This window comes from Haemaphysalis longicornis, unplaced genomic scaffold (genome assembly GCF_048455015.1).
Source record: "Haemaphysalis longicornis isolate Haplotype H1 unplaced genomic scaffold, Haemaphysalis longicornis Haplotype H1 scaffold_1, whole genome shotgun sequence".
Taxonomy (NCBI): domain Eukaryota; kingdom Metazoa; phylum Arthropoda; class Arachnida; order Ixodida; family Ixodidae; genus Haemaphysalis; species Haemaphysalis longicornis.
The window spans coordinates 285,457,963-285,602,141 of NW_027526203.1; the positions used below are offsets into that span (position 1 = coordinate 285,457,963).

General features: G+C 46.5%; 5 protein-coding genes across 8 annotated transcripts in view; 1 reads left to right on the plus strand and 4 right to left on the minus strand.

Moving 5' to 3' along the window:
• LOC144147098 (putative aminopeptidase W07G4.4) overlaps positions 1-14,567 on the minus strand; it is a 74,182-nt gene extending 59,615 nt beyond the window's left edge. Inside the window, exons 1-2 of one of the 3 annotated variants that reach the window (XM_077679168.1) lie at positions 14,421-14,567; positions 10,031-10,096 (exon numbers count right to left, since the gene is read on the minus strand). The gene's annotated coding sequence lies outside the window, so the exon portion shown is untranslated. Of the gene's footprint in view, positions 1-806; positions 994-10,030; positions 10,100-14,420 lie in introns of those variants that run through there. The other 2 variants (XM_077679176.1, XM_077679160.1) reach the window with 2 other exon arrangements.
• Positions 14,568-20,486: 5,919 nt separating this feature from the next.
• Rpl13 (ribosomal protein L13) lies at positions 20,487-26,033 on the minus strand. Of its 2 annotated transcripts, none has more exons than XM_077679196.1 (4): positions 25,899-26,033; positions 25,439-25,695; positions 20,838-21,011; positions 20,487-20,743 (listed from the first exon to the last, which is right to left on the minus strand). In XM_077679196.1, the coding sequence occupies exons 2-4, from the start codon at positions 25,682-25,684 to the stop codon at positions 20,519-20,521; spliced, it is 645 nt and encodes a 214-aa protein (XP_077535322.1). In that variant the 5' UTR covers positions 25,685-25,695; positions 25,899-26,033; the 3' UTR covers positions 20,487-20,518. The 2 variants fall into 2 exon arrangements, with proteins under 2 accessions (XP_077535322.1, XP_077535326.1); XM_077679200.1 differs by lacking the exon at positions 25,899-26,033 and adding an exon at positions 25,815-25,896.
• Positions 26,034-26,233: 200 nt separating this feature from the next.
• Positions 26,234-69,521, plus strand: Leurs-m (Leucyl-tRNA synthetase, mitochondrial). Its single transcript, XM_077679210.1, has 20 exons — positions 26,234-26,395; positions 30,356-30,439; positions 31,099-31,227; positions 32,908-32,999; positions 33,292-33,352; positions 33,456-33,545; positions 36,030-36,173; positions 40,488-40,836; positions 41,228-41,337; positions 43,195-43,359; positions 43,433-43,551; positions 49,684-49,850; positions 57,048-57,218; positions 57,356-57,450; positions 60,647-60,737; positions 64,119-64,276; positions 64,606-64,683; positions 67,776-67,931; positions 68,479-68,547; positions 68,710-69,521. Exons 1-20 carry the CDS (start codon positions 26,315-26,317, stop codon positions 68,947-68,949), a joined length of 2,649 nt encoding a protein of 882 aa, XP_077535336.1. The 5' UTR covers positions 26,234-26,314; the 3' UTR covers positions 68,950-69,521.
• Positions 69,522-73,414: 3,893 nt separating this feature from the next.
• On the minus strand, positions 73,415-91,556 carry LOC144147145 (uncharacterized). The gene is made up of 5 exons (XM_077679218.1): positions 91,124-91,556; positions 85,996-86,157; positions 85,602-85,709; positions 79,143-79,265; positions 73,415-76,484 (listed from the first exon to the last, which is right to left on the minus strand). Exons 1-4 carry the CDS (start codon positions 91,250-91,252, stop codon positions 79,197-79,199), a joined length of 468 nt encoding a protein of 155 aa, XP_077535344.1. The 5' UTR covers positions 91,253-91,556; the 3' UTR covers positions 73,415-76,484; positions 79,143-79,196.
• Positions 91,557-113,514: 21,958 nt separating this feature from the next.
• On the minus strand, positions 113,515-114,619 carry LOC144169843 (uncharacterized). The gene is made up of 2 exons (XM_077699227.1): positions 114,317-114,619; positions 113,515-113,621 (listed from the first exon to the last, which is right to left on the minus strand). Coding segments are annotated over exons 1-2 (303 nt in total). The 5' UTR covers position 114,619; the 3' UTR covers positions 113,515-113,620.
• Positions 114,620-144,179: the final 29,560 nt, after the last annotated feature.

Below are 144,179 nucleotides of genomic sequence, written 5' to 3' on the forward strand. Positions count from 1 at the left end.
TCAGCGAGTATTGCGTGAAGAGACCAGCTCGATATGCAATTCGAACTTGATGCAGCCTATAGTGCAGGTTTGCGGATTAACTTAAACCACCCATGACCGTTCAACTTGCGCTCAATTTCGTACACAATTAAGGGTATACAATGACACCACCATGCATGCAGTGCCACTTTCCAAAGCGACTGTACAAGTTATATGCGTTATGTTGCGTGTCAATTTACACCAGTGCTTCACTAATGGTGGTCCACGGACCCCAATGGATGCGTGAGGACACTTCAGCGGGTTCGCAAGTGCATCATCAGCGCTCGCCCTTCCTCCTTTACGCGAAACCTTGCTGTCAACAGAAGAAAAGTGTCTTCTGACGCGAACGCTACACTTCACCGCGTACCAAGGTGTTTTGAAGTCTAGTTTTCTGCGCAACACCTCAATTGCGTGCGAAAGCCAGACGTATAATGGACAGATATCAGCGTACTTCACCGTTGGCTCCCCCTTCACTTTTTCAAGACATTAGAGGTCCCCAGCACGTTCATGGCTGAGAACCAACACCAACCGGACTTCGCTGCACCAGCATACGACGCCGTTTCGCAATCGCGCGACCGCTGCGGCCGAACACGCCCCCTCGAGCGCTATATACGCCCACCGCGCTGCAGCAGACGGCGGAGGTTCACGCTGAGAGCATAGGCGTGGTGCTCAGCCCGGCCTGTCCACCGTGCGTGAACACCGAACATTGGCGGCGGCGAGAATTAGAGAACGCTGTAAAGAAGGGTGCCGGGGCACGACAGTAGCCGCGCTGATTGCGCTTCACTCACCGCGAGACGAGGAAGTCCAGTGGCGGTGCTTGTGCGCTACTGTGCTCTCTGGGGCAGCCTTTTATGAGGCCCTCTCTTCCAACGGCCAGATAGCGGGGACAAAGGGCAGCAACGAGTATACGCCGGCGAGATACCGGCACTTCACGACCGAGACCACGTGCGGCCCGACGCGATGGTTTACGGCGCTTTCCTTTACTCTGGCTGCTGGTGGACAAGAGCTATATGGGGCGGCTCCTTCCATGTGACACAACGCGGCCCCAGCCGCTGACTGCTGCGCGCTTCCGTCAAGTGCCCGCGAACACTGGCCTTTATCGAAGGGACGCGCGCCGGACAAACAATTCATCTAAGCGCGGCTCAACACGGGGAAAGCGTCGACTTCCCCTGCCTTTTTAACAGGGAAGCTGTTTAGCAAATCGTAATTTTTCGTATCCCCGGTTAAAAATACCAAGAAAATGCCCAGCGCTCGTGTCTGCGTGCCTCGCGTCGACCGCCCAGCGTCCCCGGCGCACGTTTCTAAAGCCAAGCATACCCACTTAAGGAGAGTGGCCAAGATTGGCAAAAAAAAAAAAAAATATCCAGCGTTCGCCGTAATTGTGGCAACGCTTGCTCGGAACAAGAAACACATGTCATAGCTTACGCCCCTCTAAGGTGATGTCCAGTGATTATCACTTCCAAAAAAACGAAAGGAGCTCACACTTATAGCAACAATGATGGAGTAAAGGTCGTTGTGGCAGCAAAGAAGAAGCAAATTGGCTGCAATCCTGGACTTAAACCTCCGTGATGGTCGTGAAGGTTGCTTACAGCTTCGCTACCTTCAAGTCTTACGCGTTAATGTGAGCTTCCTTCATTTTTTTTTTTATCATAAAAGGCCCACAATATCTAAACTCACGGAGCCTTCGCGTCGTTCCATTAATCGGTCGGTCGTATGTCTCGAACGCACAAAAGATGTTCTGAGCGCACTTGCTCTGAACATGTAGATAGCCCACGTACAAAAATGAGGTTTAACTGAAAAACTCAAATGTCTTAGAGTCACTAGCTAAAACCAGCAAATTGTCACATAATAAATAGTTACGGCTAACCGCAGTGCGATGTCGTAAATCCGAGTGGGGTTATCAAACGAAAGTAATGAAAATGCATAACGCTGATTGGCGCAGCTAATAGCAGTTAGGCGTATAAAAGGTCTGAGTATAAAATGTAAGTATGGATTAAAGATCTGAGGTACGGGATGATGACCCAGCTAATGACGAGGTTACATTGTCGTTGTGATAAGTTGTGGTGCTTGTTAAAATTCAAAGTGATGCGTTACATGCGCTTATGTAGTATCAAATTGTAGAAGCCCTACCTAATTTGTGTTTGCTTTTTGCCGGCCTCGGCCAATCGCACAGCTGGGCATATGACATGATAGCTGCTGTTGCGGGGAATGAGCTAGTGGGTCGCATAGCCATTCGCCTTTTTCCTAGTTATATAGCTTACTTGAGCGAAGTGTGCATTAAAAGTGGTGTCAGTATGATTCTAACGAAGCAATATATCGAATGAACCAAACTTGTGTTTTGTCTGCATGGCCCCTTTAAAGGAACACTGAAGTGAATTTGAGAAACTTCTGTTTGTGTTCGCATAGCATAGACGGGCTCAAAGCAACATGGTTTTCATTATTTATCCGATTTATAAAGCAGTATTTGATTCATAAGCCTGAAAGAAGAAATAATACCATGCGAAATTTGCCGCGGCCGCAACAACTACAGCTGTGATTTGAAATGACGCGTCACTTGCGATGTTATTGGGCTATGTCCAAGATATTTAGTCATGCATGCACACTTTCGTGCTCGTAAATGTTATTTTTTTTCTTTAGGAAAAATTCTAGTACTATTGGCAACAAGCATGTGTGTCGGAATGTAGTTGTGGTTTACTTTTGGACAGTTGTTCAAACCAGTGTCGGTTTCGGTTCCGTGCAACGAGTGCATAGCTTCCCAAGTTATCTGTGATCTTGCATTAGTGATACTTCAGGAATCTTCATTCCCCGCTATTCCCATGTTGTGCTTCAGAAATTGGCAGGATAAACCTGCTACCACCGATTCTAGCGAGCAACGATGAGCCGAGGCGTATACGCAGTGCTGAACGCCCTCCGCGCCACCAGAGATGCTCAACTGGGTGGCGTTTGTGTCGCACCTTCGGAGCTCGCCTGCCTCCTCTCTGTAGTATACCCACCGGGGCATAAAAAGCGCGTGGGCACAAGGCTGACAGTTGAACTGCCGCACTGCGGTTTGGAGCTCTACGCGCGTGTTGTTAATTCGCACTGTGCCTTGTGTCCACACGCATTCTTCTATAACGCTTGTGGAGTAAGCTTCCCCTAGCCCCCACCCCCCTAATTCCCCTAGACCCCCCCGCCTTCCCCTAAATATTTAATCACCAGCAAATGAGTTCCTTAAGGCAGCAAAAAGCGATGGCAAATGTGTGGTGTGCTAGTTCTGCTAGTTAACTCTTCAAAAAAATTATTCTTGTACCTTGGTTTTACACTTGACAATAAAAGTCCCTATTGATTTTAATTCCTTATTTCCTATATGAACTTCGCTCACTCTTTCCCCTTCTTTAATTTGCCTTACTAGCGTACCAGTCACACAGGCTTACCGTTCCTATAGCTTGCAGCTCCATGTGAAGCGAAATCAGATGTGCGCTATTGTGTAGCTACTTTGACATCTTCGACTTTACTAAGCTTGATACAGCCTACAAGCTAACAAACTCAAGCCACATTCTTCCGGGCACAAACCTTGTCGTGGCTTAGTTTTAACTGAGCGAACGAATTGCGACGACCCGCCGGTGGCCGGCCGACTGACTCTGTCGGAAGGTCGACGAGCCGCGCAGTAGGCGCAGTGAAGCCAAGCCATCTCGATTGAGCGCCATACGAAACGTCATAGGAAATCGGCAAGGAGGGAGCAGAGAGGGGGACAGAACTTTCGAATTGATTTTCCTACTTGAAAAATTCGCGTAAATGCGCCCAGAATGGTTGCAACATGGCCTAGAGATTCCAGACTTCAATTCGCTCAAGTAGTCTCACAATATTTACGAATACTGCCCTGTCCCTTTAACATCTTTCAGGTCCAAGGAATAAGCGCTAAAAGTGATTTTTGTGCCTAAATATTACTAATACAATTGCCTAAACTCAATTCAGAATTCTTAAAAATAAATCTTGAAGGAGCAAGAACATACCTGTCAGAGGATCTCTCTTTCTATGGTCAGTTTTACGTAGATTGCTCATCAGAGAGCATACTGATTGATCAGTGATTATGGGGTTTAACGCGCCGACGCTACGCGGGTGATGAGGAGCACCGTAATGGAGGGCTCCGGATTAATTTTGACCACCCGGGGGTCTTTAACGTGCGCCGAAATCTCGAACACATGGGCGTTTTCGCTTTTCGCCTCCATCAGAAAAGCGGCCACCACGGCCGGGAATCGAACCAGCGTCCTCGTGCTCAGCAGCACAACGCCTTAGCCACTGAGCCACCGCAGCGTGTGAGAGAGCATACTCAGTGGCGTGGTGATCGTAAGCACCGTAGGGGAGAACCACAAAAATCGTGTGCAAAGAAGTCTTGATCTCACTACGGCGTCAAGCACCCTGCAGAAACTTCCTATATGCATGTTTGTCGTTATTCTGTATTCCTTAATATTTTTCTTACATGGGGTCGATGCTTCTAATGTGTTTTTATTTTTAATGTGTACGGGCAAATCCGACTAAAATTGGTTGACAAAATCGGTATAGATTACTGAATTTGTACTTGGTTTCTGGCGTATTAACCTTCGCATCCCAAATATGTATGTTGAAACTGATACGCCTTATCTAGCTATGTCAGCCCAGAAGTCGACACTTTCGAGCTATTGTATTCTCATATGAACCTAAAAGCAAGTAGCTGCTGCCTGTCCTATCCCTGTTTGATAACAAACTTTAGTGTTCACTATTTGCTTGCAGCCTTTGCGTTATTTGTAAGTGACGTGATCTGTTATGTTCTACCCAGGCATTCTGACAGCGTGCTGTAACTTTACTCGAAGCAAGGAACTGGGATCCATGGGAGCAAGTCATGCCTGCGATGCCTGCCACGTGAAGCTACTGTGCATCACTACGCAGGCACAAGTTTCTCGCTAAAAGCTACACTTCTCTGTAAGAGCTTCTTGTGGAATAAATGACGAATAAATAGCGCAACCAGAGACGAATGGCAAGAATGACACTCTTTGTCAGACAATATTCCTTCTGTAATTCTAGCTGTTTCAGCATTTAGTAGGTAGTTTTGTTTTAAAAAATAAGGCTCGGTGGTTTTCGAAAATCCCATATTCGGTATGCTTATCATTAAAGTAAAGCTAAATTAAAGCTGCCACTTAACGACTGTTAATTCTTTACAAATGTGTATACGAACACTTCTTATCTGTCACTTCTGGCTACTTCATCTTCCGCGGTGCTTTAATGTTTCAGTGTTCACATAGGCTAGCAGCCTTATACGCCTCCCACACGGCAAACCTAATGACATTTAAAGCGAATGACATAACCTTCTAATGTCATTAGTTGGGCGCTACACGAGGATACCGGATGAAATTCGTCGCGAACAGCACTCGGTGATCGAATGAGTTCAGGGAACACATTCGATTTTGAATTGAAAGAGTAGCCTCGAGAGCACCGAATGAGCAGGTTCGAAAATATTGAAGTATAGTCCTATCCCGTAACAGTATAGTTTACAGAAACAAGCATCTTTTTTTGTAGTTCTTGAAGGTAGGATTGGTTCAGCTGCACGCATGATAATAGAGATGTTAGTGGGCAGTTTTCAGGCGCTATTTAATCCAAGGAACCTCGACTCTCTAGGAAACCAGTGGTGTTCCTTTCCCCTTTCCCTCTAACCCCCAGAGCGCACCCACAAATCCACCCCTGAATGGGGCCAAGTTTTCGTTCAGTCGCTGTAAGTGCCCGCGGCTGTCATGTTGTTTATGGTGACATCGCGGCACTTGGCATGTTGGCAGCTTTAGAGGCCCTCCCAATCTCCCTATGAGAACAGAAGATGCGGTTGACTTAATAGCGATATTTGAAGTGGCGTTGGCAGATGGCGGCTCAAGATTCCAACATTCTGATTCTACGTCGTTCCCCCAACCTTTTCTCGGCACTGCGCGAGGAAGAATGTACGCATCAGCGAACATCTTAGGGTGCTGGGGATTGGATTCTTTTCGACGTAACCTCACCTCGCACCACTGCAGGGGAGCGTAAATGCAAGTCCACCCATACACGACCGCGAGGGAGTAGAAACATGCTACACTCACGTTACTAGATTGAGCGGCTGAAGTTTTCAATAAAAACTTCAAAAAAGACAACCGCGCTTCGTGCCAGCAAGTTTAACTCACGGCTTCTTGCGAGCAGGCGGACAGAAACATGGGCAAGCGGGTAGCTATATGACGACGTAGTAATGGTTCCCCGGGATAATCTGCTTTCACCTGCCACAGCCCTGAACACGTATAGACAGTCGGCTCTCGGGAATCCACCAGAGCGACCTGTTGCAATTCCGAGACAAAGAAGAGAATTGCAGAAACTCGAAAGTGGGAATCGTCGAATGCTGTACACCGAGCGCCCCTAAATTTGGCTGCACTGCTACACACATACATTGCTAGGAAGACATTTTGTAGCGTGAGCTGCACTGGCCGAGGTTGAGCAGTTCGCGTGGCTCCTGGAGAGCCGTGCTGAGCATGCGCGAGGAGCAGTGATGTCACACGGCGCACAGAACGTTGCTTGCTGCCCGGCGTCTCTCACACACCCCACGCGCCCAGCGCTTTCGCCGACCTCCGTTCCGCACGTGGCGGCCCGGTCCACTTGATGATCATGGGAGCGGTGGGCGGGTGTGGAACCGATGGCTCGTCCGTCGCAGCAACACCGGCGTGCGCCTGTGGAACCAGCTGAGCTCTGGGGCGATTGGTGACGCTGCGGCGGGCCGCTTGATAAATATACATGTCACATAACGCGCATACCGTGTGTGTGTCATTGAAGCAGCAGTAAGCATGATAATCAAGCTAATCCTAGACAACCAGGAAAGCTAAGAATAACCAGCTGAACCTTAGCTCGCGCTACGTATATCCTGGCAGAGTCGAGCTAAGCCACTGCTAATTTTTTTTCATGCGCAATATACGCAGACTGAAACCAAGCTATAAACACTTTACTGCCTTTTACCTCCACAAGACCCCACAACCCCATGTATCCATCCATGCCGAGACCATTTGAGTCGGCTTCACTAGTATACACAAGTGTGCTGCTAGGAAGACATCTTTAGAGGCAACGCAAAATGTATTGGTATATGGAGATATGAAAGTCCCAGGGCCTAAAAATAGATAAAGAAAATTTGGCAGATAAGAAGGCCAGGTACGGTTTGACCAAAATATTTGTTCGGCGCTCGGTGACGTCACGCAATGCAAGACGCCGTGCCTACATTCCATGATGTCGAAGCTAGCGCAGACATTTTTTTTGTGTCGTCGAATTCGAGGGACATTGGAGGGACACTGGACACTGGACATTCGAGGGACACTGGACATTAGAGGGCATTGCGGGGAAGCGTGTTTTGGGGAAGGCAGGTGCTTTTGCGAGTATACCAGAACACACACGCGCACACAAAATTGCAGAAACTCCCAACTGGGAGTCGTATCTGCTAGACTCCGGGCTCCTTTAAAGTCGGCTTCACCAGAACTATGCTTGCATAGTTCAGAAGAATTTTTTTTTGCGCCGCATAAGCCGTGTGATTCCAAGGTACGAAGTCCCTAGGGCCTTTTACTAACTACCTGCATAAGACTGCGTCCCTATAGAGAGTTATACACCACACCTATCCTCTTTAGATCCTGCTTCACTGCAGTACACAAATGCATTGCTGGGGAGACACTTTTTAAGAGGCAGCATAAGGAGTTTGATATCAGAGCATAAAGGCCTAGGGCCTTATCTCAAATACTTCCGTAAAAACCCCTGTATTTCCATAGAGCGCTTTACGACCAGCCCCCTTACAGTCGGCTTCGGTACTACACATAAGTGTATTGTGCGAAGACTTCTTTCGAAGCATGATGACCAAAGGCCATGCGTGGTCATGCATTCCTACGGGGCGCTATACAATGAGCCCCTTTAGAGTCTGCTTCACTAGTATGCACAAATGCACTGCTGGGAAGGAATTTTTAGGGAGCAATATATAGCGGAACCCCGTTCATACGTTTTTCACCGGACCGGGAAAACAAAACGTAACAACCAGGAAAACGCGGCAGTGAGGATACCTTGGAAAATGAACGAAAACAATGTAGCTTTGACTTGCAACCATGTATTTCTGTAACTTTGGCTTTCGAACCTTAAAACACTCGAGAATGTAGGATTGCCGCTTTTTGCGATCGCTCGAAAACACCACGCGCGGCAATGCAAGGTTCCTAGCGATGTCGACTCTCTTCCACACTGGCTGCTTGTCCACTGCGTTCAGTATGTCAAGCTTTTCCTGAAGGGAGAGCGCCTCCCGTTTTTGCGACACCATCAAGGCACGACAAAGTTCGCGGTGGCAAGTTCAACGGTGTTCTCAAAGCTTGAAGCGCACGAAGACGACGAGAGTGCGTGCTATTCTTGCGGTGGTGCTTTACGGAAATGTATGTATGTATGTATTTATTGCGCAAAAGAAAGAAAGGAAGGTCCACCAACAGGCGTAAATTGTCTCGCCTAGGGGCGGACACCGGAACACCTGCTGGTGTAGGGGAGGTGGGATAGGGAGGAAAGAGTTCATAGGAATAGGGGGATAGACCACTTCCGGCATTCCGAAGTGAGACTTCCGTTGTAAGCGCGGTGATGGTGGTGATAGCATAGAGTAAAATAGGGCCGGTGACGAATCGCACCCGCGTGCGGCTTCATGCAGTCAGTTCCGTAGTCAAGCCTGGCCAAGGCTCGTCAAACGTAGCAATGGCGGTCCGCGCATGTTGCCCAGAGGGCTTCGGTGAGTCAGATTGCGACGACCGATCCGGGAACGTACTCTGAGCCACGACGTAACAGTGAGGATTTTAATACATGGGACTCTATGCGAGCTGCTCCGGGACTAGACAAAAGCAACGTTGGAGCCGGGAAAACGTATACCACTAAGGAACGTAAGAGCGGGGTTCTACTGTAGAAAGTCTGATATCCAAAGTGTGAAGGCCCTAGAGCCTTCGAGCAGCACTTAGGTGACAGGCGTGGTATGGCCCATTCAGCCATCTTACAGGTAGGTTTAGAGCGTTCGGACGAGAGCCAGTTAGCTGAACCAAAAAAAAAAAAAAAAAAATGGCCGCGTCTCTGCTCACTTCGCTGCAAATGTTGTCGAAAGACGATAGTCATCTGACGCCCCTGCAGTCTCACCCGCCCACCTCTCGCGCTCTTCCCCTCCCGACTCGCTCCGCCCACGACAAACACGGTGGAGGTTTGCTCAAGCCAATTCAATTTTCCTAGGTTCCCCTGCTCGCGGGCCACTTATTGGAACCTTTCGTTACTGTTGTATTTGGAACGCACCACGAGCTCCGGGCTCCAACGCTAGCCATTTTTTTGTATATTTTGGTTAAAATATTATTCTCAGCGCGTCTTTTTTTTATCTTTTATTGCAAAAATCATACAGCCATGTGTTTTTGATTAAAAGAACACTGCGAATACCATTTATGTATTGATGTTTTGCCTCAAATATGCCTAACGCTTTCTTTTTGCTGAAAAATGTCGACGAGTATGAAGTGTGTGTCCAGACTTAGTGGTTTGGAAACGTTTTGCCTGTATCAACCTCTTGTTAATGTATTCACTTCACTTTTGGCCGGAAGGTTGAATCGACGGACAGACAGACAGACAGACAGACAGACAGACAGATCAAACGTTTCGGGTTTAAGTAGCCCAAGAAAGACTATCGTCTTTAAAAAAAGGTACCAGGGAAAGAATGCGCTATGAATTATCCGCGTTTTACGCATATCGCTTGTGTTCTATCGGGTGTGTTCTATTGAACCACGCATATCTGGTACCTGACGGTGACTCTAAGTGGCCAGAAGCGGAGCAGTGGATAAGCTCTTTCGGCACAACGGGTGGAAATGTGGCTCGATTATATTGCGCCAGGTATATCAAAGAAGCCGCGGGAATGGTAGCTGTATGAGTATCGGCCACGGATTACAAAACCAGAGATCAATGCTGGAATGCCACGCCCTATGCGCTGCGAAGTGGACGTCCACAAGAAACCAGCACTCACCTCGGTCCTTCCGTCCAGAATGGTAGCGGGGGCCGGCGCAGGCACGTCGATGCGAAGATCCCGTTTCTGCTGTGACGTCACAAGCGCATGCACAGGTAACGAGCGGGATCAGTTTCCCATTGTCTCCCACGCACGCTCGTCTTTCGGATGCTGCGCGTAATTGTATAATGTACGGCTATTTCCACAGACCAACGCATGGGAAAATCTCACGCTGCTGCAGCGATGCTCCGAAAGCCCTCAGAACGCGGCCGAACCAAACAGGCCCTAAGCGCGTTTTCCGTCACCTGTTAGCGTCGCGCGATTGCGACCGCGCACTGTCTTATGGCTCCTGTAAAGATGTCCCTGCGTGCATGAAGGGCGAATCTCAGAACTCGCCTTGCTGACCCACGTTGCAGAATTTAAAAGCTGTATGTTATGCAACGCTCAAAATAGTAAACCCGGTGTTGCTGTTTTTTTTTTTTTTTTTCGTGTTTATTCCTTGTTCACTAAACGACTCGATAAGCGTCGTTGCTTTCTTTTTATTATCCGCATTTTCTTCGACATCGTTTCTCCGCGTGAAAACGTCCGGCAAATAAGAAACATCAAGGAAAAACCTGCTGTTTTGAACAACTTTTATAAGCTTTGCAAAGCTCTCAGTCGGGTCTTATCGCACGGCACAGTAACGGGTACCAAATCATAACAACAACCACCACAACTATTTATTAGAGTTTTAGCAGTCCGTCTGTCCCGTCGTTTACGTAGTTACCGTGTTTACTGGGACCCGACTGCGCCTGCGAAAGCAGGGCTACAGTGAACTAGAAAGTATTCTAGTTCACTGTAGCAGGGCGCACCCCACCGTGACGAATGCACGGGCATGGCGAGGGCTGGCCCGCAACTAATCCACCCCACAGCGACGAATGCGCACGTGCCCAGACGGGTCCCGGTCAACACGGTAACCAGGTGCAACACGGAGCATACGGAGTGCTAAAACTCTGTTGTTGTTATTATTATTATTATTATTATTATTATTATTATTATTATTATTATTATTATTATTATTATTATTATTATTATTATTATTATTACAAACTCCCACCCAGTGGACGATTACAGGTTATGAGAAAAATGCGTGAAGGATGGAGCCACTCAAAGTTCGACCAATGTTGCCAAGCGAACGGTCACCGAAGAAATAGGCTTTAAAAACGTTTTCGTGCAATATGTTCTGCCACGTGTTGTTATGAGCCTTCGAGGACGGGGAATTGAGGACGGGGGGGGGGGGGGAGCCTTCGCTTAAGGACAGCCGTGAATTATTACGGCCGATGGGTAAACATTTTAGCGGCACCTTTGAGATCGACCAGCAGACTGCTCGAGTGCCCGCTTTGTCTGAGAAAACCCCGGAAGCATTTCCTTCCATTCCTGTATCACGAACTGTCACCCCACCCTGAAATAGAGCACTGCACGGGCCTGATTTTAAGGCCCGAGCCCGGCCCAAGCCCGCTTTGTGAAGCCCGAGCCCGACCCGGGCCCGTAACACCGAGCCCGGGCCCGGCCCGGGCCCGGGAATTCATAAGTGAGCCTAGCCCGGGCCCGGCCCGGGCCCGTCATCTCCAGCCCAGGCCCGGTCCGGGCCCGTCGTCTCAATCCCAAGCCCGGCCCGGGCCCGTCATCTCAAGCCCACGCCCAGCCCGGGCACGGTCTTTTTTTTCTGAGCCTAGGGAGGGCCCGCATGTGTGTGGCCAGGCCTGGTCTTAGACGTTGAAGAAAATTTGTTTATTATATTTGGTCGAGTGTCTTCGTAGTGGGAAATCAGACGGAGCATCTAATCCGTACAAGCAAGCCCTGAATTGTAACGCAAAAAATAAGGGTTTAAAAGTACACGTAGTTTAGCTCACCCCATCTGCAGTTCACGCCACATGGGCGTAATAATAGCTCGTATTCTTACACGAGAGACACCATAACCTTTGATGACCAGACTCTTGGCAACTTCATGTGGTTTTTTCGGTCACAAGTTGGTGTTAATGAAATTTTTTGCTCTCCATTTGAATCCACGAATATGTGCGTGCATTGAAATATTTTCCCTGGAGTGGTTGTTAAGCGGTGGCGCTTCTCTAGCACGCGAGTTTGATTTCCAGCCACGCCAGCCGCATTTAGATTGGTTCTACATTTAAAATACACGTACGTAGACATAGGTGCACAGCTCCGAAGTGGCTTAATTAATTCCTTCCCCGCTAGGGCATTCCTTGTAACCGTATCTTTGATATGTTATACACCAAAATATAAAATCTTGATGCAGTACATGAAATGTCATTAAAGTTACAGTATACTGACTATCAGCCCTAGCAAAACACGTTTTTAAAACAATGTGTACAACTAACACCAAGAAGCGCTTAAAAGTATACTCAGAATATTCAATTTTATGCTATTTTCTACACTTCACGTCGGAACTATTAACGGCCGGGCCTAAGAATTCAAGCCCGAGCCCGGCCCGGGCCCGTGGCGTCGAGCCCGAGCCCGGCCCGGGCCCGCGGCACTGAGCCCGAGCCCACCCCGGGCCCGCGGCACTGAGCCCGGGCCCGGCCCGGGCCCGCCGATAATCGACTTCGGGCGGCCCGGCCCGGCCCGCGGGCCGGGTCGGGCCCGGGCTTTCGGGCCGGCCCGGGCCCGTGCAGTGCTCTACCCTGAAATCCACTTGCCCCATCACTAGGAATTGCACAATCATGAATAAATGTATTATTCGGTAAATCAATAGCACTTGGCTAAACACTCAAAGTCATTCTCGCGCCCGGACGGTTGCCCGTATGTGAATTTTATGATTAAATACCGAGTGAATGAGGGTGGCCAGAAATGCCTATCTGACGGGACACGTCCTAATTGTCTGGTGTTCGTTCCGGCGCCCCACGCATTTGCTTGTGGGGGGTATCTATCAATGTGATTAGTGCCCGTGAATGTTTTCCCTAACGAGCCAAAATTAAAGTGGGTTTTCGGGGAGGGGTGGGGCAACCGTGTTTTCGGGAATAATGGTGCTTCTCGGACTATACCCAAACACACAAACAAAGACTTCCAGAAACTCCGAAGTGGGAATTGTCTGTGCTAGACATCGGTCGCCTGAAGAGTGGGCTTCACTAACATCACGCATGCATTGCTGAGAAAACATTGTTCTTGTCGCTATAAACCAGTCTGATGCCAAAATGGGAAGTCACGAAGGGCTCCCCACAAGCCCCGGAAAAAAAAAAAAAAAAAGTTAAAGCGGAAGAAGTTTTCGCTTGGATCCAGAGGCTGGCATACATCATGCTCTGTGACGAAGGATGAGTTGGAGCTAGTACTCCACTTTTTACGAAATTTATATTTCCAATATCGCGCGCGGTTGCAGAGAGTGAAAGTACAGCAGGGAGCTGCGAAGGCAAGCAGGCGGGAAGCGATACCCGGCCCCTCAAAAAACCCCACGATCGCGGCCGCCGCGCCCCGATGCTTTAAAAAGCGCGCGCAAGCAGTTTTTTCCATCCCAAAATTAGGCTTCCGGTGAAAATGCCCCTCTCTGAAGCAACACGAAGGGATCCAAGGTATTTTCAATTTGATATATTACAGGTATTGAGAAGTCGATAATGTAAATTATTGACATATTCTAGCTCTCTTTTTTTTATGAGATTCGAACGCGCCGATGCCTGCAGGCTTCAATTAAGGCACGCCGAAATCTCGTACACACGGGTGTTCTTGTTTCTTGCTTGAGCAAAAAAAATAAATAAAAACGCCGTTGCGGCCGGGAATGCAACCCAGGATGTCGTGATCAGTAGCGGAACGCCATTGTAGAGGATAGCTCACTTTAAATTAAAAATATAAAGCCCCTTTTTATTTAAAAAAATGCGCCGCATATTTCTCGACGCTACACTACACACGCAGCTTAGCGACCGTTTCTGCGTCCATACATTGAATACCATTTTCGGCTATTGTCTTATCGCATTTTCGCGACGCTTTCCTTCATGAACGAAGCTCGCCACAGGCACCGAAAATATCCTCCCCCGACTGTTGCTTCACTGCATTACGCACTTGCACTGCGGTGAAACAGCGTTGTCGTGCTGCCCAGCATTGATAAATGCGAGCGAGGTGAGTGCTTACCACTGCTTAGCGAATCGTCCTACGGAAACATATTGTTATCACGATTAGATTTAACACTAGCCAGTTAGTCTGTTTATCCGCGTACAATACGTCGCGACGTCGCTGCAAGAAAACGCTTTTGAGATCGTGAATGCCGCGCCACCGACAGGGCTGACATTTCATCCCCCCTCCCCTCCCGGTTTACAGTTCTGCATTCATGCTCTTTTACGTTGAACCCACTGAGCGCGACCTTACAATAATTTGCAATGCTTTGCGCATGAGACAGCATAACAAGTCGCAGAGAGGTTAGAGCACGCACCTGAGGAATACGTCCTTTTCTACAGCCAAAGCAAGCGCGCTCACACGTACGCGTGTGCGCTACGTGTGCCACGTTTCCGTATCGTTAGCGCTCACTACGCACAGCGTGCATTCTGCCTGCGTTTGCACGAATTATCAGGCGCGGTTTCAGCGACCTCGCAGGTTTCTTTTTCGCACCTCCCGACTGCGAGAGTGATGCGGCTGCAGGATGAAAGGGATCGTTTATGGAACCCGATTGCATCCGATTTTCCCGTGACGTGGCCGGCACAGGACTCGTCAAAAAGCGGAAAAGGAAAAGGAAGAAAGAAAAAGAACAGTGCTCCCGCAAAGTGGCTATGGCAGCGTCTCTTCATTTTGCAAGAATGCAAAATGTTACCTCGAAATATTTCACAGCGGGTACCTGGCTGCCGGCGCATGTTTACGTCTGCGGCAGAATGGCGGTTAATTCAAATTTTAAGGTCATGCACGCAACCAAAAGTAGAACAACGCTATTTTAGGCAAGCCTTCAGTAGTAACAACCCATTTTGAAATTTTTGTATGCGCACGTGCACTTTAGTGCAGCTTTGTAAGAAGTTTACCTTTGTACGTTTTTCTCTGGGTACACATCACGTGTGTTTAAACATCGCAGTTGCTAGTCACGCTTCCGCGATCGTTTCTTTGCTTTGTTGAGTTCTAAAGCGGCTTACCTTGTTTGACGGAAAACAGGCGAAGTAAACTTTTTAGCACTGGGATCGAGCCCCGTGGGTTCCAAAGGACGATTCCTAACCACTAGGCCAACGGGTCAAGTAAACAAAATCGCCTGAGTTTTACTACAAGTTTTATTAGCTCTTACGAAGCACAGGAGGCGGAATAATAATAATGGTTAATAGAATTTGCCCCAGCAGACATAACAACTACACAGACCAGTTACCGATAAAACTGCAGCATCACCTGGTGTCAAAAAAAAAAAAAAACTTATTTCTTACCGACCGCACTACCAACCTTAGTATCGGACCACTGCTACGACACGTTTAACACATTTTCCAAAGGAACACCAAAATTGTCAGTTATCTCACCCCTTTTCTTTAATATCGCTCTCCTCAAGCTCCCACCTCTCCTTCAAATCATTCCTGGCCTCAACCATGCCCTATATGCGGATGATCTAAACATTCGGGCCACTGCTGGCTCTTCTGGCAGGCACACAACAAGATACACTCCAACAAGCCGTCAGCACCATCTTTGCTTCGAGGCCTCAGGTGTGGCCCTAGCAAGTCAGCACTCCTCATTGTACCCGTGGGTGACCTCCGGTTTTTATACCCAACCCTAGGTACACCAACAATCGACTCTACATCGATTCCTGAAGTGATCACTCTTTGTATACTTGGAGTGCAATTCCATCAAGACGGCTCTGGCGCCGCAGTCCTTCCCAAGCTACAAGCCACTGCCGCCCAATCCACCCATCCCATCCGCTGCATCACTAACCAACGCCGAGGCCTCAAAAACGACACAATCCAACTAATTTAAGCACTTTCAATTAGCCACGTCACATATTCCACCCCACACATAGCCCTGAAAACCAAAGAACAAGAGCAACTCGATGTACTCAGTCAAAAAGCTTAAGAAACTGCATTTGCCTTCCCCATTCAAACCTATACTTCTCAGTTTCTTCAGCTCGGAATTCAGGACACCCTCGACGAACTCATGGAAGCTCAACACAACAGCCAACTTCCTCCTTACCACCACCGGCTGTCACGACCTCCAGACCCTCGGTTAGCCGACCCCACCTGCTTCACAAGCCCCTCAATGCATTCCGTCATCAATGCAGTCTCACATTGTGCATCCAAAATTCCCAATAATATGCACCCAGAATATAACAAAGGCAGAAGACTCTCCGGGGTTAAACATCTTGAATCCAAATTCTACTTTCACTCAGGTACTCGCTATACGGACGCAGCCCCCTACCCCTCAAGCCACACTCAATATGCTCTAACGGTTGTCAAGTCGAAGGCACACTCCTCACCTCCCCCACCACTGCCAAAGAAACGGCCATAGCCCTCACCGCTACCACTGGTTCCGAATACATTACAAGTGTCACAGATTCCCATCAAGCCTGTCACAGTATTCAACATGGACACATCTCACTTCCTGCCTTACGGTACATCAATCAACCCCCTACTCGACCTCTACATCATCTGGACCTCTGGCCACTCGTTCCTCCAGAGAAATGAGGCGGCTCATGTCACTGTCCGCGTCCTTCAGGGTTGGGACCCATGGCCCAGTCTCCCCAACCTCCCATTGTTCCATCAAGCTACCACGACATCCTTTACCATTATCGCGGTCTCTGCCTTACCTTGCCTCCGCCCCACCCTCGACGAACCAACAAGGAAGCGTTCACCTGGCGTTGACTAGAAGCACCTATTACAACACACCCATCCTACACCTTATCTCCTCTACCCCAATACCCCCTCAACTGTCACTTCTGCCCCTCTACTAATACTACCTAGCACATGGTGTGGGCTTGCCAGCATCCCATCTCTCAACCCCGATCCGAACCCTTCCCCTAGGCCTAGCATCAAATAAATTGACTGGTGTATGCAGTTTTGCTTTCTTAGTTTTCTACTTACAGACCTGGGAACCTAGCAATATAAAAATTCGGGAGACCGCAACCGCAGCGGGAGGTAGGGAGTGGGAGTGGGGTCATGTTGTTTTTACTTTAGCGTTGCAGAAATTGCTGAAACTGGAGACTCACACGTGAAAGGGGTAAGGGTGTTTATTTGGAGCTGCTTTGTTTTTCCGTAATGAGAAACTCCACTTCTGGTTCGTGTAGTGGAGAGCGCCAAACTTCTTTAGTTGTGAAGTGACCTTTTTCCGTGTCTTCCTTTGCACCAGCGGCGAGCGCATATCACAGCCGGCTTTTGCAAGCAATAAATATTCCTGCAGCGCCCAGACGTACGGTGCGCGGAGTATACCGCACGCACTGCAGTATACTTTGCGTGCTGTGGTGCGGTGCGCACGGTATAGTGCCTTGAATATACTTAGCAGCACTCTATGGTATCATTACAAGGAACTAGAAGTGCGGTGGCGAGTGGTCTTCTAAAGCAATGCAACTGTTGCAGCAGGAAAAACTAATGTACGCACGTAATTAGAAAAAAAAAAAAAACCTCTGCTGTGGAGGCCACTTTTCAGGAGTATCGAGATAAAATTCATACAAATGGGAGACTTTGCCAAAATTCGGGAGTCTCCCGGACAATTCGGGAGAGTTGGCAGGTATGTATTTACCGTTTTCACCAAGTGCATCAGTAAGGATGAAACATATTATTGGCTTCACAATACACGTCAATTACCTTGTTGTGCATGAGTTTACATGATCCAAATAACGTTTGAAATGAAAAACCTGGCTATCCAGACATCTAAACACACATGCATAAAGTGAAGTTTTCGAGCCCGCAAAGAATTTAAATTTTGTTGAAATACCCAGTGTACCTTGATTTGACACCTAAAAAGCTGGTATGACACATCTCAATAATTCCAGAGTGAAGCCCCGAGAATTTTTTAAGAGAACAAAATATTAGAGAGTACATGGCGAGACAATGAAGCTGCTTACTCTACAGTTCGTTCCTTCATTACGTGAATATTAGACGCAAAATTTTTGGCCCGTTTTTAATTGCTTGTGATGCAGAACATCTCATGCATATATGCTTGGAACGTACATTACACTATAAAGCATGCTTTAACACCAGCTCACTGGAGACATGACCAAACGACGTGCCCAGATAATGTCCATAAAAATAAAGTTGATGTCCAGCAAAGCTGTTGCAAAACCACCCCACCTGATGACGGGGATGTGCAATGATCTATTACTTTCGAGTAGTGGTAGTGGCAAACTTTATTGCCAAGGCCAAAGCCAAACACAATTTGCACTGCGTGGTTGGTTGACTGGGGTCGTTGTAGTAGCATGCAAGTCCCAAATTGTCCAAGACAAAGGCCAGGAGCCACTCCTTGTTGTGGTGTTTTACAATGTCAACAATAGTTACCTACGATTGCCACGGGCGTCTCATTCTTCTCTCAGCCATACAGTGATTTTTTTTCGATTTTGCAGGGGTAATGTAAACTGTGAAGATTAGCATTCCGTCACTGGTGTTGCGCCAGAGAGTAGGTGGCATTTATCTTTGGCTCGGGCATCATCAAGTGTAAGCGCTATGTTGGTAACCTGATTTTTCACCTAGATAGAACAGAAAATTCGGGGGGAAAGTATTGACCAATAAACCTCTGCAGGTATGTGTTTCTCTACGAGATGCAAGACTCGCAAAATAAAATACCCGGTGGCAAGCATTGGGCAATACACCTCTGCAGGCATGCAACACTGAGCATGGGGCTCTCACGAGATGCGAAATCCTGGCGATATGTTTGCCAGTATACCTCCAAGGGTGTTTACTGTGGTCCTTGCCAGGCTCAATATTAGGGCTACATAATGTTAAGCCTTACTACACACTTACAAATATTTAGTACATCAACCTGAAAATCAGTCCTCAAAGTACCAACAATGCAACACTGTCCAACAGTTTTTACCTGCACACTGAAACAAGTTATGGGGGCACCTCTGGGATGTCAGATGCACAAGCACCCTTCCGAAAGCATACACCTGGGGCGGTATTCTCGTAACTGTCTCTTTTGCACCCCTTCCTCGTGACGTACTTCCGGTTACGTAGCGAGCGTTGACAGTAGGTTTGCCGCGCTTGCGTTACGTCACTTCCGGTTGTTTGCTTTTAGCCAATCAGGGCTTGCCAAAAGGGACACTTTTGAAAGGGACAAGACTCGAGAATACCGCCCCTGGGCAGACATGGCAACATCACTGCCAATAGGAACTGGCAAGTTGGCCATGGGCCCAATGGTGGTCATCACCGGCCAATCCGAGCAAGAGGTCATCTACAGAGATCAAAACTGTTAACAATGCATGAACGCATGGTCTTCGATACATCCAGCACAGCCTGGTGATAGCCACCGGAGTGACCAGCGAGATTAGGCGATGGCGCTGCGGCACCTAGGCATGCGAAAGCTATTGGCGATGCTTCTTTGTTTTGGGGGGAGAAAAGGGGGAAACACGGAAGCATCGGCACACGCCTCCACATGCCAAGCCGCCGCAGTGCTGTCACTTAATCATGCTGGTGGCTATCAGCACACTGCGCTGCACGTATTGAAGGCCATGCTTTTGCATGTCAAGTTTTGACCTCTGTATATGCAGCCAATGGTAACTTCGCTAACATGTCTGGGATCGTGGTACAGAGCTGCTTTGCCAATGAGTCAGTACAGCGAGTGGTGCTCATGCGTCAGACACCATCACCACGCTAACAGCTTTGCTGTAAATTGGGGCCCAAACGTAATGTTGCCCCTGCCAAACCATATCTCCTCCACTCCTTTCTGAGGTAAGCAAAAGTTTCTGAAATTGAGTTTTTGTTGATGCTGCCCAGTTCTATACCACCCTAAGCCGGTGTTAAATTAGGAGCTTCAGACAAAACTTTAATGCCATGGGTTTCAAGCTCTGCAAGTTGTTGGCTATCCTCAAATTTCATGGCTAGTGTGAAGCACAGCTTTCGAGTGCTTGCCTCATGCCCACCAGAGCTATTAGTTCATTGCAAGATTGGTCCCAGGCAATAAAATTGTCCCAGCAATTGCAGCCATATTTTAAATGCAAGTACCGCAAGCTGAACGTTTAGTTTATGGTCTCACTAGGCTACAAATTCCCAATAACGCAGTTTGCATTAAGGCAAGTGATTGCTTTCAACAAGTCCTCTTGTAGTACCACAGCAAGGAAGAGAAGAGACCAATCCTTGTAACTTGTGAAACAAAATACACATGAAAATGAAGTTCTTTGAAAATAAGTTGGGTTGGTTCCACCTCAAGGGTAGGTTATTTTACATTACTTTTGTGGCAAAACCAAAAGGGTTTAATCATTATCAGTCAGAACCACTTTGCTAAGGTAATGCAATTCAACACAGCAGCGTCAGCTGCAGTTTTACACCTGCAGCAGATTAAATTTGCCTGATGCTAGCAAGAAGCCTTGCAGTAGCCTACTCACAAAAGAGACACGTGAGGGAGAATAGTTTATTGTGAGGAGCCCCTTCAGGCCTTCTTGGGAGCCTGGGCCTCCATGCTCTCGGCTGCTTCGCGTGCCTTCTTTGCCCGCTTGCCCCAGAGACGTGCCTTGGCCTTGGCCTGCCGCAGGTGCACATAGGCGCAGTACTTCTTCTCCTCCTCCGTGGGCACCCGGGGCTTCTCCCAGTGGGTGGACTTCTTCAGCGGCATCACCACACCCTTCAGCTGGGTGGCCAGCTTCTGCTCCTCCGCCTGCACAGCCGCCGACCGTCAGTGCACCAGCCCAGTCGGGCACCACCGCACGCATGCACACTACAGCACCAAGCAAGAAGGGGGCACGACGTACCGAGGCGTCTCCCTTGGCAGGCTTGGAGGCCTTGCGTGGGAAGAGGATCAGCTTGGAGCGGTACTCCTTCAGCCGCTGCACGTTCTGCTGCAGGCTCTCAACGCTCTTGTTGAGGCGCCTGTAGTCCACAGCAATGCCAATGGTCCTCGCTTGCCTCTTGGGAATGCCTGCAGCCTGCACCAATAACGTGGACAACAATGTTATATGAAAGCACTCCTGCTCAAGGCCAACTGCGGGCAAAAGCAGTTAGCAGAAATACCTGCCGTAGTCAACATGAGAGCTTATCTGCTCCCTGGGAACAATGGTGGAAACTCGGATAGCACAACTAGAAACCACGCCGAATTCGCTGAACTTGCAAACTTTCATGACAGCAGCTACACTGTTATGGTACTATGTCAATCCAAGGACGTGAATTTCACTCAGCAACGCCTTCCATTGGCTGATCATGGGTGCTGCTCTATTGATTAGGTAACATACCTCTTTCATGTTTGTCTAGAGAACACAAAATGATGTGCTCTCTGCTGTTCAACTTGCTTGCTCAGCCCTTTTGGCCCTGGTGTCCTTTCTCGAGGACATTACCCATAATTCCCCTCGCACATCAAGAACAAAACGAGAACAGCTAGTTTTCTGGGGAATAGTTCAAGGATGCATCTTGCAATACATAACTTTTTTTTTCTAGAGCTTAGGGCAAGAAAGAGGAAGGCATTGCAGTGAAGACCAGACTGACGTCGGGGCTACCCAAAGTCCTAGTTAGATGAAATGGCTGTAAATCTAAAAATACTTGCACTACCAGCTCTATTTTTTGTATGCGGGCTCAGTGCTTTTCACAATTTACGAAACAAGCAAATAACTTTCTGCAAAAAATTAACTAATTACCCGATAATCAAAATAAATATGATGCCTGTAAATGGCTAATTACTTGCAGCAAAAGTTCAATTTTTTGTTTGTACGCCCATAGCACCCAAAAATTTGGGAGAACACAAAATTTTTGTAAAAAAAAAAAAAAAAAAAAAGCTAGGTTTTGTTGTCTGCCTCCCACCCGGGGGTGTGCCGGGCATGGATAACACCATGGATGTGAATAGAGCGCCAACAGGCGGGGACCAGTAATGAGGTGCTGAATCCAGTGGGCACTACAAAGCGCCAACTGGAGGAATGGCGAAGACTTGCTCCTCAGAGTAAGGAAAGGTGACAAACTATTGAGGCTAGGACGCCAGAGCCATTATATGCCCTCAGGAGTGTCTCCCCCCCCCCCCCCCCCAAACAAAGCGGCAGCCACCAAGCCATCACCATGTTGCACAAACCAAGATAGGTGGCGATAATACATTGATCTTTTAGTAGTGACGCACCCCATCCTGCATTGCCATCCACAAGAAAGCCCAGCGCTGCTGAAACTTCCATAAAATGCCCCTAAACACAGTCAAAGTGTTTTCCCAAACAGCGGCTCTGGCCTCAACTGGGTAGGCAGGGCAATTTGCCTAGCAGTCCCAACAGTCGTCCAACGCATGTCACCACAGCACATCTATAGTTCATCTCACAAGCTAGCTGCAGCACTGTGGAGGCTACATTGTTATCAATAGTGCACCCGCTGAGGGCGCCTAATCCGCTGTGAAGGGGGTCCTGAAAGGACACTCCCTTCTCCCCTCTCGGCAAGTGGCACCGCACAGCCCCGGCGCCTTTTGTCGCTTCCTTCGCGGTGAGTTAGGCGCCCTGAGGGGGACAACAATGTCGCCTCCACAGTGCTGCAGCTAGCTTGTGAGATGAACTATAGTGGCTACACCAAACTGGCAGAGAATACAATGTTTCCAAAAAAGTGCAAAAGCCTGATCAGTTCACTGCACCTAAACTTAGCACCCAGCCCTTTGCCACAGACGATGCAAGCTGCTTATGCAGTGCACTTGACTATAGGGTTTAACGTGCAGAGGCTACACCTGGGCTATGAAGGGCTCCATAGGATTGATTTTGACCACCCGGAGACCTTTAACGTGCGCCGAAATCTCAACACAAGTTTTCAACCGTCGCCTTACTCTGAGAAGCAGCCACCATGGCTGGGATTGAGTCCGTATCCTTGGGCTCAGCAGCACAACGCCACAGCCACTGCGACGGGTTATGCAGCACTCTTAGACATTCGGAACTACTGCTATAACTCCAGACATCCTACAGAGTTCCTGCGTGACATGCTTTGCCAAGCCCTACATATGCCACCTCTCCCACCGCGGCTTCTGAAAGCCTTTAGGAAGCTGAATACAGTGCGCTAGCGTGTAGAAAACTTGAGCAATTCATTCATGTAAATGCTCAAAGCACAGTGGAATAATCAAAAGACTAAATAGAGGCACATCATTATACATACCCACTACTTCACTAGCCTCATTAAGGACTTGAAGTTAAACTACCAAGTTACTACCAAAGGGAGATGCATTTTAGGGGTCTAAGATGCTTGCAGAAATAATGCGTGATGTGCTAGAATCGCAACTGGCAAGCTTTCCCCAGGAGCTGGCATGCAACAAAAAGGGTCCAGTACCAGAGGCCCCCGACAGCGCTGCAACCCCTAAAATTTTTGCCAACAATACCGAACTTGTTGCAGACTTTGTCAGAATAGAGAATTTTACTTAGAAGATGTGGGCCTTTCAAATACCCATGCACAAAAACGAAACTGGCCGGCAAATAGCTGACAATGTACAAGGCCCATGTGAAGCACTGTCAGTGTCTGAAATGATACTCGAAGGCTGGGTGCAATCTTTAGAATTGCAGCCGGGGCTGTAATTGCATATGGATGTGGAAAAATCACAAGCGGTGTGCTGCCAGGCCACAAAAGACACCATGACAAATGTGAATTCTGCAATGTGGGAACGAAACTGCAACTGTTTGTGAAAAGTCCTGTGGTATTTAGGACTACGATAGGACCTTCAGCAACATGTGCAATTGCAATAAAAACTGCCTGGAATCACAAACACTACAAACAGACAAAATCTTTCCAGCCAATTCCATTGATTACAACTATCACAGTACAAATCTGACAATTGAAAATAGTCTTACAATGCACCATTGGTACCAATTAAACATTGCAATTACAAGCGGTACACCTTTTTTGGAATTAGCAGTGCACAACCACCTCACCAAATTTCTGCACTCAGGTGATGCAAATTTGCAAGCAAGAATCCAGTTTTGTGGCATAAAGGAAAACAAACATTATGAAGGGGGCATTTTCTCAGCTCAAATGCTATGATGAGAAATAGTAATGAAATTGTCATTCAATACACCGCTTTCAAGTGACGTCACCAGCTTTTTCTGGTGCACTGCTCTCAGCTTTATCAGAGCTGCTTGAGGTAGGAGCAGAAAATGATTTCCAAGCCTTTTACTGTGCACGCAGTGCACTAACAATGGCAGCTACAGTGACGTCAGTGCAAGTTATCATCATGAAGGATTTTGAATAGGCATGGTAACGATGTCCAGACGCTATAGCTGAAGTTATGCCAAGACACCCAGCATGGTCGATAAGCCAGAGCCTACTTCACAACTCCCGGAGAGAGCAGTCGATTTTTACCAATTGGCGAAACAGCTAACGACCACCGACTAGCTAGAGCTAAAAACTGCCTAGCGATGGCTACACCTGGACAAAATACTAGACAACTAAGGCCAGTGTTACGTCCATACCTCACGCATGCTTCACAAATCGCAATGGGCAGTCTGCCTTTTTACCCAACCAGCCAAACCACTCACTGACCAACTAGTAATTAGTACGAATAACTGCAAATGGTTGACCGTAACTTTAGAGATGAATGCAATTACGTCTGGACATAAATATACACTCATTTTTAATTTCGATTGCGGAAACATGCCAGGCACATCACATAATACAAGATACCAACTCACGCTGTATAATGTGCTACTTAAGCTGCCATAGGGACCAGCTGTAGCCGTAGTTAGATGACAGATGAAATGTTAGGGACAAAAAGCATTTCTGCAACATCTTAAGAAATGCCAACCTGGCTGGCAGCATGCCTTCGATGCAGCAAAAGTGCTTTTCTTTACGGGGCCTCAAATACTTGACACACTACAAAAGAACACGATCCAAACTCCGCTCTAATTACAGCCAAGAGCTCTAATTAGTCAAGGAGCAAGGTAAATGAATACTTTATGCATACAAATCGACATGAACACAAGCAGGCACATCACGATGCCTCAAACTACGCACATGCTACCGACTACCAATGCTTGGCCGATGCAGCGCCAGCGTGACCTTGATCCCTGGAGGTTACAAGGTTCAAGCTCAAGCACAACGAATGCAGACGAACCAAGCAATCATACAAGGCCCCCCACAATTTTCTGCAAGGTACACAAGAAACATGGCGTGCGTCCTACCGAGTTGCGATTGTAACCGAAGTTGCACAGCTGCCTTTATTTTTGTGTCGTAACAGATAACGAGACTCATAGTGTCAGCCGAAATTTCAAATTGAGAACCATACTGATACTAGATGTCATGCACACGTTTACAGCACTTGCCAAGAGGGCGACAAGTCGCGGCCGGCACGGCACACCGAGACCTGCACGCTGAGCCGCTGTGAACCCGACAAATCAACTTTGATTCCAATGAAGTCAATTACCTTGAGCTCCTCAAGCGTGAATCCTTTGCCCAGGCGCTGTTTTGTGTTGTATTTGAAGCCCGGACACCTAACAACAGGTCGGAGGGCTCCCTTGACGGGCCTGGGTGCGATGGCTCGAGCGCGCTTCACGCGGTTTGCGTGACGGCGCTTCTTCCGCATTGGTTGATTAAACCACGTCTTGACGTACCGCTGCCAGTCTTTATGAAAGTGGCCATTAGGCACCATGTTGTTCCTTTTTGGAGCCATCTCGAATGAACCTGCGCACGATCAAGAAGACACAGCTTACACCTAGCCTCAACAGTACGCTCAAATTCTTGTTTTTTCCCCAAAGTACTCTTAAAAATGTTGTAAACAACGCTACATTAGAGATACATACACTCTCTAGATACAACGACGACAAGAAATATAAATAATACTCCGCGATTAAGTACGATTCCCTAAATTCAACAGAAAGTCTTACCGTGTTATGGCGACCACGATCCAGAAAAGGAAGGACGAACGAATTGCATTCTGGGACTGCGAGCTAGTTGTATGCGGAAAGATAACAATACTAATGTTCTCGAAGCAAGGTGTATAGCAGCGCTAAAATATTAAAAGTTGAACGTTGACAAAAAAGCAACAATAATACTAAAAAGCCGTTTAAACTAAAAATAATGCAAAATAGTGCAAAAATTTTGGAAATAAATTTTTATATAAATGTTATACTAATACCTACAGGCTGCAGTCAAGGGTACTTTAACCTGCCAAATGCTGCCAAGCCAAACCGAGACAAATCCTCCCTGTTCTGTGGTGGAGCGGTCGTGATTGTGGTCCGCTATCCGCGTGTTCTCGCGCGGCGTGTGTGCTTATTTTAAATGTGTTTTAATATATCAAAGTATGCATATTATAATACGAGCTGTTGTAAATAACCAGAGGAAGCCTAACATAAGAGCTATATTTAGCCTCACTTCAGTATGGGTAAGAGATCCTTGCATCCACGTACTGATTTCCATTCGTTGGTGTTGGCTAGATCAGCCGGTCTGTACGTTCTTACTATGTATGCCTTTCCACTGACCGAAGGGTGTCAGTGGCATTCAATGCTTTTATGAACTGCAATTGAGTGGAAGCTGCTGCACTGTTTTTGAACGCCTTTGTTGCGTTCGTACACACTACACTCGAACCATCTGATCGCAGCTGATTGTGTCAAGAATAAACACATTGATCGACGATTTAGCTTCGCGTAGTCATATTAGCTGTGGCCTGGAGTTAAAAGTAAGCGTTGCCGAATCTCCCTCTACCCCGGCAACCAAGTGTCACGCCCGCTACACTACTGACGGCGAGAGCGGTCGGTCTTGGTTTCTGCCCAAGCGGCAAAACCGCTACTGTTCAGTGAGTCGCCAGAGTCACTGTTATTTATCACTTACTGTTCGTTGCTTTGACTAGGGTTTTGTACTCACGTAGCCATTTACGTCCGATTATCCGTAGTTATTAATAGTTAACAGTGACTCGCTAGACAGTGAGTGGTTTAACCGGCTGGGTAAAAATCAGGCTGCTTGACACCGTGAGTTGTAAAGCGGGCGTGACATCTGCTTGCCGGGCTAGGGGCAGCGTTGGCGGTGATTTTCGAGACAAAATTGGTTCCAAAGTTCCTCGTACACAGTTATTCTGTATGGGAAGCGTCTTGACAATAGAGCAAAACCCTAATTTGTTATCCGTGCGATACCAGCAACTGAAGTGGCATTCATGTGTCAAAACGCGAGAACCACCTGTCCATTAAGTATGAGCTCAACTGTTTGAGTACACAGTGGCAGTTCCCATATCAAGGTCTCCCTTTTCTCATTGTTTTGTGAACTGTGCTGCTCACCTTGCAGTGTATTCGGCGCAGCAGAATACGCTGCAAAATGCTTTATCAAAATGCTTTGTCTAAAAAAAATTTCATTCACAAAATATTACATGAGAAATGCAGGCTCACAGCGCGAAAAATGCAGATAAAGTTAAAAAAAATTTTTTTCAATGTAAGACTGCGTTTTGAAATGAGTATTGACACCTGCCGCACAGGGGATTTGGTTTGAACATTACAGTTCTACGCATGGTTTTGCTGGCTCGATTCCAGATTTTAGTGGCCGCATTTATAGGTGGATCAGTGGAGGTGGCATAAACTGATCTATCACCCTCCCCACCACTATGGTGCGCTCCTATTTATACAAAAAAAAAAATTGGGCCCATCTCCCCGCGAAGGGGACTCGAGTAAATGCGTCGCATAGGGGGTGGGTGTATTGCGTTAACGTTTAGTGTTTGGGGAGTTGGTGGTAGTGAATGCGTTGTATCAGCAGCTTCTTGACGTAGTTTGAATGAGTCAAGGATATAAGGCGCGTTCGTAGCCTTTGATTCTGTGTCGGATTTGTGGCGCAGTGGGAAGAGCACCATGTACCTCGCGTTCCGCCCACAGGTAGTGAATGCATTGTATCAGTAGCTTCTTGACGTAGTTTGAATGAGTCAAGGATATAAGGCGCGTTCGTAGCCTTTGTTCTGGGTCGGTTTTGTGGCGCAGTGGGAAGAGCACCATGTACCTTGCATTCCGCCCGCAGGGTCGTGGGATCGAAACCAGGCGCCGATAACTATTATTTTTTTTTATAGTGTAGGGGGGAGGGGTGCGGACCTGCGCCTCGCCGGCTGGCTGCGAACAACGCCGAGGGACGACGGGTGACAGTGCGAGTTAAAGAAATGCTCTGCATTTAATTAAATGCAGCTCACTACCGGGATAGGATGGCCACCTGCTGCCCATAGATTTTTCTTCCCTACCCCTTCCCTATAGTTTCAAACGTTTTTTCTCTTGCTTCCTCTCTCACTAGTAAGCCATATTGCACTGTTGCATTAACATGGTCTACTGTTCGTATTGACTGTGGGAAAGCAGACATTATCTGTGTATGCAGTTTAGACGTGATTTTCATTATTAGTGTTTCAAGGGCATCATGGCCAAACAGTGCCAAGTCTTTTGGCAAACACTTGAGTGTGCTTGAATTTAGACTTACCAGGAGATTCTAGTTTTCACAGTTTTAAGAATGAAAACACTAAGGTACACCATCCTGTGGCTAGTTGTCACTTTGTTTTTCTACGTTAAAAAAATTCAAATGTGCGGGGTTTAACACACAGTTTAACACTTGGACTATGAGGCAGGCTGTAGTGGAGGGCTCCGGATTAATTTTTACGACCTGATAGTCTCCAACGTGCACCGTAATCTTAACACACAGGTGTTTTCGCTTTTTGCCTCCATCTAAAAATACTCTGTTTTTCCCAAAATGTTTTATATGATTTCATGTTAATATTTGTTCTGCATGCATGACTGTATACGTTTTGGTTAGAAGTAAATATATTCGCAAATGGTTGCAGACTGCAACTGTTTTTGTTGTTAAAAGTTTTAAAATGATTGCAAACGTGCGTGAGAATACCCACATTTGAATGAACGAGTTAAGGAAAAAAAATGTTCAGCTGCCTCATCATTGCACCACTTCTGGTTGCAGTGACATTTGATGAATTAATAAAAAAATGTTTTGTGATAAGCGGAAACTAGTCAACCGCTAGGGATGTCAGTAAGCAGTTCTAACATTTTGCTTTTGCAGTGTGGTCTTGCGCACAACCCCTATTCTGTCAATGTGCAAGCATTCGCCAATGTAATGGCTGCATTTTTCAAGCCTCATTATGTTATTTCTTTCACATTTACTAGTTTTGTTTGGTCATAAAGCATGACTTAATGCTTTTTTTAGTGCAAAAAAAAAGGTTTCATTCAAGGTTGAATTGAAATAAACAAAAAAATTAATTGGGATGTAGCCCCCATGGATGAAGCTTTACAACGTATGCATCTGTATATGTGTTGTTACAACTTTGACTAGCTTCGGCATTATTTATTAATGTGCACTTGGGCACTTCTAAAAGGAGCGGATGTTCTGAAATTAAGATTAGAAGAAGAGTATGTTACACTGTGGGTTTCTAGGAATCGTGGAATATTTGTCTCATTGTGGCATTCGTTTAGCCGTGTGTGTTTGTGGGTGCGATGTTTCCAGCAGGAATTGCTTTTCACCTTCCTTTGTGGCGTTCATATTTATGTGCGAGTTAAAGAAATATTTACTGCAAAATGTGCAGAGCATGCAGTGTTAAGTAGCTACCATTGCGACAGTTGCGAACATCTCTTTGTATGCACTTAACATTTTCACTATTTCTAATTGGTGTGGAAGAGAGGGAGGGGGGTGACTCTATTCGATGCCCAAGATGAGTTTTGAAAGATGGACTTCTCGAATGATCTCCCTCTCTTAGCCGAGATGTTCATGACAAAGATCATAGGTTTGCGCAAGCCTTAGTCATGTGGAGCACTGAAGCCATTCATTCACTGCACAAAGCATATGACCTATTTTTGTCACAAGGAGCTCGAGGACAGGTTTATGTGGATGAGCGTGTCTCATCAAAAATGGTTAATGGGGTTATAGCCAAAGCAGTATAATGAAGATCGTGCTAAGAAAATGAGGCCTAGTAGCATAAGGGCTCTTAAAGGAAAAAAGAAAAGTAAGAAATCAAGGCATTGGTTGCCTCAGTTACTTGCTTCTTTTTTAAATTTTTTAGCCTCGTTTTTTTTTTTTTTTTTTTTGCTAATAACGTTTGTCACGATTTTCTTTCTGCAATCACGTTTCTCAGCTAAGGATTCGCGCTGAGATGGGTAAGCTTGTTAGTGAGTTCTGGAACCTCTGATGGCCATCTTTTGATTTTGCTGCCGTGTTGAGAGCTTTGCGGAAAGAAAAAAAAGAATCAGTGGTAATACGTGATGCTCTGGCAAATTCACTTTGCAGAATAAAAATTTACTGAATGGAAATTTTAAGTCAGCCATGTTAACAGGGCTCTGCACTTTGAAAACTTTGCCAAAGCAGTTGTAATTCCTTTCTGCTTCAGGATCCCAAGATCTCAGCAGAGAAGAGGCTAAAAGTCGAGGCGTTCTGGAAGGACAAAGTTAATTTAGCCTCACATCAACATGTGGTGAGTGCACCGTGATGTTTCCTGTGGTTTTCTGTTGAGGCACCCTCTTTTTGAACCATCTCAAAAACAAAGTGGGTCATTTGCACGCTTACGAATGGGCTAGGGGGGCCACGGGCTTTTATGTTCCTTGTAGAGGGGCAGTGTGTCAGACTGTAGTATTTAGAAAGGGCTTCTGTGAGTAACATATAATGCGACAAAGCCTGTGCAATGATATAATGTGATATTCGATGTTTCACACATTTGTTTTCCACACAGCCATTTCAGTTTTTTTTTTTTTTTTGCATATGCAAATTGCAGAATGATTTCTTTTTGAAGCTCTTTCTGCTGGGAAAACATTTCATGCCTATCTCTATTAGATCACTAGCACACATTGGTGTTCAAGATCTTCAGTTGTAACCAGAAGGAAGTTCAAAACAAGGTGTATGCTTTTGTTTCTACCCATTTTCGCTGGCACCACTGGGGAAAGGGGAATCCAAGTGTAAACGTATTTTTCCGCTGCAGCTCTGCATCTGCCCCAAAACGCGAATATTGCACTGTTTCAGTGAGACATTGTTTTTCTGCGGGGGCCACTTTTTGGTCTACATTGATCTCTTTTTGTTGTTAGAGAGCTGCTTTTGCCTCGGCCGTTCACTTATTAACAACTCGTGTTCTGTGCACAGGATCCCGAGAAGAAGATGTATGTGCTGTCTATGTTTCCTTACCCATCCGGGCAACTGCACCTTGGCCACGTCCGTGTGTACACCATCAGCGATACGTATGCCCGCTATTACACCATGCACGGCAAACAGGTGGGGCTTCACACGCAGTGCACTCATCAAATAGAATGCTGGATCTCACATTACAGAGAAATGGTGTGTCTTTGATAAGATGTACTTGGGAGGATGGATTGCAAGTAGTGTGAACTACTTGCAGTTTGTTTGGAGTGCATTGAGATTTTGATGTGCTTTTGGCGTCCATCAAAGTGCTACAATCATGGCCTGTGTAAAACCGATCACCTTATCTGAAGTTGCAGAATGCCACTGCACTACAGATTGTGTTATATCCACGTCAGTAACACAGTAGCATCGAAGAAATGAGTGGAACTCGGACTAAAATGAATGCTAGCAGAGTGTTTGTGCTCTTGGGCAACGGATCCAAGTTGTGCATGCTGTGCAGTGAAATGCGAGTGCATCAGAGACTAGTTTTCCTACGTTGATGAATAAGCTGTATTGGTGTGTTGCCACATTCATCGAGTGGAAACTAGCCATAAAATCTTTCATAAGTATTGAAAATACCATGTTTGGATTTCAGCTAGACTTGGGGATTTGTGCGAAGCATCATACCAGGGTTGGGGTGTACTCTGCTCAAAAATCCAAGATATGAGGTACACAACCTCCCACCCATACTGGAACCACCACCACCTTGCGCATTGTGCTGAAAAAATTTGCGTTACCCATACCAAAGATTAGGGGCTTAGCTGTCGGCTATGCTGGAAGGAGGAGTGCATATAAAACAAATCTTTAATTGAAGGAGCTAGAATATTTTTACTCGGCCTTTAAAGTACAGCAGGTACTAGATATATGCAAGCTACAATCACGAAGGTCATGGAGGTGACAAGGACAGTGAATCAGTCTCTATTGTACAAACAACTTTCAACTGCAACAGTACTGAAAACACAAGATGTAGCTTCGGCAGTGGCTAATATTTGAGGTGAACGACATCTAAATATGCTTGATTCCTGACATTCAAGGGGCACTTTGCAACTTCTCTCTTACAAAATATTTTTCATGACCACATAAACCAATTTTCTTGTCTCAAAGCAACGTTAAAAGGAGCTCTTAGCTAAAAAAAAGACCCCTGTAGCCTTCACTTAATGTCACCACTAAGTCCTGCCAAGGTGTTCACTCAAGAAAGTACAGTAGAACCTCGTTGATACGTTAAAAAAAAAAAAAAAACGCCAGGGAGAAACGTACTATCCAGGAAAATGTATGATCCACCGCAGTAAAGAAAAAAAAAGCAAAAAGCAATTGAGAGAAAAACAAGAGCATTTAATGGCCTTCTTCACTTGTACATGTCTGCCAACGTATGCTGGCACATGCTGTGGCCCTTTGAGCTCAAGAGCTCATTTTCTAAACATCGCAAACTTTTGTCTGCACTGGGATTGTCCTTCGTGCGAAAGTAACTCCGCACCGCTTTCAAGCCGACTACGGCCTGAGCATGTGGCCACCGGAGACGCCACCTCGTCCTCCCCATCGTAGTCAACGTCGACGCCATGATTTCTTCCAAGCTTAGCATTTCGCACGTTGGGACGTCGTCATGCAGGCGACGTTGGCTAAAGGCAGCTGCGTTACCAAGTGACTCCGGCAAGCCTAGCACTGTCAGAAAGCTGCCACAGTGACCCAGGAGGGCGTGGGCTGAGGCTTGATCCACATGCACGTCAGCACGTTTTTTGTTCATTGTAAAACTCTTTTGTTTGCTTGCTGGTGCAGGTCATTCACCCTATGGGCTGGGACAGCTTTGGCTTGCCAGCTGAGAATGCTGCTGTGGAAAGGAACGAAAATCCCCGGGCATGGACAGAAAAGTGAGAGTTGCATATTAATTGTGATCTACTTGCTTGTGACATAACAGCAATGATACATCTCTTGCCATAGCCGATATGGAGTTGCTATGATCCACAAATTCCCGGTCCAGGCAGGGGCTGTTGCAAATGATGTCAATCCATGAAGCGACAAAATGACATCTTTATATTAAATTTTAACAGGATCAAGCTTGCAATTTAAGCAAAACAATATTCTTGATTCCCTCTTGTGTGAAGAGCATCAGAATTGGGAATGTGTACAAGCCCTAGGTGAAGTTTTTTCCCTTTTTTTCAGGAACATAGAGTCAATGAAAAAACAACTGAAGGACTTGAATTTCAACTTCGACTGGAGCAGGGTAAGGATGCCGCTTTACAGAAATCCTGTCTGACCTGGGCATCCACGGGTAATGAAATTGAGGTGGTGAAGTTGCCTACATCTGTGCTCTCCTTCCTTGGCAGGAGCTGTCAACTTGCGATCCGAGCTACTACAAATGGACCCAGTACCTGTTTCTCAAGCTTTATGAGAAAGGACTAGTTTACCGCAAAAATGTAAGACTTGCATTCACTTGACAAGAATTTCTTTATGGGAATCGGTGTTTTCTTTATCAATGTTTGTACTTTTTTCTTGTCTTGGAGTTTGTTTGACTCTAATAACTTAGCAAGCAGTTTAAAGTAGCCTGAGAAGTTTCTGATGCCACTGTGAAGCTGCAACCAAAAGTAGTGAATTTCACTTTTATAGCTGGTGATCTGCAACCCTTGCAAGCAAAGGACAAATGGTTTAATCCCGTGATTTGTTGTTCCCTGAATAATGACTGTTTCCCAAATTTGTCTGAGATGGTGATATCATACACATCATTTACTGGTTTCCTGCACTTTTTTATGCCGGCTTTAGGAAGTTGGCGCAGCTTGCACTAGTGGTGCAAAGCTGGAGAAACAGCAGAGCTGGTGCCCCTATCTTTTCGTTGGAGACCCAGCTGTTACACCTCACGTGGATTTCTGAACTTGCCGCTGAACGTTCTCCATGACGGGCAGGCCTGGATCATTTTGTGCGCAGACTTTCACTTCTCTCTTAAAGTGGAATGTGTTAGCACGCTCTTGAACTTGCGGCAACCGGCCTCGTGAACTCGGCGTCTGTAGCGCGAGCTGTTCTGTGCTCCCCACTTCAGGCGGGAATGCACGTCAACTGGCAAGGAGAAGAGCACGTGAGGTATCATGCCATGAACTCTAGGAACTCTAGGAAGTGTTTTCGAAAGTCGAGTTGTACGACGGGAGACGCTGCTCATAAGGTGCCTGTTCACGTGCACTTGGTATTTTTTCTTGGTATTTTTTATTTATTTATTATTTTTATTGTTATTTTTTTTTTTTTTTGCAAACGCCACCGGACCAAGCTCAAGCTTAAACAGTTCTCCTGTTAAAACGTGGCCCCTTCGTCAGGCTTCATACTCTTTCATACTCTTGATAAGGAAATTAGACCCTGGAACTGAAGAAAAAAGGTAAACTTCGTGTTTCGTTGTTGCACTAAAAAATCGCCCATAACTGAAATAAAATTAATTCCATTGCAACTTCCTTTACACAGTTTATTGATATTTCTGAAAGTTATCTTGCAAGGAAACGAAGTAGGAAAATTGCAGCCCAGGATGGCAGGTGGAAAAAAGGGTGCCAAACCAGCTGTAGCAAAGGGGCCAATACACGCGCCTTTGTGGCCAAAAATGTCTATGCCACCAGGAGCAGTTGGGAGGGGCCACCTCGGGGAAACTGGGGCGCACAAAATGAGACGTTTGCAAAGAAGTGGGATTCAAAGCGCATTCCTGATGGCAGTGTAGGTGACAAGAGGGAGAATGAGATAAAAGGTGGCATGGGGGAGAGCATAGACATGTAAGCCAACATGTGAGAACCTGGAAACACAGTACGGAAAGAATACGAAGAAGTAACAATAGATGTGGCACCCAAAAAATTTTAATACAGGTGGAAGGAGTACTTTGCAGGCCTTCTCCCTGTGAAGAACAGACGGAGGTATTCCATCAATGCACTACATAACTACGGACTTGCACGCACATTACATTGGGAGAAATTGCAGCTGCAAATTCAAGAACAAAAGCATAAGGGCCAGATAAAAGGCACGTGGAAAAGAGGGAGTTCACTAGTTCGCTCGACACAGTGGATAAACTCCACAAATGTGAGATGATACCATGTGCATGGAAGAAAAGTGTAAGCATGCTGAGATCAACATGATGTAGGGCCGCAAGAACACAAAGGAATAAACGTGATTTCTTGCTTTACGAAGTCATTTGAAACAGTCTTGCTTTAAGAGCAGAAGTAAGCCTGGGACTTCAACAGTTTGAATTTATGTCAAGGATGTCTACTACATTTGCAGTCTACAGCCTTTGATGTGCAAATTGTTGGAGAAGTTCTGAAAATGCCATGAAGTTAGTTCTCTGTTGCTCTTCATTCACTTGGAGAACGCTTATTGATTTGTGAGGTCCTTCGTGCTTACTGGCTCTCAATCCGTCCATTAGCTGATTGGAGGGGAGGAGGAGGGTGAGTCGGGAAGTGTCCCCCTTTTTCTTCTTCGACATAGCCTCCCTGACATGCATTTGCAGGCCTTCTAGCATGCCTGTCAGTGATGGAATTCCTGAAGAGAAGGGCCAGTTTTTTTTTTTTTCTAAGGATTTGCTGGCCTAGTTCTCAACATGCTTTTATGTCCTGCTCAAGCTGATGCAAGTAAATTTCCAGTGTGGGTAGGACTGCACATAAGGAGTGCCACGGTAGTCTGAGCTTAGGCATAGTACTGTACTTCCCATCAAAATAAGAAGCTTTTCACAACAAGCCAGAGAAAGGCATTGGCTATTGTGACTGCAGGGGAAGAAATTTTGGCGAAACTGAGCAACTTCAGGGAACAGCATATTTTGGGCCCTCTTTGACTTGTTCTTAAAACCTTTGAACCACCCGCAAGTTCTGCACAAGGACCCACGTGTGCCTTGCATTCTGGTGCAAGATTAGTGCAGCACATTTGGGAGTTGCACACCCATGCAGGCTGTGGTCCAGTGGGATCCCGTGGACCAGACAGTGCTGGCCGATGAACAGGTGGATGCAGAGGGTCGCTCCTGGCGCTCGGGGGCCAAGGTGGAGAAGAAAGACCTTCGGCAGTGGTTCATCCGGACCACCTATTTTTCAGAGGTACATTGGAATGCACTCGTGTAACAAGTAACGCGTGTAACTTGTGCTTTTCACTTCCTTAGGTATAGTACTAAGCTCATTTGAGTAAGGCTGGCTGTGTAAATACTGTTACTCTCTTGTAAAGAAATGGAGCATAATCCTCCAAGGTTTTTTTTTTTCAGCCAACAGGGTTGGCTTTCGTTTCTAGCTGCATTCTACAGAGCTTAATTTTGTACAAGAGTACAGGTGAACAACTGAAATTCATCATCGACAGAATGTCTGGTCCAATGTAACGTTTGCATGTCTTCTGTGTGTGAATACTTGAATACGAATCCAATAGTACCTCCACGAGTACTTTGATTATCGAATCGAATACCTACTACAATAAAACCTCGTTACAAGAGACACTCAAAAGGGCCAAAAAGCATGTCTCTTGTATGCAATGTTGCTAACATGGTGAACATAGGAAAGCCAACCAAACCGCTTTCATTCAAATGTCTCTTATAACCAAGTGTCTCGTGTAACGAGGTTTTACTGTATTTGATCTTTCGAATAGTCGCATAAATTTTCTGATGTGCCCTGCTCTGCAAAACACACTGCTTCTGCACCGTTTGCTCATATTTTGTGTACCGTACTTACCCGATTCTAACGCGCACCTTTTTTCCGCAAAAATAGGCTGAAAAATCGCATGCGCGTTAGAATCGGATACAAAACCGAAACTGCCGAAACAGCTGAAATTTCGTCCCACCCATCGCCATCTCCATCTCAAGATGGCGCCAAAGCTTTTAGCAACAATTTTTTGGATCTAGGTGCCTAGGCTTTTCTATCGGCGGTAACACAAGTCGTCAAATTATTCCACTTGCGCGCTTGATAACAGCAATGGCAGCAGCGGCAACGAAGGTGCGCCGCTTCCGCGGCTTATGAGTGGCTCCCATGCGTTCACGAGCGGTTGGCTGAAGCGTACGCCTCTGGAGAAGCTCGCGGGATGGGCGTGCGAGGCGTGGGCCACGATCCCATCGAACATGGTTGAACGTTCGTTCAGAAGTGTGGCATCGCGAACGCGCTTGACGACACCGATGACGAGATGTTCGGTCAGCGGAAGGCGACAAGGAGCTCTCGAAGAGCGACGAGGAGTGAGATGAGGGAGATTACTTCGGGAAATAAATCGCCCGTTTCTCTCGCATTCGTTTTTCTTGCTCACAAAGTTCCTTGCCTGGTTACAATCGGAGGTGCAAGTTTTTTCGGTTTTTTGCCTGGAAAATAGGGTGTGCGTTAGAATCGGGGGCGCGTTAGAATCGGGTAATTACGTACTTGGTAATTTTCATCTAAATTGCGCTTTGGACAAGTGCTCCTTGTAGAGGCCATAAATTTTGTCGTGCAGTGCAGAGTAACTTGCGATTGCATCGATGAAATCACCATTGCTCGTGCCGCCGCCCCACGCCATCAGGTATGGCTGCCATTTTGAATTCTGTGGCCGGATGTTTACTGGTCAGTTTTATTTGCCTGCTCAGAGCAGTTCTGAGCAACTCCAAGCAGCTCCGTATTTTATTTGCCCATACAATTTCTATGGTGGGAGCAGTTTTGGGCTGCCCAGGAACTGCTCAAAGCTGCTCTGGGCAGGCAAATAAGAGGCCAACATGTTAGGGTGGCTTCCGGTAAAGCAATCATACCAAGTAATTCTAGACCACAGGGGACAAAGTGGCATGTTAGTTTTATTACCTTTACTACCCGTTTGTTGAACCAAAGCCAAAGAAGATGCAGTTGTCTTCGAGGGAAAGACGTTTATTGGAGCGAACTTGTGCCCCCCTAACAATTCAAAGAATACACAGGCGGCGAAGCAGCAGTCAACAAAGTGACGTGCGCTTACGAGCATCGGCGATAGTACTACCGCGGCGTCTGCTCTGCAGGCTTTTTATCTTTCGGCGCGCGTGGTTCTCGAAGGGTCAATTCACATCCAGAACATTGTAGACCAAGGAAGATTATTCTACGCTGGTGACGTTAGGGCGAAACAGTCTCCTTATCTGAATGAGATAGCCCGTGCAGCATTAAAATAAAGAATGGAACACGCACTTCGCATGGGACACAGATAACAGAGCCGGGCGTGGCCGGGCATTAAAAACAAACCCGTACATGGTTCGCGGCAATATGCAGTCAGTGCAAGCCATCCCTCCTTTGCTTATCCTTGATGTTTGCCGTGGGCTTTCGAAGGAGTGCCTCATTGTGTTCCCTGATTGTTGTACTGTAGCAAGCTTCCCTTCAACTGCGTAGTGCTGGCTTGCCCTCGTATACAGTAGTGCAAGCTTTTCTTCCACTACACATTGTTCATGCTCTCCATGGGCTTCCGAAGAAGTGCCTCATCATGGCCCGTGATTGTGGTTCTGCCTTGCTTTCTTGCTCATAAAGTGTTCACTTTGGAGGTACGAGGCACTGTTCTGTCGTTGCCTATGATTGCAGTACAGCAACTTTAGCGCAAGTCTTCTTCTACGTGTATTGTGCTTACTCTGGATTCCTGAAGTACGGCCTCATAGTGGTTCAGTGAGTGGACTTCTCCGGATGAGAGTTGAAAAGTGGGTTCTCCGGGTCGTAAGAAAATGTCATGACTTCTGAACATGTGAAGCAGCTTCTTTTTTTTGCACAAAAACCTGCGAAAAATCGAGTGTTGCAAAACAAAAATTTGTATATTCGATATTCGATTCCATATTGGGATCTTTTATTTCTCATTCGATTTGATATTCGACTTTACAGCTATTATTGGGTATTTGCTCAAGCCCACTTTTGTTGTGGGTGTCTGCACTCACATTAAGTATATCCAGCAGCTTGCACTGCTTTCTCATGGGAACTGAGCAGTAATTACTCTTTGGCATAGATGACCAAAAATTTGCTGCCCTGTGGGCTTTGATTGTTGTGGCAGCTGTAAAGGTCGCACCAGGATCTGGCTGGGTGCGAATTTGAATGAGAAGACATTAAAGGTGTGTGGACATTCAAAACTTTGTATAACTCCTGTTTGCTTTTCAACTTAATTTGCATTCTTACTGCTTGAAGTATGCTAGTTTCTTTTTTAACACTGTTTTTCTTAATACTACGAAGAATAATTGTTGGTTTTGTTTTGAGGTGCACGCCTTGTGGTATGCCCCCCTTAAGTTGGCTTTGCAAAAAGGCTGCGTGAACAATGCCAAATGCACGTGTGGTTGAAGCAAAGGTGCTAGGGAAAACTTCAGTATCTTAAGAATTGCAAAATGATGATTTTTTTTTGCGCTGATGCAATGTGTACCTAAATTGAACTAGCAGATGTAAAAGTGAATGAAATGCTAATGGTGGGAGTAACCATATAACTCTCTTGTCACACAGTCAAAGGCACATGTGGCAAGGCCGGCCCAATGGCCGAGGGAGTAGCACACCCATGCGATCCAATATGGGAGGAGGCTGGGTTGTCAATGTGCACACGTGTAACTATGGCACACATGAGGTGCAACTCACTAGCAAACAATAATTTGCATGCACTATGAACGTCCGTGCTTGCGTTTCGCTATGAGATCCAGAGCTGGGCCAGGGGGAGTCAGGAGCCCCTGTAACTTGACACCTTGAAGTAAGTACAGTGTGTTGATCCCGTCCTGATTTGGGTGGGGGGGTTGAGGGGGGGGGGGGGGAGGAGAAGTGGCATACTCCTGTAACCCAGCTTCTAGGGGGTGAGCGGGGGCCAAGTTATGGACAGTGCTGCAATAATCTGAATCACCCAAGGCTGCGAGGCATTTTGACCAGCAGAGGTAGGACAGTAAACATGAGGAACAGAGTTCGCTTAAGGAAATTGAAAAATTTAGTGCAGTTTAACCATCCTTCTTCTGTGAAGGACTGGGGGTTTTGAGTTGGCTGTAGGATTCGACACCACCGGAGGAGATTGTTTGGTAGTTTCTTTGAGTGGGCTTGGTAGCTCTACCTCCAATGCTTGGCTGTATTAATTTTCGCCCATTTTATTGTTAATGTTAACTTTTTGTTTGTTAATGCCCAGGTTGTATGAGTTTAACATGCTAACAATCCACTAAATGTAGCCCTGTGGACTTACCAGTGTGTCATCATAGGCAACGTCAGCAAATTGGTGGCGAGGATGATGTTCGAAAAACAGCACTTTCGAGCATGTTTTTGTGGGTAAGGAAATGCACGTAGCTCGGTGAGGAAAACTTAGCAGATGGCCTATGCATTGTTGATTTCAGTGTGGTGAAGCAATTACACAATGTTTACAACTCGTTTCAGTGTCCCTTTAAAATGGGCACATAAGCTGTTGCTTTGCGTGTGCATTGTGGCTATGGCTACAACTGTGTGGCTCCCCTCGATTGGCAGGACCTTTTCTTGGGTCTTCGGGACTCCGAACGGCGGGACTGGGACGACGTGGGTCCCCTCCAACGTGGCTGGATTGGGGAATGCACGGGATTCTCCTTCGAGTGGAGCGTGGTTGATCACATGGGGGCCCCACATCCTGACCTTTTGCGTGTGTGGACTGAGCAGCCGGAATTCTTGGGAGCTGTGACGTTTGTGGCCCTCTCTCCGGACCACAGCTTGGCATTGTCTGCTGGAGATGGTGCAGCAAGGAAAAGCAAATATTACGCACTGAACCCCATCTCCGGAAAGAAGATCCCACTGTTAGTCTCCAGCAAGTTTGAATTTCCTCGGGCAACAGATTGTCATTTGGGTAAGTCTGGTAAAACCTCACAAGTATAAACACAGGTGTGCCGCTTAGCTGGTATACGTGCAGCCTATGCCACTCACTATGCCAATAGTGAATTTTCTTATTTTTTTCTAGATCATTCTCGTCTGAAAGACCTGTTAAGAAATTTTGGTTCATAGATATTAGTGGCAGTGAAATTAAATGCCCGTTTAAGTGTACAATGTGACAGAGGAAGCATTTGAAGGGGTGTATAACGTTCTTCTTTTGGTTAAAGTATTTGATATGTTTGATGGCACCTTGTCTGAAGAAGTTCTTGTCTGCAACTTCATCTCAGTAATGCGTTATTATTGTCATCAGCTGAGAGAATTAGCCACCTGTGACATTTTTCTGTACTTAAAAAGTGAAATGATTTCAGGAACTCCCAGCCTGAGCAAAGAAGACCTTGAGTTTGCCCTTGAACATGGTCTTGAAGTGATTAAAGTCGTTGATGACCATGACCCATCACATCTCATCAACTCAGGCACGGTATGTATTGTGGAATTATTTTCTCCTCGTTGACATTCTAAATACAAAGCCTTTTGCACGCATGTTAAACCCATTAGAGCGAGTTATGAATATTCCACAGCTAAAACTGGTCCCGAGTGGGTGTACAAGGACAGCCTTTGTGACATGCATTTCGCGGGCATTTTGCATCGTTTCAGTTTATATGTTGATGTAAGATTGAAGAGCTGAACTGAACTTGCTTATACTAAATTCTCACATAACCTAAACAAAACTAGGAACGCATTTTTGTCAGTTTGCCATTGGTATGCAGTGCAAAGAAATGTCACCTAAAACAAACAATAAATGAGAACAGACCTTTTTGTTTTGTGTTGGTCTGTATAAAACCATACCCAAATTGGGAAAGTAGTTTGCAATGTTAGATGTATTAAAAAGCATGCTCATAACAAGAGCTCCCAAGCTAAGGTTAGGAAGCGTCGCATAACTGTCCTGTGAAACTGTGTACTGGCTTTTAACGGGATAGTGAAGGCATACATTATTGGTTTATTTGAAGGAACTAGCCTTTCATAACTCACTCAACCCCATTCCTGGCAAGAAGGACATTTTTTTGGCCAAAAAAAAAATTCACTATAGTTTGTATTGTTGACTTCCGCATTTCCGACTACGTACATGTCAACAGTGATGTCATCAGGGGAAAGCCAAAAACAACATAATTGGTATGGTAGCATTTGATTGGTGCAATAAAATGGGGAACAAGAGGCACCACCACTATAGAACACGCATGTTCTGTTGTGGCTGCCAGTTGCACTAACTCACCCTTGTGATGTCATAGTGGGAAAGTGAAAAAGTTGCTGGTGAGTCACCACGCATTCATGTGTATTCCTTATTATCGAGCTGAATTGTTAGAGACTTGTGTTAAATTTGGTGGGATCATTATCCTGATGGGGCACTTTTTTGATTAAGAACTGGTTAGGCTTGTTGGTAATACATGATAAATGTGGACAGTGCAAAACGACAAGAACGAAAAGGCAGAATGAAACAACCCAAGCACTGACTATTGAGCTTATTAGGTGTCACGAGTGGTAAGAAAAAACAAACCAACAAAAGAAAAGCACATAGAAAACCAAGACGCAGCACTCCTTAAATTGGCAAAATATTGCTTAGATAGCGATTTAGAACAACAGAAAAAATTGTGCGAAAATTACAGTTCTTTATTCTGAATGGCCCAAGAGAGGTGCTCTGATGCACTGTTCTCGCAGACTGGCTATTTCTGCAGCTTTTATAATCTCCTGTACCTTCTTCTGGTGTTCTTATTGTAGCAGTTGTGCTCGCATAGCCTATCATTTGAGAATCTGCCTGTCTGGCCTACGTACCGTTTATTGCAGGTCAGGGGGTATTGAGTACGCTGCACCCTCATTGCATTCAACGGTTTTGATGATTTTCCAGGCTAGAGGGAAGTTTCCTTGTACCTTCATTGACGCGTTTGTGCAGTGCCTGTAGTTTATTGGGCGCAGAAAACACCCTGTTTACATTTACAAAGTCGGCACCCGTATTGTTCCAGTCGACCTTTTGTTCTGCACTGTAAACATTTGCTATTTCTTTGACTGAACCGAACTTGTATGTATTTTGCTTCCATGGTTCCTTCAAGTTATTTGTTTTTGTTCATGTGCACATTGGCGACTACGATGTTGGGAGCAACTGAGAGGTTAACTAATGTATCACAAGAGCGTGAAACTGATCAATGACGGTCTTTACAGTTGTTAGGTCAGGCCGCGCCTTTTAGACAGTGAGCTGGGCACCAGCAGGTGGTGCAAATCGATCGTAAGAGAGGGAGCAGTGTGGGACCGCTGCCTAATGTGAACTGCTCTGTTGCCTCCCCAGCTGACGGGCCTGTCTGCCGAGGCGGCTCGGCTGCAGGTGTGCCAGCAGGCGCGGCTGCAGGGCCGGGGCGGCTACCCGTGCAGCAGCCACCTCCGGGACTGGCTCATCTCGAGGCAGCGCTACTGGGGCACGCCCATCCCCATGGTGCACTGCCCCTCCTGCGGGGTGAGCCCTGGCTGACCACACCAGTGCTGCCCGGCTGCTTCCCAGAGCTTAGACGACCACCCTGCCAACGCAGGTGGTGCCCGTGCCGTACGAGGACCTCCCTGTCGAGCTGCCCACCTTGGACAAGATTGCCAAGGAAGGCGTCTCACCACTGTGCTCTGCCCACAGCTGGCTGAACACCACCTGCCCCAGGTAGCGCCTGCATTTCTGAGGAACTGGACAAAGTCCATCCTAAGGGTTCACCCTAGTGTCTTCGAGCCCATGCAGTGGTAGCACTGGAACGTGGTCTGTGAACATCAGAGAAGCCTTAAGAGGGACTCACCTGAACACATTCCTATGGGACTTACCAATTCATGACCCACGGGCTTGAAAAGCATCGTGTACCGATACGAAAGATTTTACGAATTCATAGAAATGCTTCTAACGGCCTAGTTTGCTTCTTTTAGAAATACAGTGTAGACCATTTATAACGTAACCGCTTATAGTGCGGGACCGGATATAATGCAGGTTTTTGTGACCACAGGTTTGCCTCCCCTAGAACTCAGTGCATAAGCATATGGCTTAGAAAGTGGTTGCCTGAAGCCCGATACCATTTATAGTGCGATCTTTTGGCAAGTCCTCTGATCGACCGGTGATCGACCGGTGCAGCTGGGGCATCGCTTTATGGTCACAAAAATAAAAAAAAAACGATAGAATCAGCCATCCCATGCAGCGGCGCGCTCCCTGCTGACGTCACCTTTTAGTTCGTGCGTTCCCTTTGCACTCACATGATGACCACAACTTCCCTTGCTTTTGGCAGACCTCTGAAGATAGCGAGCCCCCGCACACGCCGTAAGTTGTTTCTATTAGAATGTTGGCAGATTAGCAACCCCCCTTTTCTATCCCAGCATCTAAATATAGCCAGCTGGGCCGCGAGCGACGCCGGAGGTTTTCGTACCTATACGTTGTGCTGATAGCAACTGCCGTCGGAATCGCCAATGCAAGGTGGGGTGAAAAAAAAAAAAAATCTGGCTTGTGTTTGTATCGTGCTGTCTCGCCGTCGTAACGCCCCCGCCCACCCCCTGGGTCATCCAGTCTTCTAGATGCTATGAAATGGAGACGTGCTCCCTCATGCTTGCGGTTAGTGAAAGGGTGCAGCAGCATCTGAATGGGAAAAAATGACAAAATAAAGTCTGTGCCTCTGTTTTTGTATGGCGTTCGTTTGAGCGGTGATAAACAAGGAATGACTGAAGTGTAGGTTGCGATGTAATAGACCCTTTTCAGAAAAGTTGGCAACGTAGTAAATACGCGAGCTTTCATGATGACAACACTGAGGGCATTCGCAAACGTCGGCCATGATGAAGAAAACGCAGCTCTATCATAGCGCAGCTGCGCGGCGCTCTCTTAGAGCCACTCGTAGCACGTAGTCACCTCGGCGTTCAGTCTGATCGGGTAGGTTTCTGAGTGTTTGCTTGCTGTTTTGATTTTTTCACCACATGCGGTTACGAGTTCTGCAGGGGTCATGCTGACTCACTGCTGCGTCCCACTCTGCAAACGGCACGGATGCGCTCGTCGCTCAAACGCGGTAAACGCGAGGGGGGGGGGGGGGGCGTAACATATTTGTTAGGCACATATTGCAGTGACATATGTTGAGGATTGAATGCCCTTTCCAACACCAGTTTTTTAAATGTTTGCATACATAAGGGTTGCGAAAGAAAGTGATCTAAGTCCAGATGTCAAAGAATATAAAAAAGTTGTGTATCAAAAACCGCCAATAGTAAGAAAAATTTAAAATACTATACATTGTGTAGGTAAACATTTCAAAAATGCACTCCAGAAAAAGTTGAGTTGCACAGAACAGTTCGTCAGATATGTAAAAAAAACGTTAGCACGCATGGTGCCTGTTCCATGCGGTAAAGCCCAACCTCCATTTCAAAATGCACAATTTTGGAAGTTCTTGAATAAATTTGGCAGTTTGGCATTATTAGAGGCATCAATTATCCCCACAAGATGTAAAAACACCTTGTCATTTATGGCCAGCACAAAATTTGGGACAAGCACGCAATGCAAAGAAATCGAAGAAATCCACTTGGAGTTGGAAAACGAAACTTGGTAGTGGATGCTTGGTGATGTTCGCTGTCAGTTTATCATCACTTATCTGTCAGAACTTTCACTTGCAGTTTATTGTTGTCATCTTCTGACACGCTTTTTGTAGCCTTGTTTGCAGGAATGAAGTGCAATGCACTAGAATCGTGCCTGGCAAGCTTTTGTCGAGGAGCTGCCGCGCAAAAGAGAGTTCAGGTCCAAGAGCCTCGTGCATTGCCGTGCCACCTAACATTTTTAAAAGAAACACTAGCAAACGTATTGGACGCTTTGTCAGAATAGATAGTTCTACTTGAAAGCAACACTATACCTCCAGAAATGCCCACGTACGGACACTAAACAGGCCGGCGAACAGCTGGCAGCATGCAAGGCCTATTTGAAGCACTCTTCTTGTCTGAACTGATATCTGACTACTCAGGGTTATCTTTCGATTTTCAGCTGGAGCTCTTATTGCAGAGCTAAGGCGGCGGTGAAGTGAAATCACAAGCGGCATGCTTTTTTCGAGGAATAAGAGCAGGCGATGAAGGCGCCATGGCAAATTGGCTTGAAGTTGGCTAACTGCATAGTAGCATCAAATATTGCAATAGAACATTGTGCAATAGAAAAAGAAACCGAAACTGCTGGAAACTGGCTGAAAATGCCACATCCACACGTTAGACATGTAGGGGACCTTCAGAAATAAGCTTTGGGGGAATAAAACTACTCAGACTTTGAACCCAAAGTCACTAGTGAATGTCTGGTATCATTTTGAGGTAATTGTCACCGCTTAGCACTGTCAGATCACAAAGCTGACAACATAATTTGATATTTGACTTGTTGGGAACCTTTTGAAACCATAAATATGATGTTAATGCAGCGTATAACGAGCGGCTTGTTTTTTTTTCTCAAACATGGCAACCACACCCCCTTTTGCAACAACTTACGCACTTTAGCTCACAAAAAGGTCCATCGAAAATCACAGTGTCACCAGAGCAGGGAAATTTAAACTGATTCTAAAAGTGCAGTGCTTAGACTAGCCATTGAGGGGCGCTAGGCGCACAAGGATGACTACATGTCGAAATTGGCGATTTAAACTATCGATTATTGGTGACGTTCTGAATAGGTATGGTAACGAAAGAGTTAAAGAGGCCATGAAGCAAATTTACAACCTGGTTTAATTTGGAAGAACTAGTGAGGGTGGTTGCTTGGGCAAGGACATTTCTGCGTTTTGAAAGCGCTTTGTATCACTGTCTCCTTTCTGTAATCCTCGTCGGTAATTCACACTTTCTAGATGCAAAAACGAAAGAACTAGCCCTTGCTAAACCACTCTGCTCCTTTCCAGTCGTGCAGATTTTTTTACCGAAAAAAAAATGCAAAAAATATTCAGAAATGTTTAAATTTATGACTACACATCATTGGCAATGACGCAATGGAGGGAACAGTATGCAATAGAGGGCACATTGCTAGATTAACCCCTGTATTTAAAGAAGGAAATAATGCCCTCACAACTGACTACAGCCTGATATCGCTCACACGCACATGTAGCAAACTGCTGGAATTCATCATTTCTAATTACATGATCAATTTCTTAGATGAGCACAATGTTCTATCGCCATTCCAACACGGCTTTCATAAGGGTCTTTCTGCAACTACCTAACTTATTTTTTGTGTCCATTCTTTCTTCTCTGTCCCTGATAAATCAGGCCAAACCAGTGTTGTATTTCTTGATTTTAGCAAGGCTTTTGAGACTATATCCCACTGCAAATTAATTCATTAACTTAGCCTGATTTGTTTCCCCTCTTCATTGGGTTGCATCGTACCTAAGTGCACACACACAGTTTGTCGACATAAATGGTGTTCGCTTCAATCCTCTCCCAGTTAACTCCAGCATTCCCCAGGGAAACATCCTTGGACCCTTACTTTTCAAAATTTATATTAGTGACATTACAACCTGTGCTAAACAAGGCATTGAAATGCGTTTATTTGCTGCTGATTGTCTCTTATTCCATTCAATTACTCCATAAATGACCACATAATATTGGATCAATCTATCGATGCCATCACTACGTGGTGTGATTGCTGGGCATGATTGTAAACCCTGATAAAACTGTGTCTTTATCACCGTGTCTTTATCACCAACAAGAAACAACCACTCATTTACCTGTACAGTATCAAAGGGACTCCAATCTTAATGACAGCTATAAATATCTCGGCATAACAATCACGAGCAACCTAACGTGGTCTTCCCATATTGAAAAAATTTGTTCATCCATACGAAGGAAATTAGGCTTGCTTAGGCATAAACAAATTTTCTCCCCCTAGCACAAAACTCCTTGCCTATAATACAATAATCTAGGCATTGGAATATGCATCTGGGGTTTGGGATCCACATACTAAGAGCGATATTAATAATCTGAAGAAAATTCAAAGATTAGCTGTTCGTTTTATTTTCAGCTGCTTTTGCCAGTCTGTCTTCCCAACTGAACTGATGAGAAATAACAAAATTCAAATGTTAGAATGTCGAAGAAAAATAGCAGGACTACAATTTATTTTCTACCTGTCTAGCAACTAGGCCTATCGAACGTCCTTGTTTCCCTATCTTCGCATCCGACAAAGCGATATCATTCACCAGCTTCACACCTATATCTGCCCATACTAACAATTTTAAATACTCTTTTCTGCCTCGCACAATAACAAATTGGAACGAACTGCCACACCAAATCTTTGAGTTTGGTAACTGTCTAAAATGTACTGAAAATTATTATGAAGTGTGATTTTGATCTTGTGTCTCACTGTATTGCATATTTGTTTGTTATTCTGCCACGCCTGTGTTGTTACTTTGTGCTGATCTTGTTTATTTGTTTTGTAACACCCCACTCCTGCTTGGGCCATTTTGTGGCCTACAGTATTTTCTAAATAAATAAATAAATAAATAATAGTTATCAGTATGTTAGTGTGATACGATCAAATGGAACTAGAAGTCCCACTACAATCGCACAATGATGTTTTTTGGCAGTGGCTTTGGTCAGCAACCACCAATCATACAAACAAGATTCCATGAGGTCATAAAAGCCCAGCGAGGAAGTGGCTGCTAAGTATGTATGGATAGATAGATAAACCTTGAATTGGACCAGCAGCTGTGTTCAGTTGCTCAGTAACTGCTCAGGGGTGCAGTTACTGAGATACTGTTGCATATGTAATTTCGTCTGCATGACGATGTTGCTTCAAAAACGACTGATAAAAATTTTTGCACCGCATTTGTCCTTTCTTAATTAAGCAATAATTGAAACACATTTTCATTTAGGAGTTGTACCCGGCTCATAAGCAGTGTAGGCATTCTGCTGTAAAGAAACTGAAACACACACTACACAGTTCAAGACGGTAAAACAAAACAAACAAACAAAAAAAATGTTTGCCCTCTTTTCTCTCTTCCACCCAAATTCTTCATTTCATGCTGGCTGTATTCTCACTGAGTCTTCATCTATTTGCCTTGAGCAGGGAATCGTTGTAACCTGCTTTTATTTGTTGTGTACGGTCAATAATGCACATCAACTTATTGGAAGCAGTCCATAAGCACTACACTAACCTAATTGCCCCTCTCAAACATCCCTCTCATGCAAGTACTTTCTCTTCTGCAGCCTGAGGCTCACTGGAGAAGCCGTTCATCTGATCAAATTAACGTATAATAATTCCTCTGCTTCTCTTTTCTGATCCCACCAAACGATTTTAGCACTGTCTCTGGTATGTTTCTTGAAGCTACTTCAGATGATTCAGTGTTTAATCAAGGCAGGATACATTATCACTAGGAGTAAACACTACAATTAGGCACTGCAACGAAAACATGTTGATTGATTGTGGGATTTAACGCGCCGACGCAACGCAGGCGATGAGGCGCGCCGTAGTGGAGGGCTCCGGATTAATTTTGGCCACCTGGGGATCTATCGTGCGCCGAAATCTCATACACACGGGCGTTTTTGCTTTTCGCCTCCATCAGAAAAGCCGCCGCCGCGGCCGGGAATCGAACCCGCGACCTCGTGCTCAGCAGCGCAACGCCTTAGCCACTGAGCCACCGCGGCGGGTATGAAAACATGTTAACCCGGTAACAAGAGAAAGTTGTGCTGTGAACCTCTATGTGTTAGCTCTTTGCCACAAACTTGGAGTTTGCAGAAAAGTAACCTGTTATTCGTTAGGCCTTATTTTTTAGGTAGTTTTTAATACTGCTGCACTCTTTGCTGCCAGTCCTGACTGCTCCTTTTTCTGCAGGTGCAGTGGGCCAGCATCGCGTGAGACGGACACGATGGACACATTTGTCGACAGCTCCTGGTACTACCTGCGCTTTCTTGACCCCCAAAATATGGACAGCATCATTGATCCAGTGTCAGCACGTGACTTGATGCCTGTTGACCTCTACATTGGCGGGCTGGAGCATGGTGAGCAGCCATCTGAATGCACTCGCAAAAAAAATAACGCGCAGCTCGTTTTAGTAGTTCAAGCACTTTATCCCGCTGATGTCGTCAGAGGATTGATTCATTGTTTTTCGAATCTGAGTTGTATTTTCCAAAGCATTTGTATAAACTTCAAAGGAGCTTCGCGGTTCAACAAAAGTGCAGGCATGCTGAAATGCATCCGTGCCACATTGGTGGTGTTCAGGCTTCAGAATCTCCCTGCCCAACCCTGCCCATTCCATGTCCAGGTTGTAATGAGATGGCACACAAACACGCCCGCGCTTTGATATCTCGGGCTACCATGTCTTTTACACTTACACACGGCATCCCCGAAATGTCCCCCTAGACCCTTCTTACATACAGGGGCATAACTCATCATTACCGCCTCTACTGGGTGAACCAACCTCCCCTGCACCCTTCACTTACTCCGCCAGCTGCTCACATGTGGCAGCTCTTACAAACCCACACTTTCCCACACCGCACTCTCCTTGTGCACACCCACCCACACCAATTCGCCTCCCCTCGCTACCCCTCGTGTGGCGTGCTAGACGCTCTTCCACTCCCTCTGTGAGTGTCCTTACGACTCCTTCCCACCTTTGCCCTCCTCCTCTCACTGGGAGCAAGCTCTGGGGAGCTGTTACCCGGCAACCTAAGAAACCGTCACGGCCCAAGCCTTGAACGTCGCGGGGGCCCCTTGGGCCTCCACCAACCCCACTACCCTGAATCCAATGTTAAATAAAGTGGCACTACTACTACTACTACACTTGGTCTCCAAACTCCCGTCTTAATATTCATATCATGTGAAAAGGTTTACTGTGGATTAGTTTATTGAAGGCGCCAGTGGCGTAGCCAGAAATAGTTTTCAGGGGGTGTTATGCACCACTGGTTAAAGAAAAAAAGAAAGAGATTCTGTGCCCTAACAAAATTTTAGTCACTTTGCGACTTTATTGTAAACCGACAGCCTTCTTATTTTTGTTTTTACGATATAGCATATCGATTCGGTGTGTAAATGGCAAAGAAAAAAGTGTGAAAGGAAGGGGGAGGGAGGGATGTGGCGCTCAGAAAATTTCGGGGGGTGCTCTGACACCGAAACACCCCCCATGGCTACACCCCTGGAAGGTGCCCACTGGTGGTGTCACTAATGGTTGAAGAGATGTTACTTTTATAAATGAAGACACCGTCATCTTCATCTTGTATTCACGCATGCGTGATATAGTCAAATTTCTATGTAATGAATTTCAATGTAATGAAACACCCGATGTAACAAACCAGGTAATTTTGTTTTATTTCATGGACAATTACGCACAAATTTTTTGTTGTCGGAGTAGATTTTGGAAGACGCCAGCGCCACAACAAGGTCTCGATAAAACGTGAACAGCGACAAGGGCGTCCAATGCCACGGATGCAGTAAGCCACATAGTCCGTGAGCGAGCTCCTTGCCTACAAACTGCATATGGTGCCACTGCCGCATGCTTCCGCTTTGTCCTTCGTCCATGTTCACTCGTGCTAGTTGGGTTCCATCGTTCTAGCAAGTGCGCGGCAAAGCATTTGTGGGACACTATGAGCCTTGCGCGCGTTTTTTGCACGCCTGCATCCGCAATTGTGCGCCGGCAGCGGCTTTTGCCTCGGCCAGAAAACGACTTGCGCCACGCGCATGGAGCAAGAATAAGATAGGAGGTGAAACGAGGCTTCCTAGCGCGGCCAGATAATGTCACAAGTGCTCGTCAGACGTTAAGCTAGCGGCATCTGCCGCTAGCAAAGAGACTGCGCGGCACTGCTATCGTCATTGCACTGCGCAGCCACGGAATGAATTGCGGCTGCTATCATTTCGTCCATCAGGTGCCACTACCCTCTCCTTTGCCGTCGCAGTTACGATGCTTGGCAGTCCACCTTGGTTTCCATTGTGACATTGTCGGGTCACTCGCCCACGCTTGCCGCAATGGGCCGTTTCGCCTCCTATATATTCTTGCTCCGTGGCCATGCGTGACAGTGGCAGGAGCCTGAGGGAGGCGTGCACCTTAGGGCAGGAGCTGTGAGGCACTCAGGGATGCCCATGGAGATGCGGGCCAGCCCCGCCAGAGATGGGCTGACCACCATGGAGGATATTTGATGGGCGCTTTCCTAAGCGGCGCGTATGACGCTTTACAGTTTTCGCCCACATTACCAGCTTTTCTCCCGCATGAACAACTTCATTTGCCCCTCTTGTCGCATTTCAGCGACAAGAGAGTTAGAAGTGGTCGCTGGAGCTACGTGCACCATGCCGGTGGTCTCCGCGGCTGCGTCAATGCGCCTGTGGCTTGTGCGGCGCATTTGTGCGTGCAGGAAATGCTCTATGTGGTTCACGCTGATGCCTACATAGACTCGATGGCGCGTTGCCTTTTTTTTTAAGGAAAGAATTCCATTTTGGCAATAATAAGTAGTTTTAGCTACCTGTTTCGCTTCACGGCTTCCGCATCGTGTGGGTGGTATCCACGGCGGCGTCAGTGCGCCAGCCGTGTATGCGCGCCACGTTTTCGCTTGCAGGAACTGCTTCACACAGTTAACATGTCATTTTTGCCACGAATTTTTATGTAGCGAAATTTCAATGTAACGAAGTAAATGACGAACTTTACCAACTTCGTTATATCGAGGTTTGACTGTATGTACACATACCATAATAAAAAAAAATTGGCGCAGCTTGCACTAGTGGTGCAAGGCTGGAGAAACAGCACGGCTGGGGGTCAACCTAGTTTCATGTGGTTTCACTAAATTTTGCTAGGCTTTGCTAAGTTTTGTTAAGTTGTGCGATGTTCTTGGTAGGCTAGGCTAAGTGTTGAGGGGTGAGGACAAGTTTAGCCGGATTTTACAAGATATTCTCGAGCAGTGACACGGCAACGTTCGCACTGTGCTTGTTCTTCCTCGGGAGCTGTATACTACTTAGGCCAGCCCATGTTTTGCAGAAGTCTAAATGATGTGCTCAGGTGCAAAGTCACGAGGCGCTGAGTGTCATCAAGTCACCAACACACCTTCTTTTGTGCCGTGCGTCCGAATCGTGTTGAGCCCGGCTGTGGGCCTAGCTCTCGGTGCTGCTGGAAGCTAGGCCCAGCTAGAGTTGAACCCTGCTCGGAGGCTAGGCCGGGCGGCTAGCACGTGCCCTTCGCTGCTACCTGACGTGCTGCTTTTGCGCTCTCCCTCCTTGCAGCAAAGGTCATGCCGGGCGGCACGTGACGGAAAAGTTTTTTTTTGCAAACGCCAACGGACCAAGCTCAAGCTTAAACAGCTGCTGTTGAAATTATGTCATTGCTTGTGAGCCTTTGGTTTTTCTTTTATTGCCTTCTGCAGGGCTAGTAGGGGGTACTTCTTCTGTTGCCATGAATGATCACCACCGAGGGCTGTTCACAGTCATCCGCAGGAAAAGCATGATGCTGTTCCAAAAATGCAATGTGGGCATTAGTATAGAACGGAGAGATATGAGGACTGTGAGAGACAAAAAACAGGCCCTTAGCATAATAGATACCAAGTGTAATAGTAAGAGCACATACAATAGAGAACATAACAGTGTAAGAGCATAATAGAGAATAAAAGCTTATATAAGTGCTAAAATTGTTGTACAAGCCGCATTGCAATTTGTGTTCTGAAAACAAGTTGGCCTGTATTGGGGATTAGGCTGTCGTAAACTCAAATACAGTATAGTCCACTTATAATAGCGAACCCAGTTTTAACGAAATCTCGGCTATAAAGAACGAATATTTGTTTCCCATTACCATTTGTACACAAATTATATGTTCAGATATAGTGAAGAATGGATATAATGAACTGATTTCTGTTTCCCGATGTGTTTTTTATAAGCGGGCTGGACTGTATACACAAACAATTCCCAAAGTGTGAAGACTGGCAGGGGCGCATCCAGGTTTTTTCCTGATGGTGGGTCAGCCTCTATCAGTGATGATGATGGTGGTGTGGAGCAGGAGGAGAATAGAAACGTTTTTTACTCACCGAAACTCACCGTTCCCGCTCACGATAAACCCGCCTATTATGGGGCTAGTGCAGCGGACATAGCAAAGCCAGTTATTGGTGTCTACGAACTTAAAGAAAAAGTATGTTGTCCAACACATCATGTGCTTTGGCAGCTGTGCTTGATAATATATCAGTATGGTGCAGGGAAGGATACGGGTGCTCTTTGTGGGGTAGGGGGGGCAGCTTGTGGGACGTCTCATACAGTCATGCCTGTAACCCTGAATCGACGCGCATACTTTCAGAGGCAAGACGCTGATCGGCGATATTTATGGGTCACTTAGAAAGATGTTTCTGAGATAGTATTTTTTTATTTGAGATAGTATTTTTGTATTTCGGTAGCTTAGCCTACGTACTCTAAGGATGCGGAGAGTACAAAAAATACGGCCATGCGCAGCCTATCTTACCATTAAAAACGTTGCCAAAAGTGCAAACACGACTATTCTTTTGAAGTGCTAAAAGAAAAAGTCTGTCGCTAACTCCAATCTCGTATTAATAACGAAATAGGCTAGGCACAGCAATATTTCTTTTTATTTTTGGAATGCTTAGGTCATGCAGATTAAATCCGTAGATAGGTGGTTTTACAAAGCTCCTCAGTGTTCCTATAGGTTGTGCTTAATCACAAGAAGCAGTAGGCAACATACACACACACACATTTATATATGCAGTAATCATTGTTAACTCGAAGTCGTAAAATCCACTGAAAATTTCGAGTTAAGCGAAATGCCGAAAATTTGTGGCCAGGTCACTGAAGTGAGAGCTAATGCTGGTAACAAAAGCTCCACTGCACAGGGGAGCTTTCGTAATAAAGGCAAAGTAATTCGTAGGAAAAACAAATTTTTGTTATTGCGGAAGAAAGAACTGCCTGATCCTCACCTGTTTCGCGTTTGCGTCTGGCCAGTCCCAGAAAAGAGTTCTCGAACTGCTCAATGCATCATTTATTGTTGATCACCACCGCTACATTCTATCCTGTCGCGAAGCACGCGCAGCATTTCTCTTGTTTCTTCCGTTGTAGGCCTTTCTCAGGGCTCCTCTTCGTCCTCAATATCAGCTGCATCATCCACAGCTCTCTCTACGATGTAGGCGTCGGGCAGCATTCCGGAAATGGGAACATCGACCTCGTACAGCGTAAATTTGCCGTTCACAACCGCGTTCGGCCCGTAGTGGGAGCTAAGCATTACAAGGCTTTGCCTTGTGTCCTCTCTGTCAACATTTCCAGGTATCTGCGGTCCTACGAAAAAACATTTCGAGATAAAGGGGGGGAAACACGTGGCGCCTATGGGAGGTACATGCACGGCGGAAAAAAGTTTCGACTTAACCAATATTTCGAGATATCCGAGTTCAAGTTAACGAGGGGTTACTGTAATAACAAAAGTTCATTGTGATTTCACTCTTGAAATGTGGCACTCACACAATGCTCAAAAGTTCACAAATCACAAACCATTACTACAATTCAATACTGGACAGTGGAGGTCCACGCAGTAACTTTATTGTTATCAAAAATCTGTACTGTACGACATTTTAACAAAACTGCCATAATGATTAAGGTGATTTATTACACACACATGAAACGTGGACACACAACTTGCAAGCAAAGGCATGCCTGGATGCATTCAATGAGAACGCAGCCAGAAGACTTTAGCAGTCCTTAAAACCTTCCCGCCGCATCGGCCGAGGAGCAAGGCACTCGCTGCACAACAAGGCACTCACGAGCACCCCTGCACCTAGGACCGTGTAGCGCCCTGCATTCGCACAAAAATTCCTAATTGGCTACAGCAATTCGTTATATTAGAGTCAATAGAAATAATTGTACAGACAAAATATTGAGAAGTGAAAAAATAAAAATAGAAAAAAATTGGAAATTTTACAAAAATGTACAGATGACATTAAAAATATGCATTTTGTACATCTCCTCCCAAAAACGAAGCCTGAATATCGATAGGAATGTCAATACGCTCAGAAAAGGACACTGCGAATACGAATAAAAAAAACACCGAAAATGAGCCAACAGTTATGCTTGCATTTCCATACAAATGCATAATGCTGGAAGCAACACATTTAATCGTTATAATGGTGTAAATAACTGTACAGACAAAATTTCATAAAACCAAAAAACAAGAAATGGAAAAAAATCAGCTAGACTTTTTCTACAACTGGAGGGGTCATCTTCTTGGGGGTATAAATTCAAAAAAATTAAGGGAAGGTCAGAACATCTGGACCCCCCCTCTGAATCTGCCAGTGAAGACTGGTATTGTCACCTTATGCATTTTCCTGCATTACAATTTGCGACATAATGAATTGTGAATTATGAAGCGCAATTGTCAGAGCTTGTATAAGTGTGTTTTGCGGGGAAAAAAAGATCAGTAAGGTACGGACATGTAAATGTATGTGAGAACTTGCACTAAGCACGTGTTGAAGAGACTCAAACTTTAGCTAGTAAAAGTCAATTTCTGCTGCAGATATTATGTGAAAGAAAGAAAGAAAGAAATAAACTGCATGATTACACACATATCTACAAAATAGTATATCTATGGCACCGCTAGTAGCTAAACAGTAAAGGTGTATGAGTATCTGAAACTTCGAATGTTGTTTTGCCCATCTTATTTTAACCTTTCATTTATAATTTTAAACCATTTTTCTCAATGAGTACTTAGTACATGAAGACACAGGTGTGTGAAGTCCTGACCAGCCAAATCAATTTCTTCCCACAGCAGTGTTTAGAAGCCCTGTACACATCAAAGCAAAGATATTTACCTAATTGGATTTGCGAAATGTTCAATTCGATTCGGTGTCAGTTTTTATCACTTGTGTTCAATTCTCAGTCATCAAATTTATTTGCACACCTCTACTAAATTTGCAAGCCGAGGCAGTGACTCAGACTCAACCCCATTCGGTAATTCTGAGAAGTTGTCTAAGCAGGAATGTGAGAGGTGGCTCGTTTGACATGATGCTTCATCACCACTCAGTGCAGTATCCAGCTGTGACTAACATTTTCTTGAATTTTGTTCTCTCATTTTTATATCGCATTTTGTGGCATTCCCTTCACTTCCAAATTTACTGTGCCAAGAGTGGCAATATCTTTTACATTTGTTCAAACGTTGTGTTATCTTGATTAGCTCCAGTGAGAATATTAGCATAATTTTTTCCTCGGAACTGTTTCTATTATTTCTTGTGGCTTTTGTTGTGCAGCGGTGATGCACCTGTATTACGCCCGTTTTGTGAACCACTTCTGCCATAGTCTGGGCCTGACTGATACCAAGGAGCCTTTTATGAGGATGCTTGTCCATGGAATGGTGGCAAATGAAACGTTCAAACTACGAAATTCTGGCCGATATCTGCCTCGTGACGCAGTCATTCAGAGTGAGTTCTCTTTTATGCTTCCTAAATTCAGCCGTCGGATTTAAAGATGCAAGGCTTTCTTTTTTGTCATGGAACATCAGTGCTTGTCTTAATCTGCGTGCACCTTGTGTTTGCATTGCATGGCGTCAACCTAAAAGAGGGGTCCAAGCTGTTCCACAAGGACACCGGTGAGCCAGTTGTTGTTGATTGGGAGAAGATGAGCAAGTCGAAGCACAATGGCATTAGGCCCGAGGTGAGACATCTAGTAATAAAATATTGAGTGCGATAACAATTCTAGTCCATTTACAAATCTCTGTTTTGCAAGTTCTTATTTTTGGTGTAAAGCAAAATGCATTCATCATACATATTTCAGTGGAAGTTCTACATTTCAGAGTGTACTTATGTTCAAAATTATGGCACCTGTAATAATGGGCTGTCACAGTGGCATGACCTTCGGGCATAAATTAACCTGTGAATTGATGAGGGAACTCATTGAAATTGGTTCATTAAATTCCACTCGATATTTTTTGGTCACAAAGTGCAGTTGTAAGCATGAAAGCCAGTGACTCGTGCGAATCAGGGCCATTTTTTATGGCAAAGCTGTTTACGTCTAGCCCCTATGTGCATCCCTTGATTTCTTTTAAAGGGGGGGTACCTGAGCTGAGTCTGTGAACAGAAATCCAGGTAGTGAGAGAGGGCGCGGCACGGCAGCAGCTGAAGCGCAAGAGGGGTGGCGGGAGTGCGGTGCCAGTGTTCAGCGCTGCATTGTAGCCGCGGAGAGGGCAAGAGGAAAAAATGCAGCGTAGGGTGAGTGAGTGTGGCATCGTAGTTGCTTCTGCCGCCAATCACGGGGCCACTACTGGCCACCATGACACAGCGTTTTCGTGCACCTCTATTGACTGCACCCCGTCAATTTTGTTTTGTTTCCAGAATGTGGGCAATGCAATGAAACTGAAACAGCTTTGCTGGGTAATACTCCACCGTATGAATGGTTCAGTCCACCAATTTATTTCTCTACCTTTCATGAACAATCTGTGAAGAGACTTCATTTGCGCGACTTTAGCTTCTGCCATCCGTAATTCGTATTCAAAACCAACAGACTACCCAGAGGCAAACTCACTTATCTGATCTGCCACATTAGTAGGCATGGGCAGAGCTTGCAAATATGAGGCGAAGCGAGCGATTGGGGTTGTATTGTGAATATTTGTGTTTTGAATTTATATTAATATATTAATAATGCCTGCGTGAATGTTTGAAACTTTCAATTTTTTTCTTTCCCATACATATGTGAGAAAGTTTGGCTTTTCTTTCCACCCTTACCGCAGACACTCAAGCCTAACATAATTGAGGGAAGGTACCCCCACTCACACTAACTGCCTTCCTGAACACTGCTGCGTCTAAGATGGTTTTTCTAGCACAGGATATGCTTTCTATCTAGCAGGGGTGGCTTCGACAATGCAATGAAAGTTAGTGTACACCGCTTATATCTTGTGTTCTGGGAGCTTCAAAAATTCTCACTACATGCACAAACCAGGGCTTTACAACCTACATTTCTAGCATTCTTGTATTTACTGTCACTGAAACGCACCTTGGTTATGTAGTACGTACATGGACTGTTTAATTCGTTTTAATTTTTTTTCACATCAGCTGCTGCTGCATGATCTTTCCAAGTCAAAAACGTGGTTGTGACTTGAGTGGTTTCTTTTTCTTTCTTTTCTGTTTTTTTTTCTTTTCCTTTCGTAGGAGAGCTTTTGCCTTTTCATGGCATGTGGTAGAACAGATTTCATAGTGGCAGAAGCCTGGCCAATACCAACAGTGCAATATGATACGTTACCTCATTCGCTTGAGATAGGAAAGGGAGCCTCTTGTTGCACAACGTTTTGGTAGGGACAACTCGCAGCACGGCGGCTCGCTGTTGCTAGAGGTTTGCCAAGGGGCAGAGCGGTTGTGGTTATCCTGTGACTTCAAACTTATGCGATAGAAAGGGTGCCCTTGTTTTATTTTTTGTTTTTGCGGCCAAGTTACTGGGAGAAAGAAACATGCACCACGTCACGTGCCAGAGTCTTTTTCTTTGTTTTTTGTTTGTTTTTGCAATCCCAATGTGTCGCATAAGCTGCTGCAGCTGTACAATGAGGCCCCCTGAGAAACTGCACTGCAACTGGCATTGTGCTTTGGGCAACCACGTTTCAGGTGGTATGCCTGTAGATTGAGGCTATGGGAAGCAAACCGGTGGCCACAAAAACCCGTATTATATTCGGGTCCACACTGCAAGTGGTTATGTTATAAATGAATGAAATAGTACTTTGATCCGTAGAGATCAGTTGATCACACTGGTGGTAAAAAGCTATATTTCGAGCATTCAGACTTTAAAGGGACAGACAACCGATTTTTGTCGAGTATATATTCTCTATCCCAAATGAAAGGGCATCACTTAAAACACCTTATTAACGAGAAGCGGTTTTGCTGATAATGCCCCAGAACTTTTTAAATCGAAATTTTTAGATCTACGAGCCGTATGTGTTCTCCCAAAAATATTGCTGGCAACCATGACATACAGTAGCGCGGCAACATACTTTTGTCTGTATGCGAAATGAAAAGCGATATTTAAAAACTTGTCCCCAGCTAAAAAAATTGTGAATCGCAGGCTTTGTTATTCCTTTATGTTTTTTAATTCACCAGTCTTTGCACCGTGGCAAGGAACCATTTTGAATGCCCATTTCAAACACCAAAGTTTAATGAGATGTAAAATTAGTTCTAAGCAGTGCATCAAAAAAAAACACTTCTCTTATTGCATTAACCAGGGTTTATAGTATCGGAAAATATAAAGTTTACAGTTTTACGACTAACACTGTTTTGTCCTCCAAAAATGACTAATTATCCATAATTAACTCGGCTACTAATAGGCTGACTCAAAAAAATAATGGCATATTTGAAATCAATGGGGAAAAAAAAACTGCAAGACTGACAAGTTTCACAGAGTTTACATAAACATTAAAAGAATTTGTTTTAAGAGCCATGCTCCCCCTTAAATGCACTTTCATCTTCTGAGTAAGAAAGTTTTTTCTGCATTAGTGCGAAAAGCTTAGTCTAAAGCAGTAATAGTTGTTGGGCTAACAAGATGATTTTTCAGGTATGCCTATATCACTGTCTTGTCCCTTATTGAAGCACACTGTGCATGTTTTTCTTACCTGCTTCATACTGGAAGACAATGTCCGGCGTGTCCAGTCACTTTATTGTCCCAGTTCTATGAGAAAAAGCTTGCCCACCCTTAGAAAGCTAGGCTTCAGCCTTCTAGAAGTGCTTACTCCTAAACATTAGGAGTAGACCTGTTAAACTTAAAAAGTGCTTCCGTTGGTCAGAGACAACAAAGCTCTGCAAAATGTGAGTCTCTCCTGATGATAATCACCCGTGTGATCTGGTTTTATTTTTTCTTTTTTTCTCCAATACAGGATGTAGTCTCCGAACATGGCATAGACACAACTCGCCTGTTCATTCTCTGTGCTTACTCTCCTACGTCACGCTACAAGTGGCCTAGTCCTGGTAAGTTTGTTCTCTGACTCCATTTTTGTGATTTCTTGTTGTGCTAATGCATTGCAGTCTCTCCTCATCTCCCTCCTCCTCCTCTCCCCTCCACCCCAATTTTTTTTTTATGTAGCCTTGCGGTGTCTGTCTTCCACTCGGTTACTAGGAGGCATTGTACAAGAAATTACATGTATTTGTTGAGGTATTATAGGCGACGAGCTTTCCTCTGGTTAGCCTGATGAGTGAAGTGCCAGCATCTGGATCCAGCGCATGCAGACACAGAGCCCCATTGCAAGACTGCCTCAAACCAAGCCCATCTCTTCGTTGCAAGTTTGCAATGCGAGATAGGCTGAAACAGGAAAGTGCAAGATGGCGAGGGTGGGTCAGGAAGAAAGCGGAGGCATTATCTTATACTTCAGCGCTCACAGACCACTTATCTGCAGGGCCCAGTAGGAGAAACAGAATACCGCAGTGGCTGCTTAATATGTAAATGCCTTTGATCAATTTCATTCCTTTCTTGCACCGTTCACAGCTTTACTGGTGTTAAAGGAATGGTGAAGAGAATTGTAAACATATTCTGCTTGCTTTGTCAGGTTTAAGTCTAGGAAGTATAGACTGTGTTCTAAAGTTTTTTCGCCCATTTTACGTGTATCTTTTGACAAAAAATTTATGTTCAAGGTTTCTGTTATCCTTGCACTATTTTATTAATAAACTTGTGAACGTCAGACCTGGCACCTCCCTTGTAAGTTGGCAGGACAGAAGCAGTTTTGATCTGTATAAGCTGTATGTGAACAAAAATGCATCGATAAAAGGCTTGAAAAGGAGAGGTTCAAGGATTTGAAGCCTGAAATAGCATCAAACCATGTTGCAGACCAGTGTTGATGTCAGTGAGTAATTTGTGAGGTGGTTGCCATTGAAGACTGGCAGTTTTTCATCTTGTACACTTAAAAAATAAACTGAGGCTCTATACTCCCAGTAAATGGCCAAATAAATGATTCCTTGAGTAGAACTACACAATACAACCACTGCTAAGCAATCAACAAATTTTGTTTGGTGTGCCTTTAAGATGTTGCCTTGTTAGCTTTGTGGGCGCTTTCGCAACGTGTTGTGCAGAAGAGCAGATGGGTGGCCAATTTTTTTTACTGTTACCCTTCAAAGGATTGTGTGAAGGAATTAATTTTGTGGCAAGCGTGTATGAAGTCTTGCAGTCTACAGAAGGGCATTTGCTCGATATGTGAAGAGTGGAGGGGCAATGCATACTAAGGACAGTCAAGGGGAGTGCTACCAAGTGCGTACTAGGCAAATATTAAATTTAAGCAGACAGTAGAGGAAATTGCACATTTTTATATTTTGGTAAGCAAAAGGAATATTAAGTTAGCTTCCTCAATCAGTTTAAAAAAAGTTGAGTCCCAAATACCACGAATCCGAGATGAAAAGGGGTGTGTGAACTACTCCCCCTCTCATTTCTCCGATGTCACTAATGGTGCAGAAGTGTTCTTTTAAATGATACTCGACGCGGTGGCTCAGTGGCTAGAGCGTTGTGCTGCTGAGCATCAGGACGCGGGTTCGATTCCAGGCCACGGTGGCTGCTTTTCTGATGAAGGCGAAAAGCAAAAACGCCCGTGTGTACGAGATTTCGGCACACGTTAAAAATCCCCAAGTGGTGAAAATTAATCCGGAGCCCTCCACTACGGCGCGCCTTACTGCCTGCGTTGCGTCAGCGCATTTCATCCTACAATCAAATCAATCATATTTTAAAGGAAGCTAGTTATGGCTCAGCAGCATGTTTTATCAATTTGTTTGCATTCAGGCAGGCATGTACACTGCACTTCACTGGATGTGCTTGATGTCACGTGGGTCTGACTGGTGGGACATGAAGCTGACTCCTTTTCTTTACAATTTCTCACTTTTTTCTTTAATTTACCTGTTGTCTGTGCATATTTTGCCATGCGTTATGTAAAGCCTTTTTAATGATGTACTCTCTGTTTCTGTCCAACTTAAAGGGGCCATGCAGACAAAATACAAGTTTGTTTTCAAAAGATTTCGTGTTTTATAGTGCCCCAGTGCTTGTCCGGCAACAAACAATGCTGTATTTACAGAGAAATTAATCAGTTTACGTTAAAAATTTTATTCTCCCACCAAATCTTGTGTTTTCGTGACATCTGCCATGATGTCATGAGGGCGGGTATTCAAACGAACTTCCAGTGCGTAATTAGGCTCTGCGGCCTTGCTTACCGTCAGTCCTCCCAGATGGTGCTACCACAGTCAGCCGCAGGCCGTTGTCCGCCATTGCTTTGTTTTTGACCGTATTTGCTCCTGGCTTGTCTTTGTTACCGTGGAAAGTAATCGTTCCGTGAAACATGGGGTATGCTCGACAAACAGGGTCATGTAAGACAACGTCGCTTACGCCAAATGGTCCAGTGTCGTGTGAGACAACTCCAAAGCGGTGGGCTGCTGTGCAGCTAAAAAAAGCATAGTGCACCCAGTACCAACAGCAGTGTGCATCGGTAATTCTATGTTTATGTGTATTTTTGTCACTATCAATGTTTAGCCCACCATTCTTACTACTGTAAGATGAATATGCATTGCATTTAAGCGAAAATAGCTCCTTCAGCAAGCTATAAGCCCTGCCTAATTTTCGTTTGCTTTTGCCGGCCTCAGTCGGCAACAGCAAACGAAAGCATGTCATATGCCCATGTCATATGCATGTCATGTCATATGCCCTTGTCATATGCCCATGTCAAAAGCATGTCATATGCCCAGCTGTGTTTTCGCACAGCTGGGCATATGACATCATAGGTTCTGTTGCGGTTAGTGAGCTGGTGGGTCACATGACCATTCCCTTTTTTCCTAACTATATAACTTATTTGAGCGAAGTGTGCATTAAAAGTGGTGTCAGTATGATTCGAATGAGGCAATCTTTCGAATAAACCAAACTTGTGTTTTGTTTGCATGGCCCCTTTAATTACAAAAACAAACTCCTACAAGCTATATTGTTTTGTAAAAATTTGTTTCTGCTTGGAAACAAAGACAAAACATATGCGCTGCAAGCTGGCCTTTTATTGAATGAAATGGTGAAATCCACAGTGAAGAGAACTGTACCTAGCACTAGGCTACTTTTGACAAATTCTGTCCGAGCTCAAGTCGTGTATTCCTGAAAGCGGTAAGTTAGTTCAAAGCATTGTATGGTTTCAAATGCGAACAGGGCATCTCTGAATAAGGAAATTTCTGTGTTTAAGCCTGCGCATTATGCAGGTGGCAGTCAGAGGAGTTTACCTCTCCACTCCAAGTTATTCAAGGCGTGTGGTTTACAGTGGTAAAGTGTACTAGTAGTATAGTTAGTTTTTAACAGCGTGAGAGCACTGCTTCCTGTTTGAGCATGACAGTACCTTACTGCAGCATTTCGTGGCATCGTCAGCTGGCAGGAGCGGCTCTGGCTGACTGTGCACGATTTCCGGAATAGTGTTGGTCGGCCCTTGGAAGCAGCGCAGTCAATGCCAGAATTCGCAGACCGGGAGGCCTACTACTACCAGGGCAGGAATGAACACGTGAAAAATGTAATCACTTCCCTTTCTCTCACTGTTTCTCTCTCTGTGCAAAAATGTTTCCATGTTTTGCACCAAATGATGAGGCACTTTAAAGCCAATGCGTGGTGCAGAATCCAGGCTCTTACGTCCGTTTAGGCTGAAGGTTGTTCACATGGGTTTACGGCAGGATGTTTTCGCTCCCTCTTCTCACCAACACTGGAAATAGCTGTAATGTGCTGAAACCATAAGCTGATGACTTTGTTATTGCTCGGCAACTCTGTGTGGAACTGTTTTAATGCGGGATGGCTATTTTTATGGTCAGAGAAGTGCTAAATGCCTTGTGCACTGTTCTTACCCAGGTGACCTTCAAATACAATGTCACACGGCAACTTAACTTAGTCATCAAAGATCTTCAGATATTTACCAAGCATTTGCGGGTAAGTGTTCCATTTTGAGCATTGCTTTAAATTTAGCGTTAATTAATAGAGGTGCAGTGTCAGTTTTTCAATATAGGTTTGTGGTTATCATTTGTTTTGGTTTGAATAAAAACTTAAAAATCCTAAGCAAATCACTTTATAGGCAAGTTGCTTTATACCTGTGCTGCACAGTCATTTCAAAACCTTCTGAAGGCCTTCAAACCAATCGTCTATCGAGTAGCGCATTGGCTATCTGTTTGGCACACTTTTAGGTAAGTGTTTAACTGCCAATTAAATGTTTAGCAGAGGCATTAGTCTTCTCATTACCATGTCTTAGCCCTTTGCATTCTGGAACTTTTACCCACTTTCTGGCCGTTTAGGTCCACAACCATTTGGCAGTTTCTGTCGCCGCAAAGAAAAACTCAAACTGTGCAAGAAAAACTCACAGGATGTTTATTTTTTCTCTTGCATTCTGCTTGCAACTCCTTTACCGATTTTTCAGCAGTGCGTGAAACCGCTCAAACCATTCTCCTGGGTACAGGTCTGGGTTGTCATTGCAGGTTTTGCTGACAATTAATTTCCCTCCTGCCTCCTTTTGTTTTTCTACCGCTACAAACAGCACAGTCCTTACTGCGTCGGCCTGGGAGCTTGTAGATAAGATGGCTCGTCCCATCTAGCCTTTCCTTGCACTCCGTACGTGCAGGCGGGCCCCGCTTTTTGGCTCGAGGCCTTAGATCACCCACCGGCTGTTGAATGAGGTTGTGGCGGTACTGCAGGTTTCGCTGCGCTTTCTCCGCATGATCTTGCTGCTGTGTGCACCTCCAAATAAAACTATTGACAATGGATACCTCTAGATCCCACGAAAAAATCTTTCGCCACATACTCATTGTCTTTCGACAAAATGCATAGCTCACAGAGTAATGATTCACCCGGTGCTGTCTCCACCGCCGTCATGGTCTTCGTCATTCACTTCTGTCAAATCACTGTCATCACTAACTGATGGAGGCACGCAATTCTCTTCCTCTCTGAAGTCATCGTCGCTTTCGCTAAGTGCACCACCGTAAAACGCACGCGATAAGAAAGCGGCCTTGCTTCTCGGCAAGCAGCGAGCACGTGAAAATGTTTTGGAATCGAGAAGGCTCGTGCTCAATATTGTGGTGCATTCTAGTGCAAAAAAAAAACTTCAACAAAGTTCACTTATCTCTCAAGAGATGGCGCATCATGTATACAAAGAATGCGGGGGCATCGCAGTGAGAAAGACAGAAAAATTTAACCTCGAACACCCGAGTCGGGCATGGCCTGACAGCGGACCGCTACGGCCGTATTGCATTATCGGGCAGGGCCCAACAACGGGCCACAAAGGGTTAACCTTTTGAGTAAGCTTTCGGAGGTTATCCAAGTTCTGGAAGAACCTTGCGGTGTTAAGTTGTTGTAGGGCCTCCTCGTTACAAATGGTTCTACTAGAACTACAGTCGAACAAGGATATATCGAACAAGGATACATCGAATTATTTATTGTCTATATCGAACAGTCTGAACATCCCCTTGAAAATCCATTGCAAATGTATAGAGCTGTTGTTCGCGTGAATCGAACTACCGATCATGGGCACATTCGATATACCGAACGATGCGCCACAAGTGCCCCTGCAAGTGCGCTTCTCCTGGCGGAGTAGATGCGATGATGATGACTTCTCATGGACGCTGCTGCACTCCGTGAGGAGGAGGTGGCGTCGCCTCGATTCAGTGGCCTTCAACACCTGCTGTTTGCACGCTAGCATGGGGGGCAGCTGCATGGCAACGAGAACGCGCGGAATGATTAGATGCGAAAGGCAATAAAGAAGGAAGGGAAACTGACCAGAAGTGCTTGGTTTCTGGCAATATTGCGTGCTTACCACTGGTGACTTGTGCAGGGGAACCAATGTGGCGTAGTGCGCTTTTGTTTTGCCCACGGCATGCGTCTCGGAGCCGTGGTCATGAAAAAAACGCAAAAATTTGGATTCAGCTACGGAAGCAGACATTATTTCACTGGTACCGGCTGGTGAAAAGATGTTGGCTGTAGAGGTACCTATTAAAAATTTCACGCAGCATTTTTGAGCGTGATACTGCACATCAAAGCTCACATTTGAGCATGTTGCGACTTTGTTGCTACATGCTCCAGACGAAAGGTGTTCAGATACCAAAGATGACGGCGCCGAGTGCCTCGAGAGGGAATTTAGAGAGCTGTCAGCATTCCTATACGCCATTCCGAATGACACGACGGCACACAAGTTCGTAAGTGCTGATGACGATGTACAGGCTGTAAGGGACATCACTGATGCCAAAGAAGCGGACGAAGATGCAAGCGAATCTCTCAAGCTTTTTTTATGTTAAATAAAGTGTGGTGGTTGTTGCGCTGTGGGTCGAATTTTTAGTGCTGTGAGGAACAAATCGGTAAGCTACCACTCGTCCCAATTTCAGAATGCTCTCAGTGATGTGCAGAGTTATCAGATAATTTTCAGACCGGCATATTTTATATTTCGAATTATTGATATATAGAACTATTTCACGATCCCTTTAGAGTTCTATATATCCGTGTTCGACTGTACACTGCCTGTTTGACAACCATGTGGGGAGACATGTCTCACCGAGAGTTCTCTGCACGAATTCTGGAAGAACTGCACAGCGCTGCTGTGTCTTTAAAACCTAGCAAAGTCACGATGACACTAAATTAATATATAAAGCTTTGATGATAGCACTATTTTCAGTTTTTACTTTTTGTATTCGTGGACCCATATTGTGTGCATACCGACTTTGTACTGCTGCTGCACCAGCGTCTGGGGATTGACCGTGTATATTCAGCCAATTAAATGCATCTTGACCTTTTTTGCATCAGTGTGAAGGTATTACCAGTACTTTCTGGCAGGGGAAGGTGAAATGTCATCTCTGGGCCGATTAACTTATTATGCCTGGAGCCCTGCAAACACTTTCCCTACACTGCTGCATTGGTTTTAAAGACCTATGGAGCATTCTAGAAGGGAATTTGTAGTGGTGCTTTGTTTTGTTGCACTGAGTCACATGACTGTCTTACAATCTGAGATCTCACCCTCCCTGTGCTGTGCTCTTCTTGTCATCCAGTACAAGAACCGTGGAGAAGTGGTGTTTGGTCGCGAGTTTGAACGTGCGCTAGCTGCGCTCCTGCTTATGCTGGCACCCCTGGCACCCCACTTTGCCTCGGAGCTGTGGGCAGGGTTCGCTGATGCTGCCCGCTTCAGAGATGTGGACTATCAGCTGGTGAGTGCCAGCAGTCATGTTGACGGAATTTTGCAGCGTCTGCCAACGGTGGAAATGGAGCACGGTCCACTGGGAGAGTTTGGCGATCTGCTGGGAGAGTTCGGCTATTTTTCAGTGCTGTGCAGGTGTAGTTGCTCGGTGGTGGTAGGGGGATTTCCCACGGCTGTAGTCTCGCAAGTTTCTCTTGGTGGCAGAAGGGAGATGAGTGGGAAGCCTTGACACGTGCTTCTGGAGGGCCAAACTCACCATTGGCGGCATCCAAGCCACTGTACGGACACAGGGTTCCGCACCACAACATTGGCCATCGAAAGAGGTAATGTGTGGCTGCGTTGAACCTATGCGGGGTGGCAAACCCAGGCAGGATGGCGAAGCTTGCTTTTTACACCTCGAAAGAGACTACAAAGGGGTTCCAAAGCTATTGCTGTATGCCTCCGGTGTGATTGTGGGAAGGCCCTTTTGAATTTTTATGTCCACCACTTGGTGTGACTCCGCTTCTCATTGCAGGCCTAATTTCTTCTTTGTCTTTTGCTTCAACTTTTTCCCCTAGGATCGTCCTCTCGTGGAGCAGTCGTGGCCACAAGTTGACCCTGACTTCAATCTAGACCTCCTCATCAAGGTATTTGGATGACAAAAGGGCTATATTAATACCCGTAATAGTTACGTCTATCTGGAAAACCACAGGTTCCTCTTTATGCAGAGTGTCCAGCGTACATGCACAAAGCTAAGAATTTCATGGATATGGGCTAACGAAATCGCCCTTTTTTTTTTACCCCTCCAGGAGGACAATGTGGACCTGATGCGGATACAGCTGCCACGTCAGGAGTTTGAGCAGCTGACAAAGGAGTCTGCGTACCAGATGGCTATTGAATCCGAAAGCCTGCGTCATCGCTTGCAGAAGGGGCCCAAGTTCCGTGTTGTGTTCGACCACTACCCGTCGTACCGAGCAGAACTGCACTTCATCTCTCACGGGAAGCAGGCCCAGGAACCCGAGAGAGTGCTTCAGAGACTTGTGGAGTGAGCCACCCCAATGTTGCGGAAAGCTGCGATTTCATCAAAATGATCACAGCCATCTAGTCGTACCTTGAGAACTGTAGGAGTTGACTGTGAACAGGGTGGATTGCTGGGCGTTCTCCCCCAAATTCTTTTCGAACCTAGCCTTAATTGGCAGACGTGTTGTGCAGGCATGTGCATACTTGTAAAGTGGGGCACTGTCACATAGAAAAAAAAGTTAGGTCACAGTGCAGTCATTACATGAAATTCCCTCCTTGGCAGCGCGGGCATTTTTATTCATGGTCACCTGCATAATGTGCTTTTTGTATGTGCCATGCATGGTGCATGCATTTCAATACATTGGCATCTCACCAGTGGTTGCTGAGGCCCTATCAGTTATATTCAGACTATAGTAACTAATGCAGCAGGCTTGTAATACATTTTTCTTGTTTTACACAGTACACAAACATGATGTACATACGCAAGGCTGGGAAAAGTTTGCATGCAGTTGTACATACTTGTGCTTGTGAAGCTGTTAGGTAAAAAAATTTAGTCGGAGAGTGTGCTTGGCTTTCGAATAAATGCATTTTTACTGCTTCACATTCTTCTGCTTGTACTGTTTGCATCATTAATGCACCACGCAAGAAGGACTTGCTTATGGACGTCACTCCTCCGGGCAAGTATAACTGGGCAGTGGCAGCGGAATGCAAAGAGGGGTGTTCTTAGCATTGGTTACACAGTGTGCAAATACAGCACATAAAGTAGTTAAACGTAATTTTTTCCATTATGAGCATTTTAATACATTACAGTTCAAGGTATAAAAACAGTGTGGCTACAAGAAATGTGCGATGATGACCACCTGAATTGGAGATGAACAGCTTTGGCTTGGGAGTGTACATGGCCCATGGGGTGTAGCTTTAGTGATAAATTACCTTGGATGCTCTGACCAAACGGAATGTTACACAAGGAGAGCAGAGCATCCAGAAACTATAGAAAAAAAAAGTGGGGCAATGTTAATAACAAGGAACTTTTTCAGTTTGTACAACTAAAGTATGTCATGCGAACTGTGCAATTGTTTTTTAAAAAGGCTAGCATCGGATGGCGTACAAAAAGGGTGAACAGCCGGAGTGGCTGAGTGGCGAAGCCATTGCGACCTACTAAGCATGAGGTCATAACTCCTGGCTGCCGTGGCCATTTTTCTAATGAAAGAGGGGAAAAAAAAATATGTTCGTACGGTTCGTACACAAGTTCAGCACGCTGAGTAGCACCAGATGGTCTAAGTAAAGCCCCTCCATACTGCTTTCACCCTGGTCACGATGAAGAGGCTTTAGGTCCAAGCACCGCAGCGCACCTTGTGGCCAAAGTGTAGTTTTGGTACATGAAATCCCAATTCGAACATAGATGGAAAGCACAAGGATCACAAAACAAGGCAAGTGATTTTTTAAGGTTTAATTCTAATTAGGCAGGAATTATGTGAGAAATCAAGTTCAGCTTTAAAGTATTCCTATTGTAAGTGTGTGATATGTAATTGCTGCGGTTACAGGTTAATGACTCTGAGACAACACTAAGAGAATCTCTTAGATCCACGAAGCTTGTGGTACTTCCCCAAATCTCGTGAAGCTCTAACCAAAACCCAGCTTCACTGACCCACAGTAAGTGCAAGTTGCAATGTACGCCACGCAATGCACCTCAGCCCCCTTTTCTGTTCTCGAGTGCTTTCGAGCCTGTGGTGCATGAATAAAGGGATGGGTGGAGGGGAGGGGGGGATAAATGCCATTATAGAAACTTGTGACAAGGACCTCAAACTAAAATGTTTTACTTCTAGGAGTTCGTTCTTCAGTCCTGGACAAGCCTACTTCCTTGGTTTGAGCAGCGTCAAGCAAAAGTCACAAAATTTTGACTTGCTGTGCGAACGAGCATGCGTCTTCTGTATGGCGTCCTCATCAGCAGTCACTGAGAGATAAACTAGAAAAAATTCAAAGGGTAGCAGTGCACTTCAGAAGAATCCGTCACAAATCTGTTAAAATCATGTACGCTAGAACCCCTGCAAGTGCGCCGCGAAAAGCAAAGGTTAAAACTCCTGTTTCAAATTATAAGAGGCGAAATGAAAATAAATAAAGACACATACATACAACCTGCACCCAAACGAGGAGCTCGGTTGAACCATAGTCGCCCATTAAGGCCTTTCTGGGCGCGTCTAGATGGCTTTAAGAATTCTTTTTTTCCTTATAGCATAGAAGTGTGGAATAGACTTCCAGAGTACGCTGTTACTAGTTCAAATGTCAAAGCGTTTGAGTGTTCGCTAGAATTGTACTACCGGCAGCACGAAACCTAATGTCTGTTTTGTCATTGTGTATTGTTTTTTTTTGTTTGTTCGTTTGTATTCCTCCCTGTAATGACCCTCAAGTGAGGGTTACAGTATCAATAAATAAATAAATAAATAAATTACCTACAAGTTTAATTGACTAGGGGATCAAGCTGGCCAGTTGAGGTACATTTTACACATTCTTTTCAGTGGGAGCGCTGCACAGACTGGCTTGGAGCTCACTCGGCACTCTTCTGGCTTGTGGAAAAAAGACGACGCACTTCGTGACATGTTCAATAGCACAAAGAAAAAATTATGGAGAAATGCGAGAGAAATGCAAGCTCCAATTGCTTATTTCTAAACAAATGCAGCACCGTTTCTACTCGAAGAAAAGTAGAAACGGCTACAAAAGGTGTGATCTTTGAGCTAAAACAAAACGATGTACCATAGCTTCCCTTAACCTTCTCAGCATCAGTAATGTACCAGTACGTTTTTTAATCTTTATCCAGCTGTGTGCCACTGAAATACATGTATGTTTCGCACAAAATGCTCGAACAAAGGGAAATATCGTACCATCCCTTCCTAAAGGAAGTTGAAAGAAGCGCGAAAGCTTCATCCAATCCAAGGAAAGTGCGTCCAATCAATCGCCGAACCTCCAAAGACCCAAATCGCAAACGAAGAACAAACCCACGCCACGATTTTTTGAGCAATAAGTAAACACATCTATGAACAATCTAATGTATACCGATATGTGGTTTCTAAGATAAAGGCTTACTATTGTACTCCTCCTTCATGATTGATGCGTGTATTGTCTTATCTAGAACCGTTCCTTTGTCACGATATTAAAGTAACCGTTTTGACGCAATGGAATCCTGGTTTCACGCACATGCCGTGTGTCCAGAGATCTTATCCCAGCCTTTCAGCCGACCAACCGGTCCGTGGGGAAATTCCCTAGTTTTCTGACAGGACGCCATCAGTCCCACTAAAAAAGCTTTCGCTTTAAAAAAACAAAAACTGGGAATGTGTCACCGCACAAAAAAAAACTGACACTGAAAGGATTAAGAGTGTTTTACACTGAACGGGAAACAGCCTTCAATAATTGGGTCAATGCACATAACAAGCGTCGTTTTTTTCCCCCATTTGCTACAAGTGGATGTTTCCATTCTAATACAGCAAAAGCTCATTAATTCGAACTTGCGGGTAATTCGAAATGACGCCGTGGTCCCGGCTCAGCCCTGTATATTTCAATGGTGGAAAACTCCCGATAATTCGAACTCAGCGGTGTCCAGAACGGTTATTTCGAACTGGGATTCCTCGATTTCCATCGCTCCTCGCAGAAGACGTCGGCCCAGAGTGGTTACAATGTGTTGCAAATTCAAAACAAACCAAATTTACTAAAGATGCAACATAACAAAACGGAAAAACAACAGAGCAGCGCTCGCTACGCTGCTGCAATAGCTTATTTCGCTGCAACGGCGTATGGTCCCCTTCGAGTTTGAATTAATGAGCTGTTACTGTATTAACTATTACAACCATTACTGTGCTGTTTAACCAAAACAATATGAATAAAAGGTAGAAAGTCGGAGCTACCTGAATACCGGGTGCATCGCAATCATAAACAATCTCAGCATTCACAAATGTTGGTGAAACTGGAAGGAACTGCTGCATGAATTGGGACCTTGCATGCGCACAGACTTCCCTTTGCTAAAAAATGCGGAAACGTGACAGCACACGAGATGCCACCGTGTATCACTCCTCCGTTCCAGACACTTGCTGGAATTCCTGGAAAAAGATTGTGTTCCACGTACTCACCATTCGAACTAAATGACATGGGGAACGTGGCTTGTGGACAGCGCTGCGAGGCAGTGAAGTTGAAGCTCCAGTGGTTTTCAAACAATTAATTTTCTTCAAGTAGATAGTGATCTGAATACATGTATCTGCTCCTCTAGCCTATCAGAACGCATGTAATCGCACGAATGTTATGAGCCGACTACCACAGGCTTATTGTTATCACCACAAACTTGTTTCAAGTAGAATCTTTCATTCGCGCTATGTCACCGTGAACCGTAACACATTAGCTCCATCTGTACATAGTTTTGCACTCCCAGTTTTCAGTCTGTTTTATGCCTTAAAAAGTATCTTGCAAGTGAACAACTATGTTGTAGTTGAAAGAACCAAAGTAGCACTCTTTTTAGCATTCAGGGGTTTATTTTACACTTCAGACACGTACAATCTTGTGTGTTTAGTCTTTGACATCACAAATGTAACAAATTGAACATGAAACAACAAGAACACAACGCCTTAGATCTTCAACAAAACAAAAGTACTGAGTTAAATTACTGTCATTAGCCTCAATAAAAAAAAAACGTGAATGCCCTGCAATCTTTTGTTAAGCCAAAAAAAAAAAGTTAGAGAAAGGTAAGGGGGGGGGGGGGGGCACAAATGGTACTTAGCTCCTAAATGTTGGACACAGCAAATTGGTAGCCGCAAGGAAGCCACTGTGAACACGGCAGTGACTGGAAGTGAATAAGGTTGCTTTGGGTATATGTGTGGGTCACAAAGCCTGGTGGTCATCAAAATATCGAGGATGTTTATTATTTTAGATACATTTAAGTACTTTACACAGCTCGAAAAATAGGTTTGCCATGCAATCCTTGCACGAACGTACGGCACATTATATTGGAGGCACACAAAAATAGAGTTCGTGCCGCACTGCTTTGGAGTCAGTCATCTCTGCAATTGTGCCATTTCAGTGAGAATCGTCTCATGGTGGTTGCTAATTGGGTAGTTGCTGTGCAAGTGCCAAGTGTAAAGACAAGCCAGTATATGAAAACATTTATCACTTGACACGAGGCATGCCTCCAAAACCGAACACTCGCATTATTAATTCATACTCCACTGAAGGTTGAATTACGGTGTGTTTTTGTAACCAAAAGTTAATAAAAGACATCCAGCATTAGGAGTAGCGCTCTGCACTAGAAATGAACAGACCCAGCTACACTGTGCAACCGCAGGCAAGTCTGCAGGCAACACCACCTTGTGCGTGAAAGTAGGACCTTGCATCCAGCTCGGCGGTAGGTTCAGACAGGACCAATAAGGCGGCCGGCCCATGGTGCAGTCTAACCTACATTATCGGCAATAATTTCTCGTACAGCCCTCTGCCGGAAATAGTCATCAATCCTGCACCATCCTTGTCCTCCACCCCATAAACAGCGTGGTTTGGCTAGACGGCCATCCATGCTCTCGTAAGCTCAATTGTGAAAATCCAAGAAACAACAGCAGTCTCCTGGGTATGCTGCTCGAAGGAATGCTCCCTCATTGTCTCTTCTTGTGGTGACCAGCATTTCTGCGGCTGATATACAAATGTGGAAAAATAGGTGCACCCTACTCCTGAACTTTCAATGGCACCATGTGCACTGTGTTTGTCTACGTGTCTGCCACTAGTTCCAGTGCCCACTGCATATGGACAAGTTTGTAATGCATAAAATCATTGAATCTGCTCCACATTCGGTTTCAGCGACTGTAGTTTTTGAGTACTTCCTATTTACGGGGGACAGTGGGATCTTTCATATTATGGTCTGTACCAGAAGTTGCAGTCATGTTTGAAATCGTAATGAAGGTGGCAACTGCCGACCTACACCACATAAATCTGCTCCAAGGAGATAACTGGACTGTCTCGTGCCAGAAAGTCAAGGTTTTCAAATAGACTGTGAGAAAAATAAACCACAAAAACACCATGCAGAAATTCCCAACAACAGGACTTTAACATGTATTGAGGTAAAAGGCACTACTTCTACGACATACAAGTAACGGCACCCACTAATCTCTACAACATTTGACACTTGTACAATTGTGCTTTTGGTCACAATGTTGCAGGCATAAATAGGCAGAGGAAATTGCTCACTCCACATAAATAACTGAAGTGAGTGATTGAGGTGCTCAAATGAGTTGGCCTGCAAGAAAGTGTGGCCAATTTAGGGCTCCAGACACTGTCCTTTCTTTAGAAGATAAGGCATGTGCCACAACTTCCCCAAAGGATATCAGTTTCGAAAAAAAAAAAGCACTTTGCATTTAGTGCCCCAAAAGAGTGAACCCAGTGCCACACAAAAATCTCCTTGTGATGAGTGTATGCACTACACGAACAAACATATGGTGCTATTGTGTGTGGTCAAGTTGAAACTTTGTCTGTGTGCATAAACACATGGCTATAACTCAGACTACACAAAAAATTCACCCACACTAGTATCTGCACAAACTTTCAAAATAATGAAAAAAGGCTAGAGCACAGTCAAAAATTGTTCGCTGCACGAAAACATTTCCACCAAATATTCAGATGCTTTGATGGCTACTCTCGAATTGAGCATAATCAGTGACTTACAGATGTGCAATGAATGGCCTCTCAGACGCCATTCTAAATGCACAGCTAACAACCTTGAATTGGGACTAATTGCTGACCGTATATTATTCAAGACAGAAAAATCATCAAATTTCACAATGCAGAAATTCCAGTCACCGTAAAAGCGCCCAGCTGCGTGTTCAAACTGGAATGCAGCTCGTAAAGGGTTGTACAAGCTTCGTTAGTAGCTTTAAAATGTTCACCACAACTCTAGGGAGCAACAGTGTACTAATTTAGTAGTTTTACACCTAGTCATTAATACGCATTCGTCACAGCAACTTAACAGGGAGAAACAGACTGTTGCGCTGAGCATCTTTGACACATACTGATACATAGTTGCTACGTTCATAAATGGCAATTTTTCAAGAAGCAGTTGGTCAAACACAATTACAAAAATAATAAATTACCTTAACAGATGTGACCCCAATTACAGCATTTTGTATCTTGACTGCTGTAATTCTGTTAAACTTTCCTTTTTTTTTTTTTTGCTGCTACTGCAGTACAACTCGAGTCGTATTTTCACCAGCTGATTGTCAGTGGCATTCACAACTTGTATCAAGCCTGCTACAACTTCATTTTTACTGTTCTGACATTGACATTCGTTACATTTTGACAGTTGCAAATTAGTACTTTACGCACTTCCTGGGGTATGCAGACATGTTGCAGGAAGAAACATTACAAGACAGTCCATGATGGTCACAAGCCTTGTTGCTAACTGACTTGTAACGCTCACTTCCAATAACTTAAACTTGCACGTGCCCTACAATATAGAAGCTTGTCAGGAAGTAAAGTGAGCTTTTGATGCATTTACGCTGGCAGCTTTGGAGACGGTGGGACGCACCCGCAAGGTTTACTGGGGGCTCTGGAAAAAAAAAAAAAGCCAGCATAAAACGGCAGGTCAGAGGAAGCAATTCCAAAAGACAGGATGGTATCGGGAGCATAGCAGTCTAGACCTAACAAAAACATTTTCTCCCTATGATATCCCCTGAGCCCACTCTAACTGGCTGCATGGAGGAAAAAAAAAAACCTTAAGACAGGCACGTAGCCGTGCTGTGCATTGCGGAAAAATGTGGCAGAAATTATGTGGTTGTCTTATGCCCACCAAGCAAAAAGTCAACAGCAACATGCTCAAGGCCCACCGGCACGGCATGGCTCAGCCGATACCCTACAAAGGATAGCAGAAGAAAGACAACTGAGACGACAATAGGAGAAATGAATAAACACGAACAACAAACAAATGAATTCAAACGATTTAGTGACTGCTGTGAGCTGAATTTCGAGCTCATGAATATTTGGAAAACCATAGTTGCAAACAATGAGGAATTACTGAATTTAACAGGCGGTATATCTCAAGCTGAGAGAGTCACTTGCAGGAGTAACAAGGAAAAATTGAAGGTTCAGGTTATCCAAAATAATTTTTTACCAATAACCTATGCAATACACAAAATGACTACTCACGTAATGTACATACATCACGTTTGATAACTTGTGTATGGTGTATGATAATACTGTATTAAAGAATTTTGTTATTTTAGTCTCTGAAAGCACTTGTAAGCAACTAATTTTTAATTTTGTCCACTAAGTGCGACAAAGTCAACTGATTGGCTTGCGCATGTAACAAATGAATTAAATACAACCAGCGATATTTTTTCGATTTTTACTTAGGCTACCAACCTTTTCTTTTAAACAAAACAAAAAATTGTGCTGGAAATAGGGGTTCACAGCGCGGGAGACAAGGACGACGAAAAACACAAGACGAGCGCTGATTCAAACGATTCAAACGATGGGTGGCTTGTTCAGCGCTCGTCTTGTGTTTTTCGTCGTCCTTGTCTCCCGCGCTGTGAACCCCTATTTCCAGTATGAATTACCAACACGCCCAAGCATCCACTCTACTGAAAAAATTGTGAATGTCAGATTTTAAAATGCCAAATTTTAACGAAATATTTGCATGGTGAAAAATCAAAGTAAAATACAGTGCACATAACCTATCAGATCCGAACCTGATGGTTTAATGGTTAACGGTTAAAGCAACATCCATTTTTTAACCCCGCTCCATCTTTTGCAGGACAGCGAAAAAAGTGCCTCAGAAGTACACCTTGATGTAGAATTCCTCGCCATCCAAACTGATGCATCAACATGTCTACAACAAGCAATGCTGCTGATTGAGTGACACCTCTCACTGGAAATGTGTACTGTAAATGCGTACAAGTCGTTCTCTCTCTCTCTCTCTTATTTGTTTATCCCAGCCACTTTCTCCCGTAATATTCCTTATTCACAGCCAAGCTGGGTTGCTCCTCCTAGAGAATCTATGGTCCGCCCTGTAGGCCGCCCACACCAAAGCTCTTTCTGCCCAAATGAGCAGAGATTGGCTTTCTTCCCAATGGCAAACACCGAATCAGGATCATGGGTCTCAGCAATTCCCACAACCTCAAGTCAAAATTATGGTTACAGCAGCTGGTATATTCAACTTATAATTGTCGCAGCTAGTTTTATATGAATGCAAAGGCAAAATCTGCCTCCTGAGATACACTTTACACTGCCAAAAGCAGCTCACAGTACCACAAAAAGCTGTCAGTTGTAACTGGCCTGGTAACACAACAAAGATATAGGTGCTTAACCTTTGCTTACTGCAATGATGGCTTTAAAAAAATGGCAGCACCGTTTAACCCCTTAAGGGCTTATGACGACACCTGAGCTCGTCATGAGCATTTGCCAGAATTTTGCTTATGATGAGCTGTGGTCGTCATGGGTCTTTTGCAATGCTATAAGCGGCTTTTGACGAGCCCAGCTCGTCAAACGATGCTTTTCTCTTTACGACATAGATGGCAGCACAGGTTCTGCAATTGGCGCATGTATTCAATGAGAGTTTTCACACTAGATGGCAGAATGGGTGGCTTGTTTTCCGCACGTATTACAAACATGGCCTTATCCGTGCGGCGTTCTGGTTTGAGAAATCTGTCTCCTTCAGATAATGAAAGCGAAAGTGACCAGGATGTCGGCGGTGTGTTTGATTCTTCAAGTAAAAAGGATAGTGATGACATTTTTATGGACAGCGACTCGGAAGGGGAAAACAGCCGCAACGATATACGATGGCCAGCTCCCCTGAATGGTACCGGATAGACCCCGAGGAGGCTGTCTGCGCAGTGCCGCGCTCTGAACGCTACCACACGAATGGTAGCCTCACCTAGCATCAGGTGAACTATTGAGGAATAGACTAGTGCATTATCTGCACGGCAATTGAAACCCAACCTTTACTTTCTAGACTTGCAGGAATTTATTTGTGAATACACCTTATATGCCCCAGGTGTAGTGTGTTATATGGAGTAAAGAATGACCAAGAAAACTTTATTATATGCCGTAAAATATTTTCGATAATATTTTTTTATGTTTCGAACACGTTACTGAAGTATATCACATCATTAAAAAAATTGGCCATTTTGGAACATAATTTTTCCGTTTAATGAGCCCTTAAAGGGTTAAGATTGGGCAACGCAATGCACGAGAGCAAAGGCTCACATACAGCAAAGCATGGCAATGGCCTTGAGACACAGCAGATCCAGCTGACATTGCAGACCTAAACACGAGCCCGGACTGTCAAGGCCACATCAACTGCGTACAGGGCGGATGCAAGCAGGCCGAGTACCTGAGACAGGGGAAATGAGGGAAAACAAAGAATAAGTGCACAGGCAGTGACTCGTTATTACACTACAAATACAAAGGCGTAGGGTGCAATGTTGTGAGGTATAGATTGACTTCACATCTGTCGGACAAACTGCTATTACATCACTACACCTCGTATTGAAAGCAGAGAAGACACAACACAGCGCACTATCATTACAAATGTCTCTTAGCGACTACCTTTTCTTTTTAACCCCTAACCCATGAACCCCGCGCTAGCAATGCACTGCCCACATCCTCTTTCTCTTTCTTTCGCTGTCCCGAATTGAATGGAAGTGCAATGCATGAACTTTCTGGGTTTTAACATCTTCCCGCGCCCGCAGTCTTCATGCCTGGCTCTAATCGGCAAGAGCTCTGCACTACGCATTGAAATTGCTGTATATTTGAGCTACTTCGTCTGGTGCAGCGTATAGATCAAGGTTGGGCATAGCAGGCTCTTGTGTCGGTCATCCAGCAAGTTCACCTGCGGACGACGCTTGTGCTGCGAGTCCCGCGGTTCCTCCAGAAGCTGCTGTTGGAGCTTTCGGGCTACTTGTAGTGTTACCCGATGATGCAGCACTACTGACACGTCTCGGATGCTTCTGCGCTGCAGCACAGCTTGAACAAACGAATCTTGTAGACGCTGTTCTGAAGCACGAAAGTTTTTGTTTCTGGGCACATCAAGACGATGCCACTTCTCCAATGAGACGCGACGCCTCTCCATCGAAAGGCTCAACTCTCCTCCTTGTTCACCACCTGAACCCTCAAGAATGCCACGATGGCCTTGACCTGCTCTTCTTGAGGCGTTGGCTCAGGGTTGTCGTTTGCAGTCTCCTTCATGCGCTGATAGTATAGAACTGCCAGGTTTTCTGGCAGTGAGCGCATGGGTACGTGATGCAGAATCACCGCGCAGTCCGAAGGAACGCCTAGGCTTTGGAGGCAGCCAGTCCTGAATTGAATCTGCTTGTACAAGTCTCAGAGGTGTGACACTTGCAATGATGATTCAATTGGAGTGATGGCAAGCAGATTGTCGATGCGGTTGTCTACGAGCAGCTCCATATGTCCAAACCGGTCAGCGAGTATCTTCATTGCCTGATGGTAACTGCTTTCGTTGAGGCGAATTCATTCAACGGCACAATTTGCATCCCCGGTCAATTAGGACCTTAAAGGAGTCACGAAAACAAAACACAAGTTTGGTTCATTCAAAGGATTTCCTCCTTATAATCATACTGACACCACTTTTAACGTAAACTTCGCTCAAATAAGCTACGTAATTAGGAAAAAAGGGAATGGCCATACGACCCACTCGCTCATTTCCCGCAACAGAACCTATGATGTCATACCAGCCTGCTCTGTAATTGGCGGAGGGTGGCAAGAGCAAACATCAATTAGGCAGAGCTTATAAGCTTGCCGAACGAGCTATTTGCACCTAAATGTAATGCATATCCATTTTACAGCAGTAAGAATGATGCGGTAAACCACAAAAGTTACGAAAATACACGTAAACATAGAAGTACCGATGCGCACTGCTGTTGGTACTGGGCGCAACTATGGTTGTTTTAGCTGCACAGCAGTCCGACGCTTTGGAGTTATCTTATAAGATGCTGGCCGATTGCCGTAAGCGACGTTGCCTTACGTGACCCTGTTTGGCAAGCATACCCCATGTTTCATGAAGCGATTACTTTCTACCGTAACAAAAACAAGCCAGGTGTAAATACGGTAAAAAACAAAGAAACGGCAGAGTGCTGAGTATGCTAGCGCCATCTGGGAGGTTTGACGGCTGGCAAGGCTGCAGAGCCGAATGGCGCAGTGGAAGTTCGTTTGTATACGCGCCGTTATGGCTTCATTGTAGACGTCACCAAAACACACGATTTGGCGGCAGAATCGAAATTGTAACCTAAATTGATTAATTTCTCAGTGAATACGGCATCATTTGCTGCCGCGCAAGCATTGGGGCCACTATAAAACACGAAATCTTTCGAATAAAACAAAGTTGTATTTTGTTTTCATGGCTCCTTTAAATACTTAAATTTCTTGATGTTGGGAAGGTCCGAGTTATTGTAAACTGTCGCCTCAAAATGTTCCAAAAATCCCTGTCATTCACGTTGCTCTCCAGAAAAAGTGTGAACCTGCAGCGTTGGCAGGACAACTCGCGATGTCAATGCATGCGAGCCGACGTGCGAGGGCTGGTTCGGAAGGGCTTCAGGGCAAACGACTTCCAGCACAGCTCTCTGTTGTTGAGCAGATACGGTACTCATTCCCCAGGAGTGCCACGGAACTCTCACACCGGGCGCCCGCAGGTCATTCAAAGCCGAGCGCAGCCAACTGAGGGCACGGCATATGCTTTCCTGGTTGGTACTCCAAGGCGCTGGTAAAATACTGCTCGAATTCGTCGCCTTCAGGTGTCCCTCTAATCTTGCCATCAAGCTCCTTAAGGGAGGCGTCCTTACTTGCGAGCTGGTCGATGGCCTCTTGCAGGTCATGTGAGGACGGTGATGTAGTTTGTTTGATATAGCTCTGTTGCTGCCTTCAGCAGCCTCGCAACGGCTCCCCGAAAAGTGCCTAGCTGACGGCAGAGCTTGTCCGTCGGTCGCACAACATGCAGGTCTTCTCCCGGGTTTTATGGCACCATAATATTGAATGCAGAGAAGACACGACACAGCGCGCTATCGTTCCAAACGCCTCGTAGTAACTACTTTTTCTTTCTCACCACTGACCCATGAACCCCTCGCTAGCAAAGCGCTACACACATTGTCTTTCGCTGCCCCAATTGACTGTAAGTGCGGTGCATGCCCTTTCCGGAATTTAACACCTTACATACAAACTTATTCCAAAAACATCATACGTGTCAGTGTGCAAGCTGCACAGACATTTCAAGAATATATTGCACTCTCTCGTAAATACAATGCACAACAGAAAGGCACTCGGACAAATGTAGAATTCAGGTCCAAGCTCCCTATGGCTGAAACAGGAGTGTAGGTAGCAAACTTAAAGCACAATTACTTTAACCTGCATTAACTAGCTGGTTCGAAACGGGCCCAGCTGTGCCTGAATGCACTAGCAGTTTTACTGCCAGGACAGCAGCTCAGCCCTCCCATGACGAGGCTGCACGGAGTGTCCAGTCAGTCAAATATACAAGGTAGGCCTCCTGGCCTCCAACATTCAGATTCTGAAAATATGTAGCACCCAGCCATATGTGGCAAAGGAGAGCTATGCAGCTTTCAAGGCAGCTGTACTGGCTTGCCGTACTAGGCTAGTACGAGCCTAGTACAGAAGAACTCCCATATCCATGCAAATTTGCATGGATATGGGGGTCTATGTTGAGCTGTAACCATAAACTTAACACTACCGAACTGGTTTTTTTGTGGTTCAAAGAACAAAACTTGAAGAAATAAAGTGAAATAGCAATATGACTGGCTTTCAATGAAGTTGCATTGATATAATGAGCAAGAAAGGCTAGGAGGTGTGTAATAAACTTAGTGACGACTGTTCTAAAAAAAAAGGAAGAGAAAGAAAAGAAAAAAGAAAGAAAGAAAAAATCACGCTGTACTTGTGATGTGTTTAATACAAGAAACTTTCCCTTTGAAGTGAACCCAGAGATGCTCTACTCGGTGCTCTACATGGTGATCACAGAGCCCAGGCACCTTTGGCACAACAATTAGATCACCATTAATCTCTTTATCCTGCACTCTACATTTTGTCAAAAAATACTGGTGATTTAAACAAAATACCAGCATGAACTAGAAATTTTAATATTTTTATGCCTTAATCATGATGCAGGTATTTAACCTGCAACATAGAACAGCCTCAGGGCTGCCCGAAAGCAGTATGCCCGGTATAACAGAACATAATAGTGACCAGAGTGTAGTATTGGGCGAGTTGGTGATTCCAATACAGCACAACAGAAACAAAGTCTTCAGCTGAGGCACACAAGACAAGCACTGACTTTTGAACTGAGCTTTTATTATACCCGGGTACTTTCAATCCGGATTGAAGCGAAGCGCGATTGACTTTTCGAGCGCACTCAACTTACCGCTGCTGCTACATGGCACGTTTCGATCCCGATCGAGAAGTTGCACCGGTTGCACTCACGTACGCCAGACGGTGCTAAAAATGCACTTCACGGCCAGCGTCTGGTAACTTTGCGTGGTTGCAGTTATACGGAACTATATAAACGTTACTGCACGCTTATTTGGGTAAAGTTATTTGATACAAATTGTGGCGTTAGTTGAAGTTGTCCTCTTCTGTGCCATTACTCAGCGGGGACGAGAGTATCACCGCTTTCGTCCGATTGCGTTTGGAACTCTCAATCGTGCTTGAAAAACCAGGATTGAGTTCGAGCGGGATCGGGCTCAATCGCAATTGAAACTGCCGTGTAGCAGCGCCCAATCCGGATTGAGCTCGATCCGAACCGACTCAATCGCGATTGAAAGTTCCCGTGTGACAGTGGTATTACAGAAACAAGCCATATTTATAAACACACATGCGCACACCTACAATAAAACATTCAACCCAATAAGTTATCTATATCAACTGTGCCGAAAACATGAGATGCAAAACGAACCCCCAAAATGATTACCACCCCCTCACACTAAGCACGTGTGTGTACATTGAGATGGCTAGCTATGTTGCTTCGTTTCGCACAAGTAGACAATCAAGTTCCTTTGTGGACAGGGACTTTGCGGACTTTGCGGACTTTTCGGAGAACCACACTTGCTGGCAGTATGAGCCATGCAGTAATAAGCCACTGCTTCCATTTTCACCTGGTCACTCAAAGCTGGTGAAAAGGGCAATTGTAAAGATGTGCCTGCTTAATGTGTCACGCACAGAACGCCCACAGAATGCATAATGCCCTAAAAAGATCATGCCCCCACAGCATGCAAGATAGCATCCAATTACAAGGAGCACACCTGCACAGCTCTGTTTATCCAGTTCACGCGATGATGTCTATGGCGGAGCAAATTTTAAGGGTGCTCAAACAAAACTGCTGCGGAGCGAGGGCGAGGCCACGGCCATTCCAGAAAAAACAATCTTGAATTCGCAGTGCAAACAAGAAACAAGGACGATAGGGAGAGCTGTGAATTCAAGATTATGGAACACCAACTCGCCCAAGCATCAACTTTAACCAGAAAAAACAAAGAGGAAGGTAGCGGTGATTCCTTACATGCATGATGTAGCCCATAGGCTAAAGAAAATAGGGAATGCCGCTTTCCATCGAGCACAAAACGAAGTTTGTCGCATGCACAACGTCGGTAGTTTATGAGATTCCGTTGTCATGCGGCAAAAATTGCGTGGGCCAGACGGGCAGGTGTCTGAACACAAGGCTCAGAGAACACAAAAACAATGTCCACAAAAGTGTGAGAGGGCACTTAGGCACACACTGCCAAGACTGCAAGGGCACCACTGGAAAATTCACTCCGAAATATGACGAATGCCAAGTCATTCAGCGTCATTGTGACCAGATGACAAGGGAAATTGTGGAGGCCGCGGAAATCGCAAGGCTAGGTGAAGATTGTGTCAGCGCTCCTTCCATAGCCTGTCCACAAAGGAACTTGATTATCTACACGTGCAAAACGAAGCAACATAGCTAGCCATCTCAATGTTCACACACGTGCTTAGTGCAAGGGGTGTGGTAATCATTTTGGGGTTAGTTTTGCATCTCATGTTTTCGGCACAGTTAATATAGATTGCTTATCGGGTCAAATGTTTAATCGTAGGTGTGTGCATGTGTGTTTATAAATATGGCTTGTTTCTGTAATAAAAGTTCAGTTGGAAGTCAGCGGTCGTCCTGTGTGCCTCAGCTTAAGTCTTTGTTTCTGTTGTGCTGTATTGTTAAGATAATAGTGAGGTTCACCGCTGGTCACCCAAGTTTCAGGACATAGGCAGTAGCCACCAACATTTATTGGTCTACTATCTGAGAGCCCAATGCTTACGTAAACATTCTTCATTCCTCAATGCACCACCTACATAACCAAAAACTACACATCGCCACTCGTCAGTGCAGTAATAAATTTTGCCAGCTACTCTGTGTCCTTGTTCACATTTGCAGCCTGCAGTACATAATTATCTCAAAGCATTACATTTCTTTCCATTCCAAAATGTTTACAACTCACATGTAAACTTACACAATTTTCGCATTCCGTGAGTCTCAAGAGGCGCATGTTTGAGTGTGTGTCAGCGTGCAGGAAGTGTCATGCTTTTTTTGCACAACTTGGGCATAGGTTCATGAGTTAACGTGCCATCGCAAAGAGTTGTAAGCACCTTAAATTCTCATACATTTTAGTTTCTAATGACGCAGTGAGAGCATGCAGGGATTACTCACCCCAGCTGCTATGACGCTGCCCAAGTTCGTGTACTGTGAGGCATTAACGACGCACGTCAAGCCACCCGAAAGGTAGAAGATGAAGCCCACGATGTGGTAGTTCAAATACTGCAAACAAGGGGCATGGACGCACCCAGTGAATGAGCAAACGACACGTCACTCTAGAAAACTGCAGAACAAAACACGCCCACATGGCACCCCTGCTTCGTAATAGTTTTTAACGATACATCAAGCCCCCTAACATACCGCTATAACGTCAACAAGACCCTGGTTTTTAGCATGAGTAATACTGAGGAAGGCTTAGGCGTACAGGGCGAAATGGGGTGAAAGCCAACATAAATTGATTTAAAACTCTGCAGCAGCTGTGGTAAGCAGCGTCTCCTCAGGTACTTACGAAGAGAGTGCCAATGAGGAGCGACCCTGAGTAAGACCCCATGGCCGAGAGGAGAATGATGAAGCTGACGACGGCAAAGGCAAATGCCGTCATCATGAGGAACACCACCCAGGACACCTGGTACGTCCTAATCAGCAGCGACATCACGATCAGGCCCACCACCTGCATAAACAAGGCCACTCAATGGGACTGCACTGCTCTTGTCACACAATCTCTGTACACATGTGAAGCTAGCCCCTGAGGCAGCTAGCTAGTAAATGTTTTTATTCTGGTCTTTGTTGCTATGGTGACCAAAACAGCATGGGCAGCACAGCAGGTTTACTGTACAGTTACTTGAATAGGGTGAAGGGTTTATGAACAGCTTGCTTCAGCTATCATGAACAAAACAAGCACCACCTGAAAAAAAGAAAAAAAAAGCTGTCGTACCATTCATAGTGCTAAGATGTGCAAGCTTAAACCTAAATAATACTAGATCTACTGTACATGCATACAGCAACCCTACTTCTGCAGTTTCAAACTACCTGAAGCTAAATGGAGCTTCATAAATCTAACACGCCTTCAATTTCAGCTTAGCTTACAAGTTAAATGCTGTAACGATGAGTCTACTGCACTCCCCGGAAAAGAAAAATGAGTGCATTTTATATGGGGTATTTTGTTGCTCGGTGTTATGATCTTATAACTATGGAACACTGACTTTTAGCGTTAATGTGCAAGATTTGTCATTTTTGGATTTATAGTTGCGTAAATTCGGCCCAAAATTTAAGTGAAAGGAGTCTCTGCTGTATCTGGCTCATGATTGGTGGCTGCACGAGTCTTATTGTTTCTTCTCTAATTCTTGCTCTTTTCTTGATTAGAAGTTGTATATTGTGGGTTATTGGTTAATGTTTTTCTCTTTTTTGGAAATTGAGAATCTGCTATTCCACTTGACTCTAGAGCCACGCCGAGCATTCTTAAGTCACTGTTCTCTGAGAGGACATCTGTACCTACTTTCAGGGTGATTAGAAACTTGGTCACTCGGTGCCATCCATCAATTGCCAGACGTACTTTGCGGCGAAGACAGAACCGCAGGAATATCGAAACATTGTTTGAAAATTCATGTAATTAGATGCTGTATGCGTAGTTTTATTTTAGTTTGTTTCTGCTCATAATAATTCCTTCCTTGATTTATGAGAGATTGGCGTAATCCTTTGTCCACTGTTTTAGTTAGGTGACCCAATGTTGATGCCCGCATCAATTCCGGTGGAAAACATGCCACGGTGGCTCAGTGAATAAGGCGTTGCTATGTTGGGCCCAAGGATGCGGGTTTGATTCCCGGCAGCGGCAACCGTTTTCCTGACGAAAAAAAAAATGCCCATGTGTCTAGATTTTGGCGCATGTTAGAAATCCCCAGGTTGGCAAAATTAATCCGGGGTTCTCCACTACGGCGCGCCTCATAGCCCAAGTGTGGCTTCGGTACGTGGATTACCGAATATTTAAATTTAGAGGTTCTTTGGTGTGATGGATGGCATCAGTTGCGGGCACGGCTGGCAGCCGTGTCTCCCGAACATGCCACCACCGACAGGGCATAAAACGAATTTCCCTGCCCCAGCGCCGCGTCTTCGGAAAATGCGTGTCCTTTCTTTCGTATCTGCCATTTCATCATTGTCCTCCTTTCCACACTTCAGTTCCTGCTACACCATATTCAAGATTCAGGCAAGCCCTCGCATTTCGCTGCCTCAGTCGTTGCTTCTGGGTGGCAACAATGACGTATTTCCGTGGACGCTCGATGACCATGGTTGATAGTGGACGGCTAGCAGCCACAGCGAAACTGAGAAATGAGCCTAATAACGCTATCGCGTTAATAAGTCACCGCAAAAATATTTGTACACAATTACTGTTTATGGAGTAGGTACGCGGAGTGGCTGCCACAGGTTTTTAGCTCGTGCACTAATGCTGTCGGGCCAATTAACTCTTTCAGGGCCATGAATTATGACAAAATGCAACTTCGATTTAAGGGGGACACGCATCTTCAAGACTGTTTTTTTTTTGTTTCTTGATAGAATTTAATGAAATTTCGCAGCATTTCTCGGCTTTCTCTACCAATTTCAAATATGATACCAATTTTGGTAGCTCAATTAGACCTCAGGGTAATAAAAGAATGTTCTTGTAATTGTCTTCCAACCATAGAAGAACAGAATGGTAATCAGAAAATTAATATTACTGTATATGTAGGCACTACAATGTATAGGAAATGCAATGTTGAGAAAAGATTTTAAATCACACCATTATTACTGACTTTACAACCAATTCAGTGTCCGTAGTGTGGTTTTGAGCAATAAAAATAAAAGAAAATAAGATTTTTTCGCTAAAACAACAAAAATATGCTCGCAGGGTTGCTTGCCTTCTACACTGAGCTTCATTCTTCAAGCAAATTGTAACTCTAGCTGTCCTTGGTTCCAAGATAATCGCACAGAAAATGTGCAAGGTGGCTGAAAATGCTGTTGTGATAAAACAAGAAAAAAAGTTTAGGAATGTCAGTAAAAATGGTAATTTAGATGACTGGTGTGTGACAGCTCAATAGATATTCCTAATGGGGCTGCAACACTTTGAAAGTCTTTTCTTTATAATCTTATTATATATATAATTATAAAAAATAGTAAATAGAATTGATTTTTTTTTTTACTCTGGTGGCCACCATCTCCCCTCTAACACCACAGATTCCATCGCAATACTTGTAACAATCTTGTGTTGACAACAGACTTTAGCATTCCTATTTATACTTGTAAAAGGACTGTTTTTTTTTTTTTGCTCCTCTTTGCAGTCTCACAGTACAGTCAAGGCCACTAATAATGAATGTGATGGATGAATATTTGTTTGGTACAGCTAAAGCTCGTAATAGCGCGACTATTCTTGCCCCGGTGGGTGTACTGGATTGGTCCCACTGCCAGCATTCACAATGGGTGGACTCGATTATAGCTTACCATGACCGACATAAGCAAATATCCATTACAAGTGGAGCCACTATGGTTGCATTGTGGCAATATGTTGGCAGATGCAGGAGTGTGGAGAGGAAGGGAAGAGGAGGGTACCAGTAGAGACTGCCCTCGCCCTACCCCACCTGAGATGTTCGGTGCAACCTATCAAGTGTACAGAAAATTGCACAGATGTAGACAAAAGCGTTCGTGGCCACCGTGTCTCTGGAATCCCCAAATTTCTTTCACTGTAAAGCCAGTCGATTATTACCAATATTTGCGGTGGTTATGCTGCACAGGTGCTCCTTAATTTTGGAGGCCACATGTTTCTAAACAATTAACACACGCAAAGCACAAGCTACACCTGCAGGAACAATACGGCAAACTGCCCCCCCAGATATTTTTGTACTGGGTTTGAGTCACCCCGTGTGGATAGATAATGAGCATGGATGCCACATCGGCCACCCTTTTGCAGCCCCCAAGGCGTGGTGAAAGTGATTACATGTGCTGCCTTATCTGATTAGCTTCCTACGACATATCCTCTGCAAAAAAAAAAAGCAGTAATGGGGACTCTGCAATGGTACGGGTGATGTCGCAAGCATACTATGCATAAAGCTCATTATTTCCAGTCTTTGTTGCCCCATAGCTTACGCAATGCAGCACTGAATGCAACACCATTACGAAAAAATTCGTGGTCGCAAAAATAAGCGTTGAAATACACCTTATGTATTTCAACACTGGCCTTCATGGGTTCCGTGTTTTTCAGCCCGGATGCCATATAATCTTCCAACTAATGGTTGATTAGGTCGTTGTCAGTTTGGGAGCAGGAATAAAGCTACTGATATGTGCATTGTGTCTAGCACCAAATACAATGGTAATATGACGTTTACTATAGAACTGAGCTGCCTATCACAACAGGCTCGGTATACAGCCCAAGGCTGGCAGTAGAATTTCTTTAAGAGTGGGTTTATGAATCGCCTGATCATGGTATTTTAGAGCACATTGTACTTTACTGTCATGTAGCATTTTGAAGTTCAGACCATCGCTAGCTCTCTCCTTTCAATTTCTTCAGCACAAGACGGGCCTATAAACGCTCAATTAACCTCTCTCTACGCGCGTGCGTGTGTGTTAAAAGTGACTGCGCGTATTTACGTTGCGCAGGCAAAGGATACGAAAGCGTCGCAAAGGCCCTGTTTACAATGCTAAATACCCAGGGAAGGAAATTAAAGGCTTCGCAAACAAACGCGCCGAGATTTTTTTTTTTGTCTCGCTGCGCCTCACACCCTACGTCCTGTGTTGCTTCAAAGCTGACGTGACCAGCTGTTTCGAGTTGCTACGAAATTTGCGCACGGAGTAGCAGACCCCGCCCACTTTTGGACGTAACGGCACGATCTCGGGAGGGGGTGGTGCAGGTATATATGAAGCCGTGTGAGAAAATTCATTTGAAGGTATAGTGCACCCCATACTTCTTCCTTTCTTCCTCGTCACACTTTCGAAACGTTCGGTATATACGATTGTGGGAATACGGAGTCTTTACACCAGTATTTCTTTCTCTATGATATGCCCCCTGGGTTTTCAACCCAAACTGCCAACAGACCCAAGCCCTCATCAGCACACGGGTACTAGATCACTTCTTTTTCATCGGCAGCACACCTGTATGTTCATCCAGAAGTCACGAATGAATTTTTTTTGAGCAGCTCCTGTACCAGTGTCGAAATCACTATCGATCAAGAGCGGTGTACCAACAGCTCATGCGAGAAAGCAGCGCTAGAAAACACGTACACAGAATGAAATCAGACCTGACAATGATTTTATTGTAGGGTTTAACGCGCCGACGCAACGCAGGCGATGAGGCGCGCCGTAGTGGAGGGATTAATTTTGACCACGGATCTTTAACGTGCGCCGAAATCTCGCACACACGGGCGTTTTTGCTTTTCGCCTCCATCAGAAAAGCGGCCGCCACGGCCGGGAATCGAACCCGCGATCTCCAGACCTGACAATGGCCACAAACGGCGTAATAATCTACAATTTAGGCAGGGATGCCTCTCAAAAGGCTCGTACACTTTACGCGTCCGTGCGTTCCGCCCGCACAGTGTTCCCGGAAGCGCGGGCTCTACACCACGAGTGAAGAAAACGTTGCACGTTGCCCTCGATCGAAGCACGATGTCTCCACTTACCACTTGCGCTATTTTGATCCAGCCATCGGGTGTTTTCAGGTAGGCAAAGTTGAAGGCGCACAACGACAACCGCTCGTTTCCCCCGGACGAAGAAACGGTAGTCGTCTGTTGTGTGACTGTTACAGGCATGGCTCCTTTTTACACGCCGGTGATTCCCAAGGTCTTCGGTGGTTTTCGCGGGTGTCACTTCGCCTCGAAATATCCCTGAGAGACAACGAAATTGTTGTCGTGGGCGTAGCTTCCACGTCAAATAACGCCAGAGACAGACAAGCGAACCAACGTCCGCGCGCAACACTCCCTAAACTCCGGCGGCAGTAGGTCATGCACTCCTAGCCCGTAGGACCGTAGGTGTGTAGTAAACCTTCGACGCGCGGCGCTGGCGGCGCTTCCCACACGGAGATAGCAGTTGGCGCGAAAACTGTACGCTTTGTGTTGCTCAATAAAGGCTGGCTCTTCCTCCTCACCCGTCAAATGCGACAAACAGTTCATAATAGAAATTATTATACACGACTTTACCAGAATTTCAAGGCGTTTCTAACCGATTTGAAAAGTAGCTCGTGGTTGCGGAATCTTTTTGGGGCATCTTTGGGAATCTTTGGAATCTTTGGGGGGTGTCGAAGTCCTTCTGGACGGGGGGTGTTGCGGGGGGTGTGTAATAAATCCTTGTGGCGGAGGGAGTGCACGGGTGGTAGAAAGACCACCTAGGTGTTGGTGGTGGCCGGGACGGACTGGTGGGAGGGGGGGGGGGGGGGGGGGGGGGGCGGGAAGGAGGGGTGTGCTGGGCGGGAGAAGTGAAGCAGCTCGTCGACGCAAATCTGTCACACTCGTCTAGATCTGTAGGACATGGGGGGAAGGAAATTCTTAATTGAAGCTGCTGCTCAACCAGGCCGACCCAGGGAATTGCAACGTATATTGGTACACTGTCACCACAGAACAGGAGGATACAACCGTTCACTATCGCGAACGGTTGTGTAATCATGAGCTCCGGCGGAGCTAGCGGCGATAGCCGTATGTCAATTCCGGCTCTAGCGGAAACGTACCATGAATGTACGCCTGTGGGACGTCCGGTTTTAACACTTCCGTATGTCTAGTCCACGGAGCAAAAATATATTCTTGCTCCGTGGTCCAGTCCGACGTCCGAAATTGGGTGTATTTTGGATGTTCAGTAAAAATTTCCAGAATCACGTAACGAGATGCTTGCGAATTCCTACAACGAAAAGGTACACCGCGCGACTACCAGGCAGGCGGCATATACAGTGTGTTGCGACGATAACTGGAACACTTTAAAAATTTTTCCTGAGCGATCCGCCGCTCTGTTCGCGCTCAAACTTCACACAAAGGTCGCATTTTGTGGTCTATTTTGTTTGACACCGGGAACAACAACGGTAGTTACCTGTTTATTCTGAAAATAAACAAAAACGATTTTCACCTATGGGAAAATGGCGGCGATTTGGACGTGCGAGCCAGAAAACCGGGTTTTCTGATCGTCTGTTAGCTCATTTCTAGGTGCATTTTCTGATCGTCTGCTGCACCATTTGGCTCCGTACGGGAATCCCAAACATTCGTTTCACTCTGCAGGTGGTTCCGTCGTTCCAACATCAACTTGCGCTGGCTCGCACGTCCAAATCAGCGGCCATTTTCCCATAGGCGAAAATCGTTTTTATTTATTTTCAGAATAAACAGGTAAGTACCGTTGTTGTTCCCGGTGTCAAACAAAATAGACCACAAAATGCGACCTTTGTGTGAAGTTTGAGCGCGAACAGAGCGGCGGATCGCTCAGGAAAAATTTTTAAAGTGTTCCAGTTATCGTCGCAACACCCTACATGATCACAGTGAACTTTTTTTTTTTGTGGAACAAAAACTTGCTTTATTTACACATAAATATACACGTTATGCCGAGTGTTACACATGGTTCAGGAGCAACTCTGACAGCGGATGTGTCCGTTACATGTTCTGAGTGGTAAGATGACAACAAACGTAAATCCAGGAGAAGAAAAAAAAAACACAAAGGTAAAGAGAAACGAAACAAAAAAAGGACAATGAGAACAGCAACACAGTCTATATAAAAACAAGGGCTGAAGGAATTGTCTATATAAAAGCAAGGGCTGAAGGAATTGTGAGCGTCCTATTAGCTGGCGCTAATCTCTCTTGTACCTCAAAGGAGGGGCTGGTCGACAAATTCGCCAGATGTCGCTACTTGGCAGAGCCGATACAAGGCGATATGGGTTGGGCTTCATTTGAGGCGAGGGAAGCGCAAAGTAAGATGCGTTTTGAGGAGCGGCTTAGACATTTAGATGAGAAGAACTGGGCAGCCAGAGTGCACAGGTACATGTACCTTAAAAGTGTGGACACCCAATGGCGGAAGAGGACGCGAAAGCTGGCGACTAAATATACCTTGACCGCGGCAAATAAACAAGGGGGGGCAGTTAAAAAGCAAGTGAAGGAAACAGAGACGCTCATGTGGAAAGAGAGGATGGAAAAGAAGGGATCGCTGGGAATCTACAAAGCAAGCAAAAAAGAGATCCGGAAAGAGAACTTTTATGACAACAATAAAGGTAGTGCGTTGCTCTTTCAGGCGCGGGCTGGCTGCTTGAGAACTCGAACCTGCATGAGCAAATATTCGTTCCAGGATGAGACATGTGTTGTATATGTGGCAGGGATAAAGAAACAATCGACCACATAGTAATAGGATGCCAAAAGATTCAGCCGGATAGAATTGAGGGGAAAGTCCTACTTCCTGAGGCACTGGGCTTTAACTGGTCAGCAGTAGGTATTACCAGAGTCCTTCAATGCTTTTGATTGAAGGACTCTGGTATTACTAAGCAGCGGCTAGAGTATTGGTGGAAAAAAAGCAGGGAAGTCGATAAAATAACATCCCAGCCAGGGGTAGCGGCAGGGCAGAATTAAAAAATCCGAGTTGAGGGACTAAATTTAAATTCAAACTACTAAGATAGGCTAGATGGCGCACGCCGTCACCCCGATTCAAAGGGGAGGCCTTTATCATCATCATCATCATCGGAATGCAGAAACCGCAGAATGCAATCCTTTCGTTTTCAGCTGCAAACCGCTACTCTTGCTTCATTTAATACGGTAAACGGTAAAGCGCGCTAAGGACACTAGGCAACAGGTTCATTCAGAAGGCTGGTGCAGCAAACCACACTTTCCTGCGATCATGACTTGATGGGAAGCAATGAAATGAAACTCTTTGGCAGGAGTTGTCGTTACGGGATTGCCATGCTCTTCCCCTTGTCGCAACCGGCGCAGAGAATCAGCTGCGACAGCGTTTGGGCTTGAACTGGTTTATTCAGCACGCGTGAGCGCACTAGAGCGTGCGCCTCGTGGTCACGAGCAGTGCCCGGCGTCATCCAAGCGCTGCGTGCGGAGCTCCGCCTTCGTTGTCGTCGCGGCGCTCCCTTGGCGCGCCGTTCGTTACCACCTCATAACTGAAGCAACGTCGAGGCTACGCTCGAAACACCGATGGTGCAAAGAATCCTTTCGGGTACAGCGTCCAAGAAAGCAAATGCAAAGAAAACTGATTCTACTGGACACATGTACGACTAGTGCACGTGATTCGCATATGCGACTGATTGTTACGATTGATCGTTAGGACCCGTTTTGGCGTCGATCGCTGGTCGGAGGAGGCTCACGACGTGCGTCTGGCAAGCCAGATGCAGTCGTGCCATCGTTGCAATCGTCGTGAGGCCACAGCCAATGAGAGCCCGCTGAGCCCCAACCACCCACAACCGGCGTGCGTTGCTCTGGTCGGCTCGGGTGTTGGGAACTTTAGGCTTAGCATCCTGGCGGATATTTGATCGCCGCTATCTGTGTAACTGCGAATGACAATCCGTAACACAACTTTTCACCACACTATCATCCCTTTTCTCGCATAAGCTACTTCTTTTTAGCGATCAGATTGATTCAGAAGAGCAGCGACAAGCGCGGTTGCTACCGTGGTCTGCGCCGGTTCGAGTCGTGTGCCGAGCTAGCAGGCGCGACCGGCGTGTGCGCGGACTGTTTCCGTAGGCCGAAAACGCTTCGCGAATGCCTGCTTTATCCATTTCTTGCGAACAAACGCGCGGAACCTACAAATCCAGCTCAGCGATCGTCGCAGTTGAACATCTGCGTAGCCTGTTTCGATGCTTCCGCGCAGGTATTGCCATCTCTCGACCGGTCGGCGCACCGCCCACCGCGCGCCGCGGCGACCGGTCAGCGTAGGCTTGCATCGCGGCAGATATCTGATCGCCGCTTTTAAAATAAGCCCTGACAACAATCCCTAGCACAATTTTTCACCACACTAACACCTACTTTCTCGCATGTGGAACTTCATTTTAACGATCAGATTGATTCAGAAGAGCAGCGACCAACGTTTTTAGATTGCAGCGACCACGGTTGCTACCGTGGTGTGCGCCGGTTCGAGGCGCTTAGTGTGCCGAGCTGGCAGGCGCGGCCGGCGTGTACGCGGACTGTTTCCGAAGGCAGAAAACGCTTCACGATTGCCTGCTTTATCCATTTCTTGTGAACAAATGCGCGGAATCTACAAATTCAGCTTAGCGATCCTCGTAGTTGACCATGGAGCTAAAACAGTGGGCGGAGCGACGCCGACGACCCATCGTATACGCGCATCGGGTCATGTGTCTCAAATTCACGCGTACGACTAGTCGTGGCGACAGTGACGCCGGAACTATATTTTCAGTGGGGGGGCTGAAGCAATTTTTTTATTTTTTTATGTACTTCGAAATTTTTACGCGATTAAAATCAGAGTTTCGCTAGAAAGAAAAAAAATCGACTTCTTTTCTATTAACCACGTGCAAAAATATTTTTTTACCCACTGGTTATTCTTAACTTTAAATTGTGCTTATTATACGTTCATTGAATAAAAAATAAACGGGATGGGGAAGGGGGAAGAAAGAGAATGTGTTGCGAGTGGCCATCTTAGTCAAGATAGGCCGCGTACTATTAAGCAGAAAATAGAGTGAATTTTCAGTGACCACATATTTATCAGCATTTGACAACAGTTTAAGTACGACAGGAACAGCCAATAATAAATGAGTAGCTTTGTATTCGTCCGCAATAGGTCACTATTTTTGTAAAGCAATCTCGTTACTCTCGACAGTTTGTTGACAACTTGGTCAACGTGCAATTCCCAAAGCATGTGTTCCCAAACTACTCCTAAGATTTTTAAAGCTGGCTACAATCTCTACAGGACACGCATTTAAATCTAAATATTGGTTTTTATTGACATATTCACCTTTTGCACCAAAAATAACTGCCTTAGATTTTTCAGTGTTATTCTTGAACCCACTGCAACAAGCCCATACGGCTAATTTTTCAACGACCTCATTACCTCGTTGGAGTAATCTCTCGCTAGCCTCTTCTGCGATAAACAAACTCGTGTCGTCGGCGTAAATTACGAACTTCACTGACGGGTCTATCTGCACAATGTCATTAATATAAATATGAAATAAGAGCAGTCCTAGAATACTGCCCTGGGGAACACCAGAACATGTTTCCTGAATATCCGACTTGCAATTGTATTATTGTCACAAACTGGGAACGATGACTAAATTATAATGTAATAAGGCTGAAAGCCATACCTCGAATAGCATAGAATTCCAGTTCATGTGCAAGAAGATTACGATCAAGATTTACGATCAAAAGGAAACAGTCTTCTTTTTCTACATCAAGCGTAAATATCAAATCGTCAAAAGAAATAAAAACAAACATCAAGTAAAATTCATGACCTAGCTAAATAACGTTCGACTTTCTTACCGGGTACCAGCAATGCTCTTTAATGAGAACTTTATATCATAACTTCTTTTCGTTCTCCGTTCACGTCCATCAAGGTATTAGCGCGGATGCATCTTGCTTCTAAAAGCCTACAGTATCTCACCGATCTTTATGTAGTAAACTCGGTCTAAAAGTACTGCCAAAGCCGTTACATGCTGATTGGAGGAAGTAGAACATAAGATCAGAACAGGCTGTCGCGTCTCAAGAATTAAGGGCAACATGTGGATAAATTCATAAGAACGTCCTTTCCAACGCCTAAATGGAAAATGACGACTATTTTGCTCACAAACTGCGCCAACGGGCCTAGTGAATTTGTAGCGTAGCGTGTATAAGTGACTGATTGTCTATGTCCAAAAAAGGAAGACTAAACAGGCCTACCGAACTGATAATAATTGTAAAGGACGGTACATACCGTAGCGAGCGCAGTCTGCCGGTCCGGTAGTAGGGCCGGTCGCCGTCGTGCCTCCTGTGCGAAGGACTAGTGCAGCTTCGCACAAGCTGAACTTGCTTATTTAAACACCTTGTGACCCGCCGCAGGGCCTTTTAATCTGCCCATCGTTTCGTGGTTTCCAACGTCAGAAAGTCTCCGCAAACAATGCTGTCCCATCGGAAAAGTGACAGGTCCCCTCTCTGCTGCACCACCCTCAAAAGAGGGACACGCCTTGGGCGCACTGCAAGACTGCATACACACAACAAACTTACGCTCAATGCCCTTGCCGGTTAGAAAAAAACGCCGGAAATAGGTGAGGAAGGGGGGGACACACTCCAGCACCTTACAGGATGTTCAACGCCGCCGCGGCATCGTTCGCGCTATTTTCGCGCTATTCTTTAAAGCTAAAGGACCTGGCCCACGTGCGAGCCCTTCCGCCGCCACAATACGCATGCCGCTGGATGCGTTGAGCTAAAGTGCCGCCATACGCGTTTTACATAGAAACACTCCGTTCCTCCCCATTTCAGAGAGCTAACACGCCGTGCACGAACGTGAGGACTGCACACCTATAATGTACACAGAACGCTCCTGCGGTTTCGACAAAGACGTGGAATAGAGGGGAGAAACGGGTGGCACAGAACAACTGTTGTTGGCGCTTCTGCACGGCGGCGCGGCATCGTTTGGCGGCTTATCTTGCCGCCAAACCACCACACATGCCGGTGGGTGCGTTAACCTAAGGTCTTCCACGTGGCTTTTACGATGACGCGCCGAATTCTCCGTACTTTCGAGAGCTATGGTCATCCATCGCAAGAATGGTCGTCTGTCTGCCGCCTCGGCTTCTGGTGCATGGTAACATTGTCCGCTCCGTCGCCCCTTCCGGTGCAACACAAATACGAAATCCTGCTCGCCGGTTTCTCTTCAGTTTCACCCATCAAAAGCTGGTGTACCTCGCTTGCCGCCGTCACTTACTGACAAGCATTACTGATAAGACAGAAAAAGCTCGGCGTCGCCTTTCAGCCTCGGTAGCACTCCTCAAGGATCAATAGCAGTCGTTTCTAGTTTGTCTCCTCCACTCACTCTCAAGCCTTGCTTCCCCCGCCACGGCGTGACGAGTCAATCCCCGTTTCCGACCAGACTGACTTGGAGCTGCGCGCCCCTCTGCCGCTTTCTCGCGCGGGGAGAATGACCCCACCAGGCAATTATCGTCTCTTTGCTGCCGCCTCCTGTGTCTGCGCTACCGTAACCTCGCCACTGGCAGTTAAAGTAAGACACCATTAGCTATTGTATTTCATGCGTTTCCCGCAACACGCCGATGGGGAACGGTGAGTGCTTCTTCGTGGAAAAATACAGAGAAAGAGCCCGGATGGATTTAAATACCCGATTAAAACAGAAAAGCCGCCAGAAGAAGGGGTCAGTTCGCGACCCAAAGGTTCAAACGGCTCGTCTCGTCTCTCTGCTGCCGCCGCCTGTGTCTGCGCTACCGCAGCCTCGCCACTGGCAGGTAAAGTAAGACACAATTAGCCATTGTACTTCATGTTTTCCCTCGACACGCCGTTGGGGAACGGGAGGGCGCTTGTTCGTGGAAAAATACGGAGAAAGAGCGTGGATGGATTTGAATACCGGATTAAAACAGAAAAGCCGCCAGAAGAAGGGGTCAGTTCGCATAGTTATAACCCGACCCGAAGGTTCAATGCACTCGTCTCTTTGCTGCCGCCGCCTCCCTACAAGCAGGTAATGTAAAGCACCATTAGCAGTGGCGCAGCGCACCTACGGGGGGGGGGGGGGGTTCTTATCCACAAGAAGGGAGATCAGCCTCCTCTCGGTGGTGTGTTGGTTGTTTACCAAGGTAATAGTTAACCGCATAAGCGACAGCCTAGATTTCCAACAACCGAGGGAACAAGCCGGCTTTAGAAAAGGACGACAGATCACATCCATGTCATCAATGAAGCAATTGAAAAATCAGCGGAGTATAATAAACCCCTTCACATGGCATTCATAGACTATGAAAAAGCGTTCGATTCGCTAGACACCGCAGCAGTGCTGGAAGCATTAAAAGACCAGGGAATCGAGGAGACTTACATAAGACTCCTAGACGACATATATAAGGGGTGTACGGGCAGGAAAATCCTCCACACGAAAAGCGAAAAGTTTACGATCAGAAAGGGAGCACCAAAATTGTTCACAGCATGTCTGGAAAATATATTTAGGAAGCTTAACTGGGAAGAGGTGGGATTACGGGCAAACGGAGAATTCTTGAGCCATTTGAGGTTTGCGGACGACATAGTCTTGTTCAGTGAGACTGCAGAACACCTGTAAAAAATGCTTCAAGACCTAGTCAGAAAGCTGGGCCATCGGATTAAAGATAAACATAAATACGTCTAAAGTATTGCTAAATAAACATGCTGGAAGCACTCTCTTCCGCCTAGGTACCGAAATACTAGAAGAAGTAGAAGATTATATCCATCTTGGACAGGTTGTCAGTGCTGACCCTAACCACGAGAAAGAAATCTGGCCCAGATAGGAATGGGACGGGGTGCATTCGGCAAGCACCCCCAAATATTCAAAATTAAGCTACCTCTATCACTAAAAAGAATAGTATACAACCAATGCGTACTACCGGTGTTGACATATGGGGCGGAAACTTGGCGCCTTACTAAACAATTGGAAAGAAAACTTAGGTCGGCTCAACGAGCCATGGAACGAATAATGATAGGAGTAACACTTAGGGACAGGAAACGAAGCCTCCTGGATCAGGGAACACGCTCGAGTAGAAGATATCATAATTCAAAATAAGAAGAAATGGACTTGGGCAGGCCATGTAATGAGACGAAATGACAACCGGTGGACCACCAGGGTAACTGAGTGGCTACCGAGAGACGGGACCAGAAGGAGGGGAAGGCCGGTAACTCGATGGAGGGACGAAATACGAAAGTTCGGAAGCAAAGAATGGACTCGAACAGCGCAGGACAGGAGCGGATGGAAGTCAATGGGAGAAGCCTTCGTCCTGCAGTGGACTTAAATAGGCCGATGATGATGATGATGATGTTGTTGGTAGTGGTGGTGGTGGCAATTATTCCACGTCGCGATGCTGAGTCAGTACAATACCTATTGTAACCCCGCACAAGAAACGTCTGAGACTGCAGGCCTAGGGAGACGAGAAAACAGCTCCCGCTTTTTTTTTACCTCAGCGCAAGTTGCAGCCACGCAGACCAGTGTCAGCGTGTCGGTTCGGTAATCCGTGGCTGCAGCTGTCACATTTTGCGAGTATTATCAACGCAAAATTGGCTACTCTCACGTCAGTGATGGAGCCAAATTTATAGAAACTTGGAGACCGTAAGTTGCGCAAAAAAATGTCAATGAGGCAGGAAGTAGGGGGGGCCGAGCCCTGACATAAAAATGCTTGGGGGGGCTCTGGCCCCCCTTGCCCCCCCCGGTTCCGGCGTCCCTGCGTGGCGACAGTCCTAACGATAAGTCGCATGCGAATCGCGTGTACCAATCGTACATGTGTCCAGCGCTTCATCACACCAGACACGGAGCGCTGAGCGATCACGCTGCAAGCGTCGTTGCTCACTGTATCCACTGTATCCTTCCGCCGAGAACGGAAGAGCGTCAAGCCCGGTTTGGCCCGGTGTGTAAGTGCTTTACACTGCGGTATAAAATAAATATGTATGACTGTGTAGACGCACACCCACACAAAAGATATTTTTTGTAGCTTTCTGATGTTTTTGCGCTCGTAAAAAATTGATTAAATCAAGAGCGCACTGTTACGTCACGATTAGTTCAAGAAATAGCCGTTGTGCTCCGATACCATCGACCCCCCAAAAACAACCATCTCAGGGGCCCTTTAAACGGTCCAATCAACTTTTTTATTTTATTAATGGCTTAGACATTTCCCTGCCTGCGCCTTTCCTCATTTGCTTTGTAGCGCTTCAGCGTATGGCTGCCTCGGGCGAGCTTCCTTCGCAGTTCCAGGTCACAGTCAGATGTGCCCAATGCGCTAACCGTCCATTGGACCTCCCGCAGAAAGTGTCGCCATGCGGGTTGTGGGTGGAGGGCGCACTCCACTGCATTTGCCCTCGCTTTCCAGAGGGAGTGAATTTCGATGGCTAGGACACAATCACGGAAAGCGGGGTGCTTTGTATTTCGTGCCAGAAATACATCGCCGTGTTGCAGTCAAGGAATGGGCGTGTTCTGCGGTTTCCGGTTTGCCACACAGGAGGCATCCGGCGCTCCAGGGAAGGAAGAAGCCCCGCTCCTGCTGACGTGCCATCACAGAACAGGCAACACTGCCGCGTGGAAACGGAAAAAAAAAAATCTTTTGTGCCGACTGGGATGGGCGATTGCCTGACTCGCTTGAGCACATCGCCTCCACCCTGAGGGACCGGAGGTTGACGGTACAGAGGTGGTGGCAATGTCTGCGCTACTAAGTCGCAGTATAACTTTCGCGGGTTCACAGTGAGCAGGTCTTCCCAAGAAAAACACGTCTGCAGCGAAGCCACCACGTTCGCTATCTCCCCGAAGAACCCAGTGATGCGAGAGCCGTGAGCGACAGACGCTGATGTGGCAAACCACGGCCGCAAGTGAAAGGAGCCTAGGCATTGGATGACCGCTTGAAGGAACGGGTCAACCTGATCGCGGAAAAAAAATGAGGCGCTGGACGACGAGCTTGAATTCTGCGTTTATCAGTCCAATGCCTCCCCCCTCCACGCTCCAGATGAGATTGGTGCGGCGCATGGGCTCGTATTGTGACCGCCAAACAAACACCGCCCACGACCGCTGTAGACTCTGTATCGAGCCGGCATCGATGGTGGTGATGCGCGCTGCGTACAGAATCGCGGGATGAGCCACCATGTTGCACAAAATGGACCTTGAGTAAATGGATATATTACGGTTCCTCCAGGGGCGAAGCTTCCATTCGGCCGCGTCAACTTTTGGTTTCCACCGAGGCGCCACCGCCTGGCCCACACCGATGTACCCCTAGATATGTCTCAATGCGGTCCGACCACCGCATGTTGAAGCATTTGCGCGGTTTTCTTTCCCAGCACCCCAACCAGGCTCCCTCGGATTTTTCAAGGTTCAGCTCTGCACCGGAGAAACGGCAGAACTGATGTGCCAGTTGGAGTACTTCTCCGGCTTGGGCAGCTGTTGTGCAGACAAGGGCAACGTCGTCGGCATATGCCAACACTCAGAGTTCCTGTCCGCCCATAACGAGTCCTTCGATTTTGCTGGACGCAGCAACCATGCGACACAGTGGCTCCAGGTAAAGAGCAAAAAGGAGTGGAGACATGGGGCAGCCTTGGCGGACAGAGTTTTGTACCATGATGGGGGTTCCTACTTGCCCATTAACGATTATGCTCGACGTGATTTGAGTGTAGCATATCTGGATCCACTCCATCATGGTGTCTCCTACTCCGCAGTGCCTGAGAAGTGTGAACAGGAAAGGCCATTGTACCCTGTCGAATGCCTTCCTGATGTCGAGCTGCCAGTGGTGCTAACCCTAGCTCTCCCGCCTCACAAGCGGTCCTCATCCAGTGTAGGTTGGAATTTATTGTTCTCCCTTTAAAACCGCAAGTCTGGTGTGGGCCTACCACCGTACTAAGGTCTGTTTCCAGTCGATGAGCCAGTATCCGAGCCAGGATTTTGTAGTCTGACGACAAAAGGGAAATCGGACGGAAATCGGATGTGCCTGGGATTGGACCGGATTATGGTGTTTTCGGCAGGAGGACCAGGTGGCTATTTCACATGGAAGGAGGAAGTAGCTTTTTGTGCATTGTGTCCTCGAAAACTGAAGCGAGTACCGGACTTAAACCTTTTTGAAAAGCCTGGTAAAATTCTGAGACAATCCCGTCCGGGACTGGGGACTTATTTCTGGGTAGCTGTTTAATTACGGATTCTACCTTCGCTACAGTTATTGGAGCGTTGATTAATTCCCTCAAATCCTCCGATACCTTTGGGAACTCGCTAAGAACGTCCTCGGAAACGGGGTCCAATCCGATCTGTAAATTAAACAGGCTGGAGTAAAAGTCCTCAAAGGCGCTTGCCACTTTCCGCGGTCCCTGCGCGAGCTGACCGTGGTGTTGAACCTCGGTGATGTTTTTCAGGGCAGCGTTCTCTCTCTCGAGCCGTGCGGAAGATTTTGGAGGGCTGCGCCTCCTGCTCAACTCTCTGCTCCCTGCTGCGGACCAAGGCACCCCAGTAGCGATGTTCCAGTTCATTGAAAAGCTCTTTTTTAGTTACGCGGATGTCCTCGCGAAATTCCCTAGGCCTCTCTTCATCCGCCTCGATGAGGTCTCGGAGCGTTGACATGAGGCGGTTTTGGGTAGCACGCGCGGCCTCTCGCCTGCGTATGGTGGTTGCAACTTCTTTGATTTTAATTTTGAAAGATTCCCATTTGCTCGACCCTATCGTGCGGGGTCCCAAGAATTTTATTTCTTCCCGCACGCGTTCTACGAATTCTGGGGTTTGCATGATCGATGCGTTCATTATCCAAAGGGGATTTAGTTTGCCATGTTTTTGGTTTACATCGCACCTAATTTTACATGTCACTTAGCCGTGGTCAGACAGTGGTACGGGTGTCACGGCGTAGTCTTGTACTCGTGAAAGTAAGTCTCCTGAGACATAAAACCGGTGCAGCTGGGCCTCAGACGCACCACTCCATCTGGTGTACCGTGGGGTGGCCCACTTCCGTCTCGAGGCTGCGTCGGTCAGGTCACGGTCACGAACTACTGACTTCAAAATTCGCGACGAGGCATCGGTGCTGCTGCACCCACCCGCTCTGTCACTTTTTTCGGTCACACAATTAAAGTCGCCGCCGAATATTACGGTGCACGGGACATTCAAAAGAGGGCGGGTGGCGGTGAAGAGCTCACTTCGTGATGGTGAGTCATTGGGAGCGTACATGCACAGGAAACGGGTGAGTTCCCTTCCCACAAATGTTTCCACTAGGCTGAAACGGCCATATTTGCCCAATTCGCAGTCGACGATTTTGACCGAATCATTATTCCTAACGAGAATGGCTGCGCCGCCTGCTCGGGTCTCGGTCAGGGTGTGAAAGCACCAGAACTGATTGCCGTACAGGCGTACAAAATTTTTTGCATTGTCTGGGTTTCCAATTTTTGTTTCCTGAAGAAAGGCTACATCAATTTTTTCAGAAGTTCTATGAGCCAAAGTCGCCGTTTTGGAGACAAGGCTGACCACGTTAAGCGTGGCTAGTTTTAAAAAAGGTTTGGGGGAAGCTCATTGTGGGGAAGGCGCTCACCTCGACTGCTTTTATCTGGGTCCCTCGGGGTTCCTTGACCCGCTTTATCCCTCGCTGGTGTTGGTCCCAGCCCTGCCGCGTGCCTCTCGGCGCTTTCAGGTTCTTTGGTGCCTTCCTGTGGGTGGGGGAGGCGTTGGTTGGGTTGCGTCTAGGGTGCCTCGATGCGCGCCCGCTCCGGCGCGCATCAAGACACCCTAGTGGTGTCCACGCACGCCGAGGGGTCTTTCGGCGGTGGCTGCTCCTCATTTTCCTCTCGCTCCTCTCCCGTGACCTCCTTGACCTCCTCGGGGTTGCTGCTTTCCTCTGCTGTTGGGGCTGCGGGCCGGCGGGCCCGGGGCACGGTGTAAGAATATTTAGGTGCTGACACTGCGCGCGGCGGCTTGGCCAGATCTTGTTCGCCGCTCCATGCGCTTCTCCGGAACGCCGCCAGAGTGCGCCCCGCCACGCGGGCCTGTCTGCTCGCCGAGCTACGGCAGCCGTAATGCAGGTGTTGTGGGATCGTTCGATGGAGCGGCGTGTACGTGAAGTTTTTAAATTGCGGACAGGCACAGACAGATTGAAAATGCTGTCGACACCAAATAATTTTGGGCTACTTTCATTTTTACTCACAGAAACTGCAGCACTGCGCGGAACAGCAGCGAGAACGCGGTCGTGCGACCCTTTCGAGCTCGTTGTCGAAACGCTTCTATTGCGAATCATTTTTTTTGCTCATCCGCACGACTCCCGAGAGCGTGGTTACTTTACCGCATTTTAAAATAAAGGGTTGTGCTAAACGCACACGCTCGCTGTTTGGGCCGAAGGGCCTACGCGTAGCATAAAATGTTGCTTGAGCAGTATAAATCGCCCAAGGTGTGAGGTGGCAATGCTCGCCGTGTAGAGAACATGGTGAAATTCGTCCAACTGTGGTTCTTTAACGTGTCCAGAGACGTCAGTGACCCTTTCGTATTTCGCCTGTACCAGAAATGCTACCTCCATAGCTAGGCACACAACCCGCGATGTTTTGCTGTGTAGCGTGATGCCTGCGCCGTTGTATGCGCGATGGCCCGGAACGAAGCTAAACCAAGACAATACATATGCGACATTTTAATGGCTAAGGCACTGCAGTGCTGCCTACTCGACGCGAAAATGGTCAGTAAAAATATCCCTGGCGTTTCTCTATCAAGCTCGGCTTTCATGACGATACCGACGGTGCTGAGCGGTTGTCTATCTCACGGAAACACAGGCGTGCACGCCCAGATATAAAATACTGACGCGACTCTAAACTGGGATTGGCGGATGTCAGCCACCCTCGTCCGAAAACTGTTCCTCAGGACATCCGCACGCTCATCAGGGTTGCTCCACTACCGCGAAACATGCATCCTGAGCATCACGTACAGCGCAGACAAGCACGGGTACAATTCCTGCAAGGGAAGTACTCTGACCACCCGCATGTGCGCTTCACGGACGCGGCCCACTATGCGTCCCATCCAGCCACAGCAGTTAGTGTCATTGACGGCTCGGGCGATGTCGTTCGCACTGCGACCGTAAAAACCAAAAAAACATCGTTGAAGACGAAGAAACAGCCATCGCACTGGCGATGACGTCTCCAACTTCGAATAGCCCACTTCATATAATTACAGACTGCCAGCAGGCATGCAGAAACTACGGCAACGGTCGGATCTCAATATGCGCTCTCCGACTACTAAAAAAGCACAGGGACACCCTAAACCCAACTGTACTAATATGGACGCCAGGTCACGCAGGGCTTGACGGAAATGAGCGAGCACACGCTATAGCCCGAGCATGCACCCTCCGGGCACCGCACCAGTCGCTCCGTGACCCAGAGCCTATCCAGCAGCAGTAACGTGCGCTTCTGCAACACCACCACCTTGCCAGATGTGCCTACCCACCACCAAAGCTCACCCGAGAGGAGGCTGTATCCTGGCGGCAACTACAGACAAACACATACCCCCACCATAGCTTCCTGCACATCATACACCCCACAATGTATCCACCAACATGCCCATACTGCAGCGAACATCCAACACTGTACCACACCACGTGGGCTTGCCAAAACACACCAGCAGCCCCCATTATTCGCACCCCCACCCTCGAGCAGTGGGAGGCTGCGCTGTGCAGTTCGGATCCTGAGGACCAGCGACAGTTGGTGGACCGGGCACGCAGAACCGCAGCCGCCGCAGGGGCCCTGGACTGAGGGCTTCTCCTGCTTTCAAGCGCGAACCTCTTTCGCTTCAATAAATGTTTCTCCACCACCATCAGTTTGGAATAATTGCAGTCGGCGTGGTAAGGCGACTTCGTCGACCACAAAATTCTCCACCGAACTTAGTAGGGTCAGGGTAAATTATACAGCTTTATAAACGTATTATGTTAAACTAAAATGTGCAGCGGGTAAAAACTGGGCCCGCGATTGCTGTATAAACTTAACCGCATTGCTGCCATGGCATACGGCGTGTGGTGTGCATGTGTAAATGCTTCTTTGAAAACACATGGAAGATACCGGCATCGGTAGCCTCAATTATGTCTAATAAATTTGGAACTTGGGGTAACTGGTTCTGTCACACATTTTGACAAAAAAACTGCACGTAGACAAGGGTGAATAAAGAGAAATACAAGAGCTTATGTTTCTGTTTCCTTTCTTTGCCCTTATCTATGCACGTTTTTTTTTGTCAAAATTTGTGGAAGCCAGAATTATTTCGTCCGGGGACCTTGTGACCTCCAGACTTTTGATATTGTGAGATTTTACTGATCAGGGAGCTCAATCGAACAACATAAGTGTAATACTGACTGCGGCATCAGCGAAATAATGCAACTGGTGCCCGTGTTCTGTACGATTTGAATGACCCAATTTGGTTTTAATTTGAAGCCTTGAATTGCGGTGTCTATTATTTCCCACAGTGGCGTATCCAGAAATTATTTTCGGGGGTTGCTATACGCCACAGGTAAAAAAATAAAAAGAAATAGATCCTGCGGCGAGACAATTTTCGTTTTTCTGCTTTAGTAATGTCTGTGGTATTTGTTTCGTAAACGTAATATCTGCACACAAATACGGATACGTATAAGAACCATACTTCTGAAAAACCAACATTCTTGTTATACTGGTTTTTACATTTTAATATAACGATTCGCTGTGTTATTGCATTGCTCTGTCTAGGCTCTTGATTACGCATGTATACATTGAGCATAGGGATAAAAAAATTATTTTTGTTCCACGAAAGCCAAAATAGCCGTTATGTGTAACATATTTTTAACTACAAGTCACCTTTCTTGCTGGAGAAAACACAATGCATTACAAGTGCCGTTCGCAGAGATTTGCCATCGAAAAGCACATGGGCCGTGATATCCTGGCAGCGTCGCCTTGCTGTACCGCGTGAGTTCCCCAACGCTCACTGCGGCTGGTGCCGCAGTGATCGGTGACGAACACAACGTGGAAGCTGAATCATAATGTCTACTCCTCACTCTGGCAGCAGAAAACACCGAAACGCAGCGTGAATGACACGGAAAGTCAAGCACGCCGCGTATCAGCGTGAATGACACGGAAAGTCAAGCACGCCGCGTATCCACCGCAGCTGCGCCCGCTACTTCGCAAGCGATAGCCGGCCCCTCCTTCGCAGCGCCCCCGCGCCGCTGCGGTCTGCGCATGTACTAAGGGCGAACACGATCTGGCCGCGTTCTCCGCCGCGGCGGCCGGCGAGTGTCAACACCTAAATACTCTTACACCGTGGCCCGGGGAGATGTAGAGAGGGGCGGGCTGGGCCCGTCGGTTCGCGTTACATTGGAATTGAAAATTTTTTTTTCTGTGCTAAAACAAAAACTGTTCGCATTAAACTTTCTGAAATAAACTACGATCATTTGTACTAGTGGATGGCTTGTATTTGAGATTTTTACTACGAGCACAACAATGCGCAATTTGATTGATTGCGGGGTTTAACGCGCCGACGCAACGCAGGCGATGAGGCGCGCCGTAGTGGAGGGCTCCGGATTAATTTTGACCCCCTGGGGATCTTTAACGTGCGCCGAAATCTCGTACACACGGTCATTTTTGCTTTTCGCCTCCATCAGAAAAGCGGCCGCCGCGGCCGGGAATCGAACCCGCGACCTCGTGCTCAGCAGCGCAACGCCTTAGCCACTGAGCCACCGCGGCGGGTACAATGCGCAAGTTCAAGGTGAATATGGGCCAGAAAGGAGATTTTTCCAAGTTTGACAAACGTTTTCTCGCACATTTCGCCTTTTTTCAGTGTAAATATAGTTTTCACCAATTGTCCACAATGCTGAGATACAGGTACAAATGCTTCATTGCCTGAGAGAATGGGCTTGTGTTTGCTAAAAATGTTTGAAAATGCTCGACATCGTGTATTTTCTGAATGGCGTAATCACAGCAAAGAAAAGGAAAAATATTTTAAAAATGCGGCGTAGAGCAGCCCAGGGGGTCAACATGATGTTCACAAAAAAAGGTGGCCATTGTGAAAGAAGTTACTTTTTCAAGAATTTTTTTCACAGACGTAAGTTTGATTTAAACCCTGGAGGTAAAAGGGCCGCTAGAAAAAGAACAAAATTTTTTTGGACAAAAAGACTTTCAGGGAGGATTGTGGGCCACGCGAGGATGACCCACAATTTTTACTGAGCAAATCCGTGATGGTCGATTTTTCGGCTGGGACATTTGGCATGGAATGACCCCATTTGTTAACGCGCCCCGGGCGGCACAGTGCACTGTCGCCGCCTTTCGCTCTCACCCCGCGGGGTCGCGCGCACCTGCTCGTCCGCGAGCGTGCCGTTGACCCAAAGATGGCGGCGCCTCATTGAATATTCCATAGCGCGCTGAGTGACAGCTGTCTACGTGAATTTGGGCACTCCCTTACGCGTGTACGAACGCCACAGGGGCGTTCCCGAGAGAGTGTGATCTCGAGGTGTTATAAGGCCGAACTTGGCCGTTAGAAATCATTCTCGTCTGAGCGCCCCTAGGCTAGAGGTTCAGATCGCGTCGGAGGTTTAGGGTACAGCGCCGTACCGGGCAACCAGACGGATCTTGCGGCGAGACAGAGTCTCGGCCGTCGTTTCTCGAGCGGTTTGTGTACGCTCCGAGAATAGGAGAGTTACACGAAGTTGAGGAGCTCGAGTGATTTGTGCGCACTCGGAGCTAGCGTCTATAGCTGAAGTTTGAAGTTTTCCATTTTCTACTCATGTACCCAGTTTTCCTACTGTAAATAGCTGTATATAAACTCTTCGCTTCATTTAATCAACCTCAACGCCTCGAGTTCGTCAATTCGACCGCCATCTCCAAGAACTTCAACACCATCGCCCTGCCAGCCTCCTGCCAAATTAACCGGAGCCCGGGCGATTGGGTTCCTGATCGACACCGGACTTCGGGAAAACGAACCACAACCATCTTTACAGCGTGGCTGTAGAGTACAGTGGTAGAGCCGAATTCACAATCGCCAAAAAGGAGAACATCTTTAACCGATTACCCACATTATCAAACGCCTAACAAAGAGGAGAGCAACAAAGAAAGAAGAAGCGGTAACGCTCATTCATTCACAGATCATGAGCTGTATATTGCAGATCTTTCCGTACCGCAAAACAAAGAAACACCATCATCAGGACAGCATATAGGGCAGTCCGCAACCCCGCAATTTTGACCGTGAGAAGAATTGACAATAGGTGGGCCACGAGGGGGATGAAATGCACAACCAGAGACGGACCTAGAAGAAGGGGAAGCCCCTTAACTCGATGGAGGGAAGAAATAACATTCGGACACAAAGAATGAGCTCGGGCAGCGTAGGACAAGAGCGGTGAAGGTCAGTGGGGGAGGCCTTCGTACGTCCTGCAGTCGACCTAAATAGGATGTCGATGATGATGACGACGAATGGGCCCTCAAACTGCGTCTTCATAACGCTGTTTAAGAAATCAGATAAACCACTCTCTTAGCACCACGAAAGCGGCTGGGAAAACAAAATCGGTAAGGGCCATCGTATGGAGCACTGGTTACCCCTCCGAAAAGAAACGACTGCGCGCCCTGATGGGTCACCGATTCAGTGACTCCGTATAAAAACTCTCTACTAAAAACGTGGATCCAAACCTACACAAGAGCAGATGATATGGCAGGATCAAGTTCATTTGAGGAAATTTCCAGAACCTTGAGACCACTGCAGTATACACCGATTCCGGCCCGTACGGAAGTACTAGGCAGCAGTTGTCATTGTTGACCATTTAGACAATATTTGTGACTGCATGGCTCTTGCACGTAGAGGAACAAAGAAACGTAAGTTGGAGAAATCCTCTTGGTAATCCGACTGGAGGAAGTGTCGAATAGAAGCGTAAACATCATTACAGTCTCTCAGAGGGCATTACAGTCTCTCAGTAACCTCACCTGGACTGCCAGACACAACGGCCTTGAAGAGAACGAGGCCCGATCAAGAGGCACGGGAACTCACATATTGCCGCGAACCATGCATTGGGTTTGTTTATTTATGTTTTGCTTTCACCGCCCGGCTGCGCCGGTCTGTGTTATCCCAGTGCCAATGGAAGCGCGTGTTCCATTCTTTCTTTTTGTGCCGCATCTGTTATCTGTTCTGATACGGAGAGCATTCCGATCTAACGTGAACAGCCCGGAATAATCTTCTTGGATCTACAATGTTCTCGATGCGAATCGACGGTTCGAGAACCACGCGCGCCGAAAGATAAAAAACCTGCAGAGCAGACGCTGGGGTATTCGACTCGCCGTAGCTCGCATGCGTACGTCACTTTGTTGACTGCTGCTTCGCCGCCTCTGTATTTTTTGAGTTGTTAGGGGAGCACAAGTTCGCTCCAATAAAAGTGTTTTCCTCGAAGACAACCGCGTCGTCTTTGGCCACGTGACAATATTGTGCTCCTTGCAACCACGACTACCGCTCTCCCTCCAAGGAAAATCCCAAAAATGTTTCTTCATCCTACGCCCAGGAACACATTTTTTCCCTTGCTACAAGGGGGTCTCAATGCCGAAGAATCGCTAACTCTGTGAAGGACAAACCAACACAAGTGTCTACAAATCTATGTGGGCGAAGATGTTCGGTGGAAGCATCACACACGAACTAAAACTCTGCTAAAATCAGAGAAACGTCTATCTTCTTCCACGCAGCCTAGCCATGTCCAGTGGTATGCTCAGGGGAGAACAACTCAAACATTACATACTATACTTCTATCAAGACATGGAAGACAGCGTTGACCCTCAAGATCAGCGCGAGCTGACGAGAGGGCAAGGGAAGGAGCTGCGGCATCTGGCGCCGTAGACTTCAGGTTCGCAAAAAGCAAAAATGTGCAGTCCGGCTTAGGCATAAAAAAATAAACACTTTGAAACCCTGACACTGACACTTTCTCGCTCAAACTGACCAAAATTCCATCCGCAGCGGCAACCTTTTACGCTTACATCTTAATTAAGCCACAAAAACGCAGAGGGACTTTGTCTCCCCTGAGCCACGGCGATTAAAAACCCTCCCTGACAGTTTTTCTCTCTTCGCTGAGTTTCAGTGCTCGTGAAGCATGCATACGTCGTAAATACAGCAACTGCGTTCGAAAACGCTCCCTGGCAGTCGAAGTAACGCTGTCGCGTCTTACAGACATCTTAAGACCCATACGTAGATGTAACCTGCAACTTTTTTTTTACTGTGCGTACTCATGTATGTGTACCCGTTTGCTTTTTCAAATTTTATTACCATTGTGCTTAATTGTTTCGTGATGGTTCCAACTTTAGTGCACCGAAATCATCTGTTTGGATGACCTCTAGTTTTTTCGTTTCACTTCTTTTATTCACTTGTATTTGTTGTTTCTTTTCTCACGTGCGGATGTAAGACGCAGTCCTCGAGTTATTTACGTTTTTTTTTTGTTTTTTTTTGTTTTGACGTAGCGGGTGAGAGGCAGGGATGCGTAAAATATATATGTGGTCTTAATCAATACGCCCTTCAAATGCGCGTTTTCGAATTTTCGGCAGTCTACTGTTTAATATCTCAAGGTTCAGCACTCATTGGTTCAGGCGCTGTGCAAGCTTTTAAACCGGTAAAGGTCTACAAAACATATAATTTTTTAAAATCTGTTTCGATGTTCATCTAGGATTCGGGTACGCCACCATGATGCGCATATGTAGCGGCACACGCGGTAATTGGCTGCCGATTTCGTTGGTGTACTTCAAGTATAACCGCAGCTCAATCAATATTCTGCATGCATTTCGATCCATGCGTTTCCCTACTTGCGTTATCCGTGCAATGCTTGATTAATATTGCCTGGGTTTGGCATGCAATTTCACTAGCCTGTATTGTTCATTGCACATTTGCTATAAAATGAAGTTCAACATTCACAATTTCTCCCCAAGGAAGATGTGATGCTCCTTTCTTCGATACCCAGGTGGTGGTAGTGTAGTTTGGTCAAGTGGTGCTAGCCTTGCATGATATGCCGGCAATTGCTCCACCTGAGCGGCACCCGATGCGTCAAATATATGCCTCCTTCACCATGAGTCCGCGCGTTGTGTTTCTCAGAGGAAGCTGATAAGAAGGTGCGATGTCTCTCTGCGAAGTGTCTAATGTCTCACTGGGAAGAGGACTTGCGCATCGCTGAGTGTTGTCCGCTCTGCAGCATACTGTGGGCAACACATTACACAGTGTTCCACATCTGCTACCATACCCAATTATCATGAGTGCTTTAACATTGCTGTTAACGACCACCCTACCCACATTTCAAAAAAGACGTGTGCTTGCAGTACTTTATGTAAGAGTTCGATTGAGTTCAGAAGGCAGGAAAGATCGCCCGATCACTGTTTTCACAGAAATAGCGACCACTTGCACCGAGTTCGATGGTCAAGAAATGAACACAGCTAACACTGCAAGGTTCGACGGCCGAGAAGGGAAAATGAGTTTCTGACTCAGTAACACAGACATACTTCGTCTTTTTCATCTTTTATTGCTTTCTGCGGCCGTCAACGAAGGAATCAGCGAAATAGTGTTGTCTTGAAGACATGTTCGAAGCAGGGTCCTCGTCCGTTGCAGTCATTGATAATGGTTCTGTAAGTAAAAGACAATGTGCAAGTAACAAACATGACAAAAACGCCCAGTTATCCCAGCACAGAACCTTCAGCTTCACATTAATGAGTCACACGGACACGTAAAAGAACTTCGGTTTTGTATAAACTGCTGGTATTAATATTATGAATTGATTTGATTGATTGTAGGGCTTAACGCGCCGACGCAACGCAGGCGATGAGGCGCGCCGTTGTAGAGGGCTCCGGATTAATTTTGCCCACTTGGGGATCTTTAACGTTTGCCGAAATCTCGCTTTTCGCCTCCACCACAAAAGCGGCCGCCGAGGCCGGGAATCGAACCCGCGAACTCGTGCTCAGCGGCGCAACGCCTCAGCTACTGAGCCACCGCGGCGTGTGAAATAGTATGAATTCAGCACCTGATCCTCTGTGAGCATATTAAGATTGAGGGTAGGGCTAGTTATCCAGTTGAGAACTGAAGATGGGAGACCATGTCGTTCGCTCTTATTTCTCCTCCCTTTTCGCTAGCTGGGATTCCATGTTATGCGGGCAGCTGTAGATATAAGCCCCTGAGAGAGAGAAAAAAACTACATGCCAATCTTTAAAGGCAGTCGTATTTTCATCCACTAGCTTTGCTCCAAACGGTACGGACGTGCCGTTTTACTTTCTCGTAGAAATGTTGAAATAATGGCTTGGCCGGTGGCCGCCAAGTCGCCTCACCATTTCTTGAGGAGCGTGCGGTACCCGAAGGCGTCCAGGCCGTATCCGTAGTTGAGCCCGTAGGGGCTGAGGCCGTAGGCGTAGCGGAGGCGCAGCGGGTGCGCGTCGTACCGGTGGCTGTAGCTGACGCCCGTGGTGCGGTATCCGAAGGGTGTGGCCACGTTGTGTACGGTGGGCGTGACCGGAGTGTGGTGGACCACGGCGCCCGCGTACACCGGGGCGGGCACGTAGCTGCCGTACGTGGGCACGAAGCCGCCGCACGCAGTGGCCACCAGAGCGGCAAGCAGGCACACGATCTGCATGCGCAACGGCAAGGTCGGGCCATGGGTGTGTATAAAGCAACGGATGCGGACTCTCGGTGACATGAACTGTATCATAGTACCTTAGTCACGAGTATTTGATCACTTGAGCCGTTTTCACCGTTTAGGATTGCTGTCCCAGAAACATATCAGCGCACACAACAAACGACAGAAAAGAGTGGTAATGTAGATTTTATTCGACGAATCGATAGTGATAGAATGTATAAATAGGAAGGCAAGTTGGGCCAAGTAACTGACTGACTGACTGACTCATCGTCGCTCGCTCAATTCATACTGTCAACTCTGGAAAGTTTATTCCTTCCCATTTTACTTCCAAGGGCACGAAACCTTACATAAACATTATCCACGGGCGGGTGCTTGAGAGTAGCAAAGAGGAAGCTTGCCATTCGCAGAGATAGAATGTATGCACTGAGAGCGGAAACGGATAAAATAATGAACTTATATCAGATCATGACAGTTGCGAAAAAGCTCTATGCAATGTTGCAACGTTGGAACAGGGAACAGTGCTAAAAGGACTAGCTCTGTTCGCGAGGTTTCAACAGTAACTAAAGACTAAGTGACATTTAAAAGAGAATTGAAGATGCAGGAGAAAATGGGATAACTGTGAATCTGCTAAAGGATGGCGGAAGAACTGTACTGAGGGCGCCCGCAAAGTTATTCTGATAACCTCTCAGGATATGAAAGGTACCACCATCCTGGAAAAACGCCAGCCTTATTATAATTCACAAGAAAGGTGATGTCGAAGGGCTTAACTACAAAACCTACCAATGTACTTTTTGTTGTTCTCGAGTTGTTCACAAGTTGTTTACCCAGCTAATAGTGTCGTTAAACCACATAACCGTCCACCTGGGTTTACAACCACAAAGAGAACCGGCTGGACTTAGCTAAAGTTCCGAGCTATTAATCAAGTCCACGCCTTCAACCAGGAACTAATAGAGTAGTCTGCGTAGTTTGGTAAACCCATTTACAAGAAATATAGATTGTGAAAAATGGTTTGATGGAGTAGGCACCCCCGCACTGATCGGAACATTTACAGATAATGCATGGAGGGAAAGACACTTGCATAGCGCTCTTGGAGGACATTCACCGGTAGCCGTGGCTATCCTGACACTCCTGGACTATGTTTCACCTCTCCTTATGCAATGGCGTTAGCTGCAACTGCTGGTGCAATCAAAGTTCCCAAAATACAAGAAATTCGAGATAAAGCTACAATCTTACAGTGTAACGCCTGCGGACTCGAGCAGCGCCTTTCAGATCTACGCCAATTCACACGAAAACATCGTTTTCCGGTGATCGCTATTTCTGAATCACGGTTGATGGAAGACATACGCCTTTTTGGATACACAGTTCTGCGGTCGCTGACTGGCGTAAAAATGTCAAGAGTTTTAATGGCCGTGAGAAATGACCTCACCATAATAGAGCATGGTCTATCACCGGATGCACGAAATGAATACGTGGCAGCCACAGTTCGCGGCGCTGGGTTGTCCTTCACCATAATCGCCGCCTATATTCCACCTCATGTAGCACTGGACTTAAATCGCTTAGAAGGCTTCATCAGTACTAAACCAGCCCCGCACATCTTGACCTGTGACCTCAACGCCCATCATCCATCTGGGGCAGCAGGAAAACGACGGCTAAAAGGAGGCACCTTCTGGACATTGCCCACCGGCAGGGTACGTGCGTTGTCAATTCTGGAGAGCCCACCTTCTACCGGGGAAAGATGTCAAGCGCCCTCGACGTCACGTTTGTTTCGTCACAACTCCTCCCTAGGACGAGCTGGGCAGTGGACATTGAACTGCATGGCAGCGATCATGCGCCGACTTACATTGCAGTGTATGGTCTCTCGGGCTCTCGTCCACAGCGTGTGATTCGCTCCTCTGATTGGGAGGCATTTAGAACTGTGGTGGAGGAAGCCATGGGCTTGATGAGCTCATATGAAGCCTTCGTGGACACGATGTCAAGAGCTCGAAAGTCAAGCGGCAAAGTACTGAGGCTTCCGCATAGATAGACGAGCAGAAAGACGAGCAGAAAGACATAGATAGAGCAGAAAGACGAGCGCGCCGGACACAAGCGCCTGAAGATATCCAAGCATAAAGACGAGCCCAGAAGGCGATTCGGAGGCATATGAATAAGCTTGCCAAGCGTGAGTGAGAATCCTTCTGCTCCAAGCTGGACCCCCGGAAGCCGTTCTCCAGAATATGGCTCTTGCTCCGAAGATTCAACTGCACCCGTTCAAATCCATCTCACTGAGCACGAACACCAGTGACGTCCAAGTTGCTGACGCCTTCTGCAGGAGAATTACTGCAGCGCCAGCAGCTCTTCTTCCGCCAAACTCTCCCCCCAACGAGGCATGCTCAGGCCCGGTGTCCCCAAAGGACGAGCCATTCTCCATGGCAGAGTTGCTCGCTGCGCTGTCTTCTGTCAAGAAATCCAGCTGCCACGGCCCGGATGACATCCCCTACACAACCCTCTCGCAGCTAGGTGAAAAGGGAAGAAGTTGCCTCCTGCATGCCTTCAATCTTTCGTGGGAAACTGGTCGTCTAGAGCCAAGGTGGAAACACGCTCGCCTTGTCCCAGTCCTAAAGCCAAGTAAAGTTCCCACCGCCATCGAGTGCTACCGACCCATAGCGCTCCTGAGTTGTGTCGGGAAACTGATGGAAAAGATGGTGCTGCTCCGCTTGGACTGAGATTTGACCATCCAAGATATATACCCGGAACAGATGTCTGGTTTCCGCAAGGGTCGTAGCAGCCTCGACAACGTCATCGCCCTTGCAAATAGCATAAGAGAAGCAAAGTGTCGGCGGAACATTGCTGTTGCCGTGTTCCTCGACCTCAATTCAGCGTATGACTGCGTCGAACATGAAGCCATCCTCTCGGCGCTGAAGTCTAGGCATCAGGAGACGCATGTACGCATGGCTGTCGGACTACCTCTCCGATAGGTATGTGTACATGTCTACCGACAGCGGCGACTCATCGCTACATCAGGTGACCCGAGGTGTTCCCCAGGGTGGGGTGCTGAGCCCTACACTCTTTAACATTGCCATAGCTGGCCTGGAGAAATGCATGCCGCAGTCGGTAGAAATCTGTCTGTATACGCTGACGTCATCTGCATATGGAGTTCTGGCCGCAATAGGCGAGTGTTACGGTCAAGAATGCAGCGAGCAATTGACTCCATTGCAGCATTTCTGGCAACTCTAGGATTAGTGATTTAAGGGAACAAATGTGCTGCGATAGCCTTTTCAAAGCGTGACCTTACGCGCTACGGCCTCACTGTTGGAGGGACCGCAATTCCGTACGTCCCGACCCACAAGTTCTTGGGAGTGACATTTGATAGTAATCTCACCTGGTCGCCTCACGTTCGCCACCTCAAGGACAAGATTACTTCGTTCGCCTGTATATTCCGCATGCTCTCCACCAACACTGGCGGTTGTTCAGTCAATTCTCTTCTACGGGTATACAAAGCGCTTTGCGTTGGCCTGATGAGTTACAGCATCCCTGCTCTGGTTCCTCTATCAAAAGGAACTGTCAAAGCGCTACAGAGCATGCAAGCACAAATCCTGCAGGTCTCCATTGACATTCCAAAGACACCTCTACCATTGGAACGCTGACAGAATGCAGGCAGCTCTCACCACTCGCTCTAAGCACGCAGGAGTTGCTTCGTGCGCGTCTGCGGATTGTGGCAAGACAGCGGGGCCATCCTCTAGCGACAAGCTGGGCCAAAGAAGTGCGTGAATTTCTGCCGAAGGGCTATCAAGAGCCTGCTCCTCCTGAGCACCCGCCCTGGATGTTCCTGTCCATACCGGTCACGACTACTGTGCCCGGTATCACTAGGAATGAGCATATTCCGGCTCCCGCACTAAAGTTTTTCGCTCTGGAGTACATTTCGCGGATATACAGAGACCACACTCATGTGTACACTGATGGGTCGGTGTCATCAACATCATCCACTAACGGGGTGTGGATACCGTCATCACGTACCACCATCAGTGCCATGCTCAGTCACAAAGCGTCAACTATGGCTACCGAACTTGCAGCTCTGAGGGTGGCTTTCGCTCGTATCGTCAAGCAACCCGCACGAGAGTGGGCCATCTTCACAGACTCAAGGGCTGCCCTTCAATGTCTAGCGTCTTTTCCAAAAGACCAGCTTGTGTCTGACATACACGCTTTACATCTCCAAGCTCTACAAGCGCACCATCACATTGCAGTTCAGTGGATTCCAGCCCATTGTGGGATAACTGGCAATGTGAAGGCGGACATTGCTGCATCCGTTGCGCATAAGCATAGTGCATCGGCAACAGCTATACCATTATCCAGGAAAGATGCATCTGTCCTTGCATCCAGCGAGGCATGGAACATGCAGCGTGCAGCCTGGGATGACGTATCACGTCATTACGCGCCGCTATTTTCCATCGATCCCAACTGCAAATTTAAAATGCCACCAGGAGTCTCCAAGCGGGTAGAAGCAATTCTACATCGCATGCGGTTGAATGTCGCATACACGCGCAACTTCGCAACAAGCTACGTCGCCACTCTGCCGCCATGTGATGTGCGAGAAACCCTGCAGCACCTGCCCTGTGGATGTGCTCGATTCAGTGCTCAAAGAGTGTCCCTCGCAGTGGCTTTGGGACTGCCGCTTTCCGTGGACATACAGCTAAAGGACGTTTAAGGACCATGGGCTTGTCCCAAACGTGCTTTACGGGCTACCAAAGCTCTGCTAGAGTACCTGCAACACACAGGTCTAGACCAGTCGCTGGGAATAACTCGCCGCTTCTGAGCGCATCAAGTTCTTGAACAACATCGCCATCATCTTCATCACGTCATCAACTGGAGTAGCAAGTTAGGCATAAAGCCCAGCTAACGTCGCCAGACTTCATTAAAGATCGCTCTCTCTCTCTCTCTCTCTCTCTCTCTCTCTCTCTCTCTCTCTCTCTTTCAACACAACGGACGTACGGGCATGATAACCCTTCATAAAAGTGAGAAGTTCCTTATTGGGAAAGGCGTAAGACAAGAGGACACCATCTCACCGAAATTATTTACAGCATGAATATAGGGAGTATTCAGGAAGCTTTGTCGGAGGAGTCAGGGATATGAGTAAATGGAAAATATTTCGTCACTCGAGATTTGCGGGTTACATTGTTTTGTTCAGTCGTTCAGGAGAATCTGCAAGGAATGCTTCTGAAGCTGTGCTGCGAAGCTTAGTCGTAGGGTTGAAGAGAAATATGAATTAGTCCAAACGAACGTTGAATAAGACAGACCATATATTCGGCAGTAAGTCGACGGAGGGAGGCTATATACAGGAACTCCAGAATAGACATGCCACGTGAAGAACACTCCCCCTTTAGCCTAGGTTATGAAATATTAGAAAGGTGGATGAGTATAACTACTTGGAGCAAGTTGTCAGTGTCGATCTATCAGGCCTAGAATTGCTATGGGCTGGGGAGCATTCAGCTCCGAGGAGCTCTGTAATAATGAACAGTAGGCTACATAATATATATATATATATATATATATATATATATATATATATATATATATATATATATATATATATATATATATATATATGTATGTATGTATGTACAGGTCCCCGCAGAAGTAAACGGAGCACGGGAGCTGAGCTGCATCGCTGCGCCCCGCATGGGCGCCGACGGGAACCATGGAACGCCGGTCAAAGAGTGTGTTCGCACTGCCCCCGCCGCCCTATCTGATATGTGTAATCGCCGCTCTGCTGGCGTGTCATGCTGGGCGCAACGGTTTTCTAAAGGCAGCGCTGGGCTATAGAGGGCCACTGGTTGCATTGCACTCGCAGGCGTCAGTGGCGACCGAATCCGCCGCTTTTGAGTTGGACGAAGCTACGCGTACACGGTAACGTGCCTTGTTGCGCGCTGTAAAGGGTGGCATAAAATTGTAGGCCACCCTTGTAAAATTGTAAAATTGTAGGCCAAAATTGTAAAATTGTAGGTTTGGCATAGCATGCCATTGCAATGTAATTTATTGTAAGCCGACAACAAAATTGCCCTGGACAATATAGAAAGCATATTCACAGAAATTTTTAGTTATAAGGAAAAAAAATCTCGCTTCCAACATTGTTTTTTTTTTTATTTTGGGTTTAATTCGCCCAAGTTACTGCTGCCACTCATTTAAGGTCTGTTCTGAAGAAAGGAAAACACAAAATGCCCATGTGGTGGATATTTTATGTTTTAAAGAACGCCGTAAAGAATAAATACGATCATTGTCTTCTATTACAGCGGGCCTCATAGGGTGCATATTTTGTTGTCGCAACCCTTTCGCTCCCGTTGACGAGTATAGCCGTCATAAGATGTTGCACCAAAATGACCGATTACGAGTATGGTCGTCAACGGTCATGACGACTATACTCGTCATCGGTCATTTTGGAGCCCTGACGGCGCTTCTTTTCAAGACATTGAACTCATGCGGTGAAGCCATCTTTTACTTCAATGTAAGGTTTAACTCAAAGCTGCAACATTTTCCTAACTAATGTAAGGTGCTCGTTAAAAATAGCAATGCCGGTTTTAATGCGACCACAAAATATGCGCCCTATGAGGCCCGCTGCAATAAAAGACAATGATTGTAGTTATTCTTTACAGAGTTCTTTAACGCAAAATATCCGCCCCATGGGTATTTTGTATATTCCTTTCTTCAGAACAGACCTGAACTGAGTGGCAGCAGTAATTTGGGAGAAACCCAAATTAAAAAAAAAAGCATGTTGAAAGCGAGATTTTTTTTCCTAATAACAAAAATGTCTGTGAATATGCTTTCTATATTGTCGAGGGCAGTTTTGTTGTCGGCTTATAATAAATTACAACGCCATGACATGCTATGCCAAACCTACAATTTTACAATTTCGGCCTACAATTTTTCAATTTTACAATTTTGCAATTTTGCAAGGGTGACCTAGAATTTTATGCCCCCCTTTGCAGCGCTCAACAAGGCACGTTTCCGTGTGCGCGTAACTTCGTCCAGCTCTACACAGCGGTGGATTCGGTCACCACTGATGCCTGCGAGCGCAATGCAACCAGTGACCCTCTATAGCCGAGCGCTGCCTTTAGAAAACCGTCGCGCCCAGCATGACGCGCCAGCAGAGCGGCGATTAAACATATCAGATAGGGTGGCGGGGGCAGTGCGAAAAGACTCTTAGACCGGCGCTCCTTGGATCCCGTCGGCGCCCATACGCGGCGCATCGATGCAGTTCGGCTGCCGCTCCCGTGCTCCGTTTACTTCTGCGCGGACCTGTACATATATACACACATACATACACAAAAATGCGCCAATGCAAGCTGGAAGAGAGCCAGCGAATGTCCTTTAACGAGACGAGGGATATCAGGCGAGCAAAAAGGCTAAGCTAGGTGCACCTGATGAGTTCGAAAGGATCATTGAAGTTATAGCAATAAAAATGAAAACCCAAAATCTGGGGAGACTAGTAGTGATTGGGAGATTTTACGCACGGCGATCATGGTCGAGTGTCTCGGTGGTCGCTGGAACGGGCTCAGAAAAGTGGTACCCAGCTCATGTGTTCGCGTTTCTTTTATACCCGGTGATGGCTGCATCCGTAGCTGCTTCAGTTTTTGCTGCTTAATTTTCTGTGCTTCAGCCTCACTGCTTGGGAGGCCCGTGTAAAGGGCAAATTTAGCAGTTGTCGAAGCGCATATCTTCGAAAATCGGAATATACAATTAAGAAAAACCGCTTCGCAAGTGCAATGGCAAAAAAAAAAAATACAAGCAGGAAAGCTGCGGCCAAATACTTTCCGCGACAACGAAGAGAACCGGGCCCGGACGTACGGTGTGTCTCTTCGCCGGCCTTGAACTTGTCTCAAGGCGCCGATATCGGCTCATCTTGTGGGGTCGGTGATCATGTCAAGCATCGCTTTGCTGCCGATAAACTTTCACCCACGTGCCTTACTGGTCTCCGCACGTGGGTGCACATACGCGTGGATATGCACTGTTCTATTTTTGTCCTCCCTCCTCCGCGTCCGCGAAGCAGCTATCCCGCAAAGTGGTAATTCCCCCCAGTAGGCTCGATTCGGCGGCCGTCCTGGCCTTGGATCTCACTAAGGCTGAGTTTCACACACCGCCGTTCTGCGCGGATTAGAATCTGTAAACCCGGGACAGCGCACATACAACTACTATGTTCGCAGCTTTCTCACAGCACGAACGGCAATCCTCCAAATCGGACATATCACATCAGACACCTTGAATTTGCCATTCATATCGCCCCAAGGGGCTGTGTTATCATCAATGCTCTTTATTTATTTATTTATTTATTTGTTCAGAATACCCCTAAGGGCCCCTTCACAGGAGGGTATTACATAGGGGGGGGGGGGGGGCTATAACACATACAGGTACATGAAAATGATTAATAACACCAGAAAACATGCAAACTGAAAAACTATACATCTACTAAATAGATTAGAGTAAAATATAGGGTCAATATCCTTTCCGCACAATCTTAAATAATCAGCATAAATAATGTCAGTCAGAAATAATAAAACTATGTTTACAAATAGATTCAAAAATAAACTAAACAAGAAGGAAGTAGAGTAGCAAGAGTACAATAAAGCGCAATCTAGCTTACAACAAGCACACGCGCCATTAAAGCATAAAGAAACGACATCACCAAAAACGCTTGTGAATAAAAGAATTAGGAAAACACGGCGAACCATGAAACATACGCATTTTTATACAAAAGCAAAAAAAGTCCGTTATTTCATGGTTTGTAGTGAAAACAAGGGGTAATACCGCAGAAGGCTCACACATTTGCACCTGTGTTTAGTAACTTCTGAAATTCAGTGATATCGGTGACGGTTGCAATGTTTGATGGTAAGCCATTCCACTTGGTTATTGTGCGCGGTATGAACGATCTAGCATAATGAAATGTGCGACAAGGGAAGCGTTCGATTTTAAAGGGATGATCGCGGCGCGGAAAGATAGCAGGGGGTGGCCTAAAGAAGTCCTCGTGAAGTGATGTGTGATGGTAGAGCTTATGAAGTAGTGATAAGCGAGCGATTTTGCGGCGACGTGATAAGACTTCAAGTTCGGAACGAAGCTTCAATGAAATGACGCTGTTGTGACGTAATCAGAAAAAAATAAAACGTACAGCACTGTTCTGCAGGGCTTGTCTTGATCGGGATCCCAAATGGCTGACACATATTCTGTTTTAGGACGGATAAGGGTGATATAAGCCAGTTTCGCAAGTGCGAGGGGGTGTGTTTCAAGTTACGTTTAAGAAACCCGAGGGAGCGATTTGCTGAAGCAAGGGTGACATTAATTTGGTGATGCCATGATAGGTCAGACTGTATGTTAACACCAAGATATTTATACGAGGTCGCACGCTCCACTGAAGTATCATTTAGTAAGTAAGACGTTGGAATACGGGACGCTTTTTTTTGTAAAACTCATTAAAATAGTTTTAGAAGGATTTAGTGTCATTAGCCACGTTGTGCACCACGAAGTTAAAGAGACAAGGTCAGATTGTAGAGATTGTCGATCAGTTTCAGAAGAAATGGTACGGTAAATGACACAATCGTCAGCGAATAGCCTAACTTTAGAATTGACTGAGGAGGGTAAGTCGTTAATATAAATAAGGAAAAGCAAGGGACCAAGCACACTGCCTTGAGGAACTCCAGATGAAACTTCAACAAAAGGAGAGTTAAAGTTATTGACAGATGTGAATTGTTTTCTACTGGAAAGAAAGGCTTGCAGCCAGGCGAGAACAAGGGGGTGAATATTAAGCTGCCTAAGTTTTAATAAGAGCCGATGGTGAGGGACACGATCGAATGCTTTTGAAAAGTCAAGGAATATCGCGTCAGTTTGAATGCCGGCGTCCAATGATGAGTGCAAGTCATGAGTAAATCCTGCGAGTTGAGTTTCGCATGAATAGCCCTTGCGAAAAGCGTGCTGGTATTTGAAGATGATATTATGTTCCTCTAAATAAGAGATTACCTGTGAGTGTATAATGTGTTCCAAAAGTTTACATATGGTACTAGTTATAGATATGGGTCTGTAATTAAGCGGGGATGAGCGATCCCCAGATTTAAATAACGGCACTACTTTTGCTATTCGCCAGTCCTGAGGAATGGAGCCTGATGATAATGATAGAGAAAAGATTGCTGCCAAATAGCGATAGATACCGGAGGAAATATTTTTCATTTTGTTGTTGAAGCCATTATGATCGAATTCAGATGAAGTTTTTAACCTTCCGAGTAAAGATATAATACCAGTTTCGTCAATTATTATTTCAGTCATATTAATACAGGCAACTACATCTATGTCAGGGCATGAAGTAATATCCTCACGAGTAAAAACCGGTAAGAATGCATCATTTAATAACTGAGCACATTCGGATTCTGGAACAGGGGTTCCATCGGTATTAGCGAGGCCCGAGGGTTACATTGGGTTCGTTACTAGGATTTATCGTGCGCCAAAAAGCGTCTAGGGTTATTTTTTAGCATTGATGACAAATCACGACTGAAGAAGCGACGACGAGTAGATTTTAAAAGGCGTTGGTATGTCTTGTCACATGCTTTATAACGACACCATGAATCTGATAATCTGTTTTTGTCCGCTACTCTGAATAGTCGCTTTTTTTATTATTAAGTCGACGTAGTTGATTATTTAACCATGGAGCGATGTTACTTGTTTTTATGGTAATGACTGGTATATACTGATCAATTAAGTTGAAAGAGCATTTTTAAAAAGGTGCCAGTTATCTTCAATTCAACGTGACAAATGGGTATCTAAAAACTCTCCAGTGAAACTGGATAATTTTGAACTAATTTCATCAAAGTTGGCACGGTTGTAACACCTTATACCTTTGTTGGTAATTCTCCTTTCATTGCGTGAACAAGCTAAGTTTCCCGTAATTATGTCATGATCAGAAAGCCCATCGAGATGGGCTATATCAGTGAAAAGGGCGGATTGAGAAGTTAGAAGTAAATCAAGAATATTTGCGCATGTGGTCGAGGAATGTGTCGGTTTTTCGATAGGCTGGCACAACCAAAAGTCGAGACAAGAACCTAGAAATTCGCATGCCTGGGTATCGGTGGATGAAACAGATAGCATAGACCATTCAATATTGGGATAGTTGAAGTAACCGAAAATCACAAGAACCGCATTGGGAAACCGCATGCATACTTCGACAACAACACGATGAAATTCACTTTCGAACGTTGCATTCATGTCAGGCGGGCGATAAAAAACGGCAATGATTAAATAGGTTGAACCAAGCCTCAAAGAAACAAATCCGCATTCAAGAAATGAGTTAATAATAATGCGTACAGCAATGATTTTATACAAATTGCAATGAGCACACCACCGCCTCTTTGATTTTTTCTATCGCAGCGAAAAAAATTAAATTCTGCTTGACTGACAAGAATATTACTATCGGAAACAGTATCGTTGAGCCATGTTTCTGTTAGAGCAATGATAGATGGCGAGCATGAGTCGATTAGCGAAGATAGCTCAACACTTTTAGAAAGAACACTTCTGATATTAGTGTAGAAAAAAGCGACCTTTCCGTCTGAACGTGATGGTGCGGGTGCCTGTACTTTTGAAGGGGCACGTCATGTCGTTGTGGCGGTTGAAGCGCGTGCGTCGACATGCACTGCGGAATTAGTATTTGTGTCCCAAATGTAAGTATCTTTGTTGAGGCACAGTTTGTCAAAAACAAGACGCACACGATCTCCTTCTTTCTTTACTGTTTTTGAAAATTGCAGTAACTTTCTGCGCTTGTCCCGCACAGCCTCAGAGTAGTCATGTGCGTGCACAGTGAGGAGCGTATTTTTGAGCTTGAAGCCTTTGCTTAAGATTGTTTCCACTTCTTTTTCATTGAACAGTTTAGCGATGATAGGGCGCTTTTTCTCTGGGGAGAAGCGACCTATTCGGTGAGCACGAAAGGAGCCAAGAAGCGAACGGAAGAAAGGCGAGTAATTACGGCTTTTGTGCATCTCAATGTAATGTACAATGCCAGGGCTGTCGCTTAAAATGAAGTCAATTTCGTTTTCTGTTGTACCAGCAGGACTTTTCCATGTCCATTTCCCACCCGCTGCGGGGCCTCAGTGGCTATGGCGTTGTGCTGCTGAGCCCAAAGACGCGGTATCGATTCCCGGCCGCGGCGGCCGCTTTCCGATGGAGGCGAAAAGTGAAAACGCCCGTGTGTTCGAAATGTCTGCGTACTTTAAAGATCTCTAGGTGGTCAAAATTAATCCGGAGTCCTCCACTACGGCGCGCCTCATCGCCTGTGTAGCGTCGGCACGTTAAACGACGCCCACAATCAGTCAATTAATCAATGTTTTCCTGCCTTTCGTACTCGACCGAACTTATGTGCAAGGTACAGCACGCGCGTACCTCTTCCTAAATTACGGGTTGTTTCGTTGGTTATAGAAACACTAACCCCAGTTATAATTGGTTGTCGAACAGATGAGCTCCCTATCTGCCTTGAAAAGAAACTGTGAAGGTTGAACTTTCTTTTAAAATAAATGTGCAATCAACAATACAGGCAAGGAAAGGGACAAGCCAAAACCAGGCATTGTGAATAAAAATTGGTCGATAAAGCGTGTCGGGCAACTCAGGGGTTGAAATGCATGCCAAATTTCGAGAGATGTGATTTTATGCTTGGAGTGCGGGTGGCTGAGGAAGGCGGCAGCGTATTGCAGCATACATTTTCCCTATTATGCCAACATCATGGTGGCAAATCCAAACCCTTGCGAGATCGAAGCAGAGTGTAATGTTCGTCCTTCATAGAGATTTATCGGTTTAAAAGCCCACTCACCTCAACTATGCAGTGATAAACCATAATATATTAAACAGTAAAAAGCCGAAACTTGAAAAAAACACTTTTGGCTTACTATGAATATCGAATTTACGCCCGTCTTGCTCTGGTCCGCTACGGTAAGATAAAGAAGGAGCCGCTGTAGTTGACCTGGCAGAGTGCTACATTCCTGAGCAGTAGCCATTGGGGGTCTACTCCTGCCGGGGGCAGCTTTTCTCTCTCTCTCTCTCTCTCTCTCTCTCTCTCTCTCTCTCTCTCTCTCTCTCTCTCTCTCTCTCTCTCTCTCTCTCTCTCTCTCTCTCTCTCTCTCTCTCTCTCTCTCTCTCTCTCTCTCTCTCTCTCTCTCTCTCTCTCTCTCTCTCTCACTCTACTTTATACAGAGTGAAAAAAAAACAACAACAAAAAAAAAAAAAAACAACCGTGCGCGTCGATATTTACGCGCCAATTAAAGAACCAATCGTTAGCCATCTACTACCTAAGACCTCATAGCCGAGGTTTAGCATAGGCACTTTAAACAACATTTCAAACATGCTTGAAGAAATTTTCGTGCATTAGCTATAATCGTGCAGCCTTTTATACGCCGTCGCCTAATTGAGTAGAGTAAAAGCTCGTCGATTCGAAACTCAAGGGGACGCTATTTCAGTTCGGTTTAATGAAAATTCAAAGTAATGAAAGTGAAGAATAACAACGGTGCACTGCGATTAAGAGGCAGCAGGGCATGTAAGAAATTTTCGAAAACGTCCGTGATTGCAGTCTGCCTAGCCAGCATTTTTTGCTCGAACGATCGAATGTAGCGGCAGGCCTCCCCTTCACTTTCTTGAAAACTGAAGAGACGGGTAGCGTTCCATCCGGCAATGACTTCCGTGCGGATGCCCGCAATGCTGCTACGTCCTCCTCTTCCTCCTTGTCGCCAGTGGCAGTGACAGGTTCTGCGCGTCTGACCGCGGAAATGGTGTCCTCATGTGTCGGCGCACCACAAACCACTGTACTCGCGTCCAAATCCACTTAGTCCGCTAAGCATATGCCACCCAATCTTTCTTGTCTCCGTTTCGGAGGCGACGCAGCCTCGTGTGTCGGCAGCGGGTGCGTTTCTCTGTACGCGTGTGCCCGGCGGCAAGTCGCCGGACCGGTGACGCGTACAGTTCCAATTTTACTAGCTTTCGAATTGACGGGCCCTTTTTATGCGTAGGCTTCTATGGAGCTTGGCCAGACCAAATGGTATAGTTCGAATTATCCACAAATTCGAATGATTGAAGTTCAAGTTAACGAGCTTTTACTGTATATACAAAAATGTTTTGGGGACTCTCGAAGCCCAGAACAACGGAATAACAAAATGCTGAAGGCTGAACAATTGGTTTCTGCTACCATCTACGTCCTAAATTTTGCATTGTTGCACTACAAGTAAAAAATTAAAAGAACGCGTTTCGTGGAAGTATTCACTCGTGTCAAAAAGTTTCATACAGACAGATTTAGTTTTAGGCGACATTTTTTCGTTGAAATGGGCCACCGTGATTCACGTTGCTGGGGCCTGTTCGCCGCATTGCATGCTATCATGAAGGCCAAGCCGTACTGGTGGTAGTAAGGATGTAGGCACGCATGGCGTTAAGAAAGTCGCTGTGCTCGTCCTTAGAGATTTGAAATTCCATCATCGCTAAATGAGATAACGCAGATGATAAACACTCATGAGAGCTTGAAGTGGAAAGGGTTGTCTTCATTATTGCAATGCAGCCATGCAACCGTTTTTAACTGCGGAGGCAGTTTATTGCTGCATTTTGTCAGTGGTTTGACAACTAGAATACTATAATATTACGCGGCAGCAGGGGCATTACGACGCCAAGAAAGCAGCAACATCTTATGGAGGAAAAAACTTAGGAAAGAGGAGAAGGAGAAAACTTTATTGAGCAGTGAGATGGAGCTGGTAAGTGGGAGGGGTCCTAAGTCCATTACTCCGTTGGTGCGGCCTGCCGTCTTCACCCTTTCAGCGAGTCAAAGCTGCTTACTTAGGTCCGAGCTGGCAAGTTCACTCTCCCACTGCTCGTATGTAGCACTGGGAATTGGTGCAAGGTCTGGGTTTGAAGGGCATGCGCAAATCATTTGGAAGAGCGTTGCTGGGCTACCGCAGTGCCTGCACAGGGGGTAGTATTTTAGGGGCCTTAGGTAGTATAATGTGGGGTGAATGGCGTGTAGCCGTGTGGATGTGGAAATGTGTTTGAAGTTGTCGGAGGGGACGTGTTTTTTTGTTAATTTTTCTGCCGATGGCGGGAAGCTTGGTGCGTCGTGTGAGCATGTAGTGTTGGGTGATGCTGTATGGGTCTGGTCCTCTCGTCGTCCTCTTGCCGGTGCCCGGCGAGCAAGATCTCGGGCGTGAGCGCGCTCCATTGCCGCGAAGGAATGAGTGGGCAGGCGTCCAAATGATTTTGATTAATCTTTCAGGAGGGTTTTGGGCTAGGATGCATAGGGATTTCGTGGAAATCCTTCCGGGTATGTACTTTCGACACGCCGCTTACGAGTCTGTGATAATTATCTTGGATTTGGTCTGGGTTATGTGTAATGCGAGCGCCGCTTCTTCCGCTTCGAGGATGGTATCCTGGAGAAAGGTGATACCAGTAATAAGACAAGTGGGGGTGGCGACAACCGCTGTTTTGGTATTTGCACGTGCGTAGTCCGCTGCGTCTGTGAATACTGTTGTTTTTGAGCGACAGTACAGCCTTTCAAGGTTTGTGCCCTGGCCTTCAGCCTTCATGGTGCTGAGGGGTCATATTTCTTGGCAGGGGAGCAATGTTTAGCTTCGATCTGATTTCCAGTGTTATGTCTTCGGCAGTCTCCATTTCCATTAAAGGGGCGTATCCCAGGTTCATAAGTACTTGCCGGCCTGTCAGGGTAGCGCTTAGTCGCGCTTTCTGGGCGTTCAGGTGCGCCTCTGTAAGCTCGTCTATGGTATTGTGCACCCCTAGCGCCATCAAACGAGACTAGAAGTGCTTGTTGGAAGTCCGAGGGCTTGTTTAAAGGCCTTTTGTATAATGGTGTCGATCTTCCGCCTTTCTGCGGCCAGAAGGGTGGCGTAGGGGGCGACGTACGTAATTCGTGAAATGACGAAAGCTTGACCAAGACTCCGCATGTCCTGTTCCTTCATTCCGTGTTTTTGGCTGGCGATTCGGCGGAGCATCCTGACGATCTGAGCGGTTGACGACTCCAATTTCAGGATTTGTTGTGTATTTTGATAATTTTCCTGGTAGGTCATTCTCATAATTTTGATGTTTCGAGCGGGAGAAATCTTGATGCCATCCAACATGACGTGAATGTCCGTAATGGGATCTCGGTGGTGTTTTTGAACCAAGAGAAGCTCCGATTTGTGAGGCGCGCAGGTGAGGCCGCATTGCTTAGTGTACGCATGGACTGCATCTGCGGCCGGTTGGAGGCGGCCCTACATGGTTCCCAGCGATCCCTTACCCACCCAAATCGTTATATCGCGGTGTAAATGCCGTGCTTGATGTCCCAAATTTTGTTCAGTTCTCTCGCGAGGTTAACCAGGGCGATGTTGAACAGTACTGGGGACAGAACCGCGCCTTGCGGCGTACCCCTACTTCCGCATGTGAAAACGTCGGATTGTAGGTCGCCCAGCTTGATTACAGATTTGCGGTCTGCATGTGAGAAAACAGCGGACGTATCCATACATTCTTTCGCCGCAGCCGAGGTCATTGAGGTTCTTCAGAATGGCGCTGTGAGCCACGTTGTCGAAGGCCCCCTTGAGGTCTAATATGAGGATGGCCTTCGGCGTGGTCCTACTGGCAGCTTCGAAGATGTCAGCTTTCATTTGAAGTAGGATGTCTTGCGTGGATAGGTGCAGACTAAATCCGAACATGGTATGTGGCATTTGGTCTACAATTTCTAAGTGCATCTGCAACCTGTACAGAACAACGTGTTCCATAACCTTCCCGATGCAGGGGTGAAATAAATCGGGCGGAGGTTGTCGACGCATGGCGTCTTGCCCGGTTTGGGTAGGAATCTCACTTCTGCCTCCTTCCATGAACTCGGGAGAAGGCGGGTCATCCAGCAATCGTTCATGTAGGTGGCCAGAGCCACGATGGAAGTGTCGTCCAAATTTGCCAGGGCTTTGTTAGTTATTTTGTCCATGCCAGGAGACGTGTTCCGGGGGATCTTGGCCAGGGCCGCCCGCACCTCAACCGGTGTTATTGGCTGATGAAGGGTGGCATTCGGTGGTCCACTGTATGTCGGTAAAGAGCTTCCTTGGGTGGGTCCGGGAAATTCCTGATCTTGATGGCCCACATGAGGTCCTCCCTAGAGCCTTGGTGCTGGTGTATTATAGCCTGAATCGTCTTGCTAGTTTCTTCCTTGCTCTTGGTGGGGTCTATCAGATATCTAACAATGTGCCATGGCTTCGAAGTGCTGAGTCTTCCCTTTAGGGTGTCACATATATGCAACCAATTATGGCGGCAAAGCTTCTCTGCGTACTGGGCCGCTTCGGTGTTGAGTTTGGCGACTAGTAAGCGGAGCTTTCTGTGGTGTCTCTGCTTCTACCATCTCCGCAGTAAGCTGCGCCGGGCTTCCCAGATGTGAAGCAAGTGATTGTCCACCGCCGGCGTTTGATTGGAAATTTCATTTTTCTTTGTGTTTTGTGAAATGTCGTTGCAGAGGTCTTGGGTCCATGCTTTTATGTCTTCTATTGTGCTGGTCGGGCCTTGACTTCTCTTCCTTATCGCGTCCCAGTTCGTAAGTTTCGCTTCTCCTAATTTTCTTCTGGGTGACGGGCCATACAATTTGGTCTCGATGATCATGTGATGACTTCCTAAACTTTCCTCACAATTCTTCTAATTAACGTTGAAGATGTTTGCGGTTAAGGTAAGATCCGGAACGGTATCTCTCGTCGTGCTAGTGCCGATTCTAGTTGGCGTGCATGGGTCTGTGATGAGGGTGAAGCTCTCTTCATCGATAATTTTGGAGAGCTCTCTTAAAACAATGCCACTGGACTAGCGGATATTATTCGACAGGGAAAAAGAATAGCGGGCTCTAGCCCCTTTGTCATCACGGGGGACCTTAACGCCGCACACCAAGCCTGGGGCTACACGTATCAAAACTTAGGAAGATCTTTAAAAAAATGGATCTTCGTCTTCCGAGACATCCCCGCACATATCCTCACGGTACCCTCCTTCGCGCCATCCACCCTACCTCCTACTCCGCCTCCCGCAAGTACTGTCCCCAACCCTGTACACTCTGCCACATGATCTGGGCGTGCTCCCCCACTCCATTCCTCCCCCCACCCCCAACCATGAACAGTGGGGAGGCATGCTAACCAACCCGGACCCTGCCGATAAGCTTCGGGTGGTTGAAAGGGCCCGTCAGGCAGCGACTGCCCAAGGACTTCTGGACTCAGAAGACCCCCCCATCGACATGGGTACAGAATTTTGGTGCAAACAAAGCTTATTCCTCCTCCTCGTCTTCCCAAGTGAGAGGAGCAGTCATTACAGTGCCCCTGTAGCTTTGGCTGTCGCCCGGGCCCTCTCGACCAGCCTGCGCTGATCTTCCAGGGGCAAGCTGGACAGCACCGCTTCCCACTGTTCGGTCGTTGGATTGACAATCACGGGCACTGTCTTAGTTTCGGTACAGGCCCATGCAATGTCGCGACGCGCTGAACAAGAAGAGGAATCCGTGTGCTTGTTACCGACATGTACAGGATCCGTAGGTTCAAGACGTATCTGCGACATTACCAGCAAAAACTACTAGAAGTGTTACAGTTACGGTTAGCTAAGCCAAAAAAAGTAACTCAGTTGCAGTTACAGTTGAAGTTTCTAAAAGTAACTTGTTACAGTTATCGTGGAAAAATAACATTGTTACTTCGGTGTTACTGTAATAATATAACTAAGTATTAGATCACAAACCAAACGATAGAGTTTAATCAATAGAAACGTGCGAAGGCATGTGGGTAGTCAAATTGCACATGGTAATAACTCAAGCCCAACACCAACAATCATTGTTTACGCCTCATTTTGTTGCATCAAGTCGCTGTAACAAAGGGAGTTATCCTTTCTCAGGCAGATAATGTGTGTCGGACGTTGACGATCACGGCGAGACGACAAAGCAGCCAGCAAGACCGGCTTGGCCGGCACCCGGGCCCTAATCCTGTCGTTCCCGTACCTCCGTCGGGACAGTTCGCACGCACGCACAGCGTCTGTAATACCGGAAAGCATCGAAGGACTCTGCTAATACAAATGTTTTTCACCCATGCGAAGGGAGTGAGCCGGCAGAGATGAAGCAGACGAATTGATATGTCCCCAAACGCCGTGGGCGCCGGCTTCCTTTCTTTCCCCGTGTCATTGTGGGTGCCCCGTTCTCGGTGAGCCCCTCTGTTATGGTCTATCGTAACGAAGGTAGGCCATCTCCTCCTTGGCGAAAGTCTAATTTCCAGTTTTTTTTGCTTGTTTCCGCTCGACCCAAGAGGAAGAAAAATTTTTGAGAAATTACCTTAAAGACCGACTTTAAACCTCGTCTTGTGCAAGAAGATAGTCCTCTGAGTGAGCTCCTCTCCCAAACTGCGAAGGGAGCCGTGTTGTGGAAAGGTAAAAGGTGGAGAGGATATGGAAAAGAAGAATGTCTGAAAAAGTGGATAGCGTGGACTGTACATCCGCCTTTAACGACTACCAAAATTTTTTTGGAGAAATTATTATAAGAAAGGAAGTAACCGTAACGGTATTTCCTGTTACACTTACTGCGTAAATAGGTAGCAGTATTAACAGTTATAATATCCTGTAACTTAAAGGTAACTAGTTATAGTTACATGTTACTGAAAAAAATGTTGCTGAAAAAAGGCTGGAGAAACAGCGGAGCTGGGGGTCGACCTAGCTTAATTCTTCCGGTTTTGCTAGGTCTTGTTAGGCTTTGCTAAGCTTTGTTGGGTACTGCGATGTTCTTGCTAGGCTAGGCTAAGTTTTGAGGGGTCAGGCCAAGTTTAGCCAGATTTTACAAGGCCGTTCCGCTCGGTCCCCCACACTGACTGCGGATCTCAGGGGGAAAGAAGCTAGGTCGACCACCAGCTCCGCTGCTTCTCCAGCCTTGCGCCACTAGTGCAAGCTGCGCCATTTTTTTGCGTTTTAGTACCCAAGTAAGACTATAACCTCTAAAATGGTTCCCTAAGGGGTGCGCATAAGCATATGCCCCTTGTGTTCACACTCGAGCAGGCACGAAAGCCAGCTTCACTGTATATTACCCGCTCTGCTTCGGTGCACCCTTTACAGGCGAGCCAGTTTTTTACTCGGTATTTTTTGCTAACGCCACCAGACCAAGCTCAAACTTAAACACCTCCGTTCTTAAAGGAAACTACCTACCGGTGACGCGTCACACTAAACTTTTTTACACCATTTTTGGCCGGAAAGGGTGTAAAAATCTTGTCCCATGGCTAACACCCTTGAAAGGTGTTTTGGCAAAAAGGGTGCACGGATGAAAAAAGGGTGTTGAGCTCAACACCCTTAAAAAAAGGGTGGCGATGATGCTCAACACCCTTAAAAAAGGTGTTGAGTCTCACACCCTTTTTTTGAGGTGATGGCATGCGCAGTGGCAATGTCAAACGGCGGAGCGCGCAGCATTCAACACAAACAGCCAATACGCACAAGTTACAGTTGGAACACGGGGTGCAAGCGGTACAGGGAGTGCATACTTACTTAGCAATGCATCTGCTGTTCTTGCTTTTATAACCAGCAGAGGAAAGCCCCCCGATGGAGTCAGTCGGCTTGTCGCAAAAAACTAATATTTTAGCGCTAATTTTGGAAGTCTGGATTTTACTATGGGAATATACAATTCAACACGCGGATTTGCAAAAACGTTTTAATTACGCGGTAGTTTTTGTGATCAACAACTTATAGAATTTTATTAAATACCATACAAATCTTCCCCGCCACCTCAACACCCTTCAAAAAGGGTGTTCATTATTTCAACACCCTTTTTCCCAGAAGGGTGTAAAGCTACAAATTAGGGTGTTCGAAACTAAGAAAAAGGGCGTAAAGAAAAAAGGGTGTAAGAAAAAGGGTGTAATAAAAGACCGCCAACTAGGAAAAAACTGAGGCACCTGTAACGGGTGCACCACCGCAGATATGGGTATTAGAACAGTGAAGTCGGCTTTCGAGCTTGTTAGAGTGTGAGCACAAGGGGCGTATGCGTATCCACACCTCTTACTGTACCATTTCAAAGGTACTAGTCTTTTTTTTATTCTAAAAGGCAAAAAATTGGCGCAGATTGCAATAGTATTGCAAGGATGGAGAAACAGCATAGCTGGGGTCCGTCCAAGCTTGTTTCTTCCTTGGATCCCTGGCAGTTGGGGGGGGGCACACTGGAACAGCCTTGTAAAATCCGGTTAAACTTGGCCTCACCCCTCAGCGGTCATCCATAGCTTAGCAAGAACACTGTAAAGCTTAGCAAACATAACAAACTTAGCAACAGCGGAAGAAACTGGGTCGACCCCCAGCTCCGCTGTTTTTTTTTGCAACTGCACACCTATTTCACACCGTTTCAAAAACCTACAGAAAGCCGAGCGTGTTGCAGTCGGTAAATATCCTTTTCGCCACACAACTACAGTCTTTTTAATTTTGAAGGTCCAAATTGGTGTTTCACGTGCCAAAGCTAAACTTGGAGCATGTGGTGCACCGAATAAGTGAGCGAGCGATCATTGCATATGAGCAATTATTTTTTTTTTGCGTTTGGAAATTTCTTGCGAGTAGAGGAGTATTTGAGGGAATGTCTTATTCTTCATATCGTTATTATGCGTCCAAACACGGCCTTATTCAATCAACAGCTGAACACCTTTTCCACACCCTTTCAACACCCAAAGAAAAACCAAGGGTGTCGAAGTTTATCAACACCCTTTTTTTCAAACAAAAAGGGTGTAGAGCTAGGAAAAGGGTGTTGAGACTCAAGAAAAAGGGTGTAAAGGCCTCCCAACACCCTTTTTGGCTAAAAGGGTGTAAAAAGTTTAGTGTGTATAGTTACTGCCCAAGAGCGGCTGCGACTCAGCGCAGAGAAGCGCAAACTGCGTCAGAAGTGGCGCATCAACGCCTGCCGCAACCAGGAGCCCGAGTTTCCGTTCACGTTTTCGGACAAACTGTGAGACTCGCTGCACTGGCATCGTCCCGAAAAGAACGTGCTAGAGAACGAAAAAATTGTGGGTGTTTTACGTGCCGTAGCTATACGTGAGCTATGAAGCGCGCCGTAGTTGAGGACTCCGAATACATTTTGACGAGTGCGCCGAAACCTCGAAACACGGGCCTTACCGCTTTTCGCATCCATCTGAAAAGCGGCCACCATGGCCAGGATCGAACCCGCGTCGTCGGGCTCAGCATCACAGCGCCTCAGCCACTGAGCCCCGTAACGGGTCGCTAGAGGACGAGCACAAGAGCCTGCAACGCCCTTGCGACGGGAGCGACAAAAGCAGCGATGAGACTGGAGCGACCGCCACACTCGGTGCTCACATTTGCACGCGACACGAGCGACGAGCGACACGAGCGACCTATTTTTGCTGTTCTTGTTATTGTCTCTCGCTTGGAACGTGGCTTCAGTTTCGGTTTCTACATTGCACAGTATCCAGATGCTACGGCATGATATAACGTCAGAAGCTCTCGCCTCCTCCTTACGCGTCGCTTCTGTCACGTTTGGTCGCTCCAGTTGCAAGTGTGAACGGGCATTTAGAGACGCGGCGCCAGCAGAAATAAGTAACTGCCAGAAAGTTCGACGTCGTTGTGCGCTTCATGCGTGCGCTTGTCTGGGGCAGTCTTGCATTGCGGCGGCGGAACTAGGTTGAATGCGCTATCACCATCTTCATGAACACGCTACCGTTATCAACACCGTACCGGTAGTCCGTGACTCCAAGCGGTGCTGCCCCCTCCTGTAGCACCACGAACAAATCCGCCTGGGAACGTACGTCGACTGCACGGGTACTACCCCACGTACGTGCATGCGGGACATAACCATGTTATCTCTGCTATGGCTGAGCTTGTATATGACAAAGATGGTGGAAGCGATGTACATGCGTAATATTAGGAGACGATGGCACCCCCCACACGCCCTCGCTGAACACACCGTCTACGCGCCAGACGAGCACAGATGCAAAGAGCAAGAGTGCTTTACTTTAGGTCTGAATAAGCCACGTTTCACTCTTTCTGTCTCTGTAATTAGCATGCTCAAATTACTCATGCAGGTGTCAATACATGCATCCAACGCTCGTTTTGAAGTCGCAGGCCACAACGCATTCCCTAGATTTACCTTCATTCTGATAAATTCCCCGAGCTGTAGTGGTCTTGGGGATGCGCGCTCCGCTCGAATTCCAGTGGTACATGGTTGGCGTGGAGGGTATAAACTTTAAATTACCTAACTTTCTTTTCAATTGCGCTGTTTCTTTATTATTTCAGCTTCGGCCGTTTTCTATCCCATCTGTCGGCCATTTTGTGTGATGTATAGGGCTCCCAGCATATTAACTCTATGAGGGCTCCTGCGCTGCCCAGGGGGCGCTCGCCACTGACTTCCGGGTGGTACTTCCGGGTAGTGCAAAGCTACGGGATCCCGTAGGATCCCCTATTGACAGAAGCAAAATGAGCTCGGTATTCCCGATAGTTTTGCGACACGGTCTCCAGCCCATTCCCGACGCGTCCGATCTCTTCCGCGATCAACTCGACATTATGGAAAAAAGCTTTGCAGTGCTCAATACGTTTAGAGCGTCGACGAAAGCGCTGGGGCGGTGACGGCACTCTGACACTCGCAAGCTCACCGATCGATGGTCGTATGAAGTGAAATTTGACGTGAAAGCTTTTTGTATAAACTAATACATTTGGTGACAAAAACTTTTCAACAAGCGCCGATAAAAAAAAAAGAAAAGCAACGCATCGGCGATGATCGTGCGTAAAAGTCAGCGAGCGCGGTGGCCCGCAGGCTCGTCTGGTGCGGTGCGCCGCGCTTTTCCGCACCTGCGCAGTAATGTGTGCACTTTCACTAAACACTGATGGTTTACGTTACCGTTGCGAATACATGGTACAGCGCTAGCTTGACGCTTTGTTGCGTGGCATATATAATCAGACTACCAACGCAAAAGCCATACCGTGATCTATGAATGTAAGAAAACGGCGTGTCACGCAGTTCGGTTGGCTGAGTGTGAAATGACGTCATTCTTTAAAGTTATTACGACAGTTGCGGCAACAGTCTGAACCCGTCCTTTGACAAAATGCAGAGAGCATCAAAAGCGTGAATTCTGTTTGGGATTCCGTAAGTAGTGGACGTAAAACAAAGTGGTCGGGCGAACTGAGTGGCCGTTCTGTTTCCTTGTTTGCTCTCACTTCATTTAGTTACGTTCGCGCATCACATATTCCCAGTTCGTACTTATTAGACTAGAATAACGGTCGGCGATGTTCTGAGGTGTAGGGCCGAGTTGCGTGAAGCCGACACGGTGGAGGGCTGGACGGCAAATCGGGTGGGAGGGGGAGGGGGCTTTGATGGCAAAGAGAAAAAAATCGACGAATTGCCAATAATATTTTACAATAATTGACAATAATCTGGCTAAGCATGAAGATGAGGGACAATGCAACTGGAAGCGATCAATTCTCAGTTCTTGTCTCGGCGTCTAATCCCATTTGAGGTCAAAACTGGCGTGTCGGCGTTCAGATTGCTAGTGACCGGGGTTCTGACGACGTGCTGGGGGCCGCTTATTACAGCCCCGAGGGCCACATTCGGCCCGCGGGCTGCAGGTTGCCGACCCCTGCACTAGAAGATAACCAACACAGTCAGTTACGATCGCATGTAAATACAGTGGAACCCCGATGATAAGTCCCCTGTACTTACGACGACCCGCTTCTTACTACGGATCACCGCGGTCTCGGCAAACTCCCCATATATACAATGCAGTAAAAACCCCGATGATTTGACGGTCGGGTGCACGCGGTCTGCCTCGGACCCTAATGCGGATAAACCAGCGCTTTTCCCACATTTTACACCGCTTCGCCGCCTCATCCTGACCTTCTGTATTCTTAACCCCTGGTTTAACGCTGCTTGATGTGCAAAGGTCTGCAGGCGGGTCAGAGCACTTGCGGAACAGACGCAAGCAAGCAGGCGGTTACTCGTGAGCGGGAGTTAACCTGCGACGGCCCCACGCGACGGAAGTACGCCAACACGCCAACCGCGAACAGTCGAAGTTCAGGTGGCAGGTGGACCGTGAATTTGAAGCTCCCGTTGAGCCGCCGACGAACGCGAAAACACATACGACGCAACTCCACGGCGATGACCGAACAGCCGTCCCCCCCCCCCCCTTCCGATGATGATGAAATAGCATTTATTGAGCCCAGAAGATTTGGTGGTGCCCACAGGCACCAGACGGGGGTGGTTCCCTATTCACGGGACCCATATGTCGCCAACAACTCCTGGCCCCTAACCGCCAGGGCTAGCTGGGTCGGCAGGGCGGGGCTGGACAGCAAGGTCTCCCATCGCTCAAGGAGGGGGAGGGGGGGGGATGGAGGTAAGATAGGGGGGTGTAGGGGAGGGAGTTGGGGGAAGTGGACTCTTGAGGAACGTGCATTCCGCCATGACGTGCGACAGGGTGCCTTCGGTCTACTTGCAGAAAGGACAGGTGGCGTCGTGTGAAGCCCGTACTACATGGAGCGATTTCGCCTGCGAATTCGCTGATGCGGCGCCGCTCGTGCGGCAAAACCACCTTTTTTCGTTGCTGCGGCAAAGTGCCAAACATTTGAAGCGGTCGAGCAAACGCCGCTCGTGCGGCGTGTGCGGCGTAGAGGGGCCGGACCTGCGGCCAATAGGAGCACAGCTCGGCACCACTTGCACGCTTGGAAGCCAGATGGCGTTGCTTGTATGAGCGCGACAAAAGCGCGGGCACACCAAAACGTTTGTCTTTTCTGCTGTGTGGGCGTATATTGATAGAGAATTGGCGATTCTTAAATAAAACCGCAAATAAACTTATATTTACCGCAAACCAGGCAGAAACAACTTACCAAGAAAGTAAAATAAAACCACCCTTGTTAAAATCACAACAACCTTTGCTGGTGGAAAACTTAATTCAGTCTGCAAACAAGGGGCGTCTGAAATGCGAAAATCGCGGCGTTCGCAGGTCCCATGTAGACGACAATTCCAGGCATTGCGAACTTCGCAAGTGCGAATGTTCGTTCCAGCGGATTCGCAGGCGAAATTCGCTCCATGTAGAACGGCCTTAACTCGGGATACATGCGATGGAACACATAAACGAAAACAAGCCGGATGGGGAGTTTCATTAGGTTTATGCTCCGGTAAATCCTCCAGCAGTACAACACTTACTCCGTACTGCGGAGTGTATAAAGCACTATACGCCTAAACACTCCGTCAACCGAGTGACGGTGTAAATACGAAGTGATAACATACCATTGCTCCGGCTGAGGACGGAGTTAAGCACATAACCTCCAAAAAAACTCCGACTTGGGAGATTCACGCCCAGAAAAGCTCCGTCCATGAGCGGAGTTACAGGACGAGCCTCTCGCGAGATCTCGGCGCAAACGAGAGGGCAGTTGTCAAGATGGCCGCTGCTCCCGGTGGACGTGCAGCGAGACACCGAGCTCCGATATAGAAAGCGTGGCATGCCGCGTGGAGTTTCCGAAAACTGACGACCTCGCCGCTTAAATGGCACGTGAGGAAGGAATGTATCAGCAAGATCAACCAAGACTGTTCCCGACGCATTTTGTGGTGCGCGCGTTCGCTTCGCGGTGGTGGAATGTGGCGGTGGGTGCGTGCGGCAACACGAACAGGATACTTCAAGTGGCGATCGGATCAACAACAAGCGTAGGACTCGTCGAGGCATAACAGTGTTGCGCTGTAAAAGCAACCAATCTTCCTACACAGCAAGGTGGATGTCGCAAACGGTAGGGAGGCTTTCTGGCCTATACTTTGTACTTCGGTAGGTGCATACTCGCTAACGCCGTGATGTTTGTCAAAGCCTGAAATTTCAATTTTGCTTGAAAGATGCTACCGTCGCGGACTGTGACACGTTGGTGGTGGCGTAAAAGTGAACATGTTTGCGTCTTGCTGCAATCATTTGGTAAGAGCGACCCGCCTAATGCTTTCATTCTTCATTGAAAAATGTTCCAGGAGCTGCACTTTGCTTCAAACTAAGTGTAGCCAGTCAAAGAGAGTCTATAGTTCATATCACAAGCTAGCTGCAGCACTGTGGAGGCTACATTGTTATCAATAGCGCGCCCACTGAGGGAGCCTAACTCGCCGTGAAGGGGGTCCTGAAAGGACACTCCCTCCTCCCCTCTCGGCAAGAGTCACCGCAAGGCCCCGGCGCCTTTTGTCGCTTCCTTCGCGGTGAGTTAGGCGCCCTGAGGGGGACAACAATGTTGCCTCCACAGTGCTGCAGCTAGCTTGTGATATGAACTATAGTCCTTTCCGCAATAGCCCCATCGTTTGCAATGTTCAGTTCTCATTTCGTTTCTTTTTTTTTGTAAAGAGCGTATGATTGTACAAAATACCTGTACATGTTTATTTATTTATTTTTTGTTTGTTTTCCTTACCTAAAGTCGTCCCTCTTTATATCCATAAGTTTTCAGTGCCAGAAAAGCTCTAAATGCGCCGTAAACACGCCGCGATGGTGTTGCTTTAAGCAGACATCGCCCGCTTCGCCTTCCGTCACGCGGGGAGAAAATCTCCCCGTCGTTTTCTGGGAACGTTCACGAACGCCATACCGCGCACACGGAGGAACTGCCGCGCGCCCCCACCGTTTAGGGAACGCGATTAAAAGAAGGGGGAATATACGCTCACAAAGCAAGTTGACTGGCACAGAAAACATGGGCGCCTTACGCAGGTTCCTATGCGCATTCCAATGTCGTCACCTTGTTTGCATTCTCGTAGTTAAACACCACCTTCTTTTCTTCGGGCTTCGTGATATTTCATTTTCGTCATGTCTGAATACCCTGCTTTTTTTTTTTGTGATTCCTCGGCTTTTTGTATGGAGACGTCATATGTGTGTGGCTTTTCGGTACTGCCTGCGCTGTTTTGAATTCAGTTAGCCTTTCCGTAGTTGTTTTTTCTGACGTGGGTATAGTCATGTCATTCATGTAAACTGTGTTGCAAAATTGGTAATAATGATACACGCCAAATATGGTCCTGATCTTCAATTTGATTTCTGTTCCAAAGTTTGGTCACTTTGGAATTTGCGCTTATTAGTGAGCAGAAGAGACGCAGAAGTGGTGGGCTTACATTGGAGCTGCAAATAAAATATATCGGGGTTTCAACGAGCCCAAGCTGCTATGACTACGGGGCGCGCCGTAATGTAGGATTTTTGGCCGCCTGGGGTTCTTTTACCTGGCGAAAATATCGATACACAAGATTTGTTGTTTTTCGCGTTAATCCAAAAAAGAAACGCCGTTGTGGTCGGGATCGTACCACCATCCTTGGGCTCAGTAGCACAACCCCAACGGGCCACCTATGGCTGGTAGCCGCATATATTTTCCACCGTATTTCATGTTTCAACTGATTGGTATTTCATTTGTGTTTGATCCGATTTATTTCTCGATGTGACTTAGACTACATTACCGTATTTATTGGTGTTCCATCTATATGTTTGGGTATCAGCTAATATATTTTTGAACGCACATATTTTGTTCTATTGTGAACTTGACGTGCTATTTGTTCTATTTTGAATTTGAAATTGACGTGAAGTTGACGTTGAAGTTGACAAGGAAATAGATGTCTGTTTTGTTCCTTGCAACTCTCGGTACTGCCCTGCTCAGCGTGGTTTTTTAAAACATAAAATACTTCACTAGACACTCAAAAACACTTATTCGTGGCGGATTTTTGAGGTGACATAAAATACTCCTCCGGATGGTTAAACACGCCCTCGTTCAGGGGTGTTCTTAAGTACATAAAATACTCTGCTAAATGCCACAAAAACTCCTCTTCAACGGAGTAATTGACAGCACGAAATACTCCACTTAATGCCCCCAAAAGCTCCCCTCCTCAGCGGATTAATAAGAGCAAGAACACACCGCTAAATGCCTGAAAAAGCTCCCTCCCTTAGGGGAGCTCACTAGATACTCCCTTTTAGCGGAGTAAATAAAACTCCGTATACGGAGGACGCTAGAGGACAAGCAATTTACCCCCTATCCGGGGTATTTCCATTTAGATTAACCTGCAGGGCGGGGTGCGCGAGCGACCCCGCCTGCACTCTGCGCAGGATTGTTTGCTGTCGCGTGGATACAGTGCGGTGCGGTTCAGGTAAGGTGCGCCGTTCTTCTCTGTACGCTCGAGTAATCTCTCTGTAGCATGTCATTAGGGTCGGGGTGTCCGAATCATCGCGCGACTCGGCGGCTGCCCGGAGCGCCATTTCGCGGGCGTGGTAGTCGGCGATGGTGTTGCGTGCTACCTCCGAGTGAGTCGGGACCCACACGAGCTCAACGGCTCGTCCCGGTGTCCCCTTCTTGTTCAAACTCGCAAATGACGCGGAGGAAGCGCGTCCCCTTCGGTAGTTGCCGTATGCAGTCTTGGAGTCCGTGACCACGGCTTCGACGCCTGGTTGAACGAGCGCCAGAGCCACAGCCACCTCTTCTGCCGTCACAGGATCTCTAGACCTCGTCGACGCTGTGACGATCAGTCGGCCGTGTGTCGTAAGTTCTGCCGCCTCCCGGTCGCTGCCTTTCCTAAGCGAGGCGTCCGCGTATAAAACCCGGGGATTCTCCTCCAGCTGTCGGGCCAGGGCCTTGGCCCGCGCATCGCGCCTCCCGTCATCTTTACC

Bases quoted from the DNA above. Each gene is read 5' to 3' on its own strand.
- Rpl13 (XM_077679196.1), bottom strand. From the start codon at position 25,684: ATGGCTCCAAAAAGGAACAACATGGTGCCTAATGGCCACTTTCATAAA. The intron at 21,012-25,438 runs GTAATTGACTTC...TTATTGGTGCAG, and splicing joins TCACGCTTGAGGAGCTCAAG to GCTGCAGGCATTCCCAAGAG. The intron at 20,744-20,837 runs GTACGTCGTGCC...GCGGCTGTGCAG, and splicing joins CTGCCAAGGGAGACGCCTCG to GCGGAGGAGCAGAAGCTGGC.
- Leurs-m (XM_077679210.1), top strand. From the start codon at position 26,315: ATGCATATTATAATACGAGCTGTTGTAAATAACCAGAGGAAGCCTAAC. The intron at 36,174-40,487 runs GTACATTGGAAT...CTCGATTGGCAG, and splicing joins GGACCACCTATTTTTCAGAG to GACCTTTTCTTGGGTCTTCG. The intron at 60,738-64,118 runs GTAAGTTTGTTC...ACCTTACTGCAG, and splicing joins CTACAAGTGGCCTAGTCCTG to CATTTCGTGGCATCGTCAGC.
- LOC144147145 (XM_077679218.1), bottom strand. From the start codon at position 91,252: ATGCCTGTAACAGTCACACAACAGACGACTACCGTTTCTTCGTCCGGG. The intron at 85,710-85,995 runs GTAAGTACCTGA...CCTTGTTTGCAG, and splicing joins TCCTCATTGGCACTCTCTTC to TATTTGAACTACCACATCGT. The intron at 79,266-85,601 runs GTGAGTAATCCC...CCCCTGTCTCAG, and splicing joins GCAGCGTCATAGCAGCTGGG to GTACTCGGCCTGCTTGCATC.
- LOC144169843 (XM_077699227.1), bottom strand. From the start codon at position 114,618: ATGCAGATCGTGTGCCTGCTTGCCGCTCTGGTGGCCACTGCGTGCGGC.